Here is a 144,179-nt window from a genome sequence, read left to right as displayed (position 1 = left end):
GAAAAAACAGCAAACGGAGATGAAATCTGACCAGAAATGCAGCTTTACGGACGTTTGGAAGGTCAGGTGGACTCCATCTCTGATTAAATGATGATTCAAATCAAATATGTATCTGTAGGAACTGATCGGCTGCATCACGAACTCTCAAATCTCCCCACAAATGAATTGGATGTGATTTAATATACCACCAGAAGAACTATTTACACAGCAGATAAAGGGAATAAAATCAGTAAATAATAATAAATATATGCAGTAAAACTGTAGACAAAGTGAAACAAAACAAATATGGAGTATTTTACATTTGAAAATAGTATGAATTTTAATTGACAACATTCTTTGCGGAACATTTATCCAAATAATGATTAAAAAGTCAATTTAAATGAAAACTAAATTTCCTTCACTGTTTGGAAATTTTTTTTCCCCCAACTTTCTCCTCAATTTAGCCGTATCCAATTCCACCCACTTATTTGGACTCCTCCAGCCACACAATACCACCAACGCTAGGAGGGCAAAGGTAAACACAAGCTTCCTCCAAGTCCTGTGAAGCGCCACCTCATCTTTTCAAACGTCATTTTACAGCTGAACACGCTTGGAGGAGAACACTAATCGCCAGTTCTGTTACATTAATAGATGCTTGAGCTGACTAGCATCGCACTGAGTGATGGGGGAAGAAGCAAACAGCCATCCTGCCCTCCAAGACAGAGCCAGGACAATTATGCGCTCTTTGACTACCAGCTATGGATGGCTGTAGCATCACTGAGGGATCAAACTTACAATCCCCTAATGGTTACGCCACTCGGGAGCCAAAATAAAAGAATTTAAAATAATATATAAACTGTGTCAACATACGGACGCTAAGCTGCAAGAAACAGCTCGTTTTTAATTCTTTGTTTTTGTGATGTCACAAAACCCAATGCATTTCCATATATCTGCCTATTCAATCTACAGTGGTTTAGCTCCGCCCACTCACACCGAAGTTAAGAAGTGTATCTGCTCTGAGTGATTTATGAATAAAGCACAGTACAGGGCAGATATCAGAACATAAAACAGAGTGTTGTTAATATTATAACCAATTATAATGCAGTTGACCCCTTTCAGATCGATGATCGATGCTCCGCTGCATTTTTCATGTTTCGCTCTGACTGCAGTACAAATCTAAACTTCAGCACTGAACAGGAGATTTTCCCAGTGAGTAGTGACCCGCATTCCTGGGCTCGGAGCCAGGCTGAACCCACAGCGAAGCTAAGAGAAGCCCCGCTAGCTGCTTTAGCATTTTCCTGCATGACTCACACCCCCTCACATGCATTCCTCTGAAGCTGGAGCTAAGGGCAGAAAAAGGACAGAGACTGCCAATATCTGAGGCTTAGCATTGAGCCGAGCTACAGTAACTGTATCATTATACAGAGAATACACACCGACTGAAGAGCCGCGCTTCCTACCACACTTACTAGACTTTCCACTCACTGGCTACTTTATTAGAAACACACACCTTGTGCCTCCACTCACTGGCCACTTTGTCAGAAACATCTACCTTGTGCTTCCTCTAACTGGCCATTTTATTGGAAACAACTACCTTGTGCTTCAATTTACTGGCCACATTATTAGAAACACTCAACTTGTACTTCCACTATCTGGCCACTTTATTGGAAACACCTACCTTGTGCTTCCACTCACTGGTCACTTTATTGGAAACACCTACCTTGTGCTTCCACTCACTGGCCACTTTATTAGAAACACCTACCTTGTGCTTCCACTCACTGGCCACTTTATTAGAAACAGATACCTTGTACTGCCACTCACTGGCCACTTTATTAGAAACACCTACCTTGTGCTTCAGTTCACTGGCCACTTTATTAGAAACACCCAACTTGTCCTTTCACTATCTGGCCACTTTATTGGAAACACCTACCTTGTACTGCCACTCACTGGCCACTTTATTAGAAACTCCTACCTTGTGCTTCAGTTCACTGGCCACTTTATTGGAAACATACAGACTATAGTCCATGTCTTGCTGCACAGTTTAGTAGTCTCCATCTAGCCCATTCATCGCTGGTCAGTTTCTGACCACTGGACTGCTGTTGTCCAGATATTATTTGGTTGGAGGCCCACCCTCAGCAGAGCACTGATACTAACATGGCAGCGTGTGTGGTGCTGGTACGAGTGTATCAGACACAGTGATGCTGCTGAGACTTTTACACACGTGTCACTGCTAGGCTGAGAAACTGACCACTGATGAAGGACCAGAGGGCAGCTGAGACAAACTGTGCATCAACTGATGGGCTACAGTTTACAGCACGGTAGGACTACAAGGGAGATGTTTCGACTAGAGTGGCCATGTCTATTTGCTGTGATGTATTGTGCCTCTCCTGCGCTCCACACACTGTGTTATGCAATGACAGCGATGTGTCGGTCCTGCTTGGACTGCATTGGAAGTGTACGGACAGCATGCTGCGAGCTTTTAACACAGTGTGTGTGTGTGTGTGTGAGGTTAAGGCCTCCTGGGCTTGAAAGCACACATTTAGACTGAGTGTGTTTTGAAGGATCCAGCGGCGAGGCTTTCCACGGAGTTCTCCTGCCTCAAGCTGGATCAGAGCAAAGCGTACGAGTAGCATTCTGCTGATTTAGCCTGTATGTCTCTGTGGGGAGGCTGGGTTACAGAGTTATAGTTACATTTGTATAGTGTTTTTTTTTTTTTTTAAGAAAAAAATGTATTGCAGTGTCGGTGCAAAAGAAGAAATTTGGGCAAATGTTTTTATATTTTGAACAGGCACTTTAACAGAAGCAGCGAAATGCCCAGCCCAGCTAAGGACTGGGCAATATGACAATATATATCGTTATCATGAAAAATGATGTCAATACAAAATGCTTTTCTGAACATATGATGGATATTGGCACTACTAGCAGAACACTAACTGCAGTGTTTCATTATAAAGAGAGCAAAATTGACCCCATTTGCCAGGATTTTGTGCAACATGGTATGCAAAATATTGAATAAACTCATTGTGTTCAGTTTTTGAAAGTATTTTTTAAGAAACACGTAATGTGCCAACAGAAGGCAGACACTCGTGGTCTGAAAACATAGTGGTTTTACTATCAGAATCAAAGTCCAGAATCATAGTCAAAAAACAGGCATGGGCCAGAATGACAGTGGTAAGCATTACCAGATGCTGAAAAACACAAAGGGGAAGGCAAAAGACGTAGTCGGAGAAACAAGCAAAAAGGGGCCAAAAACATGAATCAGAAAAGTCCAGCAAACAGTCCAAAGGGCAGAGTCGAAATAACAAAGCAACGGTCCAAAAAACAGCATACAAAGAACAGAATAAATGCCCAGTAGTTCACAGTGGAAACAATCCCTCGCAACTCCCTTTAGCTAAAGCCCAGGCTTATAAACTAAACTATGGAAGTCATATGACCAACACACAGGTGATACACATTAATACTCTGGAGATCTAGAGTGCTGATAGGAGCGCGAGAGAAGGCCGTGATTCCCCATGAGAACTCTGGGCAATGGAGATCAGAGTTAGACTCCAGGGAAGTTCAGTAGTCATGTGATCTCCCAGAGGATTCCATGTGAGAACACGCTGGATGCATGACCAAACAGCGCTTCTGGTTCTTTTTCCTCTCTTCCAACTGATCAGATGTCTTAAAAATGACAATCATGACAAACTATGTTTTGTGAAAATTTCTTGAAGTATCGTGAGATTATATGATTGCCATATTGCCCACATCTAAACCCAGTGAGACCCCAAAACTAAACACGGGGAGGGGTAACGCAGGAGGACACGGCACATGGTGGTGGTAGACACTTTTAAGCACTAGTTACCTACAAATCCCACCCTCCTCGGACACAATTACTCTAATAACAACAACAACAACACATTAACATTACCAATAATATCAACAGCAACAACAACAACCGTCTGTTTTTAACCGGGAGTGTGACACACCTCGAAAGCCACTTTGCATGGCCACGCCCCCTAAGCTACCCCCACAGTGCAGAGCCCTGGGCCACAGTTTCATTTACAAGTTGTGTCCAGATGTCCAATTTATGATCACCGAGTGCTGTGCGTGATACCAGATGCTGTGAAACAAACAATTTGATAGTGGTGTAAAAATGAATTTCTTTTCTTGATGCATCGTATATAATTAGTAATGAAACTGCATCAATTGTAAAAGAAAAATGAAGCTGAGACACTTGCAACTGTTGCAGGCAAGTTTGAAATGAGTAGCAAGAAGATTTTACACTACGCAACTCAAGGGCAATTTAGTTTCATGTAGGTTTCAAAGTTGCGTGAAACTTTCACTATGCAAAGTCAGCCTAATATTTGAGAAAGCACTTCACTCTGTGGATGTGTGTTGTTCTGTATCTGTTGCTGTCCTTTCCTTTCCATAAGCCAGGACAGTGCACATTCTGCAGTTTGAGCTCACTTAGCATTTAAAGTGCGTGCAGTTCAGGCCTCAGGGCAGCTGCTGTTAACCTTGTTTCATTAGCATAAGAACCGCAGGGCTGTAATGTATAGTGAAATAAACGTCTCAGAAACGGGAGGCTCTGAATTCTCTGGCGTTAATCATACGCTGCTTAAATGTCTTTCGATTATCGATCACTCTGTGCATTATCACACAAATTAGCCACAAAAAGTGCTTGCGCATACAGTTGAAGGGTGGACAGTGCCACAGAGGTTCAGTGAGGGGGTTTTGGGGGTGTTCTGAGTTTTTTTTTTTTTTTTTTTGAAGCTGTGTTTAATTAGGACCACAGCCAGAGCAGATTTTCTTCCCCGCTGCGTCGGCTTTCAGATCTCACCACACACTCTAACTTTCAATAGGTTTCTCTGCCTCATTTCCATAAGCCATAGAGACATCAGCGAGGGTTGGCCTGAGCTGGCTGAGTGTGCAAGAGAGAGGGAGAGGGCGAGAGAGATACAGATAATGTTGCTTTCTGATTCAGCTTGAAAAAAACAGATAAGCCTTTCTGCTTAGAACCCAAAAAGACTGGCTTGTTTTAAACATGTCTTATTTTTATGGGCCAAAAAACAACCTAGTGAACTGTCCAAGCCCGACTCGACCCCCATCTACTTTTGAGTCTGAACCTGACCCATTTGTCCAGGCCACATCGACATGTTTTGGGTCCAAAACTGACCTGAACTCAACAAAATTCTGTCCAAGTCAAACTCGATCCAAACCACATCATCAAGTCTTGAGTCCATCAAAATTCTGTTCTAACCTGCCAAGACTCACAACCAAGTTTTGAGTCATAAACCAACCCTCATAAAATTGTCCGAACCTGATCTGAACTGACCAACATCATGAAGTACTGAGTCAGAAACTGACCCAAGCCCAAGTCCAAGTCCAAAACTGACTGCAAATCAAGTTTTAATATTGAAACTGAACCAAGACCAACAAAATTCTGCCAGAAGCTGATCAAACTCACTTCATCAAGTTTTGTGTCCAGATCTGACATGAGCTGGCAAAATTCAATCCGAACCTGACTTGACTCACATCGAGTCTGAACCCGACCCAAGCCTAACAAAGTTCTATCCAAACCCAACCTGACCCAAACCAAACCTGATCAAGTTCCGACTCCGCAACTGACCTGAGCCCAATGAAATTCTGGACACACTCACCGTAACGTTTTGAGTCAGAACCAAACCTGGACAAAATTTTGTCCAAACCTGACCTGAATTGACCAAGATCATGAAGCACTGGTTCAGAAACCCGACAAACATCTGTCTGAACCCAAACCACCCAAATCAAGTTTTCATGCTAAAATTTACTCAACCTAAACAAAATTCTGCCAGAAGCCGATCTGACCCACTTCAAGTTTAGCGTCCAAATCTAACCCAAGCTGACAAAATTCAGAATGAACCTGACTTGACCCACATCAAGTTTTGAGCCCAAAACCGACCCAAGCCTCATAAAATAATGCCCGAACCAACCCGACCCAACACACAAGTTCAAGTTTAAGGCTGAAACTGGCCTTGACAAACTTTTGTCCCAACTCGACCCAACCAACATCATTTGAGCCACTGACCTGAGCCCGAAAAGTTTCAGTCCAAGTTTTGAGTTCCCATCCTACCATTGATAAATAAAATACACCATAAAATAATAAGACACAACATAATCAGCTGTCCAACAATAAGCTTATAGTTTAATTTGCATTCTGCTTTAACAAATGCATCAGCAACTGCTTTCAACAACATCCTAAAGGTCTTTGGGATAAACCTTCTACACTGTGCTGTGTAGAAGCTGGCTGTATGGAGCTGATATAGCATCACGACAGCCTTTATCACTTTAACCCTGAAACACAATATAAATCATAAAACAGATTTTTTTTTTTTATTCAAATAAATGAAATATCTTTTTTTTTGCACTTTGTTGTCCTTTCAGTGTCGTGAGCCTCACAGGACCCAGTGCTAAATGCTGTCAGTAACGAGATTGAGGACTCCAGCCTGAAGGGCTGTAAATGAAAGAAGGCGTGCTGTGAGAACCCAAACGTGAAATCTGACCCTGACCTGAGACGGACACATATTTGAGACCCGATGTCCGAACCTGACGTGCACGGTCGGGTTCTCAAGTTCCCGTGTGGTTGTGAGGTGATTTAGTGCTCCTGATGTTGGACCATAACAGGAACAGGATGATGCTGTTTCAGCAGAACGTGTGACCAGTCGTGTCCTGTGTGTGTGTGTGTGTGTGTGTGTGTGTGTGTGTGTGTGTGTGTGTGTGTGTGTGGCTGTATGCCTGAGGAGCTTCGCAGTCCACATCCAGCTTCAGTCATCAAAAAACTTATCGAGGTCAAAAGTCATACCACACACCCGCTCTCAGGCAGTGGTCACTCTGCAGCTGCCACTTCCTGTCCTTGCCCGCTGCTGAGCAGCCGCCTCCCCGCGGGAGCCGAGTGAAGATCTCTTAAAGCAAATTCAGCGCTTCCACAATGATCTGTAAACAGCGTGTCTGAGGATCAAGGCTGAGAGAGAAACACCAGCTCAATGAAAGAGAGAGAGATCCTGAGAGAGAGAGAGAAATAGAAGAGTGGTAGAAAGAAAACAACGACCAATAAATACACACATTCACATCCTTTACTGACCCAAGGCTCTTACTCTTTCCTCCTCTGCTCTCGCTCACTCTCTCTCTCTCTCTCTCTCTCTACATTGGAGCCCTTTATAGAGCACTGTTATAGAAAACAGAAAAGCCCCCTAATCAATCAGCACTCCATCATCCAGTCAGCACTCAGTAGCAGTAATGCCAACCAATCAGCACTCAGTAGCAGTAATGCCAACAAATCAGCACTCAGTAGCAGTAATGCCAATCTTTCAGCACTTAGTAGCTGTCATGCTAACCATTCAGCACTCAGTAGCAGTCATGCTAATCATTCAGCACTTAGTAGCAGTAATGCCAACCAATCAGCACTCAGTAGCAGTAATGCCAACCAATCAGCACTCAGTAGCAGTAATGCCAACCAATCAGCACTCAGTAGCGGTAATGCCAACAAATCAGCACTCAGTAGCAGTAATGCCAATCTTTCAGCACTTAGTAGCTGTCATGCTAACCATTCAGCACTTAGTAGCTGTCATGCTAACCATTCAGCACTCAGTAGCAGTCATGCTAATCATTCAGCACTTAGTAGCAGTAATGCCAACCAATCAGCACTCAGTAGCAGTAATGCCAACCAATCAGCACTCAGTAGCAGTAATGCCAACCAATCAGCACTCAGTAGCGGTAATGCTAATCTTTCAGCTCTTAATAGCTGTAATACTAACCATTCAGCACTTAGTAGCAGTAATGCTAATCATTCAGCACTTCGTAGCTGTAATGCTAACCATTCAGCACTTAGTAGCTGTAATGCTAACCATTCAGCACTTAGTAGCTGTCATGCTAACCATTCAGCACTTAGTAGCAGTCATGCTAATCATTCAGCACTCAGTAGCAGTAATACTTATCATTCAGCACTTAGTTGCAGTAATGCCAACCAATCAGCACTCAGTAGCAGTCATGCTAATCATTCAGCACTCAGTAGCGGTAATGCTAATCTTTCAGCTCTTAATAGCTGTAATGCTAACCATTCAGCACTTAGTAGCAGTAATGCTAATCATTCAGCACTTCGTAGCTGTAATGCTAACCATTCAGCCCTTCGTAGCTGTAATGCTAACCATTCAGCACTTAGTAGCTGTAATGCTAACCATTCAGCACTTAGTAGCTGTCATGCTAACCATTCAGCACTCAGTAGCAGTCATGCTAATCATTCAGCACTTAGTAGCAGTAATGCTAATCATTCAGCACTTAGTAGCAGTAATGCCAACCAATCAGCACTCAGTAGCAGTAATGCTAATCATTCAGCACTCAGTAGCAGTAATGCTAATCATTCAGCACTTAGTAGCAGTAATGTCACTTGCATCGCTATTGTTTTCCCATCATGTCTTTGATATAATTATCATGATATAATAATCCGTTGTAATTAGCTTGTCAGTGAAATAAACGATGCAGTGCATTATGGGTATGCTGTGCTTACCAGTGTACTGTTGCAGTTCATTGTAAGACTGTATAAACACACTAAATGTTCTCCACTACGTTTACAAACGCCACTAGAAAATGCATTCTAGTGCACTATATAGTGAATAGGCTGCGATTTAGGACGCTGCCTCTGTTTGCCTGTTATTTTTTTCCATTTTGTTCATGGTTCTGTTCGGGGAATAAAGTTTGGGAATTGCACCCGGCTTTCTTTGCTCAGTAAACAGTCAAGCCGTTAAAGGAGAAAGTCCGAGGTTGTCTTGTTTGTTTGCTTTGGCGGAGATGCTCTTCCAGCAGGGGTTTTGCATCGTTGGACTTCAGCCTCGTAGGCGTCTGAGTATTGTTTTTATTTTTTTGTGGGGGAGTAAACAGCACATTCCAAACAGGATCCTGCTGTTCCACGTCTGAGCGTTCATATCAGTGTCTCCTCAGGCCGTGTGGAACCAAACCCTCTGGGTAAACACGCACCAGCACACATCTCAGACGCTTACTCAGTAGCATATGGCCTGCTTAATAAGTCATTGTTGCTTTTATCACTATTGCAGTATGCTGCCTTACCCGGCCACTTTATCAGAAACCTCTCTCTTGTAGCTCCACCTTGCTGATGTACATTTACAGATTGTAGATCATCTGTTGATGCACAGCCTGTTTTCGCCACCCCCTAGACATTCACGAGTGGTCAGTTTCGGACCGCAGAGCTGCTCCTGGATGGATATTTATAGTGGACCACTTTCAAGCAAGCAGTGACACGGACAGACTATAGTAACTGTGTACCCATATAGAGGAGTTATAAGGATGGAGTTTCTAATAAAATGGCCAGTGAGGGGAAAGTATAACGGAGGCGTTTCCAATAAAGTAGCCAGTTTGTGAAAGCACAAGGTAGGTGTTTCTAATAAAATGGCCAGTGAGTGGAAAGTATAAGGTAGGTATTTCCAATAAAGTGGCCAGTGAGTTTATAAAGCAGTTTTTCCTCATGCACCAGGTCTTAGTCAATATGTGGTTTTAAGTGAAAGAGAACCAGAAAAGTTTTTCTAAACAGACTAAGTGTGTGTGTGTGTGTGTGTGTGTGTGTGTGTGTGCAGTAGTTACTGTAACAGTGCTGAAATCTGGGTCTCTGAACACTGTACATACACAGAGCTGCTCACAAGAGCTTCAAATCCAGCAACTCAGAGAGACAGATGGATGCTGAGACTGAGAAACACCAGCCCACAGAGAGAGAGAGAGGGAGAGAGAGAGAGAGAGAGAGAGAGAGAGAGAGAGAGAGAGAGTGGGAGATGCTGAGAGAGGGAGGAAAGGGAGAGAAAGAGTAAGATTAAAGGGAGGTAGAGAGAGAGATACTGTAAAAGAAAAGGGAGAAAAGGAGGGAAGAGAGAAACAGAGAGAGAGAGAGAGAAAGAGAGAGAGAGAAAGACAGATTTCCCTCCTGCGTCTCTATAAATTGTTGATGGGGGTTCAGTGCAGCTGAGTCACTCTGAGCTCCCCGATCTGTGACCTTCAAAGCACCAGACCAGGGCCTCCTAACACACGGCCAGAGGAAGAGGAACGAGGGAGGAACAGGAGAACACAATTTTCACCGTTTTAGAGGAGATTTTCTGAACCTGACTGGATGTCACTGAACACTGGTATAGTGTTGTACGGCGCAGGACTATTTCACAAGCACACAGTTAAACAGGGCAGGAAATGTTTCTGATTTCAGATGGAAGACATAATTCTTTGGAACAGTTCACTTTGCTAGACTTCAGCTTGACTTTCATCTTAATATCACCGTGATGCCAGAACTGACAAATGAAGAATATTAAAAAGAGTCAAGTACTTTAGTTCTCTAAATTAGGGTACTAAGATAAAACAAGGGGCTGTTCATTTTAATCACATTTTCATGATGTTAGACCTGAGAAGTGCATAGAACGCCACATACTACCACACACACGGAAAAAACAGGGCTCCCCTCCGAAATTCTAATTCAACCCTTGACTATAATAGTCATAATAGTACAATATGCAATATTACCTAGTACTGTTTCCATTCTCTTTTAAGGCTGTGATAAAGAGGCCAGTAATTGGAAGTCCAAGGTAGGTGCTTCTAATAAAGTGGCCAGTTAGTGGAAGTACAAAGGTGGGTGTTTCTAATAAATTGGCCAGTTAGTGGAAGTATAATGTGGGTGTATCTAATAAAGTGGCCACTGAGTGGAGGTACAAGGTAGGTGTTTCTGATAAAGTGGTCAGTTAGTGTAAGTAAAAGGTAGGCGTTTCTAATAAAGCGGCCAGTTAGTGGATTTAAGTAACTAAGTAAGCAGCGTCACTGCGAGACCGAACAAAACACTTTGAGTGAACACTGAAACCAAATACATTTACATACACAGGTAAAGTGGTGCATTTTTAAAAAGTGTGGCATTAAGTTTAAATTTTACGCTATGTTTACATCACATTTTCTTCTGTGAGTTAATTGGCTAGCTGTAAAGCACTCAAGTGTACTTAAACGCATTGCTCGGATTACTGACAAAATCTGATTTTATGCAGTTATCGGATTAAGGCATGCGTGTAAACGCGCTCACTGACAACTAAACAATGAGTGCGTGGGTAGTCCTCAAAGTCAAAGAAGCAACAACATGAAGAAGCAACATGATTCCAGGACAATCAAAGGCAGCAAACCTCACAGCCACTGTAGGTTCTACTACACGCTTGGAAAGGGGAGGGGTGAGGGAGGTGGGTTCGTTTGGTTGCAACACCACTAGATGCCACTAAATCTTACACACTGCACCTTTAAGGGCCAGTATCGACACAAATACCGATACAGTACTGGTCCAACACTATTCTAAGCACTTGACGAACGCTGATGATGAGCCTCAACAGGTATTAAATGATCACGCATGCAGGGTGATATTTGTTAGGGAACGAAATTGGTGGCAAATGATTCAAATCCTGTGTAACGGTGTTTCACACGTATGGCAGGATGACAGGCTTATCAGAGAGAGAGAGATAAAGAGCATTATAAACCTGTCATCCAGACAGCTTTATAACACCCCCTCCTCTCCTCCCTAAAGAGTTATGTGTTTTATTCTTTCTCTTCTTCCTCCCTCTCTCTCTCTCTCTCTCTCTCTCTCTCTCTCTCTCTCTCTCGCTCTCTATCCTGTGCTCTTTAGTTTTGATCTGAACTTTTCTTTTTTTATGATGACTCAGCACTCAACGCTGCAAAACCTCATAAAGCAAGTGGCTTAACGGCAGGACGGAGCTGCAGAAGTCCCCGAGCTTCTGTAAACACACGCGTACCCGTTCAAATCTGTCTGCGCAGCACACTTCGATATTGCTAAACTGCTGATTCTGTAGCTAATGCCTTTTTTCCCATACTGGCCGAACAAAAAAACACCTTTGGTCATAAAATCATTCTTTGATAGTGATTCATAATCCAAGTAAACATGGTTAACCCTCAGAGGTTTGGAGTTATTGTTATTATTATTAGTAGCGGTATTAAGACTGTCAGAGAAAGACATTCTGCAGCGTGCTGTATGTTACTGTGGAGCTCTCTCGTACCAATACAGCTTTTAAACGTTTTTTAAAGTGATACCTTCAGCTCCTTCAGAAGACTACGCTGGACAGACGCTTGCAGAAGAACTATGGGTAAATCAAATAGCTGCAAACTAACAACACCAGCAGCTTAGTAGAGCTCTATATATGATATATGATATGATATATACACTCATTGACTGTATATATGACATATATATCTACGTATCTATAGATAGATAGATAGATAGATAGATAGATAGATAGATTTGTCCTCTCATATAGCTGTAACGAAATGACTCCTTTTCAAATTTAAATACTTTACCTTTCAAATGTAACCAAATAAGGCATGAAAAAAATTAAATATGATGAATTATTCTTATCATTTAATTGAACAAATGAACAGCCTTGAAAACTTGGAAAATTGGGGGAAAAAAAACTTTCTTTAGGGTTAAGACAAATGCAATTAATTGTGAACTACAAAAAAACTATTGTGATTAATCGCGATTATTCATATTATTTTGTGTAGCTCAGTGTTCCTCAGGGAACCCCAGATGGCCCTCATAATTGCTCTATCCTCTGTGTGCTGCAAGTAGCGCTGGAGCAAAAATGTGGACTTGCTGGAGGTCACTGAGGACTGACTTGAGAACTACAGGTGTGATTAATCGCGATTAACTGTTTGACAGCGCTAAATAGTACATTATTGCCATTTTGCTATACTTTCAATATACATTACTTACTTATTTATATGTAATTGCATGAATACTTAATTATTTGCTTAATCACATAACGACATATCCATGGTCAGCTTCTGAACTTCTGACTTTTTTTTTTGTTCGTATTGATGACAAAACTAGATAAAAACAGCAGAAATGTGAAGGATGTACACACAAAATAAATTCAAATCATATTAAAACATCTTCCCTTCTACATACAAACAAGAAAGTGGTTTGAAAGTTTAGAATCTGAACTTTGCATAGAACTTAAATAACTTAAATATAAGAAATAATTCAACAAACTGTTTCAAAGCGCATACGTGATGGGTGAGCTCACGCGGTTTACTGCAGGAGACTGAGCACCAAATAAAGCTAATATCAGCAGCTGGGTGGGCCTGTGGAGATCCGGAGGAGAAACCGTCCCTCCTCTTCATCATCAATCCGTCCTGGATTGCGTTTAAAGAGCAGAGTGGAGACAGATTTTGTGCGATGTGGCATTAAAGACTTGCCAAAGCAAGCCAGAGGAACTGTTGCGTTAGCGACTGAAAGAGTTCACAGAGCAAAAAGATTTACGAAGTCACTCAACAAGGTAAAGCTGACAGAGAAAAGAGCTGTTCACCATGTTAATGCCTCTCTCTCTCTCTCTCTCTCTCTCTCTCTCAGAGCCTCACTGTGTGTACACTCAGCATCTTTTCCTCAAGGAGTTTCACTGAGAAGGTCAAAAGCGGAAGATGCAACTGGCAGCGATGTTTAAAGTGCCCATATCATCTAAAACTGTATTTTCCCTGCTTTTTTTTTAAGTAAAGACTTTGACATAGTATGTGAAATGCACCATTAACTCCTCAGTCCATACATGGAAAGTTGCCAGCTGTGTTTGTGATGTCATAAAAACCAATACATGTACACATTTCCGCACATTAGCCTACAGCAGTTTAGCCCCGCCCACTAAAGTTATACGAAGTGTTTCAGCCCAGATTGCTTTCTAACTGAGATGCAATACAGGGCAGCCAATTAGAACAGAACACATTTGCATATATCAGTGAAAATGATCATGTATATATTAATCATGACTGTTTATGCATCCATACAAATGTCAAGTGAACCTCAAGAAAAGTGACAGGGATAGCATAAAAAAGGTATTTACAAGATGGTCAAATGAGCCCTGGCGGTGCTCGGTCTGGGCGGGCCCACTCTGGGTTACACATAGCGTCTTCCACAGGCGTAGCTCCTCATGCTCTTCACTGCTCTTGCAATATTACCTGACCCAGATGAGGATGCTTGACCCCTTGAACTCACTACACTGTAAAAGGAGAAGCTGTTAACCTCTTGAACTCGAATGCTGCCTATGTTTATGTCGGAAAACAAAGTCATTTTGCACCTCATAGTGGTTTGTGGCTGATGGTACCATGAAGCCGTGCAAATGTTGGCATGGCGACCATGGTGCTGGTGAAAAAATGGATTATTATCAGACGAGAGCTTTAGCAGTGTAGAGTATTTAAGGTGAAGAAAGACAGGAGGATGCTCTGCGCTCTTTTGTTTGTTGTACTGTGTTCTCCTGGAATTCAAAGATCTTTAGCATCCATGGCTCCCCGAAAAAAAAATTTAATTAAGTTTTAAATTTGATGAAAAGCTGTTGAAAAACTGCTGATACAGAATTTGACTGTAATATAAAATGTAAGTCTGTGTAATTAATGATGTTGTTATATTACTACATTTGAAACAGCAGTAACAATAATACAGCACTAAGGGTTAAATGCCTCAGTTAAATGGCCACAGAAGATATCAGGATATCATTTTGTAGGGGAAAACACAGGCTGTAAGGCTGTAAACAACAGCGAAGGATGTGAACGATAAAACATCAACATCTACAGAAAAAAGCGAGGAAAGTCTGGCTGTATAATCTCAGGAGTTGAAGCTGGCGGTTTTCATTTTAAAAGCGTCGTCCTATAAAAATGTTCTTTGTCAAAGCTGTCGGTTGCCGGTGTGAGCGCGATGGGTCTTAAAATATAACTGATGGCTAAGCAAATAAGAAGTGATTTTAATGGTGATAACCCCCCCCCCCCCCCCCCTTCACATACTATAGTCCAATCACAACAATCACAAGCTCTGAGCTGAGCAGAGGGGCCGGTCACTCTTCAGGTCAAATACATGGAGATTTACAGCAATAAGAGCTCAGCCTGGACATGTAACTCACCTTTGCATAGGAAATTAGGTCAAGGCATGTGAGTACATTTGTAACACCTTTTCAGGATGTTCCATGTGTATTATTTATATATCGGAACTACTACTACTAATAATAAATAATGTGTTATACGTTATATATGTCCCATACATTCAATACACATACGCATACTATACATTCACACACACACACACACACACACACACACACACACACACACACACATATATATATATATATATATATATATATATGTATATGTATATGTGTGTGTGTGTGTGTGTGTGTGTGTGTATAGAGTACACTAGTAACACTATCTGCGAATTCATTGCTGCCCCAAGGGACACAGTGTGTGAGGCTGTGGTTTTACATGCTCTGAGCTACATCACAGAAACTGGAGAGGAACAGAGAGAGAGAGAGAGAGAGAGAGAGAGAGAGAGAGAGAAGCCTCCTGTGTATGAGGGCCCAAGTGAAACCACCCTTCTGTTTCTCACTGTAATTTGTGAAGAGGCCCTCTGTTGAGGCAAAAGGAAACCGTTACAGTCCCTCCTGTGCAGAAACAGTTTCAGGGAAATTACCCATAGTCCCACTCTGTATGTGTTTAGTGAACAGTGACTCCAGCGTGGGATTTCAGCATGATCATGATGGGCTTTTCTCAGTGGAGCCTCAATCTCATAGAGAGAGGTTCTGCTGCTTAAAACACTCCAATCTCTTTCAGCTAAAACCTTTCAAATACAATAATAAATACAATTACCGCACTTCAACTACTGCATTTCAACTAGCCACTGTAATATATTCAATTACCGCACTTCAACTACTGCATTTCAACTAGCCACTATAATATATGCACTGACTGCATTTCAATTACGGCATTTCAACTAACCACTATAATATATTCAATTACCGCACTTCAACTACTGCATTTCAACTAACCACTATAATATATTCACTTACTGCATTTCAACTATGGCATTTCAACTAACCACTATAATATATTAAATTACCGCACTTCAACTACTGCATTTCAACTAGCCACTATAATATATTCAATTATTACACTTCAACTACTGCATTTCAACTAGCCACTATAATATATTCAATTACTGCACTTCAACTACTGCATTTCAACTAGCCACTATAATATATTCACTTACTGCATTTCAACTATGGCATTTCAACTAGCCACTATAATATATTCACTTACTGCACTTCAACTACTGCATTTCAACTAGCCACTATAATATATTCACTTACTGCATTTCAACTATGGCATTTCAACTAACCACTATAATATATTCAATTATTACACTTCAACTACTGCATTTCAACTAGCCACTATAATATATTCAATTACTGCACTTCAACTACTGCATTTCAACTAGCCACTATATATTCAATTACTGCACTTCAACTACTTTAGCAGTCAATTATCAAAGTTCAACTATTACAATTAAACTACAGCATTTCAACGATTTTATATTCAAATGCTGCACTTCAACTACTGCTTTTCAACTATGTATTCTATGATATATTTAAATACTTGTTAAGATACAATAGGAGTGCCAGTAAAAAAAAAAAAAATAATAATAATAATAATAAAATAATATAAAAAGGTAGAACTGGTCAGTCACATGAGGAACAGTCCAAATTTAAAGTTGGTGATCCTGTTTCCCAAGTGGAAGCGGCTGAAGGAACTGAGGTCTAATCTCTCTTAATTGGAACTGGGCCCTCATTTCGTCCCCTTTCTCGCTTAAACAAACACGCTGTAATGGAAGCATCCTTCATTCTTCCCAATATCAATAAAGCAGCTCCTCTGAGGACAGCTACTGATCCTTTACTCTTTCACCCCTTCTCGCTCTCTCTCTCTCTCTCTCTGTAATATCCCTACACTTTTGATTGTGCTGTGCTTTTCTCTTTGCCTAATGGCTTCTGCAGAAGTAATAGGGCCGATCCATCTTCTCACGCCAGCTTCCACAACACAATGTCACCCTCCTGTCCTCTCAAACGGACACAGGTAAAATTAAGTGCCTTCCCCAGGCACCAAAAAATGTTTTTCCCAAGCCTACCATCAAGGTATATGAACCAAAGTGCTAGCGCCAACGCTTTCCACAATACATTGTATAATGAGGGCACTGGTGCAAATTCAATTGGGTGGGGGTTGGGGGGGGGGGGGGACATGACCCCTCCATTGTCCAATATGTCATTTTAGGGGTTTTTCCAATTGTCCAATTGTCCAATACATCAATTTAGGGGTCATTTTAGTTGCAAAAGAGCTGACAGATATCAATCATTATGGCTATTATTATGGCTCTCAATTACACATTAAAATTCTATTTACACCCAAAATGGATTGTTGTTTTGTTTAGTAACCAGTAATGACAAAACAGAAAGAAGCACTAATCTGTCCTGGAATCACTGTATTCACTGTACTGTGGTCATTCGTTGATGTATGCCATAATAATTATTAGCAGTGCATCCTTTCTCTCCTTAATTAGCGTTATATTTAGCATTATTTGGGATATTTTGGACCAGATCTGCATCCCTAAATGAGGGAATCAAATTTATATCAGATATCAAATCTATCATCGTTTCCCCTTAGCACACATGTCAAATTTGGAGCCTTGTTTACTTTTTCAGCTTTAGCACTGGAGCTAAGAGGCTAACAAGTGATAGAAGCTCCTACTTAATCAGTTAGCATGGTGCTAACGGCACACCTATGTCATCACACTACTCAGGCAACAGGGACGTACATTCTAACTCATGTTGATATCCGAGTCTCTGTAAGGGCTAATGAATGAAATTCCATAATCAGCGAATGGCTGTAGGCGTATATTCGAAGTTACAGCTCTGGAATAAATAGGCTAAAAAGCCAACAGAAAAAAATGAGCAGCACACAGAAGAACACTTTTGTTTTATTATTCTTTTATTATATTAACACAGGAAATAGGAAACCAATAGTTATTCCCCTCACAAAGCGGAGACTGCCTCTTCAGCTAAGCTAATGAGCTAACGCTACAGCTAGCGCTACAGCTAACCATATCTGGACGCTGTTGGAGACTCATCATCTTGTTCAGGTGGTCGTTTCTCCTCAGGAATGCGCCGGCATGTTCGTTTGTCAAAGAAATCTATTTTCACTGTGACTGGAAGCAGCTAACATCAGCTAAAGTAGTTAGCCTCATTAGCGACCGTCACATATTTGTATTTGTCAAATGCGTTTAAAAATGGCTGAAAAACTTTTTGCTTAATATATTTTAGCATATTAGAAAACAAGTGTGTTCACAAATACACGCAAACTTCCACATTTTACAGTCCTATTAAAATATAAAATTGGTTTTATTGAAATCACTGACATATTTTCTCCATCTTTCCATCATGGAATATAAATACGCTACAATGATTTTAGTATGCTGAATATATAGTATACTCTGGTACTGGCATCTTGAACAGTTAACTGAGGACTCGGGCACGCATGACATCCCCATGCACAGACTAGCAAGCAGTTCAATGGTCAGGCTGGTTGACCAGTATACCAGCAACTAAAACACAATATATGCTGGTTGTGCTGACCAGCAGCTGTTTTTTCTAGCAGACTTTGCACAATGCTATTTTGCTGAAAGCTTTTGTTACCTATTTAGCTACATTAGCCTCATAGCTCCAGTGCAAAACTCAAGAGGCCAATTTTGGACACCAAATGTTTTGACTGACTGGCTACATTTACAGCGACCCATACAGGTCATCACTGGTATGGGAACTCCGTATTTGTGTTATGACCTATTGCACACAGCTGTAGTCCGAGCCCCAGGGTTGCACTCAGGGTCACGAAATTTTATAGCCCACCGTTTTAGACATGGAGAAAAACCTGAGGTGTCCTGAACACTGCAATTCAGGACTGTAAAGAGGTCAGCATGTACGGCCAGTGGATAAACACAATACATTTATGACAGGCAACAACATGGGCTTCTGGCATAAAGGACAGGAGACTATAAACCACAATTAACCCTTGTGTGGTGCTGATGTGTTTGTTACTCTGGTCTGGGGGACCCACCATATTATTTTTTATTAAATCAATACAGCCAGAACAATTTATGTAAAAATATCAGATGTTAACAATATCACAAGTGGCCGGCGTAGGGTTCTCCATTAGCAGCTGCAGCCAGTCAGCAGCCTGGCACATACAGCCCAACAGCAGGCCATGTAGGAGGAGAACAAAGTGAAGGACACGGCACCTCCACACTTTTTTCCCTGCGGGTTCAGCCCAACACCACGTGTAATATAAATCTGTGGGGGGTGAACAGAGTGAAGACACTGAAAATGGGTTATTTTATATGCTCTTCGAAGAAAATGAGCAAAGGCCAAGAATCTGAGGTTGAAATGATAATAAAGCATTTTTTCTTTTGGAAAACATTGAAAAATGGGTCCACAGACCTGAACACCACACAAGGGTTAAAAGGTAGATAGAAAATGGATGGATGGATGGATAAACTGGATAAACATAGAGGATAAAATGGATAAACATACGTTAGTTAAGTGTAGTAGAAGCCAGCTTGAAGCCATGCTTTTATCCACTTCTCACTTTCCACTTCTTATGACTGTGGCAGAAACCACATAACTAAGACTTTGACACAGTTTGGAGCAAGTGTGTGATGATTTAGGGATCCAGTTAGCATGACACTAACTTATGCCCATTAGGTTAAATTACTTTTTAGCTAGATTAGCCTGGTAGTTCTAAACTAAAACTAAAGAAAGCAAACTTCAGACACTAAACATGATACCGAAGAAAGTGATTAAAAGTATAGTAAGGCGTTACGAGTGGAGACAGGAACTTTATCAACAGGTTTGTGAAACTACTACTGCGGCCCAATTTCACAATGTGTGGGTTAGAGTTTCTCTATTTCTCTCCTACTTCTTTCTTTCTTTTCTCCTTCTTTCTGCATGTCTCCATTTCTTTTAGATTTGTTTCACCTTCTTTCGTTATTTACTTGTTGCTTTGTTTTTTGAGTCCTTCTCTCTCTCACTGTCCATCCCACCCAAACACTGTTGAGACCCTCTCTGATATTTTGAAGCCTCTTACTGTCTGATTTAGCTGCTCTTTGTAGGACAGGAAACAGCGAGAACTGACCCCACCCTCAGGGTGTGTGTTAGTGGAAGGATGTGGGTAAAGTGTGAACTACATGCTTTGCGCTCGCTCGTTCACTGCTGATTCTGAATCAATTGCTTGTTGAGCCTTGAATCAAATCAAACTGTGTTTCTGCAATCAAACCATTTGAACAGCTGCATTTCAAGAGCTCCGTCATAAACAACGGGACGTCATTGTGGTTGTGTGTTACTTGTCACCATTTACAAACCCGCTTACAGAAGGACAAACCACTTTTGTTTAATGCTCAAAGGCTCTTGGCTTCTAAGTCTTGGCCTTGCAGTCAATTTCATCAACGTTCCAAAAGTGTCTTGTTGCATCTCACAGCGATTCTGTTCGCTAATTTCCGGTATCGCAGTCTGTTTTCGCACATGCACAGACTGAAAAATACGAAAGAAATCAGAGTAAGAGTTCACATGCACTGATAAATCTGATTACTTAATTTAAGAAATCAGAGTATGCAGAAGTCTGATTATCATCTGGTTGTTGACAGCATGTAAACACACTCAATGATGATCAGTTTACTCACATAAACAAATGTAACACAAATGTTCGGGGTAATAGAAAACACAACCCACTAGAAACTCAGCAATTGCTAAAATCACTAGAAACTGCAGCAATTTTACTGCCGCTCAGATGCAAGTTTTATCAATGAGGAGATGGGTAGAAATTTATTACAGACATCCCCCTGATAAACCTCCCCAAACCAAAGGAGTTTAAAACCTTAAACTGACAAACACGTCATTGTCTCAGAGCTGCGTGAGCACAAAATTTATGAACAAAAAACTTGCTTCATGAGCAAATTTAGCAGGTCTGGTCAATGTCTGACGCAATGCTCCTCAATACACTCCACGCTTCTCCATGGGTGTTGATTCACGCTAATTGGAGTTTGGCTAATTCATGCTGGTTTTCATGCAGCCTCTTGATTGCAATTACTGAGTGCTCAAAACCTTGGAGCTCTAATTTAGCACTAAAGTTTTGTTCTAAAAGAAATCCTGATTCAGGCTTCTACTTAATATTCATGCACCACTGCACCTTTCGCGAATTTCATTTTGATTAATCAACATACATAAATTAAGCAGTTTAAGTTCCCTAAGAGCAACAGGAAAAAACACTGAGAGGAACCAAGATAGAAATACGGCAGGCAACCAAGACTCAAAGGGAGAAAGTCCCTAAGCACATGAGGAAGAATCAGAAAGGAGCTAAGACTCAGAAGGAGAATCTCTCCAAGGGCATGAGGAAGAATCACTGAGAGGAACCAAGACGCAAACAAAAAAACTAACTAAGCACACAAGGAAGAACCAGAGAGGAACCAAGACCCAGAAAGTAGAAACTCCCTAAGAACATGATGAAGAACCAGAAAGGAACCAAGGATCAAAAGGAGAAACTCTAAGCGCATAAGTAAGAACCAGAGAGGAACCGAGGAGAAACTCCCAAAGTGCATAAGGAAGAAACCAAAAGAAACCAAGCATTTGAGCCTCAAGCATTTCGTTTTCATCCGAGGCCTGGGATCTCACTTTGGAACACAATATGGATGTTCCGTCACACACATATTTATGCTATTATGAGCAGCCTCAGTTCATAAGTTGGCACTTATGTCTGCATCCATCTTCACGCCTGTTATGAATAATAGTGAAATCTGTGCAACTGACTGTGGAGCCAAAGCTGAGTAACAGTGATCTGCTCCATCATGTAAACCCAACAGTTAAAAACAACACACACCAGCTGAGCTCTATTGGGCTCTAGTGGTCTGTGAGCTGTTTTGTTAGTGTGTCTGCTGAGATGTTAATGAATAAATACACCCTCCACCAAGCTCACCAGCAGGCTAATGACCCCTTTAATTAGCAGATATTTCCTCCAAAGTTGACCCTGTGGACAAATCATCACAAACGACTGGATGTTTCTGACTCAAACTAGGGGTAAAATCAAGACTTATTAATATAACTGACCATTTATTGACTAGTATTCCATTAATTGACTAACTGGATGAACCGACATTATGCCTTCTGCTGTTTTCTGCACCATCTGTGCAACAAGCTATTTCTTCTTTTAAGAAAATGGATTGAAGCTTCAGCGCTGTGCAAAAGTCATGACCACCATTCACTTATCTAGTCAGAACATCCATTAAGTAAATGTTATTCATTTTTTATGAAATATTGAATTTGGATTTCGAGATGAGAAAATACTGAAAAGCTATAAAGCAATTGGGACACCTAACAACCACCTGGAAGACCTGGTAGACACCAAAACTGATAAACATCAGATAAACAGCACTTAAAGCTTCCATCTTTGAGAGAGAGGAGAAAATCAAGCTGCTTCAGATCTGAAAACATCCACAGGTGTTTCTGTCCATCCTTCATTGTGAGAAGATGACTCAGCGCTTTGGGTCTGAAAGGACGTGTAGCTGATCAAGAAGAACATCACTGAGAAAAGGAGATGGACACATCAAACAAAGAAGCTGAACAATGGACTGACCACCCCAGAGTCCAGACCTCAACACCACTGAATGTGTTTGATTACTTCAGAAAATGGTCAACCAGCTTCTAAGACTGAACTTCGGAGGTGTGTCTGCAGTTACAGGATTGACTACTTTTCCTGTAGCATAGTACAGTCTGTCAGAACGACTGTGACGAGATATGTTTGGTGGCTTTATGACACACTGTTATCTGTAAAAACTGACAAAACGTGAACAAATTCAGGCTACTGTTCTAGCTATGCTGCATACTGCCCTCTGGTGGAGTACAGGGTTCAGACACCTCATGGTTCTGAAAGGTGATAACATATAACGTTAAAGAGAATTTTCAACCAGAAATCAAGTCTTACTCTCAATTAACAGCTCTGCTCGGTTTGAGGCGAGCGTCAGACAATTTCAGCATGCTGTAAGTACAATGGTAATTGGGGAGGTACAAGCTTATACATGCACGTAGCTCCAAAACTATCCAGACACCAAACATCAACTGCATTTGACATAATATGATTTTTAGCCAATCACTGCAATAAACCTCAGCAGCTTCCCTTTAAGGCAAGACAGAGTGCGAGAGGTTCCACATAAAGAACAGAAGAACAGAGAGAAACCCTGGGACGTCCCGTCACACCCCCTCGCCCCTCCCGCTGTGTGGTAATGCACATTTTCACGCATGGTTTTTTCTATCCAATTAGGCAGGAATAAAAGCAAGGGGAGACGTGGTCTGGGACGAGCAGCAGGTTACAACTGGGCCATTTTTCTCTCCCTATCTCTCTCCACATCTCTGTCTCTCTCTCTCTCTCTATGACACTGAGAAAAGACTTTTCCTTTAGCCTGAGGCAAAGAAGGCCACCCCTGTCCTTTTACCCTCCATTACTTTCCCTCCCTTTCTCTGGAATCTTGAGCTGAACGCACATACATACAGAACTGCCCTCATAACCTTAATCCTGAATAGGGGTATAACAAAAATGCACTGATCTGAAACATATAATCCTTTGCAATTCAGCTACATTCACGTTAGAATCGATTAAACTCCATTAGACTAACGTTCATTAAAGTATACATTGATTTATTGGACAAAATAAGTCAAATATATAAATGAAAAAGGTGTGGCGTATTGTTGAATTGTTTGTATTTCACTACGCTGTCACGATTTCTCTATTAAAATTACTCAATTTAAAAAATACGCTAGATTAAAATGTACCTGATTAATCAGCTCAAGCCGTGTTTTGTTCTGCAGACTGCAGATTCTCCGTGAGGGGGGCTATAAGCGCTCAAGTGGCTTCTGTGTGCATCATTGAAAGGGAGGAAACCCACACCAGCAGAATCGCAGTACTGCATGTATGTTTGTTACAAATGTCATGTATATGAGGTACAATTAAACGCTATGTTACAAATTGTGTGTTTATGAGCTTTAAAAAAGTCTAAGCCTGACACCTCAGCACACAGCATAACAGGCTAACAGGCTAGGCTTTACCAAAGGACTCACAGTAAAACTGCAGCATACAAAGTCAAGAAGATGCTACTTGAATATATCAGTTTACATTTTTTATTACAGCTGGTCTAATGAGTAATATACTCTGTGTGGGAAGTGAATGTACACCACTACTAGCTAACATCACTATGAAATTCCCAGCTTAAACTCCCATGTTATAATTGGAAGCACTAGCATAAATTAGCATTATTGTAGCCATTATTGTAGCATTAAGAACCTCATGGACACACATTTCCATTCTTTTTTTTTCATTTAATTTCGTCTATAACGTTCATCTTCTTGGTAAATCTTTTACGAGCAAACTACTGAATCATTTCAGGAAGACCTCAAAGATCTTTAGCTTGCTGCTCGATTAATCCTCCATAACGGCCTCCACCAAACCCTTCGCTTTCCTTGCCCTCCCTCCCTTCTCCCCTCTTGAGGGAAAGAGAGAGAGCTCATTATTCTTCTTACTAATAACAGAAATCTACAGAATGTCATAAAGACATCTGTCTAAAGCAGTGAAGGAGCACCAATAGGCCAGAGAACCACCACACAAACGACACTGAGGGAAAGAAAGACAGAAAATGGGAGGGAAAAGAAAGAATCTACAAAAGACAAGCGAAAAAACAAGAGTAGGAAAAAGTCCAAGGTGAAGGTATTGCACAACAAGCAGCTGAGTAAAATTGGGTCGCTGGTTTTCTACGAGTACACAGAGCAGGCGATTTAACTGGAAAGAAAATTACAACCTGCTTTGTCACTGTTCGCCGCTCAAAACCTTTCATTCGGTATGATGAATATGCACAATAATTGCAATGCTAGCGGATGAACAAATAGAGATGTTCAAATGCCAGAAGTGAAAGTAATGCCACACAACAGCGCAGGACTGAAGAATTGAATGCTAAAGACAACATCTGTGCTGCACGCAATGTTACAGAAAGTTCCAGACCCCCTCAGAGCCTCTGGCTCAAAAACATGAATGCTCTGTAAAATGAACTCCAGAGGAAGTCATGTCCACCCCTGGAAATCCAATCCCCTAACAAACAGGACAGGGGCTGTGTAAAGAGGCCAACACACTGGGCCTTTCATCATTTCAGCCTAAATCAACAACAGGTAAATCATTTTCTAGCAAACTAGGGCTGCACATAGTATCACTTATCATAATTACACTCCCTGGTTGTGCCACTACCTTGTACTTCCACTTATTGGTCACTTTATTAGAAACACCTACCTTGTACTTCCACTAACCGGCCACTTTATTAGAAACACCTAACATATTTTCACTAACTGGCCATTTTATTAGAAACACCTACTTTGTACTTCCATGAAGTGCCCACTTTATTAGAAACACCTACCTAGACCTTCCTCTAACTGGCCACTGAATTAGAAACACCTACCCTGTTCTTTCACCACCTGGCCACTATATTAGAAATGTCTACCTTTTACTTTCACTAACTGGCCACTTTATTAGAAACCATGCAGTTCTACTTGACATTCCACCGTGGAGGTACAATAGAGGTTCTAATAGACTGGCCATGAAGAGCAGATCACCTCATGTATTGCATTATGACTTATAATATAAGAGAATTACAAAGCTGTGGCTGTATGACGGGGTAATTTTAAGGAGTTAGTGTCCTGAACCACACTTTGTGGTTAATCACCGTCAAACATTTACCTCTCCTAGAAGCAAAAGACGGAAATTGAATGTTTACACAACTAAACTGGGAGAAATGAGGGAAAATGCTTCCAAAACTCATCTTGCCAACAGGGAAATGAGTTCCAAAAACTCTACAGCTTCTCATGACAGCTTGCCATTAGCATATTGAGCTAATACCAGGTTTCTTGGAGCAGAACTCTATCCCTTCATCCCAGTGCAGATACGGTTCACATCCCTCTTTGTTGTCTGTGTATTCTGGCTAAGCTCAGCGCTATCTTTGTGCGCTAGTGGAATTATCGTAAATACGAGGTACCAAAGTTCACAAAGCACCCACTTGTGATTACTGATGTTCAACCTTTCATCATGGTCGAGGATGACCCAGTGGTCAATAGTAGGCCATTCTTTTTTTTTCCCACTTGCCTATAATAGTCAGCGACCAGGCTAGCTAACTAGGTAACATTAGCAATGTGTTGACCACGTGAATGCAAAGACTTAATAAAAGTGGTAAGAAACTATTTATTATGATTGTAAACATGACTTACTTCATCTGTTATCATTGGTTAATGTTAATAAGGATACGAAATTCTCTGTTAGAGCAGGTTATACAACAGCATAGCTGGTCACCAGCAAAACCAGCATATCGCTGTTGTCTGAAGAAAACGTCATATTTCCATTTTCCAGTTTTTGACATCATTTGAAAATACCTCTTGCTCTTTGCATTGGATGTAAAATTCACAATGAATGCACAAAAAAAGATCCAAAATTACTTGGAAAAAAAATGTTGAGTGACCAGCACCAGACCAGCTATTTTTTTTCAGCAGGGTAGATCATTCTAGCTAACTAGCTAATGTTAGCAGATACACTTAGCTAGCAAATCCTTTCTCAACTAAGGCAGATGAACGCAAAGTGATTGTAATTACGTCTTCTTGTCATTAGAATACTGAGCTAATCTCAGCTTTCTTGGAGCAGATTTTACCCCAACAGCTCAGAAAAGTCTCCAAATATGGCTCCAAATCTTTTATGGTCTGTTAAGATAAGATAAGATAAGATAATCCTTTATTAGTCCCACAGCAGGGAAATTCACAGTATTACAGCAGCAGCAGAGTAACAGGAGTAAGGCACTCAGTAATAGAAACGGTAAACAGTATAAACCTTATCAACATTATAAATAATAAACATTTAAGTTAAATCTCTAGACTATTTACAACAATAAAATAAGAGTTGCATAAAATCTGTATTGCACTTATGAACATATTGCACAATGAAAAATATTTGCATTCTGAATATAAGTGTATATTGTATGAGTGTATATTGTGTGTGTGTACGTATTGTATGTGTATATATTGTGTATGTGTATATTGTGTGTGTGTACGTATTGTATGTGTGTATACTGTGTGTGTTTGTATATTGTATGTGTGTAGCAGCAGTAAGGAAGGACCTGCGATAGTGCTCCTTCACACACTTGGGGTGAAGGAGCCGGTCACTGAAGGAACTGCCCAGTGCTGCCAGTCTCAAGCATGGGGCGGGAGTCGTTCTTGTTTAGCATCCCCCTTTCTCCCACCACCTGCACTGGGTCTAGAGGAGTTCCCAGGACCGAGCTGGCCCTCCTGATCAGTTTGACCAGTTTGCCACCCCAGCAGACCACTCCATAGAAGATGGCTGATGCCACCACTGTGTCAAAAAAGGTCCTCAGGAGTGGCCCCTGCACTCCAAACGACCTCAGTCTCCTGGTTAGTTAGTTCCGGGCTAAGCTAAATGCAACATGAACAGTGCGTTGTTGAATCTACAAAGTTTTCACTTGAGATTACTGACCTTTACCCCTTCATAGCGGAGGATGTTTTAGTGGTCATTTTTTTGTTTTAAACACAACTTAATTTAATTGTCAGCAACGAAGGCATAGACATTTACACTTAAACATTGGTTGAATTATGCACATGTTTACAACAAGAGCTAGGAAGACACCAAAACAGATCAAGCAAGCTAGCTAGCTAACATGAGCCATGTGTTACAAATTCTCTATTTCTGACCACAAAGCAGTTGAACGACTTAAAGGGAATTACGTATTCTAAATGCAAATGTGACTTCATCTGTGGTCATTGGTTAAATGTTATCAAAACTGCAAATATTGTGTGCTAGCTAACTTGCTAACCATAGCAGCGCATTTACCAACTAGGCTCAGCTAAAAGTCAGTCGCCAACGCAGAGGCAGTCAGTAATTACGTCTTCGTGAATGGCAACCAGAACCATCTGACGAGCTTGAAAATGCTTTATTAATCAAGCTACCAGCTGCACTAATCACATCCCGGATTTGGCCACCGCCAGCCGGATCTCTCCACGGCCCTGCTCTGAAAGCTGGGAGCTAATTACACCTCACTGCCCTCTCACCGGTGGCCACGCGATGCGGCAGGAAAAGGAACGAGATCCAGCATCACGTCAGCTGAGCGGAAGCATTATTGGTGAAGTTTCAGTCACCCCACCCCCGTCCCTCCAGGCGCAATGCAAGCAGGCAATCTGCTTGGTGTAACTCTACCCATCTCACAGAGCAGCGAGCACCCAAGCTAAGCTTGTGCTAAGCGTGTCCTGACAGAGGAACACCCCGCAGCAACTGAAGGCTAACGAAGGCTGAGGAAAAGGAGGATGGAAAGGAAAAGCAGAAAGCCTCAAAGGGTGCATGATCTACATATTTCTTGCATTTTATTTTTTATTTTTTTCACTAAGTCATTCAGTATTTTTCACAAATTTCTTTCCATTTTATGCTTTCTCATTAAACACAGTTCTTGTAAAACTGATATACTCTGATCAGCCATAACATTAAAATCTACACTCATCCTTTTCCATCCTGTTTCCATTTTATCAGCTCCACTTACTATATAGGAGCACTTTGTAGTTCTACAGTTACAGACTGTAGTCCATCTGTTTCTCTGATACTTTGTTACCCTGTTCTTCAGAGGTCAGGAACCCCACAGGACCCCCACAGAGCAGGTACTATTTGGGTGGTGGATCATTCTCAACACTGTAATAACACTGACGTGATGGTGGTGTGTTAGTGTGTGTGCTGGTACAAGTGGATCAGACACAGCAGTGCTGGAGTTTTAAACACTGTGTCCACTCTATTAGCCACCTAGTCAGACATCCTTAGACATCCTACCTAGTCAGTCCACCTTGTAGATGTGAAGTCAGAGACAATAGCTCATCTGCTGCTGTTCAGTTTGTGTTGGTCAACCTCCAGTCCTTCATCAGTGGTCACAAGACGCTGCCCACAGGACGCTGTTGGCTGGATATTTTTGGTTGGTGGACTACTCTCAGTCCAGCAGTGACACTGAGGTGTTTAAAACCTCCAGCAGCACTGCTGTGTCTGATCCACTCGCACCAGTGCAACATACACTAACACACCACCACCACGTCAGCGTTACTGCTGTACCAAGAATGATCCACCACACAAATAATACCTGCTCTGTGGGGGTCCTGGCAATTAAAGAATAGTCTGAAACTGTAGAACTAGAAAGGGCTCATATATGGTCAGTGGAGCTGATAAAATAGACAATGAGCGTAGAAACAAGGAGGTGCAACCTACAGCAGTCTAGCCCCGCCCATTCACAATGAAGTTATAAGCAGTGTTTCAGTGCTTTCTGAATGAGGTACAGTACAGAATAGCCAATTAGAACAGGGCTCATTTACAAATATCAGTCTTAAAGGCATAGTAACAAAAACAGCCTGTTTAATTATAAGGGATAAAAGGAGTTTGGAAAATAGTCAAGTGAAAATTAATATTGACCATTTTTGGTACAAAAAAAAACACAAATATTAAAAGTTGACTTCAAGGGAAGAAATAAAATACAAGAAAAATTATGGATATGGACTAATTAACAAAGGTTACATAGTATTTAGAACTGCTATTAAAGGAAAACATGGTTTTCCATGCTATAGTGAGTATAATGGAAACCAACAAACTAAATGGAAACAAACAAACAACTTTGTTGAGTCCTTGTGATGTCACGAAAAGCTGTGTTCCCATCATCCTTAAAGTTTAAATAAATGGGAAAAGTAGCCCTTTAACATTTTTACTTGAGTGGATGTCAGAAGAAATCATTCCATCGTGTCTGAACATCTAAATGGAAAAAAAGCAAAAAGCTACTGCATATAAAGGAGGCACCCTGATGTACTACAGTAGCTCCCCTGAGCGGTTATCTTTTCCTTTTTCTCTAGTTTTTCTCACCTTTACTTTCCCTCCTGCTGTCCGGCTTGGCTGCCATTTCCCGAGCCGCTTCGTAAATACCACATCCGAACCGGCAACTCAAACTCTGGCTGAACGCGTTGCCCTTTTCTTCAAACGGCCGAGTGATGATAGAGCTGGGCAGCATCATAACCACAGATGAGCGCCTTGTTATTGCTGTTCATTTCGCGAGCAGGGAGAGGAGATGAAGTAGGCCTTTATTTCAGCTCGGCCCAGAGCAGCTGTGGAGGCACATGCTCAACCACATGCGCCGCCGGCCTACGTAAACACACCAGGAACACGGGGGCTCAGACGGTCCGAACATACAGAAAGCACCTGATATTTGCACTTGCAGCTCAAATGGGAAATAATACAAATGTTACAAGCCTCGAACCCCAGAGAACAGGCTTCTGGAGCGCTAAGCTAACGCTAATCCTGCATGTTTCTTTTTCTGACTCTCTGTCTGCCTCTCTCTCTCTGTCTCTCCCTACAAATTTCACTCTCTATGATTCTCTCATTCCATGCCTGGTGTTAATACCAGAGGCCCACCACAGCGGTTAGTTCAGCAGACCACTTGAATGCAGTTTCTCCAACAGTCAAGATTAAAAAAGCTCCCTTTAAACATGCTTTTCTTCTATACTCAGTTCTATAACTTGTATTAATCAATAAATCTTTATTTGTCCCCAAGAGGCAATTTAATCAACAGATATAGCTTCACCTTGAGCATAGAAGAGAAACCACATACAAAAACACCCCAAAACTCCTCCTAACTCTAAAAACTAGGGTTAGACTAGGCATTAAACAGTAGTACGCTGTAGAGGAGATTAGCGGCTAGCAGCGCAAATCACCATTTCGTCAACAATATACAACAGCAAGGTTGACAAACTGCCGATTTTAAGATACATTTTCATAAACCCAGTTCTTGTAACCTGTATTAGTCAATTAATAAATCTTCATTTGTCCCCAACACGTAACTTAATCAACAGGTGTAGCTTGCCATTAAGCATATTTAGCACAAAAGAAATGTGACACACAAAAACTCTTCATAACTCTAAAAACTACGATAAACCACCATCCTACCATCATAAAACATGCTATCTAGCATTAAACAGTTTAAACAGCTTATGGTAATCAATGGTAGTGTTGTAACAGACGTCAGATACTGTCACTGTTGAGGAGATTAGCGACTAGCAGCGCCAATCAGCTAGTTCACCATTTCTTCAACATTTAACAAAAGCAAGGCTGACAAACTGCCTATGTTAATATACATTTTAATAAGCCCAGTTCTTTTTTCACTTGTATTATTAATTAATAAACCTTTATTTGTCCCAAAGAGGCAATTTAAATCAACAGGTATAGCTTTACATTAACCACATTTAGCACAACAGAACTAGTATCATTTATTGGATTGCAAGCTAGTTTAACAGTCAATGACAGGGCATTGATTTGTAGTGTTAAAACAGGAGCCAAGCACAGTTGTGGTGTATCAGAGTAGCAGCTAGGAGGTAAAATCAGCTACTTCACATATTCAACAGGCTGCTTAAAAGTCATTCATTCAACAATAAACAATTTGGGGAAAATATCTAATTACGATTTTTGTGATCAATTTTGTGACAGTGATTTTGATTGTGATACTTTTTTTTTTTTAATTGGAAAAATACAATACTTCCAATCACAAAAATACAATTCACCAATTCCCATTTTTCGCCTTTTTGAAACATACGTATATGTACACAGTCACATACACACACAACAACAAAACTACCCAAAAAAAAATATATGCATTGATAACAATGAAGGATAAAATAATTAAATTAATTACAAAATACCATGTATTAAACAATAACAACCCCCCCACCAACGCCCCCACATCAAGCACACATTCAGTTGGGTAGTATCTCCATATCAGTGAAATAGGAAATAAAGGGTTGCCATTTATGGAAAAATTTGACCGTACATCCTCTCAACATATATATTTAATTTTCTCAAGTTTAAAAAAAATGACATCCTTGAGCCAACAGGAGATAGAAGGATATTTTACAGACTTCCAATGCAACAATAAGGTGCGTCTCGCTAGTAAGGATGTGAAAGCTATATCCTTTTGTGTAGAGTTAGGTGCTAACGAGGGGTCAGGAATCCCAAATACAGCGATTAAAGGGCAAGGTTGGAGATTCACCCCAAGAACAGTGGACATAGTTGTAAAATAACCCTCCCAGAAGCCTTTCAGATCAGGACAAAGAAAAAACATGTGGCTAACATTTGTCTTCCATTGCATTCCATTCCATCCACTTTCCGTTGATTGTGATACTGTATGTATTTCCTTTTCTGACTTGAGAACTGAACACTGAACGTGCCAGACTGCCAGTTAGTTGTGGTTGTGATGTCACAGCATGTAGTTGTTTGGTTGCTTCTGATTAGTCTGACTCGTACGTAAATTGCGTTCCCTCGCAAAATATTCTCGTCAGACAGCAAGCAAATGTAGGACCAGAGGTGCCCAATGACATTTCCTACAGAGCTTTGTTTTTAGCGCTAACGTTAAAAGCTATTTTCCCAGTTTCGCCAGTCTGTCCTGAGTTTATTCAGAAGTTGTGCTCTGCAGTGTCTGTAAATGTAGCTTTTACTGTACGAGGTCTCGGTCTCAGTTTCAGTTGGCAGTCACTAACAGCATAATCATGTTTGATTTTGAGAAGCGAGACCAAGTCTTTACACTTCAGTCCAAGATCAACGTAAAATTCGATGAGCTGCTTCATCTCTGAACTTAAGCAAAGCTTAAAAAAGCACAGCTTTTGCAAGGGAATGCAAAACATTGCATCATAATGCAAAACATTTGTGAGGGAACATAATTTTTTGCGAGGGAATGCAAATGTCATTAACTTACGGGCTCCGTAGACTCTGTAGGCTGTTCACAAGCTCTGATATTAGGTTAATTTTTCCCTAGACAGCATTGTTCATAATGTAGGCTATAATTATAATTGCACCCCTTGTGATTTGAAAATGGCTCTTTCAAAATTGCAATTTTGATATAAAAAGAATTAACCTTTCAGCTCTAACACCAAGGCTGAAAAAGGGCAAATAAAGCTGTGTATTAATAAAATCAGCCCTTTTAACTTGTACAACAGTAAGATTGAACATGGTCATTAAAAAGGTACTGAAAACAAACTACTCTGGGGGGAAAGTGTCCTCAAATTGAGCTAAATAGCTGCCGTACCGCCTCATTCAAATCTGGTTAGGTGTTTACATTACATGCCACAGAGCCAAGGTCCAAGACTCTATAGATTTTAGTTACAGGAGCACAGCAAAGCTTCCAAACTGCAACAATTCCTCTTCAAGTGGTTAAACATATGAGATAGCCAGCAGTTTCAGTTCACATGGCTCCCAGTGATGCCTAACGCTTGTAATCACAAAGCATGAAGCTTTCGAGAGCCGTAGAGCTGCACAGACATACGACTCTGAGACGCAATCAGCTGAATCAGAGCAGACTGATTAAAGTGATACTTCTGAAAATAAATAAATAAATAAATAAAATCCAAATTTACACAATTATCCACTTGTCCCCAAATGTAGGCAATCAGCCAAGCCATGTTTGGTGTCTAAAGTTGAGCTGCGAGGCTAAAAAAAAAAAAAAGGATTAAAAGGACAAAATTCAGGCTTCAAGGTGGCTATGGCTGTTTTTATCGTCTGAGACTTTGTGTCCACTGATTTTTCTAAATTTCTATACTTTGGTGGTGATAGGAACCAGGGGTCATCATGACTGCAACACAAATAAATCAATTTACTATCCAAAACCTATGAACCTACATGAGTATTCTGAGTTTTCTATGAAATGTTGATGATAGTAAAATAACTGAAAATCTCTTGGGGACTATTTTGCCTCACAACACCCTGCTAGTATTCCTCCACCATGAATGTATTAAAACAAAAGCATTAACAAAGTTTTAGGCCTCAGTATTAGCACAAAACTATCATGAAACAAAGTCTCAGGCAACAGGCAGTGCATTACCAGTTTATGTAATAACTTTCTGTGAAGGAGCTTTTAGACGTGGACGTCTGGTTCCTATCACAACTGTGAATAATTCTGACGCTCTAAGATGGAGCATTTCACACCAAACCACTCTGATATCTTTGTTTACATCTTTACCATATAGTTATGTGGAACTTTTGAAAAATTGGTAGACTTCCCCTTTTAAAAATACACTTTGAAGTGTGATTCAGACATGAATTTAGCACAGTGCTAACTGATAAGAGTATGAGCTAATTACTTATTAGCTTCATTCAGCTAGCTCAAGAAGCAGATTTTGGACACCAGATATCTCTTGGCTGATCAACAACACTTGGATTCACTTTCATATAACCATCACTTTAAAAGAAACGCGACTCATCTCTGTCCCGCTGAGGAGAGAAAGACGGGAGGGATGAGGAAGCTGTCTTGTCTGTGTCAGTCAAAGCACTCCAGAGGGATGGCTGGGTTTGATTCATGCTAGCTGTAGCCACTCTCATGCGATGGTAAATGTCTGCTCTTATCCACCACAGCCAGCTCCAGCATTGCTACACATAACCCAACCGCAACCGCAACCTACCCTGAGGGCGCAGAAAACTCACAATGCAAATAAACGTCAAAGCAAAACCAGCTACACATATGTGAAACTAGCCCAACACCCTCAGGGCTCAGACACACAACGGACAAATCCATGCAGTCATATGTGATATCACTGTTTGCCGGATTAATGGAACGCATTATGGACGAATGTTAGTGAGAAGCAGATGACCCGTGATGCTACACTGAACAAGGCCTGCCATTACGCTGCAGCCGCTAGTATCAATCCAGAGTCATTAGCACGTTAGTATCTGCTGGGATGATTTACGCAACCCCCAACAGATAGCTGACCTTCACACGTGTTGGAAAAGCCCCTCTTTCTGGAGAAAATGAGAGAAGAATGCAAAAAAAAAAAAAACCTTTCAGTTCCCCTCTGGTCAACTTTTCTGTGAAACCGAACCGTTAGCCTAGCTAGAGCTCACGTGACTGATCACATCTGTTTTTACCGACATTATCAGCAGCAGGCACGTGAAAAAAGCCTTGCTTGAAAAGACCCTGCTGACAAAAGTGGATCTAGAAGTGGTTCTGTTGGTTCCTGATGATTTTATAATGTGTTTTGGCTTTTTAATGGGTACATACTACAATATAAGGGATGATAATGGTTAAGCAGGTGACCAACGGCTAATCCAAAATGTATTTGATGGGTTCATAAAGGCATCTAAAGATTTTCTACAGATGTTCTACCAGATGTCCTGGCCTCTTCTAGAAATTGTTAAGCCAGTTCCTAACTGGGGAGCAAAAACATTTGGGTTTTAATCCTTAAGGTTTCTAATAGTCCCTTTTTAGCAGAGGATAGCAGCTAATTCACATATTTAGCACCCAATAAACAGCAGCAGGGTTGAAAAATAGCTTTTAAAGTAGCTTATTAATACACCTTGTTCTTTTAACAGTATGGCTGAATGTCACCGCTAATAATGTACAGTGAACAAACTACACTGAGAGAAAAAAGTGTCAGCATATCCAGCTAAAATGCTTCTGATCTGAATTGGTAAACCATTTTTTGTGCATAAAGCTCTAGATTCTTCTCAGCTGATATTAAAAGATACTAGAAGACACACAGTGGTCAAGATAAGCTAATCTGAGGCTTAAGTTAACTCTTGCCAAAATTCTGGCTATGAAAATGAGCTAATGCACCCAGCTATTACACTAACTGTCTAAACAAGACTTGCTACAATGCCAAATAAGATAGTAAGCTAACATGAGCCTAACTGTTTAACTAGAGACATGCCAAATAAACAAACATGCTAATGTGATATGCTAATGGGAACCAGACCGGCCAGCAGCTGAGAGGCCAGCCCTGCACAGCTTTATTTATAGTGCTGTGGTCATGCATTTCACCTCAAGAAACATGCTTCCTTCACAAAATGCTACGTCTCTGGCCTAATGTAGTGGACAGTCACACACTGTATGACACTGCAGTCTCCCTGTAGTCTTTTTTATGTGCTGGTCATCTCTATTTTCAGTGCAGACCAGCTGCTCTCTGCAGCTAGCCACATAACATCAGCATCAGATATGATTAAACAGATAAAATCTACACCTCCCTCTGACTCGGGAGAGACAGCCACTCTGGTAGAAAGAGTCAGAGTGGAAGCCAGAGGCAACAAGTCACTTCCCCTCAAAACAGGGCTGAAATACACAAGTATGAACACACAGCGGGGGGCACATCGATGTCCGACCCATTTTAGTGCACATTATCAGGATTTCTATGTTTCACTTCTGTGCTCACTGTAATTTTGACTTAATGGCAAGTATTTACCTGCTTAGTCTGTTAAGCAAGGAGTACCAGACATTAGGCCTATCACAGTTATTACATAAGCTAAGAAATTATTTTCAACAAAATGATGTGTTTTTATCACTTAGGATGCGCAAATAAATATAGGAAAACAAAGAAAAGCTGTTCCTGTCGTCAGTTGTTGTACTACGTAACGACAGCTAGGCAGCAAAATAGCTAATCGGACAAATTTGGCTATGTACAAATTACAAGCTTCTTTGCTCAAATCTGATTTTCTGCTCAAATCCGATCTCTCTGACACGACTCTGTTCACACTCGTTTAGGTGATTCTAATCTATCATTAATGTGGACGCACAGGCGTCCTGAAATGACCCTCATGACCACATCGTACTCAGTAATGTCACGTGAATGAATCACAAGCATCATCAGCACAAACTAACGGTCAGAACGAGCTTTGCTGTGAAGATAATTAACTCTGATCAGCTCTCAGCTTCATTATTAGAGCGAGACGAAGGAGAAAAAGGTGAGATGAGCTGCTTTTCCGCCATTTACAGGCTTTAACTTCTGTTTGGCGCTGCTGCCAGAGTAACTCTGAATGATGGCGCAGAGGAACAAAAGCACATGAATTCAGATCTGAGCGTCACATTAAGGTCACATGGCCACAAATCGGAAACGTATCCGATCTAGAACCACATATGAAAGTGATTCAGGTCGGATTTGAAAAGATCAGATTTGTGTCCACACAGCCCTGAAAACATCAGATCTGAGTCACATTAGGACAAAAAATTATTTGTGCCACTTCAACCTGGTAATATAAACACAGCCTTAGGGCCCACGGCGTAAAGCTGTCAAAAGAGTTCAATATACACAGTAAACATTATGAAAGTTTCAGAATGTACAGTTCACTCTCAAGTCCACGCAGTCCACATATGCAAACTAAGCTGCAGAAAACAGCCAGTTTAGAATTCACTGTTTTTGTGATGTCACTCAAACTATTCCATTTGCATACATCCTCCTATTCTGCCTCTAGCACTTTGGCCCCAAACACTCAGACAGAATTTATAAGGAGTGTTTAAACCATGGACTGATTTGTGAATGAGAAACAATGCTGGGCAGCCAATCAGAACAGAGCTCATTTACATATATCAGTGTTAAAGGTACAGTAACCAAAACGGCCTATTTAATTCCAAAACATAAAAAGAGGTTTTGCTAAAGAAACCCACACAAAGTTTATAAGTGGACCTCTTAGGAATAATTTAAAGGAAATAAAAAATGTAGGACATTTAATGTTTGCATACAGTAAACAAAAGAGACATTTAAATTGTTAATCACAACTATTTATATAAGCTAAAACTGCACGATCATGACAGGGCTCACAGGCATTGAGGCATAAAAAATAGGGCTGAACAATATATCGTTTGTTATTGGTCATTGTGATAATGGATAATACCACCAATAATATCACCAATGGCTTCAATGTGCAAATGAGGATTCTAACAAAGCTTTTACAGGATTTCCCAGACGAACCTGATTGAGCTTTTATTCAGGTCAATAAAATGTTTCAAAGCCCATCTTGTTTAGTGAACTATTTTTAGTTCATTTCTAGTTAATTCCAGTTAGTTTAGTTGTTCATAGCTGCCGATTGAAAAAAAAAAAGTTCGGAATTCATTATAGTCCTGTTCCCAGAATCTGTCCAGGTCAGATATTATCATACAGCAATTATTTAAGACGTGTGCAAAAGTTTAGGCACCCCTGGTCAACTGACATTTTATTGATTTTCTAAGATTTTCTGCACAATCATTCTACTGAATGTAACATATTTGGGGGGGATATGGCAATGTCAGTATATCTTACACTATATACAAACACATTAGTTAATCTGTGATGTGGCATAGTTACAGATTGTGATTGCGACTGAAAACACCCATCTGGACCTGCGATTGGACAGAGGCAAATTTCCTCACTGCAGACTTGGGCAATTTCAGTAAGGCAACACTGCGATAAGCATTAGTGAACGGTATATCGTGCAGCCCTTGTGTGAAAGCATGTTTTATTTCTCTTCTCCTCAGAGCGACCTCCAGCGCAGGGCCAGCTTGTGTTCTCCTCACCCAGGGACCAGAGCTGGCACTGCTGATGCAGAAGTCCAGAAATAGACGGCGGCTTTGGACAACGTCCAGAAAGCCTGACAAAGTGGATTCTCCAGTAACAATGAGAAACGAAAAGACTGAGGCTATAGATAGCCCTGAAAAAACACGCATTTATTCGCATTGTGCACTTCCACAGAGACACCAGGCTCTGAAAATGAGTCACAGAAATTGAGTTTTGGTGGGAAGAATAGTTTTAGAGAAACAGAAACAAGGCAAAAATTTATCAAAGGCTGGGCAGTCCCTTGGCTACTGATGGGGAAACCTCGGGTAGGTACGTACTCGAAGATAGCAGAACAAACGTCTCAGAAGAAAACAAAAGTGGTTTTCTTTATTTATGCCAGCCTTTCTGGCCTTTTGAAATCAAATAGCCAAACAAGAAGTGACAACACTGTGAGTAAAAGTGACAACATTCTAGGTTTGCAATTGTGCAATGGCTCAAAACAGAGTGACAAATAAGGTGCCATAAGCTTGAACTATATGAATGTATTACTGAACTGATATACGTCTATGATTTGATGATATGATCTACGATGGGCTTTTGTAGGTGCAATTAAAGGCGAACTCTAGGCTAAAACTGGCTTGTAACATGCTATTTGTCATGTGTTGTAATATACTGTACTTTGCATCTTTCAGCCTCAACGGTTTGATGCATTTCACAATTGTGTGTTTGTTTTTTTTTGCTTTCATCCATCGGTGTTCTCTCACTACAACACACAGCATGCACTACACAAATACATCATATAACCACTAGGAATCCCCCTATGTCTAAAAACAACTGCCAACGCAGCCACTGATTTAGGAGCCTATAAATCGTCGCTGTCCAAAGAAAAACAAGTATGTCCAAAATTGTACGTTTACAGGAGAGGGCAAAAACTCTATTACTTTTCAATGTAAGTTAATGAAATAGGTTTTTATTCCAAGTCATTTTAGAACATTTCTATTGGTCCATTCATCATGAAATTCTCAGACAACATAAAGGACGGCTGGTGTGTTGAAATAAAGTAGAAAAACAAAAATAGACAAAAATGGAGATACATGGTTATCTTTGGACAGCTTACAGACAGATGTCAATCTGCCTTTCGAGCAGTAACGTTGACTATCTGGTGTCCAGAGAGCATGGAAATAAAGTCTTAAAAACCTTCAAGATACATCATCAGAAGGTAGGTTTTGAAGAAAACTGGAAAATCTCACTCTAGACTCCAACAGCACCACTATAGCAGGGAGCAGTTCTGTCTGTAACAGATGTAATAATGTTTACTTTTTTAATCTTGGTCAGAGGACCCCTTTATAAAAAGCCTGCTAAGATTTATAAGTAGTGGAAATGGCAGATTAATCAAACCTGTTCACGATGCCTCCAATAAGACCAACTGCAATCTAACCAACGTGGTTTTAACAGTTATTTGCCGATATTGATATGATTCCAATATTATTATGCATCTGTAAACCAACTGCAACGGTCCTGAATTTCATGGTATTATATGTGTCACAGATTTTGCATGACAAAACATTTTTGATACAATGAGTCCCAGTCAACTACAGAACCCAGGCCTCTCTACAACTGAGTAGTGGTGCAGAGCTGCAGTGATGAGTCCTGCTTGAATCCTTTAGCCAGAAGTAGCAGCTGAGACAGCTGAGGGGACAAGGAGACATTGAGGGACAAGGATTCACCTTAAGTGAAGGATGTAACTGCAGCTCAACTTAAGGTGAAGCAGAATTCAAAAGAAGAAGCTGGGGAATAAAAAGCTACCTTCAGCTTTGAATTGACGGTAACTGGCACATTTAGATATCATATTTAGAAATGAGTTAGTGTAGTTAGCGTAGCGTCGTTTGATATTCACGTTGAGCAATATCGCCACTGTTCAGTCACCCGCTCTTTGACAATCATTACTGCACTTGACTTGGGAACCAAAGTGAATCCAAGCAGGAGATGAATACGAGGATGATATTGCTTGTACCAGCCTGGCTAATCAAGCACCCCAGGTAGGCTGATTTCCCAGTTCTGAGAGTTTTTTGATTATCGCTTTTAGGAATATCACAAACTAGGGTAAATGCAACTATTGAAACCATTCCCAGCACCACACATTCTACAGCATGAAATCAAGCTGTATTCGATTCACAGCCCACATCACCTCACGACCCCGTACTGAAGTGACTATTAACATGCGTATCGTGACACCTCTACAAATCTCTTACAGTTTACTTTGAATCTTTAATGTTAAAGTCTAAATCATTTATCTATTCCTAGTTCTCCCTTTCCCAAAGTCTCTGGGATGAGAGGTTTCGCTATAGCAGTGAAGGTGAGCTGATCTGATCGGGCTGATCTGAAGTGAACAGAATCCCCGACGTGATGTGAAAAACAGGGCTTTTTAATTACTTACTGGAAAATGATACCAAAAAATGACAAAAGACAAACACAGCGTACACACAGAGCCTCTCTCATGCCTTATTTTGGCATGAGAAGATCATTGATATTACTTCATATATATTCATATAGTCATATATCTATTAATTTACTTGGAGTTCTGTATTTTTACGGTATATTATAGGCAACATCAGGGCCGTTACCCTTATTTGCACAGAAAAGAACAACAGCTGTTTTCGTGCTTTACATTTTCATGTCTAAACTATGGTTTGTCCGTACACACACACACACACACACACACACACACACACACACACACACACATATATATATATATATATATATATATATATATATATATATATATATATATATATATATATATAGGGTGAGTCAAACGTCACGGGGGACAAGTTTTATTTTAGTTTATTTTTTATTTTATTATCAACTTTTATCTCCGGGGTCATCTCAAACAAATTGTGTTTGCTGAGAAAATCCGCAACAAACACCACCTTCAGCACCGCATCGTAAATAAAATGAAATAAAACTGTGTCCTGTGACTTTTGATTCACCCTGTGTGTGTATATGTATATATATATATATATATATATATATATATATATATATATGTACACATATACACACACACACACATATATATGTACACATATACACACACACACACACACACACGTATATACACAAGATTATTTTCTATATTTTAATATTTTTACACATTTTCTGTTTATCCCTTTTAGTTCAGTGATCCACACTAGAACTCCTATATACACAAATGCAAACGTATGAATCTTACAGTAAAGTATGGATAGACAAATTCATTGTGAATGATATTTTGTCTGGCCACAATAACACCAACTCTGCTTCTGCGCTGACATTCCCCAGCATCCTGCACGAAAACCGTCGAAATTAGACTGCACAGTGACCGGTGTCTCTCCAGCAGCCGGTCCACTCGCCAACCAGCCCACAAACGGCCACACTCTCTTATCATCTCAACTCTATTACATTACATTGTTACATATTTACACTGTTTTTTTCCGCTTAGTTCATACAAATAAAAACCTCCGCTTCTCATGCAACCTCACAGAAACGCAAATGAAGCACCGACTGCCACCCCCCCGTTATATACTATATGAAAAGTCCTGGTCCGAGCACTGACCGCTATCCTTGCTGATCTAACGCACCAACAAAAATGCTACTTAGTGTTTTTCAACGTTATCTCTACCTGCTGCATCTGTAGCATGTGGACGCAGCTTCTCTGGGCTTAGATAAGAACAGAAAACCTGTTGAGTCAAAACTCAGCTGCAGTTCTGAGTCAACAAGTTTTCCATTCGTTACAGAGATGCAGCAAATAGAGGAGAGGCTGAGGAACACTAACAACGTCCGTTAATCAGCTCTTACTGAGCTGAATGTGAGAAAGCAGGGAAAAACAGCAAAATACAGCTGGATGATGCGACTATAATTATCGTTGTTGTGATGAATGATGTCACGGTGTGCCTCTCCGAGCACATCGTGGCTATTGTGAGTACTTAAAGAGCACTTCACTGCATGTTTGATTACTCAGAGAGCATCATTAGTCCTTTTGCACTGGGTTTAGTGCAGCAGTGTGAGATGTTTAATATGAATTTTTTTCAAATGTGGAAATACGTTGACTGCTCCAACTCATCAGATGTCAGTCAAAATACACATGGTGAGTGATCATATTTCATGAAAACTTCTTAAACTATCGTGATGCTGCATTTTTGCCACATCGCCCAGCTCCAGGTCATTCTGGATCATTTATGCTGGCCCTTTTTTGAAATTTGGTTATGAAATAATAGACAACTGGTGTTTTTATATTCTGTGAAAATATGAAAAGAGATATGGGTGTTTTTTTTTCCGAGAGTGACGGCATGAGTCCGTCCTTTGATAGCATGTGTTGTACCACACAGACTGTGCCAAACGCAACAGAGTGACCACAAATAAAAGGAGTGCCCAGTTACAGTAAGACAGAATTTACATGATTCAATACAGAAATACAATGCATTACAAGTTGTGATGTAACATGTTTAGTGTGTGAATCGAGTAAATCCAGTTACTTTACTTTTAACTATTTGCTGCTATTGTGGTGCATAAAGGGTTTGTAAGGGTCACTTCTTCCAAAAAAGCAAGTACTCCAGGACTATGACCCACCTGTCTGTCCACTCATACCCTCCAGCCGCACTTATACCCTCCACACACACAGAGAGCCCACAGCGACCTCACCTCTCTCACTTTATCCCTCCGCTGGACGGTCTGCGGGTCAGCCGGCTTGCCGCGGTCAACTCCGAGGGCAGGTTTGAGGAGACACTTCTTGAACATCTCGTAAGTAGCTCCTTTCCCGCCTTCCTTGCCATCCCTGGTCGCTGCGTCCCGCGCCCCGTCCACGGCGTCCACCTGCGTCCTCTCCTGCGTCCCCACCGACCTCTCCAAAGTCCTGGCATCGTGTGTCACCGAAGGTCTCCGACTGACCCTCAGCTTGCCCCCAGCCTCCACCTTCAAGGGCTCCCCGGCCGCCTTCCTCGGGGGATCCCTTGCTTCGCCCTCGGAGCGAGCGGTCACCGCCGGGCTCTCGTTTTTGGACAGGAAGATCCGCTTGAGACGCACCGAATCGGGCAGAAAGAAGAGTGCCCCGAAGCACAGAGTGACCAGGCCGGACAAGAACAGCAGGAAAACAAACTTTTGGGACAGGCGGAGCCCCATGCCCGGCGCAGAGACACCGGGTAACTTTCTGAACACCATTTACGAGTCCAGTCGCGTCTTTACGCACGGCTCCGCGTTACGCACAGACTCCAGAAGCCCTTCAGCAGCTCCAGGCGCGTGCCTTCTCATTCAGGAATGACCGCGAGGGGTCTGAGACGTGGCCCGAGAGTGACTGAGAGGTAATCGCTCCCCTGTCCTCTCCTCTCCCCTCCCCTTCCCTCCTCTCGCGCTCAAAGTGGCTGAGAGACGCGCGCGGCTTGCGTCAAACGCGTTGCGCACAGGCGCGTCATGACGCACCGCGAAGACTCGTTCTCCTGGTGACTCCTGCCCACATGAGCGCTCCAAAAAGGTCCAGAACAGGTCGCGAAGGTCAGAAAGGGTCTCGGCTTGGATTTCGTTGCTGCTCGTTATGAAAAACAACCGAAGCGTCTAGCGAGGATGGAGGCGTCAGTGGACAAAGCGATGGACGCACGTGTGGACAGCGACAGGCGGCTGTTGGTACTCTAAAATGTGGCCACAGACAGGCTGAGACATCCGAGCTGGGCTACAAACGACACCACGCTCCTCCTCTGATCGGAGTTTAGATCGCGAGCGCGAGCGCGAGCATGCCTTCTGCTTTGTGTCAGTTGAACTGCGTGCAAAGCCTCCTGGGTCCACCAAAAGCAATCGCAAGCAATCATCCAGCGAGGACTAAGTCCATGTGTCCGGCGAGCTGCACACGCACACGCACGCACGCACGCGCACACACGCGCAACCCCGGCGGCACCGTGTTGCTCGCTCGCCCATCCAAGCGGCTCAATTCAGCGAGCTAAAGAGCCAAAAAAGCTGCTCGCGCCCCTCAGCCTGCACGAAGAAAGGGGGGGGGGGCAAACAACAAGGCAGAACAGACGGCGCGTGCGTGTTCCGCCCGTGCACGAGGTACCACACGCGCGCGGAGATGGACGTTGTGTCGCCGGGCTGTAGAAATCCAGGGGAAAACGCGGAGGAGCTGGACGCCTTGCTGGTCTTCCGCCGCCTGCTCTGCTCTGCTCTGCTCGGCGCGCGCGATCGCCGGGCTGCGCGTTCACGAGCGGAGGAGGAGGAGGGAGGGAGGGAGGGGGTGTTGTTGCAGTGTGGGATGAGAAGGCTTAGCAGAAAAGAAAAGAAGGCTACATGAACCATCTGATGGTATAAAGACGAGAGGCGGCGTGTGTGTGTGTGTGTGTGTGTGTGTGTTTCCGCCACTGATCAGCAGGAGCAGCAGGAGTGTGTGGAGTGGAGTGGAGTGTTGGAGGTGGAGTAGGAGGAGTGAAGTGTGTGCTGCTGTGTCCACCGTGTGGTGGGTGTGGGTAATGCGCCCCACACAAAGAGAAATGTATATCACACACACACACACACACACACACATATGTATGTGTATAGAGAGAGAGAGAGAGAGAGAGGGAGCGTCTATGGGGGTGCTGACCACTGAAGAACAGGGTAACAGAGTATCAGAGAAACAGATGGACTACAGTCTGTAACTGTAGAACTACAAAGTGCAGCTATACAGTAAGTGGAGTTGATAAAATGGACAATGAGCGTAGAAACAAGGAGGTGGTCCTAATGTTATGCCTGACTGGTGTATGTATATGTGCCTGACCATTTACAATATATGTGCACATATGGCCATATAGCAGATTTCCATAAGGGTCTCGTTTTATGCTGACCGTTCTACTGAATTAGTCCAAACTGCGCTTCCACTTAAAATACAGACACTTCAAATAAATAAATAAATAATGTAGAAGAAACAATGGCGTAGCCAGACTTCATCTGTTTACAAGTAAACCCAAAACCGTTAAAAGAGATAGTAATAATCTACATATATACACAATCAGACCGCTGGGATAGGCTCCTCAGTGACCCTGAGGGAGAAAGGGCTTAGAAGAAGGATGGATGGATATACACTCATCACTGACAGGGTACTTTGTAGTGGGAGGTGTCTGTGCCAAACCATAACTCCTAAATTCACACTCGGGCACATCATATTTTTCATATATCGTAATTTTTTAGATGTCTGTTTTCTCTTTTTAAAGTGAAGCTGAAAGATTTAGCTTTATCATGAGCTTAATTTCGAAATAAAGAATATATTCTCTGCAGAGTTTTAATCTGGACTCTCATGTAAATGAGCTCTGCTCTGTTTGGCAGTGCTGTATTGTGCCTCACTCAAAAAGCAGTTCGGCCTGAAATACTATGGCTTCAGTGTGAGGGGGTGGAGCTAAATGGCTATAAACTGCTGAATAAGCGCATCAGTCAAACAAGCCGAGTGCGGCTCTTTTACTGTCTTGTTGCGGCTCCACAGCTGAATAAAATTTGTAGGTAAAAAATAAAAGAATCCTCCTTTACAGTAAAATAAAGCTCTGCTGATCATTCAACACAGCTTAACACTAAATGGTCTTAAACGCTGGAGGTAATGTAGAGCTGCTAATTCGCCCTTTAACCCTGAAGATCAGCGCAGACTGTTCACCATAGCAACACAGACAACAGTCTCGCCTAGCTAGTAGCTAACAAAACGGCAAAGAGAAAAAATTTAAGATGAATATCAATAATTTAGTGGACTTGAATGAATGGACTTTGCATTTATAATCACACCAGCTGGTTTCCTGATACGTTTAATCTGCAACGAGAAACTGACAAACTGAAGCTGAATTGTCCCGTTCCACCTTAAATGCTGCAGCAGTTACATTCTGGCACCTCAGGCACCATTTAAGGTGGAGCGGGAGAATCCAAACAAGAAGCTGGCGAATGAGAAGCGCCTTTGGCCTCATAGAAAATCAAGCGTCGAGAGACATTTTACAAGAAACTGTTCTAGTTTTGTGGAAAAGTTTCCTGCTGGAGATGCGAGAAAAGCAGCTGTAACTGAGCTCAAGATTAAAGCGGAGCAAAGTGAGTCTGCGTTTTGGTTTGTATTATATCTTTGAAGCCTATACCAGTGCATTCGCACATACTGAGACGTTTACAGCCAGGATCGTGAAATGTTACGTGAATAAAATGAACATGGAATGTTGTGGCTTCCGAGGTGGTTTCATTTATTAAAATATGACAAAATGCCTCACCTTAACATTTGGGTTGCGCCCCCTGAGCTAAAGTGAGATCAGTATGCTTTGACTTTGTTTACAAACTACACCAATCACTAGAAAAGTTTCCAAGGCCTTTTCTCAGGATTTGCTCTCTGATTAGCAGAATTGTTTCCAAAAATATCAAGCCCACGTTGCTGTTGTACCGGTCGATTCGGTGGAATTGGATTTCAATTCCAGCGTATATAAACAGAGCGAGAGACGTAATGGACTTTGGGCCACATCGTCAGTGGACAAAATTAGATGAATGGTTCCAGTTTAGCGAAAGAGCCAAACGCAGCACAAAGAAAGTAGAAAGTTTGCTGAAGGTAAGCAAACGGGAGCCAGGGAGCTGTGGAATGCAGCGGGAAGCAGAAAATTAGCGTTTTCCTAATTCCTCTGCTCCGTAGCTGATCAGCAGAACTGCCCCGAGGGCCGGTCATTAACTGCATTCCCCGGCGGAGGCCCAGCACTTTCTTCCATCACAGGATGCTAAGCGAAAACAAACAGGAAGCAGATAGCTAGCATTGCAGTTTATGCTAACAGGATATTGATGCCTAAGAGAATTAGCATCCGTTTACAAAGTGTCTTCAAGTGCGGTCAGTGTCTGGGATCTTCCTTATAAAAGATGATAGTGCTGCCTTATTGTTGAGATGTTAAAGGAGAATTCCAGATTTCTTAAAATGTCTTTCAATGCTGTCCATGGATTAGCAGGCCTGGAATCCAGGGCTGTGTGTGGAATCTATGTTTTCATAGATTCCACTTATAAGGTAATTATGGAGCAGGTCAGTTGGAAGTGTTATGTGAGATTATATGAGACTCTGCAGGACAGCTGGTCTCTGGGAGTGGCCTTCAAAGCCCCCTGAAGGATCCCAAGCTTGTAGGTTGTTGATTATCCTGCTCAGTTCTGCTGGGAGTTTTCCTAGGAATTTCACCTAGGGAAATAACCACTCGCAGACAGACAAAACAACACCGACTCGGCCCTGGGAGCAGTTTTCTTTGTTATATATACACCGATCACCTCCTTGTTTCTACACTCATTGTCCATTTGATCAGCTCCACTTACTGTATAGGAGCACTTTGTAGTCCTACAGTTACAGACTGTAGTCCATCTGTTTCTCTGATACTTTGTTAGCCTCCTTTTACCCTGTTCTTCAGTGGTCAGGACCCCCATGGACCCTCACAGAGAAGGTACTATTTGGCTGGTGGATCATTCTCATCATTTATGGTGTGTTAGTGTGTGCTGTGCTGGTACGAGTGGATCAGACACAGCAGTGTTGCAGGAGTTTTTAAACACGGTGTCCACTCACTGTCCACTCTATTAGACCCACCTTGTAGATGTAAAGTCAGAGACAGTAGCTCATCTGCTGCACAGTTTATGTTGGTCATCGTCTAGTCCTTCATCACTGGTCACAGGACGCTGTTGGCTGGATGTTTTTGGTTGGTGGACTATTCTCAGTCCAGCAGTGACACCGAGGCGTTTAAAAACTCCAGCAGCACTGCTGTGTCTGATTCACTCAGACCAGCACAACACGGTTACGGCAGCAAGTCAGGTTTTTATTGTTGATCTCTTAATTACATACATTGTTTATTTTAGTAATAAGTATTTATATTGCTGAAAAATGCAATGCAAACAGAAATTGCTTTCGCCTCGCAAGGCGCATGTGTTGCATCCGGTGTGAAAAAATCCCAGTGGAGTGGTTCCAGATTACTGCTCACACACTGTCTGGTGTGAAGTGGGCTTTACTGGTATAGCGTGGTCATGTCACCCGATCGGGGCATTGAACCTTAGTCTGCTGGATAGTGGGCGATCTTATTGACTACGGCATACCAACTTGTTTGTATTCAGGTGGTCATCAGCAGCTATTACATTCATCATGTGAACAATATATATATATATCCACTTGGATGGACCGCTGTGCTCACATGGTGCCTAAAAATGTACTGAATGGTGACACAGCATAACTCGCAAACCTGGGTAATATGGAACTTCCTGAAGGTTACCACCTTGGTCAACCATTCTGTACCAATTAAAAAAAAATTCTGCATATTTAAACGGTTAAGGTGTAAAACTCAGAGTGGTTTGGTGTGAAACTTGCTGAGTCAGAATTGTTCACAGTGGTGGTGATAGGAACCAGACGTCCACCTCTAAAACCTCCCTCACAGAAAGTTATGACATGAGATGGTTACGAATACACTGCCTGATCTCAGACAGTGTCTTACAAATAAAATGTTTTTTTTATATATATATATATATATATATATATACACATATATATATATATATATATATACACACACATACACACATATATACACACACACACACACACACACACACGCGCATTTTAAGGCAAAATAGTCCCAAAATAAAACTATTTTTTCAGTTGCTTCACTATTTCCCCATCATCAACATTCCATAAACCTCAGAAGGCCCATGTAGGTTCACTGGTGGTTTTGGATAGTAAATAAAATGGCTATATTTGTGTTGTAGTCATGGCGACCCCTGGTTTCCATCACATTGAATCACTGAGGGCCATTGTTTACATCTGACCCTCTGAATTAAGCTGAATTTTTTGAAAATTACTGTTTAAGAGCACCAGCAGTTTCCCAAGCTCTACCAATCTGTTTTTCATGATGTCAACAGACTTGGCATCCACTGTGTTAAAGCTGCTTTACTTGTAGCTTCTTGAGTGGCATGATATGGACAAAAATACCATACTGTGATTGTATTGCCCATATTGCAATATTGATGTAGCTTGCAAGTTATCAAAAGTAAACAAGCAAATCTTTGATATAAGATGGTTTAACAGCATTTCTACCAAATTTTTGAAATTTCTGCATAATTCAGTGGTTGAGATTTAAACTGGTTCAGAGTGGTTTGGTGTGAAATGGTTGTAAAGATTCAGATGTCTTTACAGTGGTGGTGGGTGTCTCACAACACCCTGCGTGTACCCCTCCACTATGAATGGTTTCTGTGAGGGAGCTTTTAGAGGTGGACGTCTGGTTCCCATCACCACCACTGTGACTCGGTAAGGTCGGGCAAACCATTTCACACCAAAGTTTCTCTGGAATGGAGCATTTCACACCAAACCACTCCGAATGACTTCCTTCCCATCTGATCAGTTGAATTATGCGGAGATTTTGAAATATTGATAGAATTTAGCTCAAACTCACTAATTACATATATGTAAATGAGTACAACATTATATATCATAGCATTTATTTCATAACCTGTATTACGGTTACAGAACTAGATTAGAAATGGTGCAATACTGATGTATTAACGTGTAAATATATGATTTGAATTAAATTCCCCTGCATGATTTTGGCACAAATTAGTTTACTGGGTCATGTGAAGGACTTGATTCAAAAACATTATTATTATTATTATTATTATTATTATTACAGCCTTTTGCAATATCAGTACAGCAGTAATGATGAATACTCTGTATGCACTGTGAGGTCTACTAAAAGTCCCTTCTATTTTAGTTATTTACTTCCTTTAGAAGCTGTTGAGGCTGGTATGGGATCTTGTAATAAACGACACCTATTTTCACCAACAAAATGCAGTCAAAAGCATTAACTCCCCCCGAATCACCGCAAACGCAGAGTCTTGAGAGATGAATACTAACGCGTATATGCTAAGTGCTTAATGCTGAGATCAGGCCTGACCTGGAGCCACGCATTCACTTCCCTTTTAGACGTCAAGGAAGCACTCAAAGCAGTAATCATATTCATCATCAACAAATATTTCTCTAATGGAACCAATTACCAGCATTAAAAAGGGATCTGAGGAAAATAAACACTTTTAATGCAAACCGATCTCACCCAGGCACTGCTTTGTTGACTCAGTCGGTGCTACTGGTCAGGCTGATAGATAAATGAGCTACACAAACGGAGAAATTTGAATAAACACACACTGGGAGCCAAATCCATCACGGCTCAGTTTGGGGGCCCCCCTCGGACATATTTTGGTTCTTATTGGCAGCGCAAACGTGCTATTTAAAAAGCAGCCCGGCAGCCCACTCGCCGTGCAGCTGCACTGAGAATACGGGTCCGCTTTGCTCCAGAAATGAATGAGCTTTTTAAAAACTGCCCTGAAACGTGTGGGTGTGCACATATGAGCATTATTTTCCACCTCTCACTAGAGCCTGAAACGGTACAACAGCGCCCCCTGCTGTTCACAGCCAGAACGGCAACCAGGCTGCACTGGTCTTTGCAGAAAGCAGAAATACAACCAGAAATGAAGTTTATTCCGTGAAAACTTTATTTATACTTCTTTTCATTGAATCACAACTGTATATGCCAGTTCCAAATGTTTTGGAAGTACACGAGGATGGAATGCTGAAGCTAGGATCAATACAGCGGACACGTCTGTAGTGTTGTTTTTTTTTTTTTTTTTTTTTTTTTGTCTTTAAATAAACGATACATTGCATTTTAGATTTTCATAATATAGATTTTTCTTATTTCCTTTCACCTGTATATAAACTTTTTTATTGCAAACACCTTTGCATTATCACCTTAAAACAATGGATTAATTCTGAAAATCAACAAAAAAAGCAAAAGAAGGCATGAATTTTGGATAATCTGGTTCGACAACACACCGTAAAACACAGAACAGAAACGTGCCGGTGCTTGCCCTGCCAGAAAAACCCGTTTAGAAGGACGTTTTGGTCAATTCGGGTCAACGACTGGACCCCCCTCTTCTTTAAGGTCAATGGGAATCAAGAGAAAGATAAAAAAATAAACCAACACGCTTCACCTGAAGCTGTTCTCCTGACGTTTATACAATTTAAAGGCGCAAGAAGTAGATTATTCATTGGATTCAACAGAACATCACATTGATAAAATGGTAGTAGATTATATGGCGAAGCTCACGAGCTGGAAAAACACCACGGCTGATTTACCAGCAGTGAGCCAAACAATCAAGTGAAAACATTCCTCACTGTTCCTTTAATTTGTTTAATTATTGCTTAGTAATGTTGGACTTAAAGGTATGGTCTTGATGAAAGTGCTGGAGCTGCTGGTCACATAGAAAACAGTTGACAGACTTAGCAGTGGGATTTAGCCTTGAGAGCTAGACGAGCTTACAGAGAAAAGATGGTCATTTCTGAAACGTGCCGAGTTACCATTGTATTTCAGTCTAAACTATTAGAAAAAGGCCTCGGGTGTTTCTAAGCCTAGATACTTCATTAGCATGCATTTGAGTTATTAGTATACATTGAGCCACAGTCAGAACCTGAGAAAATCGACCAGGGATTTAAGCTCGAAGCAGTGAATCAATTCTCTTTAAAGGAAACACTCAACCTAGTGTCCTGCGTCTGTAGCATACAGTCAATAAGAGACGTCATGTTAGTAAAACAACAGAAAATCCATTTGTTTTAAACACACAACAGAAGCCAAAGCTTCAGTATTCCTTTAATAAATTAGTTCTAAACATAACCATCTGCTGAGCTAAACAAAAGCAGGGCAGTCCAAAAGTTCAGTCCTATCACAGACTCCGTTTTCCTCTGAGCATCTGAACCGTTTACTCTGCTCAATGTGAAGGCAGCCCATGACGAGACAAACTGAGCGAAAGCAGAAAAAGCTCACAACACCGTGTCGGACTGAAGCTCAAGCTGTGCTGCTGCCAGCCTCTGCGAGGCTGCACTTCACCAGGAACACGCACAAGGCCCTCAAACTCAGATCTACAACATTAAACTCCTTCGGCCTCTGCTTTTCTGAGGTTTACGTCCACACATATACAGTATAAAGCTGTTCAAATATACAGAGCGCAACATGTAAACTCACAAACACTGGCTAGAATTTGCTTAGATAAAAGATATGAATAGCCAACTCCAGCAACATAAGGCAAAAATATCAACAAGTGTTAATAAATAGCAAGTATGCAAAAGTTTGAAATCACATCACGTTTTTTTTTGAACCAAGTGAAAATAAGTGAGCCTCTACAGGAAACTGCATTTTCCTGCAAATTTCTCTAACGTATTTGTATAGGCCTCATTTTATGTTTTTAATATTTTCCCCTATGTTCAATTGACCATATCTGTGCATGAAAATGTGCAGTAGTGTGTTCTCTGTAGAGGGTATGTCCTTATTCTCAGCATCTGACCAGGGATATGACCTGTATGGATTCAAAATACGGGAGGGAAAAAGTCAGCGAAGGCCTCACTTCCTCCGAAGTCTCGCTACTTTACACTGGGTGTGTTCCTCAAAAGAGATTTTCCTCAGTAAACTGGGTAAGCTTGAAGTGAGACTGTTCCTTAGCTCTTCTCCTATTGGACAGCTTATCTACTGAGAAATCCTGTTTGAGAAACAGAGAACAGAACAGGTCTTACAAAATCTGCCCATTCTTTACATGAATCTCTTTCCTTCAGTAGCACACAGGGACATTAACACTAAGGCTGCACAATATCATTTTGCCATCACAATATCGGCCTGTTGATATTATCACTAAGCACAATCTGCAAATGAGCCTCTAATCCATTTCAATGCTTTTGACTGTGCTTTGAACATCACAGATGGTCCAGACAGGATTCTTTGGGTGTTCTGATCAAGGGTTCGACAATATATCCTGCAAAGGGTATGGCAATATAACCATATTGTGCAGCCCTGTTAGCATCTCGACCTCGGCACACAATAAAGCCGCGCTACCCTGAACGAACCTGCTGTCCCTCTCCGGTTACACAGCAGTGACTCGATCAAGGCTCCTGAACTCGACTGGTAAACAAGTAACTTCCTGTGAAACTCGGCTCCCGACATGTAACAGGAGCTCCCTCTGTGAGTGGAGATCACATCGCCGTCGCTAGAGGATAAAGGATAAGTGGAAAAAATCTTAACACGTTTCCAGAAACCGAGCGGGAGCTGCCTTAACATAGCAGTGTTGGATCTCAAAACAGCATGCGGTATCTGACACATCGACTAAATGTCTACTTGCACTGTCTGCTCAGAGAGCAATGTCTATTTGTAATGACACATCAGTCAAAGGGAAAAACATCACTGCTACAGGAGCTCAACCTGAGTGGAGCCTGAGTTCACAATCTGTTAGGAGGTGCTCTAAAGGCCATTCATGACCGAATCTTTAACGTAAAACCTCAGCAAAAAAAAAAAAAAAAAAAAAAAAAAAAATCAAAACCCACAATTTTCCCGCTTATCCTCAATGTAGCCGGTTAGCCAAGACGTTAGCTTCTGTAGTTGCACTGGAGCTACAAGGCTAATGTGGCTAACAAGCAAACAAGCCAAATAGCAAGCCAGTCCACTGGCTTGATGAGGTCGACACCCCGTTGACTGTTTGCCGCTGCTGGTCCTCCCTTGGACCACTCAGATTACTGTTCTACATAGAAGCTCTAACTACTTTTTATTCTCCTCAAACAGGTTTTAAATGCACTTGTTGTATTTCTGAAAATAAACTAAGACAAATATTACAAACACTTGAGAAAGAAAAATGACCAGGCCTGATTTAAAAAATAAATTGAGAAAATGTTGCCTACACTGTGCTGGATTAAAATTGTTTACTTTATAAATAAAATTTGGTATTTATAATTTAAATCCACCAATTGGACTGTGAGTAGATAAACCTTAAGCAAAACGCCAGTGGTCCGCAGATAAGTGCCCATAAGCTTCCATTACTTGTTAGCTCCTTTTGCCTTGTAGCTCCAGTGCAAAACTTCATTTAGAATTAAACTTCAGGCATTAAAAAATATCTTGATTGATTGACCACATTTGAAGAAAACTGTGGAAATCTGATCTTTACTTAAGTACTTTGCTAGATTTCCACTCAGCTCCTTTTACCAGGAATGACCAGGATCAGCAAGTACTGACCTGGATCAGCTCACTGATTTAAAGGAAAGTTAAATCTTTCAGGTTGGGAACTGTAACCCAACGCCTTACCGAAGTCCAAAACTAGCCCGCTCTTAGGACAGAGTGTAACAGCACACGCCCTAGAGCATAGGTATCCAATCACACCCCCAAAGGGCCGGCGTGGCTGCAGGTTTTTACAATCCAAACAAGCCGAAGCACAGCCGATTCTGCTTGTTTAATCAGTTGGTCTTAGCCTTCAAACATTTATTCTGGTGACCTCCTGCTTTGTTTGAGAGAAAACCTGCAGCCACACGGACAAGATCGTACACCCCTGCCCTAGGGGGAGATCCAGTATCAGTAAAAGGGGGCCACAAAACAAAAGACCAAGACTGAAGCTGCGATATGAATTACAGGAGTAATACTCTGTAGCAGGCAAACAGATTCTAGACATCTTACATAAGCTTTCCATGTTCTCATACATTAAAATAAGCCTAGTCTACTACGCATGCAGACCAGCTTTTGATATCTTTAAAACGTTTGCTTTAAAAACACAACCACAGAACGGAACGAGTAATTAATGCCCCATCGTCTCGCTCCGGGAGGAGACGCCATGACAAAGCGCACAGCAGTGCCGATGCTTTAAAGGGTATAAATGAACTGTACATGATTAAAATTTACTCGCACCTCCTCAAATACCACGCTGCATAGTTCATCTGGGATTACATCCTCACAGAGCATCCGGACACGTGTAAAGCAGGTAAACTCAATATTCTCTAACCCAGCACGCCCACTATAGACTTGAACTGTTAGCACAAAGACCTTCGTGACACAGAAACTGGAACACTCTGAATAGACTGGGACAGATTAGCCTGAAAGATGGCAACACAACAGATGCCACCAAGTGGACAATTGATATAAGCAAAAAAAGGAGAGATGTTCAATTTCATAAAGTAAGAGCACAAGTTAAAACAAAACATAGGTAGATCACATTGGTTATACGACCTAGAACTGGCCTATCCATGCTCAGCCTGCAAATGTGTTTATTCATAGCAACTGTGAGAGCACTGTGAGGTTGGACAACCCATCAAGAATGTCCCTTTGAACATAATGAGAAATTTGCCATATTCCTAAAGTTAATTTTAAACGATATGTATTCTGCATGTGTATGGATGTGGCTTCATTTGTGGTGTATTTTAGCAAATACTGGCATGGTGGCAATTGCACTGTACAAGAAAGGGCCTGTTCGATCCCTAGTGATACTACAGCCATCTGTGGCCGGGAGTCCAAGACAACTGTTCTTCTGGTCTGGGTGGGTAGGATACCCCCGCTGTGTCCCCCATCACTCAGTGTGATGCTAGCTGGCGCACGGGTCTGTTAGCTGACGAAACAGATCTGGTGGTTGGCGTTCTCGTCAGCGTGTGTTAGGCTGTCCAACGACTTTGCATTAGTGGCAGTTTGAAAAGATGAGGTGGTGCTTCACAGGTCTTTGAGGAAGCCTGTGTGTTTGCCTTGACCCTGGTATCATATAATTGGGGGAGGCCCAACTAGTGGGTGTAATTGGAAACGACTAAATTGTGAAGAAACTGGGGAAAAAAAAATCTCCTGTCCACACCTGGCACCAACATGTGTTTTCGCTGTTTGGACGTTCAGATTTTGTTTGACCACATGAAAAGCTGGGTGTGAAGACCTCCAGGACGCACTGTTATCGTGTTATTCCATTTATACTTATTTTAAATGAGGTTGAGATCCATGGTTCGGTCATGTGTTTGTTACTGTACACAATTTTGTGGGAATGTGTCAGCCCAGTGCAGGTGAGAAGATAAACATGGAAACAAAGGGTGGAGGACATGCAAGGCTGAATGAAGTGTCTCTTGATGAAAGAATCCAAGCCAAGCTTGTTGAAAAAACGTCAACAATAGTAAGGCGAAAATAACGCACAGTGTTGTGCTTTTCATGCAGGAAAAATAAAATCAGACCTTATCTGGCCATGCTGGGGACGGATTTTAGGGAAAAGTGTAAACTAATCCAGCCAAATCCATCCATATACAATCCAGACACTAACCACGTTAACGTAAGATCCAGGCAGGCTCAAAGTGTGCTAAAATTTCTCATTAAGTTCAATGTCATTTTTATAAGCTTGGCCAACGTCACAACAATAACTACAAATGAACACATGAGAGGCAGAAGCATGGAAATGACAGCTACTTTCAAAGTTGAAAGGCCAAAACAGTATCACTGAATCACGGCTTGGGAACTGGTAACAGTGGACTTCCTACTGAGACCTGTACACGTCCTGTAAAAACATGTGTATGTATACAGATAATTCCCTTTCTCCATTTATTTCCATGCACCAAGTGATCTGAGGCAGTATTCCACTATCTTTACCACAAATTCCCTCTTGATGCACCGAACGTCAGAACCACTCAGCTTTTTCAGAACGTGTTAATGTTGTTTAGCGGGCTTTAGTGACGAACGAGAGATGCACATATCCAGTCAACAAACTCTCTAGAATCAGAATCAGCCCAGATCAGATTCGACTGCACCAGCTGACTGATACAGATGATAAACGGCATCACATGCCTGGTTTGATATTGCTCCTCAAAACAAGACGTCTCTAGTTTAGTGATACAATTCACTAGGTGATGATTTCACGCCACACAAAGCAATTCAAGTGACGCATGAAGTCTTAAAGGCAAAAAAAGAGAGATGCAAGTAGAATTCTAAATGGAGACAACAGTGCGAACCTTTGGTAATGCATAGTTCTGTTTCCCTACTCCACACATTCCTCCAAGCTTTCCTTTGAGTTTTAAAAAAATAACGAAGAATGAAAAAGCTAGAAAATAAATGGCTATTTCCGATCTCTCTTCCACGTTTTGGTTCAATGACAATTTTCCCTTTGATTTTTCATTTTGGCTTACTGCAAAGTTCAGCAATCTGTCTGTCCCAAATGAAAACAGGGCAAAGCCTCCACAAATGATCTGTCCTAAAGTCAGTACAATAGTCTGTTGTCTTTCAGAGAGAGATTAACAGTGAAGGCAGCTAAACAGCCAGTGAGTGTCCCTCTCTCTCCCTCTCTCTCTCTCTCTCTCTTCCTGCTTTGCTCTCAGGGGAGGAAGGGCTCATCCTCCTCTTCCTCAGCAACAGCAGGTCCAGGGTCACTCAGGCAACGGAGAAGTCGTTGCTGCTCTTTTCCTTCCTCCTGCTCTTCTTTCTCCCCCTTCTCTCCGAGTGGAGGCCTCATCATCAGCCCCTCCTCTTCGTCTTCGGGCTCCCGCGGGACCCGGCTGGCCGGCTTGCCGAATTCGTCCACCATGCTGACGGAGTCGGGCGTCTGAGGGGAGGCCAAGTCCACTTTAATGGACGGGATGGTGCCTGCGTCTGCCGCTGGCTTGATACTCCAGGCTTGAGGGTCTGAAAAAAAATAAGAGTATAACTGAGATACATTCACTGGAGATCAGAAATCATAAACTGGCTGCGTATGTTTGTGTTTTCTTTGTATGAATGTACAAAACTGTAAATTAATCAGAACCATAAAACATTTATCTTCAAATCTTTGATGTTTCTCTGGCTTTAAAATAAACTTGGACCTGCATTCCTTCAGAATCAAGTGTCTTTTCCATCCATCCATCCATCCATCCATCCATCCATCCATCCATCCATCCATCCATCCATCCATCCATCCATCCATCCATCCATCCATCCATCCATCCATCCATCCATCCATCCATCCATCCATCCATCCAAATCTGTTTGTGTCTTATTTTTACAGGATTTTTTTTCGACATTATTTGTCCACATCCTTGTTGTCCATGATGCAAAAGAGCTATACAAATTTAGCCTATTATAAACATGCTATACTGTTATGCTCCAAGGGAGTCAGGTGTCCACTGGATCAAAGTTGTGAGTCTCAATCAGACAAAAGCTACAATTGGATGTTGATTAATTTACTAATTAACTTGGGTACCAGAACGGCTCCACTGTGTCTATACACAGATTATACATGATTACTGAAATTATACTTTTTAAATATTCTGAACAAAGTGTACACAAAGACCAGCAGAGTCCAATTTCCTGCTCAAACACACCCACTAAACCGGAGTCCCGAGTGGAATCAGGTGTGTTTGAAGAAGGAAATGACCAAACTGTGCTGCTGGACCGGAGCTGAGCATCCCTGATAAAGAACTCAGTCAGTGTAAAGGTTTGTGAAAATGAGAAACAACAGGGGGCGCTCTGCCTCTGGACAAAAAAAGCAGAACAGGAAAGACTGGCTCACCAGAGGCCAGTCGAGCTCTGGCAATGGTGGGGGAATCAGGGGGCGGCGCAGGCACTGTGAGGTAATTATTCATTTGTGATATCTGAAAGTACAGAGACATGAATATTATTTTCATTCTAGACTCAAAGGAAAGTGAACACTGCTGAATATTTTTCATCAACACAAAGTACAACACTATTCAAAAGTTTGGAATCACTTGTCAAATTGCAGTGTTAACAATTTGTTATTTTCTTATTACATAATAATAATAATAATAATAATAATAATAATAATAATAATAATAATAATAATAATAATACTACAACACAAATTATTTATTTTTATGACTATTCACCATTATAGATGCTTTATTCAATATTTCAAGAATTCCCAGAAAAAGGTGGTGTGTAATGATAAATCATATACTACAATTGTCAGTTTACATACTTTTTTTATCTGCCTAGAGATCTGAGTTGCACTTTTGAACCATGAAGTCTTAATTATTAATGGTATTATATTACTATTAATTGTATTCTATGTGATGTTCTACAACTTTCTTGGTCATTTTAGAACCATCTACAGCACACTTAACATTTTTTCACTTTAATTTACAGCTCGCTGGCGTCCTGCTTATTATTTTGATCATGACGTTGCGCAGGACAAGCATTTTAGAATCATTTCATTCATTTATCTAAACTAAATTTCATCACACTTCGACACTGATTACAATCTTTACATAAGATTGTTCCCAAATTTTTGAATGGGAGTGTATACTACAAAGAAACAGTGCATTTTTCACACTGATGAAAGTTCAGCAAAAGTAAACAAAGTTAACAACTTAAACTAAGCTAAAGCTAAACTATATGAACTCTTAAGGTACATTAAACTGCCAACTCTGCATTACTACTTCAACACAGACAATACTAAAAAAAGAAAAGGAAGGGCAGCAAAACAGCACGTTTTCACATCGCTTCTGGACGTTGGACATCGCCTCACCCTTTTTTCAAACTCAATCATCTTCTTCTTCTTAATCAGAATCTCGTTCCAGCCATCCTCGTATGGGTCAGCCATCAGCGTGTGTCTGTTGTAAGACTGCAGCTGCAGAACGGAAAAACAAAATAGTTAACAAATGCAAATAATAATAACAACAATAACAATAGTAGTATTTTCAATTAATTAATACTTTGTGGACTCACTCTCTGGCGTGTTTTCTGCAGGTTAGTACGTAGAATCTTCCGGATCTCCTCCTCCCGGCTCTTTGATATCTGAGGAAGAGCTCTCTCCGAAGGTGTCTTCTTGGGCTGGATATTTCTACACGCGAAGAAGAAAAAGCATCAACACAAATAAACTTTCATATCTTCTCTGGTTTTAGCTAAACATTTATAAACAACAGTGCACAGTATTTGTGCTCACAGAATACAGGGTAATCTCAAGCTTTGGGATGCATGAATAACTTTACATTTTACAGATGGATAGGGAGACGCACTGGGGCTGGACAATATAATGATATGTACCATTATTATGACCAATACATCACAGTATGTCATAATGTGGTTTTCTGAGCAAATCGTGGGTCTCATCAGCGCTTCAATACCGACCAACTGCATGTTTCATTACGCAGAGTGCATAATTAGTCTCACCTTTGTGTTTATAAGTTTTATAACTTTGACAAAAACCAACCTTTGTTTAATCATGTCTACATGGAATGTAAATCAAATGTAAATGTGGTTCAGAACATGACTAATGAATTACACTGAACAAAAATATCAGCGTAACGCTTTATACTGAAAAGATTTTATTGAAACTCTGCACAAAAAAAGTGCGTCGAGAACAGAATTCCCACACTACGCACCCAAACTGTGGAACACCATTAGAGAGGCTCAGTGAACATTTTTAAATGACAAAATCTTTAAACAGATATGCCTTTATTCTTTATTAATGTATTTATTTTATCTCTTCTTTTAAGGATTCTTTAAACCGTTCATACTTTTATTTCTTTTCTAAATGGCTTATTCTTTTATTTATATGATCGTCCCCGTTTTATGTCCCTTGGATTGAGTGGGCAATAATGTGTCTATTATAGTTAATTTTGCACATTTAAATTTTAATTATTATTCTAATGTAGCCCCTTTTCCGTTATTGCCTTTATTTGTTGGATTTATCATTGTGTTCTATTCTTTAATGACTATCTCTCTTATTTCTACGTTGTTTTTTGTACTGTAAAGCACTTTGAGCTCCATCTTTAATCTATGAAAGGTGCGACAAAGATCATTACTATTAATAATATTTTTGTTAAATGTGATGTGACCACCTGCAGCATGACACACTCCTAGGGAAAAATGGGAGTCTAGCATTTACATTTTGTTCATAATTTATCATTAAAATTAAAACAGTACAGTTAAACAACAACAGTAACTCTACACCTAAGATGGGTTAATGAATGAAGGTGAAAGGTTCTCACTGCATAGAGACGGTGGACGGCATGGCCGACGGAAGCTTGACGCCCCCTCCGCTCTCCACCAGTTCGATGGCCTGCTTCATCTCCATCTTGTGGTAGAAGGCGATCAGCTGGGGCTCCTTGGAGCGCTCGCCGACTATGAGGCACTTCTTCACATACTTCTTATTGAAACGATTCAGCCTGTTATAGACAGACAGATAGAAAGAGGAGAGACAGTGAACGAAAGAGCAACTGTTATTAGTAAAAGGGCCATGAGGGTATTTCTGTATACTCTAGTTCTAGTTGGAACTCTAGTTAACAAGCTGCAGAGTAAAGACTCATTAGATCCTCCAAGGGACTCTTAAATCAATCCCAGCTTGCTAAAGGTCAAACCCAAGCATGTGGCTCATGAGACGCAAGCTCACTGTGTGAAAAGCAGACAATTATATAACATCCTTTCAGTGGCTTCTCAGAGGGAGTGCTTTGAGGAGAGACTGAGTGACATTTATTGCAGGTCAAGTCGCAACTGAATTCTGCCTCATTCTGAGTGAACTTCAATCAAGGCGTGTGCAGCATCACTCTAAAATACTGTACTTCGACATCGAGTCCAGGCTAACATGACTCATATCAGCGCCTGGAGACAGAATGATGTCAGCAATCATAACTTCCAAAACTGTTCACACCTTTGTGCTCTTGAGATTCTGTAGATTCTGTTCTTACCCAAGAACAAATCCCAAGTAAGAAAACATCTGAATTTGAGAAAACTGTGCAAGTGGGTTTTTAGAAGACATTTCTTCTTAAGACCAGCTGGTGAACGAGGCCCACTGTTTTGTATCCAAGGTTTGCTCCTTTAGTTTTTCCACTTCAGACACTAATGGAGGCTTATATCCCACATACTAGCCTTGTTGCACAGCAGAGTAGTAGTCATCTTGAAGCCTGAATTTTATCTGTAACTTGTCCACGTTTATACATAACAGTACATCAAATGGTGTCGGAAACCACACAGGCAAGTCTATAACACCTCAACACAGTCCGAGCGTGTGGCGATTTAGGCATACAATTTGTGTGATGCCAAATTGTGAACAATACGATTCCATAACTTGTTAGCTGCACTAGCCTAGTAGCTCCAATGCAAAACTAAAGAATCAAACTTCAGATTTGGGGTGAAAACTGTCTAAATTATATGTTTCACAAAATTACTGCACAAATGGATGCAAGCACACATGTAGGAAGTAGACCCAATCATATTTACGTTATTTGATTCTATAGAAGAAACGGACTGAAACATGGCTGCGTTTCCACTAGAGAGTCACTATGTGCCCAGGTGATAAAGCCACTCGGAGCAATCCGTTTTGGAGGTTCCCAGCACTGCACACTTTTCCCTACTTCAAAATGCCCAACCTGGGCCCAATCCCATTTCACCTCTTGCCCCTACCACTCAGCCCATAACTCTGTTCAGCATATTCACGCTTGGGGGTGGGTGAAGTGTTTATGGCTACAGATGAAGGTTTTTCAGAGGCACACTCCAAGAACTCTTATGAGGAAAAAATAAAATAAAATAAAAACGGGCAAGATGGCTGCACAGGCAACCAAAGAAACCCACAAATGTCAGTATTTTCTCTATTAAAATTGATGATAACCACTGTATTGTCTTAGTTTAACGTCGTTTCAGTGTATTATGATCCTTGTCTTCATAACATGCAATTAAAATTCACTAATAGTATGGTGGTGTCTCGGAAGCTAGATAGCTAAATTTTCTGTTCCACCTTAAATGATGTAGCACTTACATTCTGGCTCCTCAGGTGTCAGAACTGCTGCTCCATTTAAGGTGGAATGGGGAAATTCAAACAAGAAGCTGGTGAACAGCTGAATTCAGCTTCATATCATTGAAGAATTAGGGGCAGGACATAAATAACTGCCCCTCTTTGAAATCATAAATGCCCTAAATGAAACTAAAGCCCAGCAGTAAGGTTGCTGAACTTTACCCTCCTCTGCCATCACTGAAGATGGGCTGGGTTGCCTACAGAGCAGCGCTAGTAGCTGCTAATGAAGTAATGATCTTTTTATTTGAGGGTCCCATTTCGTGGGGAAGATTTTAACCACTACCTTGTAAACTCAGTTCCAAGAGGCAAGATGACACCCAAAAGCACAGGGTGACTGGGTCTTCATGAAGGGGTAGTGGTTCTCAGACTGTGGGTTGTGGGGAAGCTATATAAGGCATATTTCTATTAAGCTAGCTCACAAGACTGACCAGAATAGAAATATTATGCCCAAAACAACTTAAAAAAAAAAAATGTATTAATTTTTTCATGCTGAAGGTAAGAACAGAATGGATTACATTCAAATATGGAACACGCAAGTAGTGTAATTATCTTTATCTTTCATTACTCCTCAGTCTCACTATGTATACAATATAGTGTAGGCCTATGCATATTTCATTCATCACTGCGTGCCACAGCATTCACTGGAAGAGACCGTAGGAGTGAAAGGGCACTGAAGGGACAAGTCGTCTAATTTCACATCATAAAACATTTGGTGGGTCTTGCGACAAACAAGACCTCTACATGTGGGCCCTGGCATGAACATGTTGGGAAACCCCTGATATAAAGTGAAATCAGATGTGCTGGCAAACATGAACTGCAGTGCTGTAGGCCTTCAGGCCAGGAAGTGTCCTCTCTAAGACCTCTCACTGGGACTGATTTAGTTCAGAATCCACCATCCACATCCCTTGGGTTTAGCTTGTTTGCAGAAGAGGAACACAGTGGCGCACTTGCAAGCAGTCCCCTGTCTCTTCACTGACTTATTCCCTCTCAAACAATGCTCTTGCAATGCAAAGCTTTGTTTTTTCCCCTCTCACACACATTTACAACCACTGAACTGTAACCCTACACCTACTGGAACAGCTCTGATCCAAATGGACTTGAATGGTTAAACCTAATTAACAATGCTGGTACGCACTTGTCTTTCCAGTGATGGTGCCCGTAGTGTCCACAGATGTCCTCTATGCCCGTCAGCAGGTGGTCCAAAAACTAAAAGGTGCAAAAAAGAAAAGCACCAACGTTAAAAAATCAAGAAGCCTCAACTTTAAACGCAAATGATTCCAGAGGTTCATTTCAATATTCCCTTTTGAGCGCTGGAAAAAAAAGGACAAGCAACAGCAGACACCTGGAAATGGCAAAGAGCGTTAAGCACTAAAAACGGTGCTTTAAAGGGCTGAGCAAACAGGAGTCGCCACAGCAACATTTCATCTGATCAGGAATGAACACAAATTTCAAATTTGAAGAATGCAAATGAAACATTTTCTCTGTTTGGTTTCAAAAGCTTGTATATTTGTGGTTCACATAATTGGGTTTCTGCCTACGCATTCAGACCAGCTGCACTGATCAAAAGACTTGGTGGTCACACAGGATTAAAAGTCCTGTCAGCAGTCACAACCAGACGTGGCATCATTATCATCATTATTATTACTACACAAGACCTCTGCAACACAGTCAAAGCCTTTGCCTTTAAAACTAAGCCTGCAGGTCTAGAGTCGTATTGACTGCACGATTATGTTGACGTATTGTGTTCGCAGGCAGTCAGACTAAGGGAGACGTTAACAATGTCTGCCTAATGCCTCGGTGACTCATCAATCCCATGGGGCTTCTTGCAGTGTGTATAATTAGGTTGTAGGGCATGTGTTTCCCTGCAGTCTAAGCTTTCCTGGGGCACCTCAAGAGGATCTGAACTGGAGGATGCAGGCTGACTACAGGCAATGCAGGTGGAATGGGTGGTGCAATGCATGTGGTGGGGGGTGTGGGTAATGGTTATTATTTAACTTGCAAATAATTAAAATCATAAGGCCATTAGCCAGGGGAGCTTGGGGCATTATCAGTAGCTGCAGACAGAGACCGTGTTGGTAGTGAGGAAGCCCATTTTAAACATTTGTACTATTAGGATAACCACATATCGCTGCTGTCAGAAGAAAACCTTGTATCTGCAAAATAGTAACTTCACAGGAGAAGGAAAAAACATACGTCACTTTCAATGTAAGTCAATGGAACCAGAATTTTTCCCATGTCATTTTGAGTAACTTCTTTTAGGCCATTCATCACAAAATTCACAAACAATGTAAAGAGTAACAGATACTTTCAAATTATGTCAAAAACTGAAAAATGCCAAAAAATGGAGATACAAGGTTTTCTTCCGACAGCAACGATATGTTAAAACAAACAGTATTTAAATATTCCAAAAAGAAAAAATAATATCCTAAGTAAAAAAAGTTAAGGATTAACATTCATCTGCTGTATGCCAAGTAAGCCATAACTGATGATTCTAAGTGATAAGCTAATTTAGTGGTTTATTAATGTGTTTTAGCTACCAGTTGATCTATAAAGTAGTAAATTGGCACAATTTATACTGTATTAAATGTAGAGCTCTAAGATATAGCCACCTAACTTAAAGTGAGATGTAATATTAACTTATGTTGCCACACTGTCTCTGTCATACCACCACATATTCTCTGTCATACATAGACGTTATTCAAAGAGTTTCATATGCGTTATACAGGCCAATATCCTACTACATCAATTGATATTTGAGGTTTTATGCATGAAAGACATAATTCATTTTTAAAAGACCATTTTAACCTCTTTTTATCCATTAGAATTAAACAAGCTGTTTAGTTACTGTGCCTTTAAGGCTTACATGAAAATGAGCTCCATTCTGATTGCCTACCTGTATTGTGCCTCATTCAAAAAGCAGTTAAACACTCCTTATAACTCCAGGATGAATGGGCGGTGCCAGAATGTAGGCGGAATAGGGAAATAGATGTAAAGGATTTGGAATTTTACATATGGGCTGGATGGAATGAATTGCACATTTAGAAATTTTAAAATGTTTACATAAAGAATGTCTACATTATAGGACCTTTAACTGAATATTTCATTAAGTAAACAAAGATAGACCAGTCCTGATATCTGCACATTTGAATAATCACGTTCATGTTCCATAAATACTCAGCAGTGCTTTTCAGAAAACAGAGGACACATCCAGAAGCAGTCAGCAGATGGCACTCAAACACACACAGTACCGCATAAGGACTCTTAGCAGGAGGGGAGGTTTGTGCAGTAATCTCTCTCAGTTCTGCCTGAAGCACGCTGTCTTCCCTGAACTTGATCCGGCACGTATCGAAGCATTCTCACGTAAGGAAGCAAGCTCAGCCACGTTCCTTGGGAATGGAAGCTTATTTGCTCATTCTGGATTCAGGATTTAAAGTCTGTTTGATGGGACCTGATCTCTAATTACTATGCAGTTCAGTGACTATATCTGCCTTTACCTGGGTGTGGATCTCTTCGTTGATGGAGCGCTTGGTCTCCTGTTTCTTCTTTACAGCCAGCAGGTCAACCAGTGGTCGAATAGTCATCCCCTGAAAGAGAAAAGCACATAATGATTAAAAAAAAAAAAAGATGGCGGCACAGACTCGCATGCAAACTCAAACAAAAGCATAAAATCGCTTTCAGCTAAAGAATTGTTAATCACAAACAAATAAAATGAAACTGCCTTTTTATTCTTAATTTGAGTTTATAGACATATCACATTTATTATATCCAGCTATAACTTTCATACTTCCCCTTTTTATGCTGCAGGATGGCATCAATAGGCATTAAAATATGTTCAAAATTCTTAATAAATATATAAAATCTGGATGTGATTAGTTGGCAGTGTGCATGATGGCACACATTTCACATTCTCCTGCTCTATTTTACATTAAACAGAGCCTAGAGGGCACACATTCATATGCATTTTATTCGGGATAATGTCTTTTCATAAAAATAAACCTGTACACTACATGATTACTAATATAAATGGTGTCAAATCTAGTATTGTTACACCTCTTACCCTCTCTTAAGGCTCACCAACTGAAAACTGTGAGCCTTTGGACCAGGTTTCATGGCTGCCGCTCAAGGTCATTAGGCAGGACAGCTCAGACTGTACTGCAGGTGGAAATAAAGAATGCATGCAGGCACCACAAACTCACTCCACCTTCCACTTCCTGCCAGCAGAGCTCACTGTGCATCTCAGATTCCATCTGGTGTAAACTGTTGCTACTCTTGGTCACACACACCTTATCTACATACAATCACATGTACAAATGATCATGAAACTTTACAGCCTCCATCCACACATACACACCCTTATCACGTTTGTGAGGGCCTTAAACTCATCCCAGTCACACTGTAACCAAATAACCGTAGCACCAACTCTGAGCCCTAACAGGGAAAAACAATATATCTGTGTCAACAAACTTGTATGTGTGTTCCATGAAATAATTCAGCAATAGTTTGGGTGTCCCTGGCCAAACTTCATGTTTTGTTGATTTTCTAAGTCAAATTACTTGAACACATCCTCTAGAGGGAAAAATAAAACTGTGCCAAGTCTGTTTATATTCGGAGTCGAACATTTGGACAAAAAAAAAAAAAAAAAATTAAACAAAAAAATAAAACATGCCATAACTTTTGCATAGGCCACTTTTTCCACAAATGTTAAATTGAGCAAATCAATATTTTCATTGTGCATTAAACTGCAGAAGTCTGTTCTCTAGAGAATGTGCTCATTTATTTCCCCTTAGAATTCCCTGTAATTCGACTAGTGGTGCCCAAACTTTTGCCATCGTAATATGTCATCTACACACAAATTCAGTTTTCATTTTCTCCATTTTTGCCTCGCAAGGTCTAAAAAACCACCGAAAAACATTTCAGTTGTAGAAAAATTCTAAATACAATAGTTTGGTATGATTTTATGCTTGAAACCTTTAAAGACAATGTTTAAGACATGTGTCACGTGTCACTTTTAAGAAAATGGACAGGGTATCGCACCACAAAGATCCCAAGTGACCCTCATGATGCAATGCTAGGACCAACTGCCTTCTCAAATACAAAAAAAATTGTCAATTTTTAATCATAGTCTGGTTCAGTTCACCAAGTCAGGTGGCGCAACCCAATGAAAAACAAAAATGTGCCATCACGATGTTTAATAATTTGGGGGTGGGGGGAGGTGGGGGGGGGGGGGGGGGGGGGAGTATAAACTTCTGTTCAAGTACAAAAACTAATTCATACACTCAGTGCTTTTTAAAAAAATGACTGTCACATTACAAAATCTATGAAACATTTCATTAGATATCAAATCGATTCTTGCAGATACAAAAACTTTTGTTTTTATACTTGTTTTCTAAGCTGAACTTGTCATGAAATCTTTTGTAAAATTAATGTGAATAATAAAGTGTAATAAAACAAGTACACGCAATGGGCATTTCTCTACCAACAGTGATGTTACTGTGCGCGCAGATGTGTGAACCACCACCGTTAAACCACCTCGTCTCAGTGCTGATAATCTTGAAATAAACAATTTTTCCGAAAGTATTCACTCACCCATCCAAATCATTCAGGTGTTCCAAATCACTTCCATGGCCACAGGTGTATAAAACTAAGCACTTAGGCTTGCAGACTGCTTCTACATACATGTGTGAAAGAATGGGTCGCTCTCATGAGCTCAATGAATTCCAGCATGGTACCGTGATAGGATGCCACCTGAGCAAGGCCAGTCGTGAAATTTCCTCACTACTAAATATTCCACATTCAACTGTCAGTGGTATTGTAACAAAGTGGAAGCGACTGGGAAGGACAGCAACTCAGCCACGAAGTAGTAGGCCATGTAAAATGACAGTGTGGGGTCAGCGGATGCTGAGGCACATAGTGCACAGAGGTCGCCAACTTCCTGCAGAGTCAATCGCTACAGACCTCCAAACTTCATGTGGCCTTCAGATTAGCTCAAAAATAATGCATAGAGAACATCATGTAATGGGCTTCCATGGACAAGCAGCTGCATCTGAGCCTTAGATCACCAAGCGCAACGCAAAGCGTCGAATGCAGTGGTGTAAAGCGCAGTGGAGACGTGTTCTCTGGAGTGAATAATCACACTTCTCCATCTGGTAATCCAATGGATAACTCAATGAAGGAGGGATTATGGTGTGGGGTTGTTTTTCAGGAGTTGAGCTCGGCCCCTTCGTTCCAGTGAAAGGAACTCAATGCTTCAGCAGACCAAGAGCTTTTCACGCTCCCAACTTCGTGGGAACAGTTCGGGGAACTGTTCCAACATGACTGCGCACCACTGCACAAAGCATGGTCCATAAAGACATGGATGTGCGAGTCTGGTGGGGAAGAACTTAACTGGCCTGCACCTCCTGAGTCCTGACCTCAACCCGATAGAGAACCTTTGAGATGAACCGGAGCGGAGAGAGCGAGCCAGGGATCTCGTCCAACATCAGCGTCTGACCTCACAAACACACTTCTTGAAAAATGGTAAAAAACTCCCAATGGTCAAAAACACACTCCTAAACCTTGTGGAAAGCCTTCCCACCAGAGTTGAAGCTGTTCTAGCTACAAAGGCATAGGGTGGGCCAACATCATATTAAACCCTATGGGAATGGGGATGTCACTCAATTTCATGTGTGTGTGTGAAGGCAGACAAGCGATTAGTTTTGGCAATATAGTGTAGATATCACAGCTGTTGGAACAAAACCTTGTATCTCCGAAATGATAACTTTACAGGAGACGGAAAAAAACTATTAGCCTACTTCTGGCAATTAAAATTGACAGGTTCTCCTGTACCACCTCACCTACCGAAACAGACCAGTGTACAATAAATTGTTCTAGTAAATCCGCAGAGCGGTGCTGTAGCTGTTTAACGCTACCCAGATAAACTTTAAAGTGCACAGATTTAACTGCTCTATTGGCTTCATGAGGAGATTACATCTACCAAGAAGGTTAGTGTTAATACTGTAAGCTGATCACAGGAGCACTGATCCTTAAACACTCTGTGCTCACTGTAAACACCCTGATGTGTACCACACCAACACTCACTGTAGCAACTTCTGTAGCAAGACACCACAATCTAAGTGACATCCATTTAGAACTGAACAGGCACAGATCTCCTAAAATGAAGACTGCTGGCACATAGAGTGTGTATTACTTTGAGGTGGGCTGATATACCAGTATTGGTATATTAACACCGAACTACTGTATTATCAGCATTAATAAACAAAAGTTTCACAAAAACTTTCACAAAGTTACAAAGAAGTTGTCAACAAAAAAAAACTGGGTCACAAAACTTGGCTATTTGCAAAATACACTATTTGCCAAGTTCAATACGCAAATTGTTTTGAAAGAATAAAAATAAATAGTTCAAGTTTTTATTTCATTCTGAAAATACGGTTTGGTTCATGTTTACAACACACTAAGGTTCTCTTTGGTGTCATTTTAAGTGCAGCAGAACAAAACTGTCCAGTCAAAACAAGAGTTCACCAACTCTATTAATGCAAAGTTAAAGGGGAACTCCAAATATTTTTCTAAATTTGTGTATGACTCAACTACGGAACAAAGTTATTCAGAGGGGTCTGGTGTGAAATGGTTCGCCCTAGAAACTGTTCACAATGGTGGTGATAGGAACCAGACGTCCACCTCAAAAAGATCCCTCACAGAAAGTTATTCTATTAAATGGTTAGGGATTCACTGCCTGATGTCTGAGACAGTTTTATGAACGTTTCGATGTTTTTAAAGTACGCATTTTAATACATGCAGTGTGTTATAAGGCAAAGAAGTCCTCAAAGAAAAAAATAATTGAGATTTTTACTGCTTTACATAATCAGCTTTGATTAGTGTAGGTTCACTGTGGTTTTGGATAGACTTGTGTTGCTGACATTATGACCTGTTTTCTATCACCACTGTTAAAGACATCTGTCAAGGTATATTTCTTCTCACTTTGAACAACTGTGTTTACAAATCAACCACTGAATGTTGCTGACATTTTGAAAGATGAGTGGAATTCCCCTTAAAATAGAAATTAAAAATGACACTGATCTACTTGGAAAAAATAGTAAATTTATCAATACCACCCAGCACTAGCCTTATATTGAAAACACTGTCTCAGAACTACAATGCCTTCTGGGAATCTGGACCTAGTATACTAATCTTTGTTACTGAGGGCTGGATCTGGCTTTGGGACAATTTATACTGTCGGCAGAGATTCTTCATTGGACAAGCTTTTTATACTTCAGACTAGACTCAATCTGGGTGTTGAAAATGGCCTTATTGTATTTCTTCTTCAGCAGTACAGACACAGCTGGAGCTAAAATTGGCACTGGAGCAGGTCTGCATGAATCATTCAAGTCAATTTTCAAAAAAAGAGGATATTTCAACATGCCTACACTTGTACATCTAAAACAGGATGCCTTTATCTGTGGCACAATGCCAGACTTCTCCTACAAGAGCTTTAACTCCTCTAGCTTGCTGGCGAGGTCAGGCCCATGACAAATCTTACCCGGACCGCAAAACTATTTTAATTTTCTATTAATATTAACCCCTATCAGAACACCCTGCACTACAATCCCCAGCATGCACTGCAACGATGTGCACGCTGAAGCAGTGCAGTGTGTTTGCTTTAGCAAAGCAGAAGCTGCACTTTTTTCCTTGGTGAAGCCTCCTGGTGTTGTGTGATGCCTTATCGGAATGTAGTGCCATAGCGCATATTTATAGGCAGTTCCCTATATAAAACTCAAAACAATATTTTGATAAAAAAAATGCTACTAGTTTTGAAAATGTGACACTGAAGTCAGCTTCTTGTTCAAATTTTCCTGATCCTCCTTAAATCGTTCAGCAGGTTTATGGTGTCTCAGGCGTCACCGTTTAAGGCGAAACAGGAAAATTCGAACAAGTCGTCGGTGGATAGGAAGTCAACTTCAGCCTCGCAGGTAGGATAGTTTGAAATTCTAAAAGTCCATGTCAGAAAACGTATCCAGCATTAAAAGAACAAATTAGGATATTCTGATAGCCAGATCAGCTGAGTCTGGACTGAATTAAAAAAATGCTAGACAGCCTACGTTTGAACTTAACGTGACCTGTCCTGACAATGCTTACGGCTGTTGATATTTTCAACTCAATGGAGACGACCACTGCCTTTTCACATCTTTTCATGTCATGTCTTTGTTTTTTGTACCAAATTATGAAGTGTAGTATCAGTAAAAGTATCGATGAGGAGTATCGTTATCGATAAAATCCTAACCATATCCATCCCTAGTCACAGGGATATTAGTGGGTGAAGATCGACATGAACACTCATACAAACATAGAAGCGTGTTTGCAAAAACCTGTTGGTTTTTTCATAGAATAAAGCAAAAGTGTCATGTTAGTTTTAATCAAACTGGTCATCGATGTCCTGAAACATACGTGCTGGGTGACCTGACAGCAGTCATTTGTGGCTCCTTAATTCTATTTAAAATCTCACGATATGCAAGAGTACGCTCTGTCAAAAGTTTTCCAGACCTCAGGGCAAGTTTTGCATACTGTTATGTGCTTGTACCTGTTGTTGTTAACACATGGCTCTCATTAAAATTAACTGGAAGACGTGTGTTTTTATTTACAGATACCAAAGTAAGCTTGTGAATATGGCCTAAGAGTGTCTACTAAATATGAAGGTGGTGTTTTGGCCAGACTGCCCCTTTAATACAAGCTTGTGACAATTCATGCAAATTAGCAGAATTTCTTCATTAGAAATTTAATGTGAACCACAGTTGGATATTTTGCCCTAACTATTGGTTCATTATGCTTCTTGGACTTAAATCAGAGAAATTAACACCCCAGTGTATTTAGCCTGCTGAGCCTCACCTGCACAAAGACAGTGAAGAAGATGACTGTGATGATAGCTGTGAGGAACATGTCCCTCATGGGGAAACGGTTGCTGTCCAGCAGGAATCCCAGGGAGAAGGCGATTGCACCTCGCAGGCCACCATAGGCGATGATGAACTGGTCCTTGGTGGTCAGCTTCACTATGCGAAACTTGTTGATCACATGTGTCAAACCGATGACCCCTGGGAAAAAGGAACAGCAAGTTACATGGAGCTTACATGGTGGAGCTTCTTGTTTCATATGACAAACATTAACCAGCAGCTTTCAGTCTTAGTTCTGGAGGCCTTCTGGACTGCTCTTTGTTTTTTCCAAGCAGAGACGCATCTGATTCAACTTGGAGAGGACAATTAGCAATTATTTAAGTATTATTTAAATTATTGTTCACACCTATGATGATGATTGTCTCCACACAAATAGCATTTTCAATAGTCTCCTTGTCCACAAGAGAAAGACAAAACTATTTGAAAATGCTCATATGAGCATGCTAGCAGAGGAGAACACACTGAGCTATAGATGTTGTGCAAAATATGGAGCATGAAGTTGTTGAGAGAGCTAGGTCTAAAAGTATTAAGAAAATGACAAATGACCAAAACAAGGGGGATTCATGTATGTGGATTGACTGTGTAATGGCAAAGTAAAGCGAGATCAACACAAATCAATCTTGATGATACTAACCAGTTAAATATCAATAACAAACTTTGTGTGGACGCAAATAACAAAGCAATTGTGTAGAAGTGTGGACAGAGTGACCGTTAGAGTGGGGAAGAACTAAATTCTGCAATGCAGGCAGAGCCTGTGACTGAGAACCACCGGCATCAAAATGACCACATTTCAATTTGAACACCATATGTATCATCATTACTAATAAACAGCAGCTCTGGTATTTTGTTCTTAACCACACAGATATTCTTGGATAACACCTGCTTCAGACACAGCGTTTTGCTGTGATGTACAGATGATCAGATGTACAGATGATCCCTGACTCGAGAGAATGAAAAAATGACTGATGTTGACAAGGTCTTTTCTGTGGAAAAACTCATTGGTGATGAAATTGGGCAGGGAAACACAATGTCATCATGACACATTATCGTGGTTACACGTGTCATTGGCTGAGGAATATGATGCATGACCCATGATATTTGGTCAATGACATTTTGCTCATTGGACCACTTCCTCTCTGAAACACGTAAGAAACTTCAGTGACATTCTAGCATGTGTGTCCTTAGGAAGGAGCAATACTTAAGGGTACTGTTCATTCAAACCTCTCATTTGCCTCAGTGCTCGAGTCTGTCCGTGATGACCCCAAGCGAGTTACGCAGTTCTACGTCATCTTAAAAACCTGAGCTAGGTAATCAAGGGCTGTTGAATGCCACTCACACAGCTTGTGCGTGGGTAAAGGGAACAGAACAAAACATGGACTGGCAATGAGTCCTCAGAGGACTAGTTACTCTATTGTAGTAGTGCTCTAGTGTAATTATGGCATAGTTAAGTAACAGAACGAGAGGTCGTGAGTTATTGTGAAACAACACCACGGCTATGATTTGGTTGCTGTAGTTCATCAAAGCTGTGATGATGTGCGATAACACACGACCTTGAGTGTTCTATTGCTTTTATACCATTAAATAAATAAACAAACTGGGCCGTGAACGTGGCATTTAATACGTTTGAAATTTTATAGTTCCTTAACAAGCAGCTTGTTGCAATGTCAGAGGAATAATCTCCGCTCACTCGTTGCACAGCTGGCAGTTCGTTCTCAAGCTCCTTACACTAAATTCCCAAACTGTCATTACCACTGTGCAGTTTTTCAGTTGGCAGCTGTGAAAGAACAGCTAAACAACCTGGAATCAGCCAGAAATGAACTGCATACCATTCGCATTCTCGCCTTCAGAGGAGTCTGTCTATTCGGATTGAGCCATAACACTGCTGCAATATCAAGTTCAGTTCAGTTTCGTCAATTTTTGTTAGATCAATATTAAATGTTTTGTTCCAGCCAGCAAAGCACATTGGAGCCCATTTTGTTTGGCAAATGGCATTCAGTTCATTTCTAGCTTCCAGGTTGTCCAGGAATTTAGTGTAGTCTCATCTTCAGAGTCTGACCGAATCGGCTGTCGGTCAAACGCGAGCTTAAAAGTGTCCGTTTTCCGTTTGTGGCAAAGTAAGAAGTAAAAACGTTCAAATGGCTTGAGCGTCTCCTACAGCTGTCAAAGTCGTTTCTTAGCAACAGCGTCTGAACAGAATGATGGTGTATGTGAAAAACGTGATGTTATGGTGAAATAACAGCACAGTTAGAACGCTTCTCAACCAATCAGCTTGCGTGGCCAGAATTAACTGTAGTATAATGATATCTATAAAAACAGACAAAAGTACAAGCAAAATTACGGCTTAAAGATGTCTGCTTTGACTGTTTTTAGTGAAAGCACTTTTGTGAGTTGTATTAAGCCTAGCTATTAGTATATCAGAAACCACTTAAGTGTACAGTGTAAGAATTTACTATTTCTGATTAATTACTGACTGACGTCATCTGGGGTAAGAGTAAAACTGTAATTTTGTGAACTATTATTTATGGATTAATATATCCATCATTTACTACTTGAGGACTCTTCTACAGGTATGTGGACTGGCCAATACACTGAACAACTAGGACTGCCTTTATAGAACATTTGAATTTGATATTAAAACTAACATATGTGAAGTAATGCAAGTAATGACTCGTGAAATGTAAACGAGGTGAAAACATGCAAAGATCAGAGTTTCAATTAGAGACACAAACATTTTGTACTGCTAATGAAAGTATTCTTGTACTTGATGGGCAAATACTGTGTTTTTACACATTACTCACATGCAGTGAACTCAAGAACAAATGGAATTCAAGTATGCCCCAGGTAATTATTTGTTCCTATTTTACAATGAGGAAACACATGAAAGGAACTATTGTGAAAAAGAAAAGCAGACAGGAGTAGACCAAACAAGTGAGTGAAAAAGTATACATCTTGCTCATCACGCAACTTGTCCTGTTCTAGCTGTTGCCACACTTGAGCCAGTTAATTCTAAAGCCAGCATTACAAAGCCTCTCATTATACAGGCTCAGGTGTGTTGGGAGCTGGAGCAGAACAAAAACCTGGATTCCCTGGCAGCAGACATAGACTAGACGCAAAAGCTCTGTGAAATCTGAGGAGAAAATACGTAAAAGACCCATCATAGTCAACAGCTCTCCGGCAATTATAAACACAGCAGATCAATCTAATGCAACGCTTCACATTGCAATTAGGATGGTCAAAAACACATTAGGGAATGTTGGCTGTAATGTAAGGTCAAGGTGAATTAAAATGTCTTTTCCTTCTGAACCATGACATATTTCCTAGCATCTTTTTCATTCGGTGGAAGGTGGTAAGAGGTGAGAGGGTCAGTTTTAGTAAATGCCGTTTTCCCCTACCCACTGGTGCCATCATAGAAGATTCTGGAAAATAAGATTTTTTTAAATTATATGATTCGTCACTTATGACCAAGGACATGAACTAAAAAAGTAAAAGAAAGGCCAGTTCTGATTTCAGGCTGCCTCTAAAGATTGGCTTACATTAATTTTGACCTGGATAGTTACTGGATTATAAGAACTCCTTGATTCAGCCACACACACATTGAAACTCATCTGGAGAATATGAATTAGTCAAGATCCTCATAGAAGATATTTAGTAAATGGTTAGAGGGCTCATGTGTGATATTGCACTAATACCACAATAAAGGATCAAACACAAAATACACATTTCAATCTGTGTAACTCACCTAGAACTCGAGCCACCATACACAGGATGATCGTTACAACAACGAAAGTCCAGTTCCACCTGTGTGACCCAGCAACTGTGGACACACCCAGGAATATGAAGATAAGTGTCTCGCTAACGCTGCTCGACATCTTCAGGAAGTACTTGATGGTGGTGTGGGACTTGTGGGATATGTTAGCCTCCACATAGGGCCGCATGATGGCACCACACGCGATCAAACTGTGAAAAGAAGAGAAGAATGAAAATGTAGTCAGGTCATATTGGGCTGTATGACAGTTGAGATGAAAAGCTACTCTGAATTACTCCCACTAAGACATTAGCTGTGCCACAGTTATTACCTGCTTTGAAGTGGTGAGTTTTTCTGAGAAACACTGGGGTATCCAAGTTTTGAACAGTACCAAGGTTTGAACTAACAAGTGGGGCTAATTGTAGAACATGGGTGTTAAATTACAGCAGCATCAACGCAAGTGAAAAAAACTGACCAGCCATCAGTCGCCTTCACTAAAATTTAAGTTTTTAACTGTCCACTTAGGAAGCAAAACTGATTGACAATCAATTTCACATGCTGTTGTGCAAATGGAACAGACAACAGGTGGAAATTATTGGCAATTAGCAAGACACACTCAATAAAGGAGTGGTTCTGCAGGTGGGGCCCACAGACCACTTCTCAGTACCTTTCTGCTTTCTGGCTGATGTTTTGGTCACTTTTGAATGTTGGTGGTGTTTTCACACTCGTGGTAGCATGAGACGGACTCTACAATCCACACGAGTGGCTCAGGTAGTGCAGCTCGTCCAGGATGGCACATCAATGCGAGCTGTGGCAAGAAGGTTTGCTGTGTCTGTCAGCATATAGCAGCAGGACCGCTAAGTCCACCTTTGTGCAAGGAGGAACAGGAGGAACACTGCCAGAGCCCTACAAAATGACCTCCAGCAGGCCACAAATGTGCATGTGTCTGCACAAACGGTTAGAAACCAACTCCACAAGGATGGTATGAGGGCCCGACGTCCACAGATGGGGGTTGTGCTCACAGCCCAACACCGTGCAGGACGCTTGGCATTTGCCAGAGAACACCAGGATTGGCAAATTCGCCACTGGCGCCCTGTGCACTTCACAGATGAAAGCAGGTTCACACTTGAGCACATGTGACAGACGTGGAGAGCGATCTGCTGCCTGCAACATCCTTCAGCATGACCGGTTTGGCAGTGGGTCAGTAATGGTGTAGGGTGGCATTTCTTTGGAGGGCCGCACAGCCCTCCATGTGCTTGCCAGAGGTAGCCTGACTGCCATTAGGTACCGAGATGAGATCCTCAGACCCTATGCTGAGACCATATGCTGGTTCGTCCTAATGCAGGACAATGCAAGACCTCATGTGGCTGGAGTGTGTCAGCAGTCCCTGCAAAATGAAGGCATTGAAGCCATGGACTGGCCCGCCCGTTCCCCAGACCTGAATCTGATTGAGCACATCTGGGACATCATGTCTCGCTCCATCCACCAACACCACGTTGCACCACAGACTGTCCAGGAGTTGGCGGATGCTTTAGTCCAGGTCTGGGAGGAGATCCCTCTGGAGACCATCCACCACCTCATCAGGAGCATGCCCAGGCGTTGTAGGGAGGTCATACAGGCACGTGGAGGCCACACACACAATACTGAGCCTCATTTTGACTTGTTTTAAGGACATCACATCAAAGTTGGATCAGCCTGTCGTGTGTTTTTCCACTTTAATTTTGTGTGTGACTCCAAATCCAGGCCTCCATTGGTTAATAAATTTGATTTCCATTGATGATTTTTGTGTGATTTTGTTGTCAGCACATTCAACTTTGTACAGAACAAAGTATTCAATGAGAATATTTCATTCATTCAGATCTAGGATGTGTTATTTGAGTGTTCCCTTTATTTTGTTGAGCAGTATATATATATATATATATATATATATATATATATATATATATATATATATATATATATATATATATATATAAAAAAACAGTGATTTGATTCACACCAGCTGCACTTCCAGCTTTTTCCAAAAAATAAAAAATATTCACACTCCTTTCTATAGCATTCCAAAATAAATCGCTGTTGCCGAAAGACAACCTTGTTTCTCTAAAATGGTAACTTTACAGGAGAAAGAAAAAAAAAACCTACTTTACTTTTAATGTAAGTCAATGGAACCAGACTTTTTTCCAAGTCTTTTTGGGCTGTTCCTTTTGGTCAGTTCATCTTGAAATTATGAAAAACAACAAAAATGAAGATACGAGGTTTTGTTTTGACAGCAGTCATGTTTAAAATGATAACTTACTAAAATATCATCTTGTTGGTCGCAGAGCTGTGTCAATGGTGTTCAGAGGTTACTGCTATGATGAAACTCATCTGACAGAGATACTAAACTTACGATTTCATCACAAAAACTTGCTGACTTTGCTGTCAAGTTTTACAATTGCTATGAAACTACATTGTTTACAAAGTGAAAAGGAGGGGAAAAAAAAAAAAAAACTTTCTTGCCTGAAGTTTTCACTCAACAGAGAGGAGTTGGAGGCACCTAGGATGGGACGCATGGTCACTCACGTTTCACATATGCTATTCTCACAAGATGCGGACGCGTGATGTCTGGTGTGAATTCTGTGGTACCAAGAATGTAAGCAGACCATGTGATCGCCCCTCATTTACTGACGTACAGAGGAACGCTACAATTAGGCATGTTTACTCTAAGAGCATGCACTCAGCTAATCTCTTCCTCTGAGCAGAGCAAACAGTTCAAGCTGTGGCCAGAGTGCATAACACTGTAAAAAACCTCTCACATTCACAGCACCCTCACACTACCATTAACCACACCAGTTTGGCAGTTCTGTTGTAAGAGTGAGGACAGTATAGGACCACAGACAGGCTCCTCCAGTGCAAGAGGTTAAGTGTATTTGTATTTATTTTAACATAATTCATTCATTCCAGAAAAGGGTTTCAAGTCATTTCAGGTCCTTTAATATGTAGTGAACTTTAAACAGCTCCTCCCTCAAGATTTTAAATCATTGCAAAAGTTAATTTAATTTAAATAGCCTGTCCTCTGCAGTAGCCACTACAGTAGACTCTTGTAGCTGTCGCAGTTTCTTTGCCAGCACTCTTGTCCGTTCAGTGCTCCTATTGCAAATCATGTGGCCAGTGACAGCTCTGTCAACATGCTGGGTGACGTCCAGGGAAGCAGTAAATCCACAGGCATTTTCAGCACAGATGTACATCAGGTGGTCGAGCTGTCACAACACTGGTAGATCAACAACGCTGTTGTTTTGCTCTGCCCTTACCAAGGCGTGACTTTTATTAAAGAGCACTCAAATGCCACCATACTTACAGGGCATGATGAGAAAGTGCACTGCTGGTTTACCACTAGACTCGCGTCCTCTACCTTTGCTGTGGTCTCCCACCAGTCAATGGAAACGTCAGGGGTTAAAAAGTTTGTTTTACTGCACACTGAGTAGTGGCATCACAGAAAGACCCAATACCAGGCATAGATACATATTTGCAGTGCACTGTCCTGCATTATCAACCAATATGGCACCATCAAATTAAAGCCAAGTGTGTTCAATTTGCACACTGGCATTTAAAGGGCTACCAAAATGGTTGTTTTGCTGCAGCATCAGGGCTTTTTTAAATAAAAATGCAGTGGAAAGCAGTTTGCACATTTGCAAAACTAGTGATATGCTCTTTGCAGTGATGCAGATAAAAGTGTTATCTTTTGGGTGAGCTTTAGCTCCAAAATAGGTCTTCAATCAGAAGCACTAGCTTCTTCTCTTATAAATTTAGTTAATTTAGCTATATTATCTATCCCCCCCCTTTTTTTAGGTCTTAGTCTACATTCTAATTGAAAAACAAGTGTTAAATTGTAAAACACTGCTTAAACAGATGGGACAATATAAAGACGTTACAGTAAGAAATGACTGTCCACCAACAAGGCTTGCAGGCTGAACGGGAACTAAAAGGCACAAACTCATACTGTGTTAATTAGATAGACACACAGATGAAATGCTAAAAACATGAAAAGGGACAGCAAGAAAAGAACATCAAACACTGAATTACTGAAAATGATTACCTGAGCAACATCAGGAACAATCTTTAAGGGCTTGTAGGAAAATCTGACTGCACCATCAATTCCTGTCAAACTCTCCCACAGTATGTTTAGTTCAGAGACACTCAAAATTACAGGAGTTGGAGGGGGCCTCAACTTCTTTTTTGAACAATAAAATGATCTAAACTACATAACAGCATGATGCATGCTTCCCAAGACTGAGCTATTTGCCATGTTGACTTAACTATAACTCACAGTTAGGCAGGCAGAATCAAACCGAGTTATCAGAGAATATAACACAGGAGCCAAGGTTTAAGCACTAATGTGACAAAACTGGTTAGATGAATTTGAATATAGTAATAATGAACGAGGCCAGCCTATTCTTAACATGGGACCCTGTGCTAGCCTAAGCCTTGTTATCTGTGGAACCTAAAAATACAACCCCAATTCTAATGAAGTTGGGACGTTGTGTAAAACATAAATAAAAACAGAATACGATGATTTGCAAATGCTTTTCAACCTATATTCAATTGAATACACTACAAAGACAAGATATTTAATGTTCAAATGGATAAACTTTATTGTTTTTTGCAAATATTCACTCATTTTGAACTTGTTGCCTGCAACACGTTCCAAAGAAGTTGGGACAGGGGCATGTTAACACTGTTACATCACCTTTCCTTTTAACAACACTCAGTACGCGTTTGGAAACTGAGGACACTAATTGTTGAAGCTTTGTAGGTGGAATTCTTTCCCCATTCTTGCTTAATGCACAGCTTCAGTTGCTCAACAGTCTGGGGTCTCTATTGTCGTGCCACACATTTTCAATGGGAGACAGGTCTGGACTGCAGGCAGGTCAGTCTAGTACCTGCACTCTTCTACTACGAAGCCACGCTGTTGTAACACGTGCAGAATGTGGCTTGGCATTGTCTTGCTGAAATAAGCAGGACGCCCCTGAAAGACGTTGCTTGGATGGCAGCATATGTTGCTCCCAAACCTGTATGTACCTTTCAGCATTAAATGGTGCCTTCACAGATATGCAAGTTACCCATGCGATGGGCACTAACACACCCCCACACCATCAGAGATGCTGGCTTTTGAACTTTGTGCGGATTCCTCTTTGGCCCAGAGGACACGACACAATTTGAAATGTGGACTCGTCAGACCACAGGACACTTTTCCACTTCCACTTAGTCCATCTCAGATGAGCTCGGGCCCAGAGAAGCCGGCGGTGTTTCTGGGTGTTGTTGATATGTGGCTTTCGCTTTGCATGGCAGTTTTAACTTGCACTTGTAGATGGAGCGACAAACTGTGTTCACTGACAGTGGTTTTCTGAAGTGTCCTGAGCCCATGTGGGAATATCCATTACAGAATGATGTCGGTTTTAATGCAGTGCCGCCTGAGGGATCGAAGGTCATGGACATTCAATGTTGGTTTTCTGCCTTGATGCTTACTTGCAGAGATTTCTCCAGATTCTCTGAATCTTTTGATGATATTATGGACTGTAGGTGATGAAATCCCTAAATTCTTTGCAAATGCATGTTGAGAAACGTTCTTGAACTGTTGGACTATTTGCTCACGCAGTTGTTCAAAGTGGTGAACCTCACCTCATCCTTGCTTGTGAACGACTGAGCCTTCCAGGGATGCTCCCTTTATACCCAAATCATGACACTCACCTGTTTCCAAATAACCTGTTCACCTGTGGAAAGTTCCAAACAAGTGTTTTCTTGAGCATTCCTCAACTTTCCCAGTCTTTTGTTGCCCCTGTCCCAGTTTCTTTGGAACGTGTTGCAGGCATCAAATTCAAAATGAGTGAATATTTGCAAAAAACAATAAAGTTTATCCGTTTGACCATTAAATATCTTCTCTTTGTAGTGTATTCAATTGAATATAGGTTGAAAAGGATTTGCAAATCATTGTTTTTATTCGTTTTACACAACGTCACAACTTCATTAGAATTGGGGTTGTACAAGCTCTACCCATTTTAAAGTTATGTTAATAGGCTAAAGGTAAATGCAAACAATCTGTCATAAATTTAGTATAGTTTTGATTAAGAGACCCTTATTGGTCCTCCACAACCTAACCCATCCATGCAGTGAAACACCACACTAGTGAACACACATGCACACACACACAAACACACACCAAGGGGCAGTGCGTACACTTGCCCGGAGCAGTGGGCAGCCCTATCCACAGCACCTGGGGAGCAGTTAGGGGTTTGGTGTCTTGCTCAAGGGCACATACTGTCAGCTTAGGGGATCGAACCGGCGACCTTCCTGGTCACAGGGCTGATTCCCTAATCTCCAGCCCACGACTCCCCCAGTGAGCAAGTAGTCTGCAACTTGCCATGATGCTCAGGCCTTTTTTTTTTTTTTTTTAATACTGTATACCACAAACCTTATCACAGTAAAATGTACTGAATATATCTTGAAATAATATTTTAATATAATACTATGCAAGACTGCATTGTGGTACTCACGCCATGATGCCAGACAGGTGGAACACTTCGGCAGAGAGATAAGCCATGTAGCTGTAGACGAAGACGAAGAGCGGCTCAATAACGCGTGCATGTGCAGTGAAGCGAGATGTGAATGCTGCCAAGACTCCATATATGGCTCCCACCATCACACCGCCAAGCGAGACCACCAGGAAACTCACGATGCCCAGGAACACGTCTATAACGGTCACTGTTCCCACACCTGCATACTCCTCAAACAGGTGATACAGTACCTGCAGGACCGAGCGATGAGAGAATCGTTAAGCTTAGTATTCCAATACTTGGAAACCATTCCAAGACTAAACCAATCATGCTACCTTCAGGGGTTCACATGGTAAACATGCATGGTTAACAGGCTACCTACATAGGGTCTTCATAATAAATGCATAAGCATTGAATTACGTATTTATAAAACAATACTTTAGGGTTGAAGAATGGCTTATGTTAGTACCCGCAAGATGACAAGATGTTTTATGAAGGAAATGACTCTGCAATAACATAACATGACCCTAAAGTGATAGTTTCATTGATAACTTGGCTACGAAGCATCATTCCCAAGTACTGGAACTTGTAGACTTGAACACAAAGGCCTAATTAACAGCATAATATACATCAGTTCTATGGGAGATTTTGCCACATGTGAGCTTAAGTGATGTAGCATATTAAGCATATACATATTCCCACTGAAAAAACCTGTACATTAGTAAAAGAAGAAACACCCGGTCGACATCACTACAGTACAAAATATCTTGTTTTTAAATGCACTTAAGTACCAAAATTAAATGTGCTATGAGTTTTTACACTTATATTATTTCCACTATTTCATTTAAGAAAATGAATGTACCTGCAGACACACAGAAAAACAGCTATCCTTAGAAACCTGTATTTTTCCTTAGTAATTGTATTTTTGTACTTTAAGTAAAGTAGGAACATGGAAAATTGGTACATAGTGTTCTTGAGTAACAGTGTTATAAATGGAACAAAGGTCTATTTTAAGGCCCCTTATGTCAATACAGTGTCACTCACTTAATAAAACATGTTCATAACAGAGTTTTTGAGCTAGATTCTGTTCCACAAACAAAACAAACAAACAAACAAGACTCATGAACTTATTCACTCCTAATTGCAGTCACTGAAACAAAGATACAAGTTCTGAGCCACTACACTGCTGGCAACAGCAGAAAACTAAAAATAAAAGGATATTTTGCCCATTGATCCCTCCAAGCATGCAAACATGAAGCCATGAACCAGTGAAAAGGCTAAAATCATCTTCCAGGTCTTAAAATGTCTATGACATCCTTATGTGCAAGATGTGTTTTAAAATGAGAATTCTTTTTCCTGATCATGGTTCTCATAAGACACCGTCGGAGCACTCACCACTGTGACGGCATCATTAAGCAGGGATTCCCCAAAGACAAGGATGTGAAGCAGTTCATTGATGTGAATTTCTTCAAAAACAGCCAGAACTGCCACAGGGTCCACAGCTGAAATGATGGATCCAAAGAGCAGGCAGGGGAGCAGCGTTACGGTGTGCAAATTTGTTCCCTCTATCTGGCACACCCCGTACAACACACCCCCGATGAAGAAGGCATTCCACAGAGTGCCGACCACTGCAAATATGAGGATGGTGCCTATGTTCTCAGTGAAGGGCCTTATGGGCAAGAAATAGCCTGCATCCAAGATGATGGGGGGTAGAAGGTAGAGGAAGAATACATGAGAGTCCAGAACAGGGGGCTTCTCGCCCACCAGACTGATGATCCCCCCCACCAACAGGCCCACCACGATCAGCAGACAGCTCTCCGGGACAATGGATGACAACCGCGGCATCATGTGGAACCCTGAGAGAGAGCAAGAGAAAGAGAGAATGGTTAGGAGAGAAATTAAAAAAAGAAACTACAGAAACGGAAAGAAAAGATGGACAGCAATCAGGAAAGAAACCGGGAGGGGGAGCGGCAGAGGGGTGAACAGACAGATGAGACAGCAGCAGAGCGCGGGCGGTAATTACATATCTGTCAAGTCCTTTATTCCCAATCCTAGGGGAAAATTAACCTACGAAGCTGAATGTGCGTCTCGTACAGATTTCGCATTAGTAGATTTCATGCCACTTTTCTCGGCCTAAAAGCTTGGCACGTACTGGCGTTGATGTGTGTCCACAACTACAATACCAACGAGGGTGAGGTCAGAGGCGCAAGTACACAAACGGGTCTTGTAGAATAACAAACAAAATTCTCAAACAGAAGGCCTGACTGCCATGTGAGAACACAAACGTCACTTGACACATTTAACAGGAACAGAGTTAGCAGTACATCCTCATTTTGTCTCCAGTTTTCTGAAGAAATACAGAAGCAACAATATAAGAACGTTTAGGATGCTACTCTTTAGAACAGGGCTGTCAAACTTACTTAAAAGGCCATATTAAAAAAAGCCAAGAATCACTAGTTTATTAAAAAAATTAAAATGCAGCTGGCCCATGGATTTATTACTCATTTTGCCATGACCCAAGCCGGCCATCATTTGTTCAAAACATGTAAAAACTACAATGGAAAAAATTGGCACTGAATACTTGAATGCACGAACAAACCATTTTACACAAAACAATAGACTAAATTAGCTGCTAAACCTCTTTCAATGTCCCCAGTGTACAGTAGGTTGTTGGGGAGGGGGTGAGAGCACACATTACGTTGCAATGCAGGCTGGGAACTGTAGTTCACTTCATGGTGAAATCAGCTAATAATAGAAAATAAATAATTTTGCTGGTCAAATTGGACTGTGCCACGGTCTTGACTTGGCCCATGGGCCTTTAGAGGAAACAATACAAGAAGGGGTGGGATAAAATATCAATGCGGCAATAGATCATCTTTTTCTTTTGAGATGCATTATCGATACGCTGGCGCTAAATATAGTTTTATTTACTGAAGCGCTGTGAATGCTCTAACCTCTCCAATCTGATATACCAGATACACTACTTTATGGTGGCGCTAAGGCGCTAGTCAACTGAATAGGGCAAACCTGCGGTGAAGATAAAAACCTCACAAGGGAGATGGCAGACAATGGGGGAAGCAAATCAGATTGGCATCGCCCTTTTTCAAGTGGAAGATCTTGGCCCACTTTGGCATTTACAGCATTAAACGGACAAATGAAATAAACAGATTTGCAAGAACTGTGTCGTTAAAATAAGGTACACGGGCAATACAATGAACATACACGGCTACCTTCTTCGTCATCATCCTGATCTGGTTGTTGGGAAAACTAATGTTTTCTAACGAAGTCAACCTACACTTAATACAGATTTTAAAGCAAAACTTCCTTATACATCACCAAGGGCTCCCAGCATTTTGAGATAAATGTATATTTTTGCATTAAAATACATTTTTTTGTATAAATTTATTTTTGATTTTTTTTACCTGTACACTTACTCAGTTAGAACAGATTTTAATTTAAATTTTAACCACAGAACCATTTTGCTTTCTAGAACTTTGTGGCTATTTTACATTGGAATGACGATGCATGCAATCAGTGTATGCGTGTTAGAGGTATAGAGCTGTGGGCACACATATTGTGATGCATCGAACTGTATTTGCAGTATATCGAGTATCACAGAATTGTGATATCATTATCATGGACAACATATTGTGATATCGTATCGTGAGATGCCCTATGACTCCCAGCCCAAAATACAAGGATGCTTAAAACAAATAGCTGAGCACCAACAAATTAACATATTTTCCCCTAAAGACTAAGAGTAGAACTACTTCATCTAATAAACGTTTTAAAGCATCCTAATCTCTACATTTCAAACTCCAATCCTGTTCAATTGCTCCATATTCTCTAAGATAATTAAACTTACTGCATAAAGCCATTCCAATATACAAAAACGATAGATTTTACAATACTTGGCAAAATGGATTGAATGTTAAACAGATAATGAATATGAGGAACATAGACTCTTGATGATGCATACATGATACTAAAATAAAGTTGCTTCAGTTTTGAATGAAGACTTGCTTTTTGTGCATTCATAATCATTGTAATGGTGAGAATGAAAACTGGCTGCTGGTAAAACATTGATGTTGAGATAAGATTGCCTCACTTTTCTTAAACGTAAGGCAAAGTGGCATTTTTACATGTCCTTTCTGACAAAGATTTCAATGAAAATAAGAACCCATTGTATTGCTGATAGACTATGTCTGCGCCTAATCTACTCCAACAAATCAAATTCTCCTTTTTTGCAGCCAAGCTTGTCCCTTGCGTGTTTCATAAACAGCCACAGTGGACTGGCAATACAATCTGCAGAACGGCAACAAAACAGCCAAGTCTGAAGCCTTCCGGCCACTATATTTAACCCAGAGCAGAGATGAGGTCATTGCGCCTTTATTCTGGCACCGTGCCGAGGTACGATGCTCTCCGAGGGCCCCGAAACGTCCTCTAATCTCCCGAAAGAGGAGGCTGTGAAATATTTAAAGCTCAGTGGTAGCTGTTGCCAGGCCTGGCAGAAGCATGGGGAGAGATACGAGGGACAAGGAGAGGAGATACAAGAACATATTACCCGCTCCACAACATTAACACATACTGAGAACATCCAATTAACATCAGGTCATTAGCAGCTTGCAAATGTCAGCAAGCCCCCAGCTACAAAATCTCGCCTTCTAATGAGCAGCTTCTCAGCTGTGATGCTGAGGGCTCAATTCCTTTTCCACTCTCTTTTCACTATCCTTAAACTATAATAAATAGACTGATGGACGTTAGAGAGTTTAAATTTCACCATAAAAGGTCTCTTTGATCTGTATAACATTAAAAAAAAAAAAATTATATTGTGAATATATTGCCACATACTGCGCTTGTGATGCACCTTCAAATATACTTAAATGCATTAGTACAACAGTAAAAGCCTGCATTATTCTGACCAACATAATTTCCTCAGTTTATCCTACAGAGAATCTGGGGCTCCCCATTAACTCCAGATAAACAGCCTTATAGAAACATCTTGACAAAATATCATAAATTCTGTCCTAACTTTAAGAAGTCTTAACTTCTGTTTAACTGTTTCTATTGTTTTAAGCAGTGATAGGCACTGCAGTTCACTACAACTAGCATAATGACGTTGCATTTATCTACATTGAGAACAGTACTTTCACTTGATTTGTTCTTCTAACAGCATTTTTAAAAAACAGCCACAATCTCCACTGCCCCCTTTATTATGTTCACGTGTTAATGTTAATAAAGTGGTTAGAAAAAATATTACAGTGATGGTGGTGAATAACGCGGAGACAGAGCTGAACATGTGAATGTTTATTAGAGCGGTTGGCTAAAGAGTTTGGGAAACCGAAACTGAGGACTTGTTTTTTTTAAAAAAAATTTTTTTTTTTTTTTTAAATCAGTAATGGCAGCCAACATCACCTGATTATTCTGATTACATTTTTAACGTTTCAACTGTGCACATATGGTCAGTTGCTAGGCAATAAGAAAAATCTTATTTTGACCCATCAGATCACACAAAAGGATAGGTAGGTTCTGTAATATGAACCCTGGAACTGTGATTGGTCATGATTATCACAGCACCCAGATCCAGGATTGTCACAGCACCCACCAACGTGTGCTCATGTTGGCACACGTTGTCAACTTTTATAAAATCAGTATTCCAAAGGCGAACATCTCAATTACAAACAAAACATTGTGCAGCCTTAATGATGAGATATTGCCAGAAATTTGAAATATAATAAATGTATCCAGAACAGGAGGACACACAGTCCAAATAAAGGCATTAACTACTTGTCCGTTTTTATTTACAAGAGGCCACAGCAACATCTCGATCCTAGCTTGCTAATTATTACTCTCCCTCAGTTTTGCATTTTTAAATTTGAAAGCTTTTTATAGGCTACTATATATGCTGCTGTGGGTTTATGCTAACCACTAATGGAAAGGATGATTCATAGGAACTCAGATGAAAAAAAACTTTCGTGTAAATGAAAAACATGCAGGACAGCAGCTTATCTGACCGGCAAAGCAGCGATGAACTACCAGCAAATGACAGCAGTTAAACAGTAAAGACACCAGCACATCGCTAGTGGCTAAAGTTCTTAAAGCAATATGAACCACTTAATAAAAATAATACACCAACCACTAAAAATAAAATTAGGTATTTTCTGATGAGGTGCAGCATCCATACGCGGTGTCAGAGTTCATACACTGCGCATACAGTCAGACTGTAGGGATCTCACCGTATGATGTACATCAGGATGAATACAGTGTCCCCTCATTCATTACTGAGCAGTCTCTTGATTTATCAGTGCTATTAACCACCGTGCAATTAAGTCCTCCCAGACAGATGATCACTGCAACGAGCTGAAGAAACAGGCTGTATTAAGCAGCCTGAGGGGAAGTGCGAGTTAAACAAGACTAACAGGAATAAATGAATGGAGAACGTCCCAAATTCAACACCTGAGGCAACAGGATAAATTCAAACAACTGAAAATACACGAACACATGAGCTGACACACCATGTAGTCTTATCAGAATCCCTAGTTGATCTGGTCTAGTCTTGATTTTACACTAAGTGCGTTTTTGGCCACGTACCACGACAGCTGACGCATGTATACAGACCATTCAGAGTTATGTGCAAACAAGTGAAACCTCATAAACTGAACAATCACAGCTGTTCAACCACAACACTGCTAGGCTGTGATTAAATGCATGCTGGATTGATGAGGGATTCCCCTCAACTCACTTCCCAAAACTATACAGGATCAGCTGCCCCAGAAGCATGAGTTTGGCCCATTTTCAACCTAGGTTACCATATATACAAAACAAAACAAACAAACAAACAAACAAACAAACCAACCAACCAAAAACGGCCACTTCTCACACTGAAATTAGGCAATAGATAAGTTACACTTTTAATCAAAGAGAGATTCTCGTTAATTCTTGGTTATCAATGTTTTGATTCTCTCTGAACTTTTCATTGTTTTACATCACTTTGCTTAGACAGATTTTGGCTCAATCCCATTTCACCCCTCACCCCTACTACTTGGGGCTTCGCCCTCTGATTGATCTTGAGATAGAGGGGTAGGGGGAAGTGTTAGGGTTCCATGGCCCTCAAAACTGATGTTTTTCATTGCATTAAATTAGATGCATTAAATTTAATGTTTCAATGTATTATGGTCCTCTTCTTCATAACCAATCATAAAAAAGTCACTAATAGTATGATAATGTCTCAGTAGCTAGCTAAAGTTCAACAGAATGCAACTGCTGCTCCAAGGTTGAACAGGAAATTCAGAACAAGAAGTTGGCGAATAGGTCACTTTAGCTTCTCATGAGCAAAGAATTAGAGGTGGGCAATAATAAACAACTGTACCTCCCTCTTTCAAAGCATACGACTCCCTTAAATGTAACTAAAGCCCAGTAGTGAGGAGCTGAACTTTACCACCCTCTGCGGTCACTGCAGACTGGCAGGGTCGCCTACAGAGCAGCGCTAGTAGCTGTTAATGAAGTAGTGCCCTTTTTTTATTTGAGCTTTGTGCTATTTTGCAGGGGAAGATTTAAACCACTACCCCTTGGAACAGAGTTCTTGCAAGATGCAAGAAGAAATGGGAGTGGGCCTTTGCCTACCAAGCAACTAATGTAAACATACTATTCACAAAATTGTTTTCTCTCGATTGTAGCAGCAATGCAAACAGAAAAGAACCAGATTCTTGTTCAGCACCCCTGTTATGGGGATATTTTGTGAAAAATGCAAGTTTATAAGCATCATTTACTTTTACAAAGTCTAATAGTAGCCAGTATGGAAGAACAGGCGAGTCATCTTGCCTGGTATGGTTTCTTATTGCCTTAATCTTCGTATTCATTTATTTATTAAACCATTTCACAACACATTAGTTTCTGGTTGTTAAAGTTTAATTGAATCCATGTAAAAGATGGCCTGCGTTTGTTGGTCAGAGGTCATGGCGAAGTGAAAGAACCATGAATTAATACAATTGCACTGGAGCAGTGAATGAATCTCATTCTGTGTGCACATGGGTCAGCAAACAACCTCTGAATATAAAAGCAAGACTATTTTCAGCAGCAGTAGGCAGCGATTGCAATATTTTTGTAAAGTGGCAGAAACTTAGAGGAAGTATGGCACAATCAGCTAGAACTGCTGCAGAACAAAGGAAACACATATACAGACACCCACCCTCTCAAGCCAAGTAAAACAGTGGAAGGTCTGACCGGCTGTGACCTTGTTCAACCTGTTCGATAGCCTGTAATAATAGTGTAGTAATGATAGTGTGTAATAAATTACAGCTATGGATGGAGTGACAAAGTATAATCTCATGATACTTTAACCAACATTTTCCCTCAATACACAATAAGAATCATGAAACACTATTTCTCTGTTAAGTACCACAAGTACCGTCACATTTAAAATACCTGAAGAACATCAATAATCATGTCACATAGTGCACAAAGTCAAACAGGCCTGATTATGCTCTCTATATAATGCAACATGCAGTAGGTCAGTGTTAAGCACCAAACAATATTTAGGACATGGTCAGTAAAGTATACTGTGACATAATCTGAATGTAATTAAAGCGATAATGATACTTAACATATTGCCCACCCCTAATTACAATCCAAGTGACCAATGGTGGACAGTAACTAAGTACATGTAATTAGTTACTGTACTTAAATAGTTTTTTTCTGTATCTGTACTGAAGTTTTTCCATTTTGGGCAACTTTTTCCTTTCACTCCACTACATTTCAAAGTGTAATATCTGACGTTTTACTCCACTACATTGAGAAATCTGTCGTTCCTTTTGGTTTCTGTGCATATAAAAACATAACATGTCAAAACAAAAGAAGCGCAAAGCAAGAACACCAACAATGGAACTAACCTAACCTGTAAATAGACCACAATATAGAAATATGTACACATATGCAGTCGTGACTGGCGCGTTTCTTTTTTTTCTGCATTCATACAAACACTTTCATTTTATAGTAAATTAGTTTCGGTTAGATTATGTTTATGAAGAGAGACCCACAGATCAATACAGTAAAAGAAGCTCATTTGTGATCCTGAGTTTAAAGCCAGTTTTTATTCAACTTGTAACTAATTTACAAAGTAATCTGAAACTGAAACTTTGCTTGTGTGTATAAAGTGATGTCAGAGCCACTCGGTTCTCCCTGATGGAAACTGTTTACCTTCAGTGTTTTGTGCTTATGATCATTTTAATAGACGTCAGCGTCACTAATTAATGACGTTCCATTAAAAGACTGGTTTACCAAGAGAGACGCTGGAGGACTTTCACCTGAAATGAGTTCATGAAGAGAGTCTTATCATTTTTATAATAACAGGACATCAGAGCCAGAATTACTCTTTTAGTACTTTTACTTTTGATACTTAAGTACATTTGAAGGGAAATACTTTAGTACTTTTACGCAAGTGGAGGTCTAAAGGGAGGAAATTCTACTTTTACTGGAGTAATATTTCACCTTTGGTATCTCTACTTTAACTCAAGTACATGATTTGTGTACTTCGTCCACCTCTGCAAGTCACTCATAACACTCGAGCCCAGTCATACCTCAAGGCTGAAATCAGACTTCATACAGTACTGGACCAAATTAATCATGCATCTGTCCAGTCCAGACAGCTGTTTATTAAACCTACACAAAAGAACAACTGCAGAGAGAGAAGTATTCAAATTCCTATATATTTAAAGCACTGTAATATTAGTGCATTTACACAGGAAGCTGTACACAGTAAATCAGCTGACCTAAAGGAGCAGACAAACTGTTCGCTTTCTTGCTCAACATAATTACTGGCTATGTGTGAAACCAAGCAGTGAAACCTCACAGCTTAACAGAGGAAGCCTGGATCCATAAAAATTCTCAGATTAGAAGGGCTTGTCAACCATGTCTTGGCCAATCAGACATGTCTGTTTAGTTTTGCAGTGAAGATACAAAATTAAAAATGCATTTGAGTGACAAAGACTTACACTATGTAATTGTTTACTAAAAAAAAAAAAAAAAAAAAAAAAAAAAAAAATAATAATAATATGTACATCACACGCAGAGGATCAAAACGAAGGTCTGCTTGATGGTTATGTCTTAATCACATCCACATCTTGTCAGACTCACTCTGATCTGACCTCAAACTAACTGCACATATGGAATGTGTACAACAGTACATGTCATGGTTTTATTCCATAACTTATTACCGTACAACTGTACACTGTACTTTTTCTTCTTGGATATTTAGATATTTTTTGCATTTAAATTCTATAAGGAGGCTGGAAACCTACGATTTTCACTCACTTTCCACCTGAGTAAATGTAACGTGACATGATTTGATTTATATCAAACACCAACATTACACTGATGAAGATATGATTACAAAAATGAAGTAGATAATTAACATACAACTTCGGAGGACTTTCACCTGTCGTTCCCCAAATTCTCTTTGGACGCTCATTCAATGTAACCATCTCTGAGAAGGGGTCCAAAGCACAACCCACAGTACAAAATGTTCTTCTGCACGCCACATGCAATTACACACTTCCACAACAGATGTCTCCAAACACCCAAAACTTGCATAGTGTAGCTTTAATTTATACACTGGAAAGAGGGCTTGAAAGTTTTGTAATACCTCTGGCTAGGATGAAGAAATCTGAACAAAACAACATGCAACGTGCTCCTCAGTATATGTAGCATCAAACAAGCTGAAATGCCCCGGGTCGGAGCGATGTGGTAGGCACCGGACAGCCGTCGCGACTTCCGGGTGCACCCCCAACCCCACCCCTTCATGTATGGCAGAAAACGGAGATCACAATGCAATCGATTACACATACGTCAAGGTATGTAGTGTTTTTTTTTTGGTTCAGATTGCTTCATCTTAATGGGAGTTAACAGAATATTCCAGGCCTCTTTTGAGTGAATCTCCCTGTATTAGCACTGTAGCTCCAATGCAAAACTAAATAAGCAAACTAAAGCAGACACCAGATGTCTTTGCTATTCAACTGAATTAAGAGTAAAACTTTGTTGGTGAACGATTCATTTGATTCATTTGAGGCTAAAGGCAGGGCAGGAACTGATTAAGGGTTTTGGACCTGCTCAGTGCTGCTGATTCAATTAGCCCTGAATCTCTGGACAAGTATGTCTTTGATGTCAGAGTAAACCTATTACTGGTTTCAGTCCAAGTCTGCCACCCACAATTCACAGCCCATAAATAACTACACCGGTAAGAGTGCCAGCATCAGGCTCGGAATGGCTGAAACCCATCTCTGTTTAGAAAGAGCAACAGCTTCTGCATAAACTCTTCTTTGAAACGTCCAGTTCTTCAGCTTTAATCGAACAAAAGCTATAAATGTCAAATACACATCTGCCTCTTAAGATCTGATCTGCTTCTGTGACACTAGAGGAGAGTCACATGTTTGAATGACAGCCATGTGAGAATATACAAAACGAACATCAAACCCTTTTCACCGCCGAAAGTGAATAAATAAAACGGCTGTGGTAAATTACAGATGTAGCAAACAGTATAATTAGAGAGAGAATCCATTCTCTGAACAAGAGCGCTGCCCCCAACCACCAGAGTCAAACTGCTGGCACGCTAAATTGCCCATTATGCTTAGCTGTTCCCATGCCAACACGGAAAGAACCACTGGTATGGGGAAATGGAAGAAAAAGTAGGATGACTCATCAGTCCCCCGTACAAGAAGTGCTTTGAGAGAAAGACTTGTCACCTCTATTGGTCTGTGTCTAGGCCTTGTTAATGCAGTCACAGTACCTGCGCTCGCAGAATAGGCTTCAGAACTGCATCAGACAGGTCAGAAGCCAAGCATAGTGGTGAGCGCATTCTAATTAAAGGAGGGCTCATTCAGTTCCACAGTCAAACCACTGTTTAGCTACTCTCCATCTTCATCAGAGTGGAATGTCCTCCAGGTTCGGCTGGATAACCTTGTTTTCTTCACAGTAGAAACCACAGAACATTTGAGGAGGTCCTAAATGAGTCCCTGAATCCACCACCTCGTGAGCCTTGCGAATTCAATGAAAACAAAGAACACTTGAATGTAAAAAAAAAAAAAAAAAAAAAAAATGGCCAGGCAAATGTTAAGAGCTCTCCGTTATGGCTTCCTGGCCAGAAGTTGTAGCCAATATGACAATATGATGACATGATGGCTACCAATCGCATGAAGAACATGGCGTTGATGACAACAAATAAGTAGAACAGTCTATTTTAGTTCGAGTTACAAAACGTGTAGGGATATTTGCAACAACCTGCAGCAGTTCAGCGACTCCGTCACTCTGAATGAAGCAATATATTTACTTCCCTAGCTGAGTAATCCTAACACAGTGTCTTATGAGGTAACAGTTTGCAGATGGCAGACTTTTTCCTGAGAAGCCAAAGCTCCAAACGTGGACGCTTTGTAGTACAGTAAGCTAATGTCCACAATTTTAATACAACAGTTTAGTTAAAATAAAAACTTTTGCTGCTTGGCTTAGTGTCACTACACAGCTTCTGAAGCCACTGGTGCCAGATGTTGTTTCTTCTTTTTATACATTACATTCATTGTGCACACAGTTCCACTCAGCCAGACACTTTATCTTAACTTATAACAACAATGGGATATCACCGGGCTAAGATGTCAAACCACTTATTTTCTACACATTTAGAAAAACAATGTATACAGAATTTGGATATATTTAAATATTTGCCAAACAAGGGAGAAATTCACATTTCATTTCTGATCCCAGCTTACAGTTGTAGTACCTACTGACTGCACAGCAGTCCTGACCTCCATTAGCTCAAAGTGGCTATCCACTCCACTCAACAGCTTGGACCCCTGTAGGACAAAAACAAAAGCCTATAAAATTCCTCTCTAATGCTCTTCATTACCAAGAAATAACTTGAAGTATTTCAAATTCAGAACATTCAGCCATGATTAACTCAATGCTCAAACATTTACATGAACCACAGTATAAAAGGCAGACGCTGATGTTGGATTTTAGGGCTGAAATGACATTTTCAGGTTTGTGACTACTTTTGATACCAAGATGAAGATTCAATTTGATTTTGGATATTTTGGGTGTTGTATTATTGATACTGTACTGAAATTGTTTGACAGTGCAGATCCAGGCATTGAGTTTAACAAACAGGAGCTTTCATTTATCCTTAGAGTTTCGATATCAGTGCAGATACTCGCAGTTAAACACCGCATCGGTATCAGCCACGTCCTAATCTCCCTCTTGGTTAACTCGAGGAATTACCCATTAAACCAGATTGTGATTGAGGGAGCGAATGTACTGAAGGAACTGCTGATCTCTAGTGGTAATGAGCATTTTGCCTTGGTTTAGCCTTTAGCATAGAGGCCAACTACCCAGGCCTGGATGTCCACTCGCCCGCCGGTGGTGCGCTAGCATCGGAATCACAGGTATCGCAGTCTTTTGCTTCAACAAAGCCAAGAAACCTGGAGCTCAACAACTGCTGCAACAATACTGTTTACTAAACTCTAACAGAGCCCTGGTGCTCTGAGATGTAGTACAAGATCAATGACTTGAGAAATTCAGAGCCAGACACACTGCTGTGTGCTTACATGTAGAGGCCAAAGGTTTCTCATTGTATTGTCAAGTTCTGTTTTTAAGTGTTTTGCACAACAGAATATTTTACATTTATTTGTTAAATATGGCTCTAATAATACAATGTTAAACACTAATTACAAAAATAGGAGAGTGTTTAACATCTCAAATTGTTAGATAATGTTTTATTAGTGACAAAACACTTTTACCAAAAGAAAATGTTTTAAAAGTGGAAGCGTATAAATATCAGGACTCTTGAACTAGCCAGGTTGGACAGAGTATCAGTATCAGCTGATACTCCATGATCAGTATGCATATCAGTATTAGGTGGGAAAAAGTGGTTTCAGTGCATCACCAAACTTTACCCAGCATAGATTTCAAGTACCATCTGTTACAGGTCAAAGTGTTAGCAGTAAAACTGCTAAAACCCACAAATGCTCTCAGATTTGAACAACCGGGTCTAAAACAAGATAAAAAAAAAAGAAAGGAAAACACTCATCAATACCACCACAATGGAAAACAAACCACAAAGAGAGATAGATAAATAGATAAGACAGTGTGGCATAGCCTACAGCAAATAGGCAAATCTACTCTACAGTAAGCACTGCTGTCTAAAACAGTCCTACTGAATGTCTTTGTCGCATCTGTAGGTGGACATTATGGAGCAGAAGTGTAATGTACAGAGCAAAGGAGTAATAAGTCCCTAGGGGAATATTTGTCACCTTTCAACACATTAACTCCCTCAATGTCGCACTGCCCACCGCACCCTGTTATCCGCAGGCTTGGTTAGTTCTTCATTTGGCCTGTTCTTCAGAGCTGACATGAGCCACATTATGCAAAACAATGCACAAACGAAACAAGAAGGTATGGAAATTTCACTTCTTTGTAACCTTCAAGAGTCAAAACACAGATTATTCTCAGGTCATAACAGATCATGAGCTGTGACTTGCTGCCTGAACAGCGGCTTTGCTGATCGAATGCAACAATGCACACATTGTTGGTCTAAATATCACGAATAATAACTCTGTAGCTTCTAGAACTCACCAAACAACGACAATTTGAGAAATGCACTGTCATTTAAAGACGACAGCCATTGTCAAGAATTTACTTATTCTTTTTAAAATCAAGCCAACTATAGCTAGCTGAGCAATCTGGGCATTGGATTGGCCACTATTTCAACACATTTGACTTATTAGGTACAAAAAAGGGACAGGGACAAGGGACAGGACAAAGTATCTGGTGGAATGTTTTTTTTTCCCAAATTTGCAAGAAAACAATAAGGACAAATCCAAACAATGTCCAGGAATGCAGTTTTTCAGGTCTAAAAGTAGGTCAATTTTCTCAAATCAGATCATCATGGAACTTCAGTAAGGCAGATGAACAGATTTTAGAGTGAAACCTGGGTTAGGTATGGTTTTGCTGTAAATCAAGCCAAAGTAGTGGTGCACATAAGCAGACATACATGGCTGAATAGGCATGAATACATGGCTGGTGTGAATCACATCAGTAAACCCTATTTTGCAATAGCTTGGTAGAAGAAAATAACTGACTCACATCTGAAACATGTTGATTAGGAGATGCATCAATGTTTTTTTTAGATCGAGTAGAAATATACACATTTTAGTACTCGCTGATACAGAGTCAGATACTATACTGTCAACATGAAATCATCAAATGTGCCACAGAAAGGAAAACTATTTAAACTGACAGTTAAATAAGGAGAGTTTGGTATATGGAACGGACATACCATGAACCACAAACACTCCTCCTTCAAATACAAATCCTGCATTAGCAAGAGGGTGGTAAAGTGGACCCATTCCAAAACCCTATACTGTTATGGAATAGTCTTGACTCATTAATATTTACAACCCCAAAATTATACGCACCAGGAAACTATGACAATAGGCAAACAGCAATGGAAACAACTGACTATTTGCAGAAATCAAATGTCAATGAGCATGGCTGACGTTTGATGGTTGGTCTTTAAACAGGGTGGCAGCAGGAATGACATCCAAGAAGCTCATCTGTGAAGTTTGTGTCTTCTCAGATTCGTTCGTCTGGCTGGTTGAGCTGCAGCTGAACAGTCTTTAAAGCCAGACATGCACTGTATGACTTCAGAAATCTTGCAACTTTGAACAGATCACCACATACTGAGAAAGCTTCTGATTTATAAACCCACATTGCACAAAAACATCAGGTCCATGCTGTGTGAAACACAGCCTCTATAGAGAACCCAAATAAGGAACAAACAATTTCAAATAAGGCATTCATTCACTGACCAAACACGCTGAGAAACTGAGCACCACCGCTAACACTGCGTACTGAAGCTAAAGCAGGCGGCGATGTAGACAATAAAACAATACGGGCTCTACAGCCAACTGAAAAAAAAATTGCTGTGCTAACGCTTATACCTCGCTATTCTACTTAGTCCAACAGAGTAAAGTCAACATATACAGACTTTAGTAGCAAACGTTGACTTTTTTGCATCCGTTTAGCTGGACTACGTGTCTCCACTTGTATTGGGCAACTGAAGGTATAGCCAAACGTACATGACCATTAGTAGTTATACATGTCAGCATAGCAAACTGGATCCAGAGCCTTATCATCCTCGGCTCACAGAGAGACCATGACTGGTTGCCAGGTGACCGCTACTTTTCACAAAGTACAGAACACAGGCCTGAGAGTGAAGGCGATTGAGAGGAAATGGGCCTGGAGGACAGATATAAAGACAGACGTAGAGAGACATACAGCACTGTGGATCTGGCAGGGAAGCAGACAGAAATAGAGAGAAGATGATCAGATTAACAAAAGGATAGTTTTCTATTAGATTAAGGGTCCACCTTTCTGCGAGCAGCACTAGAGGGAAAACTATTAAAGAAAATAAAAGCAGCCGTCCACCTTGAGTCTGATGTCATCATCAACCTTCTAAGTTATTGCCTGTCCTGCTACACTGCCTCAGAAATAATAGGTTGTCCTTGATATCCAGGTAGCCAGCTGATTAACAATTCATCACTGGTGGAAATGCCAGCTGGTTAGACATCAGCCAACAGCTACAGCTGTTAACAACAAGACCATACCCTCATGCATAACCTTTTTTTTTCCTTCAAAAGACCATTTTTTTGCTTTTTCATGATACGGCAACACAGTTTGCGGAAAGGTTGCTTACTTGTACGACAACGATGTTAAATGTGTTGTGGCTATGTGTACAAAAATAAGATCAGTGTTCAGATCATATACTGTAGAGTGTGGTTCATGTCTAGAACACCACAGTAAGCACCTTTTTATTACATAAATACTTATTTAACTGAAAAGCACTAACTCCAAGCTGAAAAACATGGCTTAAAAACACATTGATTCCATTTAACAGCAGTGATATAGGTATAAAGGCACTTTCCCTTTTCACTTGACCTTGTCTGAAGGCTGTCTGTGTTGGTCAGCTTGACCGCAGAGGTTAAAGTATATCACAGTGTGTGTATCGTTACTTGGGAAAAAAAATCATTTTGAACGCTTAGTAAATCTTTGTAGGGCAACAACGGATTACTATTTACGGCTTATTGTTTTGAGAGGTAAGTAAGTAAGTAAGTAGTTACTGTGGGGTGACCAAACAATATAAATTCTGTTTTGCCATCATGCAGTTGAAGAAAACTGTGGGTCATTTCATTCTTAATACGCATGATACACTAATTGAGCCTTTCTATAGAGCAATGATTATCCAATGATCAAAGGTAACTACATTTGTAGATCATCTGCATGACAATGGAATGATATGTTATGCTAGTTTGGCATAGGGGAAGCATATATAGCAAAAAATGATGGGGCCTAAAATGGACCCTTGAGGAACCCCTGAAGTCACAGCCACAGAAGCAGCAGAGTATTTCCCAATGTTACCTGAAAAAGGTAGATGTTTAATATAAGACACAAGCCATAATTTAAGACATAAAACCAGTAGAGAACAATCACCAGAATCAGCATTCAGCAAAAAGGTCACTGGTCACTTTTAAAAGAGCAAATTCAGTACTGTGAAAGGCCCGATTGAAAAGCCTCATAAAACTTCCTTCTGTCTAGGAAAGACAAGAAAAGTCTGTGCTTGAATCACATCTAGCCAGAGGGACACTTCTTATTGCAATTACTGCTTCTTATTGCAATGACTATATATATCAGACTTTTTTTAAACATCACATTTTCTGTCCATACCAGACAGCTATAAACTTGCATAAGAATATCGACCGGTATACTGCATAAAAGCATAAAACGAAAAAGTATCTACAATACATTAAGCGCTTCATTTAAGCAGCTCGGTTCTGAGAATTCCCATTTAGTGTTTGTGACCCTACTTGAAAACTACTTGGAACTGGGCCGTTTTGAGTGAGCTAGCCAAGACGAATCTCCCCAGGGGAGAGCAACAAGCCACAGAGAACAGCAAACAATGACAGTGTGAAAGAGCAGATATGTTCATTATTTGGATACTCCTCGGAACTGATGCGATTCACAAAAATGTTATTTTTTTTAAAATCATGTAATTGTTAAACAGTGATTAGTTGGCAATCTGTACAATAAGGCACAGGCTTGTGTCCCTTCAAAAGGCAGAAAAATATCACCTGTTTAATAATACATGATAAACACAAAGGGACTGGCTTTCCACATACATTCCAACAGAACAGTCAACATGTAATTTACAACCAACCACCAATCTGCGCCTACAAAACAACCCTAAATGTTGCAAACTAGATCTTCAACTCCTCATATTGGCTTCATTAGCCGCTCAGAGGGAGTGGAGGCCTCTCCCTAATCGCTCTGATTAGGGGATATCTCCTATCCTCCACTATAATTGGTGTCACTATCTAAACAGATTAAAGTGAGCTACAGGGAGGGAGAAGTTGGAACAGATAAGATATTAAGTAGCTTTAGAGCCTCCTGCTCTCAGCTATGAGGCTGCAGTTCATGCCAGCACCTGGGTGACGGGATGTTGAAATGCAAAAAGACGTGCAGTCACTGAGGCGGTGGTGACTAACCACATTAACAGCACAGGAACAAAAGCCAGAAACTACAGGCCTAATTATGTAAATCTGGGGTACAAAAACTGCTCTGTAATCATGACTTCTGTTCAGATTCACTGGGTTAGATCGCCTTTTTATTTCTAATGAAGGTCATTTGCAGCTGAAATGTCAGTCTAGTTTTAAACTGGATATTGACAAACATTTCTTATATACATTTTTGTTAAGACTTTTTAGTGTTTTCTTCACTAATTTAGAAACGAGGACAAAATCCACGGCATAAGGTGAAGCAATGCAACCAGCCACCTTTAAAAACAAAACAGAAACTGAAGATAAACTTCATAGTTAGCCTCACTTTATGCAGACATTCGTTAAAGAACACAAAACCAAAAGTGGCAGCACTCAAACTGTTTGCAGAGCAAGAGAAACACCTCTCCACCAAAACAGCATCACTTTATCAGCACCCATTAGTGGTGTGCAGGCCTTGGGTAAACAGCCTTGTTGTTGGGCAACCAAGAAGCATGGACCTACTTTTCAGTGCAGAGTACAGCCCAACTGCAAAAGGAATGTCATATTACAGACAACAGTGGTAATATATTCACTACTATCTTCTGCACATGAATAAGTGCTGTATTACCTTTCAGCAACAAATCAAAACATTATCAGTAGGGATTTCTGACCATTTGAAAACAATAACAATATTCAGGGCAATAAAGCCAACAACAAATTGAAACTACTATCAAAAGCCCACATCTGGAACAATCTAACAAGCCAAGTTATGATCCGATAATGCATCTTGAGTTTTGATGAATTCTAAGATATTTGGAGGGCACATCCAGGCTAGATACAGTCTCTGTGGAGCCATGTCATGCCTCTATTAAATGAGGCAAGCTAGAAGAAAGGATTATTATAATGGAAACATGATATACACCATTTATTTATAATACCATAATATTCCACCGCCAAGTTGACATCACTTCTGCAGCATCAGATATTAGACACGCGCTTCAATTCACTCCTCATCACTGAGCCGCACAACAGTAATCACTTCTGCAAGAAGCCAACTGGGTGCACCATATAATAAGCATTTATTAATAATATATAGACACAAACATTTATGCTAACCTCTTGCTCCGGTCGCACTCAATTTTGGCACATGGAAGGTGCTTCAGGGGTTGCTCATAAGAATAACGGTGAGGGCACACGTGAGGAGAACCCTTCTTTTTTTTCCTTTACAATGTCTTTCGAGGAAAGCAGCTTAGGGTGGAGCCTCGTGACCTGCGGCAATGTTTGCATTAGTATGAAAGGTGGTTGTTATGAGTCGCACCGTAAAACGCACCTTAATGAAGCCGATGGTGAAATCGCATTAATGGCTACTACTGCAGCTTATCAGAAGTACAATGGTTGCGGTATCGGAGAAGGGAGTGACCTTAATTCTACACTGAAACCACGTCAATCACGAGGGCGGTTTCTCGAGGGCGGTTTCTAGGAACTGGAGAGGTAGAAATGCCAAACAACAGAGCAGACAAGGGAACAGAAGTCAAAACTCACTCGTCGGCAATACAAGAGTTCACTACCCGCCTGACAAGACGTTCAGCTCTAACAGACCAAGTAGGCAAAGCAGAAACGCACATCTAAATTTGTTTCAGCGCCTTGGGAAACTATGTAAAGCAAGCACTGAAAAAACACAAGATACCTTTGTGCTATGATGAAGTAGAAATGTTTGCAATACAAATAAAACGAAGGACAAACGTGTGGAAAGTTTGTTCGGCTCGTCACAGTGCTGCCAAAATTTATAAAGATTCTGAAGCTGCCAAACCTGGTAAACAACGAGTAAGCAAATCACAGTCTTTTGAAGTCAACTGAACATGGGCGTTCAAGCTACATCGTTTCAGGTCAGTGATATTTTATATTAATGGGGCGTCTGAAATGGAATTTCTCTGGAACTTGTGTGCCCACCAGTCACAAGACGTCCATTTCAGCTGATTTCATCAAACAAATGAGGAAAAAAAAAAAAAAAAAAAAAAAAAAAAAAAAAAAATATTTTACGCCTCAATTTCCAGGCATTACCTCGTCCCTGTAAACCGAAAGCCACAGTCTCTGATCACTGCCTCCAAAATCCATCTAAAAGAAATAAAAACATGTGTCCTCAGTGCGAGGCCAGTGCTTTTCCTTGGCTTTGATTCAGGCAGAAATGAGTAATTAAGACCAGCTGCTGTATATACTTTGCATCGCTTTCCCTGGTAAAGTATCGCCTGCTGGAATCAGCCCACCCATTCTGAGGGAAAACTGTCCACATTAAATAGAGTTATTTTTCATGACAACGCTGTGAAAAAACTGACAGAGACCTAAGAGAAGAGTGTTAGTGACTTCATGGTACTCCTACCTAGAAGTTCTACTGCTGTTCCCCGACAGGCTCAAAACACAGAAAGCGCAACCAATCCAGGCTAATTCGACAACACTGGGAACAAAATGATATTACAGGAGAACGAAGAGCAGCTTGTTTATGACTCCGGCAACTGCATGAGGAGGTAGGACACCAGTTCAGCACGTCTGCTTCAGCAGATAAAGCTTCACATATTTGCTGTGTGCCTGTGCCACAGAAAGAAAGTGAAGACTAGGAGCTTTTGTTCATCAATTACACTCAATCCATCCGTTTCTCCCCCGTCATCTCCCCTCCTCTGACACCAGATCAGTCTTCGCTCCATGTGTCAATCACAAGGCTCACGGGCCAAGTCAGGCCCGTGGCACAATCCTACTCATCCCGCAAAATGATTTTAAATGTTCTATTAATACTAGTCCATTTCACCATGAGCTGCACTACAGTTCCCAGCAAGCACTGCAATGTAATGTGCGCTCCCACCCACTACCCAACAATCATCTATGGGACAGCATCACAAAAACAAAACGATGCCAGGTGTCCAGTTCAAGCAAACGGGAAGTTTTATTTAAAAATTATTGTTGAATCCTTTAAGAATTCAGTGCCTGTTTTTTTCACCATTGTAGTTTTATAGCGGATATTCTGAGCAATGTCCAGTTGAGATCATGACAAAATGCTATATAAAAAACAAACAAACAAACAAACAAACAAACAAACAAACAAACAAAACATAGCTGACCCACAGGGCCCTTTTAGTGGGTCAGTTGGACACCCCTGGTCTTAGTAGCAGCCAACAAGTCAATATATAACAATATTTGGAACCATTACACAATATGTAATATGCATTATTTCAATGCACAACTGTAGTTCCACATTTTAAATTTAAATTACACTTTTTTTTAATCCAAAATTTGCATGAATGAAGATGAAAAAAAAAAATCTAATACCTGGGAATAAAAGGGAGGACAGTGAATTTATGTAGTTTTTAAGAGACTGGTTGTTTCCAGGCTCTCTATAATTAGTCTAAATCTCTTTTTTAGATATATGATCAGTGTTTCAGAAGCACTGACGATGTCTATGACACTCACAAACACACTGCGACATCATATTGCACACCCCACTGAATCTGTATCATTACAGTGACTCATTCACTGCTCTGTACTTCGGCTCATTTAAAAAACAAGCTGTCCCTCATCTCATGATGAAAAACTACGGAGCAAACACGATCAAACAGATTGTGACCGGTAAATCAGATGGATGCACCATTTGGGAGCTTTCCTAACCCATACGGATGCCGCTGGCTCACCACTAATCAGGCACTTGCCTTGGTGCAGAAGACTGCCAAAGCTCCTGGGATAGGAGTCAGTGAGACACAGGCTGCCAAGTGCATGAGAGATGCTGGGTTGGCGGGATAGTAAGATGGAGGGCTTCAGAGACAGGAGGGTGTAAAATGATGAGCATGGGCAGGAAGAACTACCTATGGTGCTGCGAGGTCGATACATCAAATTTAGGGTCGTGGGCTGGAGGTTAGGGAGCTGGCTCTGTGACCAGAAGGTTGCCGGTTCAATCCCCAGCACCGACAATCTGTGACTGAGGTGTCCTTGAGCAAGACACCTAACCCCCAGTTGCTCCTCGGGCGCCGTGGATAGTATCACTTAACTTAAATGTGGCCTTTTCAAAGTTTTAGTGCTTTCCCTCCTCTAACACATTAGCTGAAGTGCTTGAGATTCTTAACAGTATTTGAGCACAAAAGTATTATGACAAATAATCAGGTATTTAATAAGAAAAAAAAACTTTAACACAACTACATAGAACATTTTTTATAAACACTACATGAAAGAAAATACATATAACTAGGTGTTTAATCAGAAACTGTTTCTTACTAAAGAGGAACCAGAAGGAGAACTTAAAAAAAAACAGGCAATATCATCAACTTTACAAATTAAACTGAATGGTACATCCATTTTATACCATTTAGTTTTAAAATCATTAAAAATATCATTGATTTGGGTAAACCATGGCAGTCAGAGTTACAAGCAACGGTATGTCATCACTGCAGGGTAAAACACGAATTTGTACAATGCCCTGATGGGAAAACACGACGTCTAACCAGTTCCACACGCAACATTATCACATGGTTTGGTCAAACAGCTGCTTGTGAAACTGATCAATTACACAAACCAGCAATTGACTTCTCCATTGTCCATATTGACCCACTGAACAGGTCCATTAGGTGGCTGCACCCTGCCACCTACTCACAATGGCACATTATCCCTGCAAACCAAACCCTCCCTCTAAGGTCGGGCTGCTTACAGGAGTTACAGGTTTTGCTAGACCAGTTTCTATGCCCCCAATTAAACCTCAACCCTAAACAAATCGCGACTGTCAATGTGTAAATTAGTCCAAGAGGAGTCTGAACGTCCATGAAATCAACCCACTGAGTTCAGAAGGGTCATACTAGCCAAGTAGCCAAAGGGTCAAGGAAAAGAAATTTAAAACGTCACACTTTCACACCTGAGGCGAAACCCAGCTCAACACCGGACAGACACAATGTCACAAGGACAAAAGTGGGCAGAAATGGCAAATTCGGTCAGGGAAAAAAAGTCAGTCACCACACAGTGAACGCGGTGAAACCGGACCCTCACAGTATAAACAGGACAAAAGTCAAGAAAAACGACAATTATTCATAACGGTTAACATAGAAAGACAGACTGACAAAGATCCAAAAGTTTGTACAAACATGCTCATCCATCATTTCTTCTGAAATGAAGGGTACGAATAGACAGTTCATCCCTCTTTGCTGCAATAACAGCCTCTACACTAGAGATCACTGCTGTGAAAATCTGAATGAGCATTAGTGATCCAAATCATTCCAAAGTTACTAGATGGACCTCCATCACTCCAGAGAACACGGCTCCACAGCCCAACGCTGGAGGGCTTTATACCCACTAGCTGAGGCTTGCCATTGGAGATGCTGACCTTAGGGTCATGTGCAGCGGTTCAAGAGCATCACATTCTATTGGCAATGGTTTTCTATGGAGATTATACAAGCTGTGAGTGTAAATAGGAGTGTCCAACGTTTAGGACAACATAGATAGATAGGCAGATAGACAATTCAATATGAACAAAGATATATACATACGACAAGCAGAGATAGAAAGATATGTATGTATGTACCTACATACATACACACACACACACACACACACACACACACACACACACACACACACAGGCAGATCGGTAGCTAAGCGGCAGACAGATATATAGAACTTTTGAGCCTACCTTGCATATGTTAGTGTTTCAGCTCAAACACTTCTGATATGACTTGTCAATTAACTCACCTATGCTTAATTAGCCAACGCTTGGCATTTGACCTGGCGACCTGATGGCTTTCTATGGAGATTATACAAGCTGTGTGTGCAACATGGATGGATGGATGGATGGATGGATGGATGCTGAGTCTGCCTTGCACAAGCCAGTGTTTCTCAGCTCCAACACCTCTGGAAAGCCTTCTTAATGAACTAGCTAAGTGAATATTTGGACCCGGTGTATTAGTGCAGAAAGAACACCAACATATGCAGGACAGAGTACTGGACTTTAAAACAACTGGACTCACCTAATTTCATCAGGGAGGCCAGCAGCACCCACAAGAATATCTCGAAGGGCTGCTTAACATGTTTATAGTCGAATGACAGGACAGGGAAAGGCTTCTTGGTGTGGTTGGTCGGCTGCGTCCCTCCGTGTCCTGACTTCTGATGATTCTCTGACGTATCTCGATTGTGGCTGGGGGAACTGGCCGCTCCAAGAGGCAGCAAACAGCAGCCCAAAACCGCCACAGACACCACCAACACGGATACGGACACGGAGACGGAGACCGTCCCGGACCGGCGCTGCTGCAGCTGCAGCCCCAGCCCCGCAGCCTCAGAGCCGCGGGTTGTGCGGCGGGGACACGGCATGCTGGAACGCGGTTTAAAATCCCCCCTCCTCCTCCTCCGGGTAGCTGTTGGTGGAAAGTAGAAAGATAAAGCTAGAACCGCGACAACGTTACTCCAGCCATCACCTTCTCTCCCTCTGGGTGTGTGCCCGTGTAGCCGCTCACTGTCTGCCTCCTGCCTCGGACGGTCGGAGCTGCCGTCTACTTCCTCGCCTCGTCACGCGGCACAAATTAGGCAGCTTAGCTTAGCCTAGCTTAGCTTCCAGGCTAATTTATAAAGGTACACGCCCCTGTCAGGTAACTACGTAAGGCAGCGCTAGCTGTGGGTAATGAGGAAGGCGGGCAGTTTAGCCTAGCCTAGCGACAGCTTTAGTGTTGTGGCTCACTTAACGTTACTTAAACATCTTATATGTCCAAGAACTTTCCCCTCACGGTGATGTAACTTCGAGTCAGACCGGACTTCGGCAATCTATGATGGATAATGTGTATAGTGAACGAACTAACAAAGTGCATAAATATAAGTTTGTGAATAAGTTAAGGTTATTCCAGCTCTGAGCCGCGGGTGTGTCACTGCTCGTCGCCGAGGAGGTGCAGCCTGGAGCCGGCGCAGGGTGAGGAAGCGGCCGGCCTGCCGTTCATATCTATCCAGTCAGACTATCCGGACCGACTAACTGCTGGAGCTGGAGCTGGAGCAACGGAAAAAACGGACGAAGAATTTAAAAATCCACGAACGTTCGAACAGCCCCTACTTTTTCTACTGTCTGACGCGGGGTCGTGAAGCGAATGTTCGGTTTGAATTTAGCGCCCAGGTCGTCCCGCGAACTCAGAAGGAAAAACAGAGGACTGGTTCTAAAATATAATGGAACCAAAACGTCGAGATTTTATTAAAAAGCTGGCCATTTCTCTTGCGCGTTAAGCCGCCTTCCCCGCACTGCTCTTCGGGAGGTTGAGCGGCAGCACTGCGGCGATGAGTTGCCGGTTCCTGTCCATGCTGCAGCGGTGCTGATTAAATAGAAGCTCTAAAACACACCCTTTTGGAAACCTTTGGAAACGGGAGGAGAGAAAGTGAGCGAGTGGAGGACACTGAAAAGCTAGGAGGGGGTCCCCCCGCCTCTGTTTTTTGACCCCAGAGCGCCTTCCAGTGGCAAGGAGGGTCTCGATGACCTTGCCATGAATGGACCAAGTCAAAGGGCAACTGCATCTTTATTTAGGCCTCATGTTTTGTCTTGCTGAGTCAACGCATTAAAGGGGACGTCCACCGATTTTTCAAAATCTGCCTAATTCAGCGCTTGAGACGTAAGAGTGGTTGGATGTGAACATTTTGATGGTAGCCTCAGATATCTGTACAGTGGTGGTGACAGGAACCAGGGGTCGCCATGGCTACAGCATAAATATTGACATGTTTTACTAACCAAGACCACCAGTGATCCTACACATCTTTTTTATATGGAATGTTTTTGAAGGAAAATTGGTGGAAAATCTGAAAAGGGGGGACTGTTTTGCCTCAGCACAGTTCACAGTATCCTTCCACTGTGAACAGATGAAAATAAATGGATTAAATGACATTTTAGGCTAGAATGTATGAACTTATTTATTCTTAGACAATCAACAAAACACATTATTTGATCAGTCATAAGACTGTATATAGTGGATAAATATTACTGTGTAAAGAGTGCAAGACAGATTTTTCTAATATAGTGGGCGGTGAGCTCATATCCATCTCTGTAAAACTATGTCTCAGTCATCAAGCAGTGGATTCATAACCATTTCATTTAGTAACTTTCTGTGGGGGAGCTTTTAGAGGTGGACGTCTGGTTCCTGTCACCACCACTGTGAACCATTCTGACTCAGTAAGTTTCTCTAGAACAGAGCATGTCACGCCAAACCGCTCTGAATGACTTTGTCAGCATGTTAACCATTTAATTATGCGGAAATCTGTCAGAAGATCAGGGCCTGTATTCCAAAACTTCTCGGAAGATTTGTCAGATAAAGCTCTGACATATTTCCTACGTCTGACAGGAACAGATCCTAGATTAGCACTTCCGCTCCGAGAAGCTACATGAATGTAGGCCGTGGAGGCCGATACAGGAAGCATAAGGTCTTCTGACCTGGTATACAGCTAAAAAATGAAATACAGATGAAGCACTGGAAGCTGTTGAACGATTGAAAAGTGGTCTTTGAACCAATGATGTAGGGGTAAAACAAAACCGCTGGACCCCCTGTTGTTCCTGCCCCCTTCACCCGAGTTATATCATTAGCTTAACATAAAGTAGCCTAGTGGTGCCTGGTCAGCTTCCGGACATTAGGTGCTCACCATCCACTGTACTGGAAAAATCTGTCTTGTACTTCCACTCAACTCAATAGTTACTGTGTAAGTCCACCATATGCAGTCCTATGCAAACGTTTTGGCACCTCTGGTCAAATGACATGTTTTCTTGAAGTGTAAATAAGAAATAAGAAAGAAATTGGGCACTAAAAGTTGCAGAAAATATCATATTTATGTTTGTTCCTTGTACACTTAGTTTATTTTCATTTAGAAAAGCAACAAAACATGTCATTTGACCAGGGTTGTACAAAGTTTTGCATATAACATACATAACTGTACAGTTCACCCACTGTTGTCCAGATGGGTGGTTCTCCATGATGCATGGCCCACCACCCAAAACCAGCTCTGTGGTCATAAACTGACCATTGCTGAAGGTCTAGAGCAGGGGTACACAACTCTTGTCCTGGAGGGCTGGTGTCTAGCATAGTTTGGAGGTTTCCCTACTCAAACACACCCACTAAACCTGGCAATTAATAGATGTGTGCAACAGGCCCTTTTCATATTTCTGCATTTTTTCTGATGGTAGTAGCAGGGTAATGCAGGGCAATGCTGCTACTGCTAAAGCAACAGTAACAATGATGACGAGTAGCGCATGAACAGCTTACTCAGTGTTCATGTTTGAAGGAAAAACAACCTTATCTCAGTTTCAGTGGTTTGTCAGCTGATGATGAGCAGAGACAAACATGCTGCTGATTAACATTACACTGAATACAGCTTGTGCTTTAAAGTTGCTGCTACAGCCGCTTTCAGAGGAACAGTTTTCATTTTCTCCCTCGGCATCTGAGAGATCAAGTGTTCAGGGGTAGATGTTTTTATTCACTGGAGCTGGGGTTTGTGTAAAAGGTCTACAGTGGCGCTACGAACCCTGACAACCCGGAAGATGTGAAGGAGTTTCTCCATGAAGTATTTATATCTTTTATTTAGTTTGGACTCTAGTTTGTCGTGTGTTTGGTTCTCTGTCCATTCTGGACACTTCCTCAAATTCCAATCTTGGCAACAATGACAAAGATAAAGTGACACACATTTCTGAGCTGAAGAGATACAAACGGCTGTATTTCTGAGGTTAGTAACTGCCAGTAATGCGATAGCGGAACTTGTTTTACCCAGCATTTACGCACTTCCACTACTTGTGAAAAGGGCTTATCAGGTGTGTTTAAGCAGGTAAATAACCACTGTTCTGGACACCTGTCCTCCAGGACTGGAGTTGTGCACCTCTGGTCTAGAATAGTGCAAACACAACCTGTATTAACAGATGGGCTGCAGTCTGTGACTGTATCTGAGCAAAAATCTAAATAAAAAGCAATGATGTGCAAATCATTTAAACCCTGTATTTAATTGAAAACAGTACAAAGACAATATATACACATATCAAAATTGAGAAATTTTATAGTCTTTTGAAAATTAAATACCCATTTTGAATTTGACTCTAGCAACACATTTTTAAAAATTTGGGACGTTAAAAAAAAACACCTGGTGGTTGATTGGCAGCAGGTCAGTAACATGACTGGGTATAAAAAGAGCATCCCAGAGAGGCTGAGTCTTTCAGAAGTAAAGCTGAGGAGGGGTTCACCACTCTGTGAAAGACTGTGTAGGCAAATAGTGCAACAATTCAATAATGTTTCTCAACATAAAATAGCAAAGAAGTTTTTCTTTTCATCGTCTACGGTACAAAATAATGTGAAAAGATTCAGAGAGTCCAGAGAAATCTCTGTATACAAGAGACAAGGCTGAAAACCAAAATCGGTTGGCTGTGATATTCAGGCCCTCAGACAGCACTACATTAAAAACAGATATTATTCTGTAGTGGAAATCAATGCATGGGCTCAGGAACATGGGTTCTGAAAAGTGTCTGTGAGCACAGTTCATTGCTGCATCCATAAATGCAAAGAAGAAACCACAAATAAACAAGATCTAGAAACACTGCCGCCTTCTCTGGGCCCAGGCTCATTTAAGGCGAAGTGGAAAAGTGTTGTGAAACAAAATCTGAAATTCTGTTTGGAAATCATGGACACTGCATAGTCCAGCTTGTTATCAGTGCACAGTTCAAAAGCCAGCATCCATGATGATATGGGGGTACATTAGTGCACAAGATATGGAAGACTTGCACACCTGTGCAGGCACCATTATATCTGATTAATAAATACAGGTTGGGGCAACATGTGCCGCCATCCAGATGACATCTTTTTCAGGGAAAGCCTTGTTTGTTTCAGCAAAACAATGTCAAACCACATTCTGCATGTATTACAACTGCATTGCTCCATATTAAAAAAGTCTGGGTGCTAAACTGGCCTGTGTGCAGTCCAGATGGGTCACCCATTAAAAACATGTAATGCATTATGAAATGAAAAATATGACAAAGGAGACAATGAACCGTTGAGCAGCTGCAATCTTACATCAAGCAAAAACGGGAAAACATTTCACTTTCAAAACTACAGCAGTGTCTCCTCAGGTCCCAAACACAACTTTTTTGGAATGTGTTGCTGGCATCAAATTCACAATGGCCACATATTTTTCAAAAAACAATAATGTTTTTTAAATTCAATATTTGAATGTAGTTTTTGTACTATTTTCAAAAAAATATAAGCTTTACATGGTTATCATTGCATTCTCTGTTTAATTACATTTGGCCCAGCGTCCCAACTATTTTTGGAAATGGGGTTGGAATAAAGTGTCCAGGGATTTTAATTTTATAGGCAAAACATCTTCGGTATCATACTGGTTTGGCACCCTTTCTCTGTCATGGACAGCTTAACCTCAGTGCCAGTCAACACACATTAGTTCAGCCCATGTCTAGTTTTTCAAATGTCACTATATTTTCTTCTCTGTCCACATGATCATGGTCAGTGACAGAATAGCGACATTTCTTCTTTTTTATCCTTCACACTCAGCTCAAGGCCACTGAATCAGACCGATCGAAAGCTGCAATGCAGCTTGGATCCCAGCCACGGCTGTGCATTCAAACCTTTCTATTATCTGATGTGATGAAGTGCTATTTTAAGAATGTGTGTGCACTAAAAGGACTTTAACTGGAGTCTGCTGTTTCACGTAGCATCGCCCTCGGACTGATATCATTCATCTACAGAAGTGGACAGACACGTCAGCATGCATGAAATTTAATGGTGAGAGACTAAAATGCTGGCATCTGTCAGAATGATATGCTGGCCTTTACTTGGTGCTTCTGACTGCACTGCTTTTGGTCATTCATGATGACATGGTAACCTGCCAAGTAAGTAGGCCAACTCTTGTTTAACAAAACCTCAGTAAAAGGCATGACTGCTTGTTTGCCGGTTCATTTAAGCCAGAAAAAATGATTTGTTTGTGCATCAATGTTAAATCCTTGATGCAGGTTTAGAATCTGATTGTTGTGCATGGTTAGAAGTGACTGGATGCCATTGTTGTATTACAAACAGAATTCTGTGTCGTGATATGACGATATTCCTGAAAGAGCCAAGCTATGGGTCATGAAGCGTAATGCGGTAAGGTTATTGTGAATGATGTGAAGTATTGCTTAGAAAGACACATACTTACTGAGTTATATCAGTAGCTTAGCATCAAACAGAGTAGTAGCACAACGTGCCTGGGTTTCTGAAATGAAAAGACGTTTCCAGTCAATATATTGTTAAAATATCCAAGGTTTTAATATGTGAAATAAAAAGAGGGGGAACAGTTCCAGTTTCATGCATTTTGACCATAACAACTGCTGTACCATTAATGAACTATACTGAAGGTCAACTGACAATACTGGGGGCTAACTTTGTAAACCGTGTCAGAAAATCATGCCATAGCCTACCATAGTGAAGCTATAGTAAACTATAGAATACTCAGTAAAGAAAATGGTTAGAATGCATGAGAAGTAATCAAAACGATCCTATAAAAGGTTTACGTCTTGCTTTCCCCCTTGCGAGATTTGTCGCATGTTAGAAATAAAGACACTAACTTAAGTAAAAACGGTCTCAAAAGTTTTTGACCATAATAACTGCTGTACTGTAACTAACTATACTGAAGGCCGACTGACAAAACTGGGGGCTAACTTTGTAAACTCCGTACATCCATCCATTTTCTAAGCCGCTTCTCCCTCAGGGTCGCGGGGGGGGGGTGCCGGAGCCTATCCCAGCAGTCATCGGGCGGAAGGCAGGATACACCCTGGACAGGTCGCCAGTCCAGCGCAGACTTTGTAAACTGTGTCAGAAAATCATACCAATGTTATTCATAAGCTCTTTTTAAACCGAATTCTCTGCTCTAACGCCACCGTTAGTAACATCATCTCCATAAGGATGGTATTAAGTGATGTGATCACAACTTGATTAGATCGAAGATGCCATCTTTGCATAACTCAAGTGTTTATAGCTCCTCAGTTAGCACTGTTGCTACATGACCTGCTCACATGAGCTGCTCAGGCAGGAACGCTAACTATTATGAGCATTTCTTAAAGGCTGTTACAGCATGCAGGACACCGAATGCCGTGTTCAACCAAAGTTATGCCCGTAACACAGCATTACTGTAAATAGTTGCAGTGGATATTATATGTTTTACAGAGCCTTGGCACAACCTGAAGCGCTCGAGCAGTCAGTTCAGTTTGATATAGAGAGGAAAGGAGCCAGGCAAAGTATTCGATGAAGCATAATTACATCTGACATTGGGATCGACCCGTTAACCTCTGTACGAACATCCATTCCTCCCTGTAATTTTAACCGTATGCGGTATCAGGCCTGCTGCTGCGTCTCTGTTGTGGCTGTGCCCTCTCTTTTTCTGCATGCTGAAAAAAGCTTCAGTGTGATTTCCAAATGACATCAAACACTCAGAGAAAATAAAAGGATACATGCAGATGTGGCCAGAGAGAGAAGGCTGAATTTAGCTAAGCTGGAGTTAAACACATTCCTGGTTTATTCCTATGGCTTCTTGATGGCAGATATGGAGGGAGTGGGGTGCATGTGAGCCAACAGATCCCAATAGATGCTCCCGATTTACTAAATCAAGTGGAATGCCAGGAAACTTGTCAGTTGCATACAGCGGTGGAGAGTAACTAAGTAAATGTAATTGGTTGCTGTACTTAAGTAGTTTTCGCGTGTATCTGTACTTTACTGAAGCATTTTGGGCGACTTTTTACTTTCACTCCACTACATTTCAAAGTCTAATATCTGACTTTTTCCTCCACTACATTTTGAGAAATCGGCTGTTCCTTTTGGTTTCTGTTTGTATTAAAACGTAACATGTAAAAATGAAAGAAGTGCAAAGCAAGAACACCAATCAGAGCACAGCGGTCACTTTGTTTTGAGTTTGTTTTGACCTGGTGGACATATCCACCCAGAGCCTATCCCAGCGGGTCACCAGTCCATCACAGACACACACATATTCATTCCTAGGGGCGATTTAGTGTGGCTAGTTGGCCTGACTGCATGAGCTTGTTTTGACCTGTTGCACACACGGTCAACATCAGCGCAGCAGCGTAAAATTTTGGGAGAGTCTAATGAACGTAAACAATGAACTAACCTAACTTTGTGTAAATAGAGCACAATATAGAAATATGTCCACATATGCAGTCGAGACTGACGCGGCTTTTTTCTGAATTTCTACAAACACCATTTCATTTTATAGTAAATGAGTTTGGGCTGGTTTATGTTTATGAACAGACGCCTACAGATCAACATAGTAAAGGAGCTCATCTGTGATCCTGAGTTGAAAGCCAGTTTTTATTCAACTTAAACTTAGAACTAAGTTGTAAATAAATCTGAAACTGCTTTTACACACTGCTTGTGTGTAAAAAGTGATTTCAGAGCCACTCGGTTCTCCCTGATGGAACCCGTTTACCTTCAGTGTACTTCGTCCTCCACTGGTTACATAATGGCTATTGCTAATGCTAATGTATGTCAAGACAGTTTGGTAAGAAGAAAAGGGCCTGCCGTATATTCCTAATGTATAATCTGACCAAAGTACGCCCCCGCCCCCCGATAACCGCCCCACCTGACCCAAATATAGAACTCAAACTAGAATTTAGCTAAGAAGTAGTGAAAGCATATGAAAGCCAGTCAGCACTGTGCAAACAACATCCCTAAATCATCACTTACGTGCCTCTATTTCTAATAGACTTGCTTGTGTGGTTTCTGGCACTTAATGACATACTGTTATCTATAAAAATGGACAAACTTACGTCATGTACCCAAACAGTAATTTTAGCCATACTGCATCTTGAATTTTGTCATACAGTGTCAGACACAACATGAGCAAGTCTGTTTGATTTTTTTTTCTGAGAACAGTCACTTTAAGTACTTAAAGACCTGTCATTTCTGAAATAGTAGCCCTTTAGCTTCTATTCTAGGGAAAAATATGACACACCTAAAAAACTGACACAGATTAGCGTGATTCCTGATTACGCAGGTCTTTCATAGAATGAAATTAAATAAGGGTGACAGAGTAATTTATCAAAATTGTGTTAAATTATAATAATGCCATTTTATTTGTTCTCTTGAAAACACACATCTATGGCATCTACGGGGCATCGGGTAGCTCTTTTACGCTTTTGGGGTATTTGATTAGCATATTTTGGGTCCAGTGCTGCTCTTTGGGTTCACTTAGAGGGAAGGCAAAGTTATGACTGACCTTTTCTTGTCATTTAACAATTCTGTGCTGATGGGAGTGGTCTCTTACACAATGACAACACCCCCATCCACAGGACATGAGGGGGCACTGAATGGCTCACTAAGACACTTTGGGTTTTCCTTTAATTTGTCACCAATCTGTAGTGGCTTATCTGAAGATACAGCTTGTGAAAGTCGTTGTGTGTTAGAGTTGATTTTTCCGTAACACTTTATTTGGATCGTCCCCATTAGATGCGTTGTAGATACTCAATTTACTTTTAAGTTACATTAAACTAAATATCTGCTAAATTAACCATCATTTTCTTTAACTCTAAACCTAACCCAACCCTTAACCTCAACCCAAGACCTAAACCCAACCCTCACCCTGGTCTTAGCCGTAATCCTGGTCCAAATCCTAACCCTACCCCCACCGCTGTTTAGTTTCAAAGGGCAGTTTGTTAACAATTTGAACATCTGTAGATATTCTATAGGAGACTATAGCAGACTATCCAAATAAAGTGAGACCGATTTTTCATGTCTGATGTAACTCTAAAGCCAAAAGTACACAACTAGATTGGGTGATAGAGTAGTTGATTAAAATTGTGTTAAATTATAATGAGGCCAGTATTTCAGTATGTTTTTCACCACAAAATCTTTAGAAAATGTTGCAAAGCATTAAAAAAGTCTGTGGCTAGTTTATTAGCCTTTACCTAACCCTCACTAAAGTGCGCAAAATCCTTCCAAATGTACACTCGTGCTAACATGAGAGACCTATAAAATACAGCAAAACATTTGTCTTAGAGCTTTGTTTGACCCGAACTGAGGTCAGCTGGCTGCTTTGAAGCTTCTATTTTTGCCCCAGTGTCCATCTTGTAAATGGTGTGCTTTCTCATCCCTCTCCGAAATCACAGAGCAAAACAACTTAATGAGCCCCATGTCTCCGAACACGAAGCCAAGGCCAAAAACACTGTTTTGGTAGCGAGCAGCACGTGAACGTGGAGTTGTGCTGACAAAGTTTATGTAGCTGTTGTAGTGACTGAGGATGATGAAGTATTATGTGTTTGTATGTGAGCACGCCAAGCCGTGACCTCAAGAGTTAAAGAGCAATTACGCACACATACAGAGAAGGGACAAACAAATCTGTCAGTCGTCTGCCATACAACCTACAGACAGGTGGCAGATTGAGTAGAAAAACACAACGAGTGCAAAACCTTCCTTTCCACACAGGCGTGCTGCATGACACAGGTAGGTAGGGTGGTTGGTTGGTGTAGTGGGTAACATCTCTGTCTTCTACGCTGTAGACTGGGGTTCAATCCCCACCTGGGCAAACACCCTACGCTATACCAATAAGAGTCCTTGGGCAAGACTCCTAACATCACCTTCGCCTACCTGTGTAACAATAATCAAATTGTAAGTCGCTCTGGATAAGAGCATCAGCTGTAAATGTAAGAGCCAAGCTCTGGGGCACAAATGGCAGAGCAGGCCCAGTTGAAAGAAGGTCGGTTATTGGGGCATGGACAGCAGCTTCAGACACAAAGACAGCTTGACTGGCTAAACCAGTGACTACAGTGTCATCTGTAAACATCAGTAAGCACATATTCAGCATGTAAGGCTTGTGCAATGTCAGTGGAGGACAGGATTATACTGTATTATTATTATTAATAATAATAACAATAACAATAATAACCTTTATGTATATAGCACTTTCTATGCCAGTGGCAGCTTACAGTGCTTTACATACAGCTTAACAATGATAGAAGACAATAAGAAAATTCATTTAAAATCATATAAGACACACATTATCCAAGCTGCTTATCCACCTGTGTCGCAGGGGGTGCTGGAGCCTATCCTAGCGGGTTGCCAGTCCACCGCAAACATACACATATTCATACCTAGGGGCAATTTAGCGTGTCCAGTTGGCCTGACTGCATGTCCATGGGCTGTGGGAGGAAACCGGAGCACCTGGAGGAAACCCATGCAGACACGGGGAGAACGTGCAAACTTCACAAAGAAAGAACCCTGGTCCCCCAGCCGGGGAATCAAACCCAGCCCCTTCTTGCTGTGAGGCAACAGTGCTACCCAGGACGCCCTTGTATAAGACAATGAGAGATCAAATAAAAAAAGATAAATACCAAGAGATGCAGAATTTTCATTCATCGCCAGGTTAAAGAGCTACATTTAAAATGTTTATTAAAAGCGAGTATTGAGCTGGACTGTCTAATAAAAGGTGGAATTGAGTTCCACAGTTTAGAAGCAGAATAACTGAAAACGGCCTCTGCAGGTTTCCTGTATGTGATTACATACATTCAGTATATTAGCAAGAACAGTCCACCCACAACTACACAGAGGGCGGATTTTACAGTTAGGCTGCATAAGTGAACAAACCACCTATTATTAAGACGACTGACCATGACCAGAATTCTGTTGTGTAAAAATCACAGTTTCACCACGGAGCCACCCTAAGATCACTCTAAAATCACCGTAGATTCACCCTTCATCACATTTCCCACAAGTGGGAGAGTGCATGTGGAGCACGTATCAAGAGAACAGAATGGACCTGAATGCTAACCCATACATTGAGGCCATAGGGTGACTCTGTTATGCTTGCCACTGGTCCTCTTAGAACCCATGGTCAAACACAAGGCCTACGGACCATATCTGGCCTGTGACATTATCCTATCCTATTATTTTCATTTTCTATTCTTAGTAGCCCATTTCACCCTGAGCTGCACTACAATCCCCAGCATGCACTACAGCATAGTGTGCGTTCTGACCCACAGCTACAATCTGTGGGCCAGCGGTTACACAGAAAGAAAAGATGCCTGGTGTCTAGTTCAAGCAAACAGGCAGTTTTTTAAAAAATTATTTTGATTGAGAATTATTGTTGAATAAGTATTCAGTGCCTATTTTTCTGTTGCAGTTTTGGCATATTTTTAATAAACAATGGCAAAACGTTAAGTAAAAATGAAATGAAAACACATCTGGCCCACGGACTGGCTGAGATTTTTTAAGATGGCCCTTTTAGTGGTTGAGTTTGACACCCCTGACTTAGAGGGAAGGCAAAGTTATGACTGACTGACTTTTTCTTATCATGAAGCAATTCTGTGTTGATGGGAGTGGCCTCTTCCAGGATGACAACACCCTCGTCCACAGGACATGAGGGGCCCCTGAATGGCTTAACGAGAGTGAAAATGATGCAAATCTAATGCTGCAGACTTTGCAGTCACCAGCTGAGTAATATCTTTGGGAAGAACTGTGTTCCAGCCCCCTAGTACATCTCCAGAGACCTGCAGAATCTATGTTAAGGCACATTGAAGCTGCTCTTGTGACTTGTAGTGGCCCAACGCCTCGCTAAGACACTTTGGTTTTTCCTTTGTCACACATCTGTAGCGACTCATCTAAAAACACACTGTGGATTTTTCATGTCTGCTGTAACTCCAAAGCCAAAGGTACCCAACTGGATTGTTTTTTGTGGGCCCTGACCGAATCAAATAACTGAAAAATTACTCAATCGCTTAAAAAAATTCTCCCCACAGTTCCTTTTATCATTAAGAGGAGAGTGTTGGAAGCCTCAGAAGGAAAACCAGGTGCAGAATTATGACTATTGTATTGATAATGCATAATCTAATTGCATTGCTTGCTTGTAATAACAGGTTGTATATGTATACCTGTTAAGCTTAGACTAATTATTATCCCTGTCTTGTCTCCAAGTGTACATAAGTACCTGTTTTCTTTTACTTGTGGTGACAAGATGGTTCCCGCTTGGGAAGGCTAATGTAAACCTTAATGCTAAACCCTTCTTCAGACGCACGCTCACCCTCTCTGTCATCCAGGCCGAGCAGACATGATGTACTGCAGCATTGTCATCAGGCCGATGGCGGTTTGATGATAAGTGTGCACTAGCTTTAACCACTAGCTGCAGTAATGTATGGGTTAAATTTGAGTCATGAGTTAAACCACAGACTCCGTCCAAATGTTCAAGGAGAGGAACTGCATCAACTTAGTCAAGTACAGTCATTAGGTCTTTACCTATGAAAAAGCACAACAGGCTAAGATTACAGGACTCCTATAAGAATGTTGTAGTTCAATTAAGCAATAGAACATGAGAGGGAGTGTGTTATCACGAAATAACACCACAGCTGTGATTTGGTTGCAGGCACGGGCCGAAGGCGAGATGTTATATGTGATTACGCGAGAGTAACGAACTCTGCCCGCTCGCTGCACAGTCGGCAGTTCATGTTCCAGCTCCTAAATTCCCAAACTGTCGTCACCACTGAGCAGACTTTTTCTTTTTTATTGCGGCGGTTTTATGGCTCAGTCTCATTTGGTCAGATTCTGAAGATCAAGATCAGACTACATGATTGACGAATGGTATTTGGTCCCCCTTTGCAGCAGCTTCCACTCTTCTGGAAGGCTTTCTACAAGATTTCAGAGAGTGTTTGTGGGAATTTGTGCCCATTCATCCAGAAGAGCATTTGTGTGGTCAGACGCTGATGTTGGACGAGAGGGCCTGGCTCACAATTTCCGTTTTAGTTCATTCCAAAGGTGTTTGATGGGAGGTCAGGGCTCTGTGAGGGACACACTAAACTCACTCAGCCAGGCCTTTATGGACCTTGCTTTGTACACTGGGGCTCAGTCATGCTGGAACCGAAAAAAGGTTCTTCCCCAAACTGTTCCCACAAAGTTGGAAAAATGTCTTGGTTTGCTGAAGGTTTCCCTCCACTGGAACTAAGGGTTCTAGGCCAACCCCTGAAAAACAACCCAATATCATCATCTCTTCACGACCAAACTTTACAGTGGAACAATGCAGACAAGCAATAACGTTCTCCTGGCAATCTCCAAACCCAGACTCATCCATCAGAGAAAAGAGATAGAGAAGCATGATTTGTCACTCCATAGCACTTACAGTTGTCTGGGGCAGATCTAGCAGGACAGAAATTTTAAAAACTGGCTTATAGCAATGGGGTTATCCTATGACAGTGTCATGGTTAAAGTCACTAAGCTTATCGGCAGGGGTGTCCTAATACTTTTTCCACAAAGTGGATGTATGTGTGTATATAGTTAGCAGCCTAATGTTAGGACCTATATTCATACAGTCGTGTGAAAATCCTTAGCCACCCCAATCAAATGTCATGTTTTGCTGATTTTCAAAGTAAAAATACCAGAGAACATGTTGTATGTCTGTACACATAGCCCTAATATTAGATATGTGTACTATCATTAGGCTACTACTTCTTCTTCTTCTTCTTTCGGCTGCTCCCTTTAGGGGTTGCCACAGTGGATCATCTGCCTCTATCTTGCCCTATCCATTGCCTCCTGTACTTTCACACCAACCATCTCCATGTCCACCTTCACTACATCCATAAACCTTCTCTGAGGTCTACCTCTTCTCCTTCTACCCGGCAGCTCCAACTCCAACATTCTTTGACCAATATATCCACTATTCCTCCTCAACACATGTCCAAACCATCTCAACCTGGCCTCTCTGGCTTTATCTCCAAACTGCTCCACCTTCACTGTCACTCTGATCTGCTCATTTCTAATCTTGTCCATCCTTGTTACTCCCAACGAAAATCTCAGCATCTTCATCTCCGCCACCTCCAGCTCAACCTCCTGTCTTTTAGACAGAGCCACCATACATCATAGCAGGACGCACTAGTAGCATTAGGCTACTACTGTTAGCCTATTTTACTGATGCCTCTGTGTGACATCCTGTAGAAAAGCCTGAACCAGTGTGGCTTATTATTTGAGGCCTACAAGCTCTACATTAATAAATGAGTGTAGAATTCTGTTTGCATATAGACCTCATTCATCACTTTGGACAAAGTGGCACCTTAACCAGAACAGTCAGAGAAAAGGCAACAAAAAGGAGGGAGAAAGTTGCTAATGAGTGGAGAGAAGACAGGAGGAAAGGTGTGTGGAAGACAAGGACTAGACTGAGTCAGAGAGGAATCATCAGCAGTTCCAGAGAATGAAAATTCAGTCACTGCAGGGGAAGTGAGGTCTGGGGCTGACCCAACATTACTGAAATTACTGAAATTACTGTCCTAACAGCTATTTTAAAGAGTGGCTGCCCAACCCCTCTTGTGGTGAGCCACTGTTTTATGACATTGTGTGTGGGTGGGAGAGAGCAGGAGGGAGTGTGCAGGACTGGATTTGGAACACCCGCCCACCCCTGGTGTTCTGATACCAGCAAAAGCTCTGATTAACTTGATCAAGTAAGTTAATATTGTGGACAAATTTTCTCCAGAACATTCTGTCTTCTATTTGGACCTCCAGTGAACTTGTTATTCCCATAATATGTCCAAAATAAGAGCTTGGTTATGCAGGTTATTGGAGTGAGAGGTGAGGCTTGATTTGATCTGAAATCCAATTGTTTGTTTCCTTTCACCAGTGCCAAAGTTCAAAGGCATCAGTTCTTCCAGTTCTGCTTTTATTGTCCTGCTTTCACATCCATAAAGAACCACAGAGAAGACCACAGCCTGGACAATTCTGCTACAAGGTACCATGGAGCCATGGTATGTAACCAAGGTACCATGGTATGCAACTCTTTTACTGCCCTATACAGCCTCCAGAGCAGAATGACAGGGAGATTCACTTGAAAGAGGCCCTGAATATTCTGTAATAACTCTCGCTAGGACAAAGCAATCTGAACAAAGCAATGTGCAATGTGCTCCTCTGTATGTGAAGCTTTGAACAAGCCGGGATGCCCCTGCGTTGGAGTGATGAGGTAGGTGCTGGACAGTTTAACAACGTTTAACCTCTGTTTGCAATGTCAATGTTTGCAAGACCCCCCACAGACCTTCATGGGTCTGGCAGAAAACGGAGTTTACTTCCAGCAATGCATGCAATCCAATCGATTAGACACACGTCAAGATATGTAACGTTTTTTTGGCTCAGCTTGCTTCATCCTAATGGGAGCTACAACAGCATATTCGGGGCCTATTTCAAGTGAATCTCCCTACAGATTTGTAGGCAAAAATAAAATAATCCTCCTTTATAGTAAAACACAGTTTAACAATAAATGGTCTTAAACACTGGAGTTAATGTAGAGCTGCTAATTCACTCTTTAACCCTGAAGATCAGTGCAGACTGCTGGTCACCACAGCAACGCAGACAACAGTCTCGCTTAGCTAGTAGCTAACGAAACGGCAAAGAGAGAGATTTAAGACAACCATCGATAATTTGGAGACGAATGGGCTCATTTGCATTTCTAATCAGTCCAGCTGGTTTCCTGGTACGTTTGCAATGAGAAACTGACAAACACTAAAAAGTCATGAAGCTGAAGAATCACGCTAAACACATATGCTAACGTTAGCGACCAGGTTAGCGCAGCCTCTCACGCTGCCTTTGAGCAACTAGAATCATCTCACCATTGTTGTTTATTCTCAGGTGTGTAGGTGGGGCGACGAAAGCTCTGTAAACACTATCTGGATTTAAACATGAACAACTTTATTTCAAATTAAAAGATAGTGTTAAAAGCCCTGTTGAGAGATCGAGAAGCCAATGTGGGATCTCCCTCAAGTCCAAGATGGTTCAGCTTTTCAGGTTCGCACACACATAATGCATATCCATACATTCACATAAGAAAACATCTGGAAAAGCTTATTCTAATGCTTATTCTATTTGCTTCAGAGAAAGCAAGGGGCCCAACTCTCTTCCGGGACCTCAAACTTGGGCCCCCTTGCTCATTCCAAACCTAAGACATAGTGCTCCCAGAGAGCACACAGAAAATCTGACTTTACATATGGAATGACAGATAAAAATATAAAGAAAAACATGAATATTGCAATATAACAATATAACAAATACAAGATAAGTGTAAATACACCTCACCATCTGAACTCAGATGTAGTTTTTCCCAGACTTTCCTGGTTTTTTTTTTCCCAGCAGTCTTTTGTCTTGCTGTTATAAACCTCTTCTGAACAGAATTTGTCACGGCAGTTTCATGAGCCGAGTCAAGTCAGGTTGAGCTGAACGTACCATTTGGTGGAGAAGCAGCATTAGCAACATTCCCTATTCATATCCTTTGTTTTCTGCATTTTGAGCCTCCACATATTGAAAATGAATTTCTTCCACCAATCTTGAGTCCTCAATCTGGTCCTGCTTCTCTCATTTTACATGTTCAGCATACAGGTTAAATAAGGATGACGATAGAGGGCAGCCGTGTCAAGCTCTTTTGCAGATGTGGGCCCAGTCCATTTCTTTATTTATGCATATATTTGGATATATTTCAATTCTAATGGCCGTTCCTGAATAGCTGGGCTTTGTTCTCAAACAGTGATCTCAAGGCATAGAAGACCACCAGGCTACATTTTTATTCTACGGCAGCTCCCAAAACACCTGAGCCTGTGTGCTGAACCCAGTTGTGTCCAGAGGTGGACAAGTAAAAATAGGCTGGACGAGGATCCTGTGCTCAACACAAGGAAAGCAAGTGCTAAAGACTGATATCGCGCACATTTGACTCAAAGTCTGTGGATGAAATCGGTCATTATAGTTCACATCACCTTTTCCACTTAAAACCACAAAAGCATAATTACTATAATTACAAATATACTATAATTATTATAAGCGTCCACTCTCTAAAATGTGGTCAATTTTTGATGGAGGTGGAAAGCAAGGAGGGCAATTTTAGGGACTTTTTAAGCCACTTTCTAAACAATGATAAGTCAGATGTCTTTACAGTGGTGGTGATAGGAACCAGGGGTTAGCATGACTACAACACAAATATAGCCATTTTATTTAATATCCAAAACCACCAGTCAACCTACATTTACTGTACTGGTAAAATAGCGGTAAATCTGAAAAAAATACCTGTTCTTCAGAGTATTACTTTGCCTTACAACACCCTGCATGTCCATCTTCACTGTTAAAATATTGAAAAATATGTTTCAAGACCAGAACCCTCTCAAAAATGTCTCAGACATCAGGCAGTGTGTTCATAACCATCTTGTGTAATAACCTGTGAGGGAGCTTTTAGACCTGGACATCTGGTTCCTATCACCACCACTGTGAACAGTTCTATTTCACACCAAGCCACTCTGAATGACTTAACCATGTAATTATACAGGCATTTTTGAAAGGTGAGTTCCCCATTAAATAAGTAGTTTGGATCAGTATGTTGCATTGATCCATCAAATACATTTGATCACATTGACCATTCAGTTATAATCATTCTACATATATTTTCAGGGTCTATTTAGGGAAATTGTTGGCAAATTGCAACCAAGATTGGTTGGTTGGTGTAGTGTAGTGGGTAACACCTCTGCCTTCTACGCTGTAGATTGGAGTTCAAGCACCCTACATGATACCAATAAGAGTCCTTGGGCAAGACTCCTAACACCACCTTTGCCTACCTGTGTAAAATAATCAAAATTGTAAGTCGCTCTGGATAAGAGCGTCAGCCAAAATGCTGTGAAAAAAGATTATGAAATTGTAGCACTGTGTTTGGGTGGGGAGTAGAAAATGCTCCAGGCAGGGGGTCCACAGGACTGGAGAACCATGCCTATAATGGAGTTAAATGGCCTGTTGTGTGAATAATGTTAAAAGGGTGGTAAAAACAATCGAGGTCCATTGTTTACAAAATTGCCTCAATTGTTTTTTTATCCCTTTGAGGAATAATGTTCATATGTCCTATTGTGTGTTTACAGTTCTTTCCAGTAGATGGCGCACTTGACCAAACAACGCATAAGCTCAGTAAAGCCATGAAAGGAAAGCAGAAAGCTTTTAGTGCTTACAGAGCAGTGCAGCTTCTAAAATGTGTTTCTGATCAAGGCATTAGAAAAACATTCATTGCTGTAAAGTGTTTATTGAATGTGCTGCATGTAGCAGACATTAACTCACTACTGGTTATCTGTGATGAAAGTTCAGCCTCAGCCATTCAGTGGCTGAATATACATTACATACAGTTAAAGCATTTTCATTTATATAGACTTTTAATTCTTATTTCAATCCATTACCATATTTATCAAACAACAGTTTACCTGTACCTTTACTGGATGACATGGTCCACATGGAAGCCTGTACAACTTGCTAGTGCTTGGAATCTTTGAAAGTGCTTATCCATAAACATTTTTTAAACTAAAAGCCACAGCTTCACAACTTCAGACAACAATGCAGAGTTCTAGATGATATGCGTCTTTGTACCAAGTTTAGCTATAGGTGATGGTTTCAAGATGCAACCAGGTTATTGTAATAAAAAATAGTAATAATGGTGCTTAAATTCATGCACAAATCACACACACACACACACACACACACACACACACACACACACACACACATATGCATCTAAGCCGCTTATCCTTATGGGTCATGGGGGTTGCTGTTACCTATCCCAGCAGTCATTAAGCTGAAGAAAGGAAACACACTGGACAGATCATCACTCTATCACAGGGTAGAACACACACACACACACACACACACACACACACACACACACACACACACACACACACATATGCATTATCTAAGCCACTTATCCTTCTGGGTCATGGAGCCTATCCCAGTGGTCATTGAGTAGAAGAAAGGAAACACACTGGACAGGTCACCACTCTATCAGAGGGCAGAACAAACTACTCACATTTGCACAATTTCAAACTTATAGATAGGCCAAAACATTAGTGTCCAAATTTTGGTCTTCAGTTTAGTGATGGAGCCACGAGGCTAATGTTGCCTACAAACACTACGAGTCAATAGTCACCAAAATCTTCTTTTTGTTCTGTATATACAATTCCAAAACTTCTCTTAACGTACTCAAGGGACACCTAGATCCTTCGGCCGATGATGACCGGTCTAAAATAGATAGCCCATAGCATTGTGTGAAATTTTGTTCATACTGTGATCAACAAGCCTGCATGACCTTAACGAAGAGCTGGATGTGGTTTGAGGAAGTTGAGAAAAGCTTTGCAGATGTGTTTACAAAACAAATTAGACAACTATTGACTACCAGTGTTTGCTAGCTACATTAGCCTTGTAGGCCCAGCGCTTAACTGCAGAAGCAAAATTTGTGCACCATGCATGACTTAGCTGATCCACATTTGTTTAAATGAGGTTTTTTTGCCAAGCTGTTTCTTTAAGGGAATTATCACTGAAGCCGCATTGAGGAAATTGACTTATCAGACAGACATGCACCAACAGACACAGAGTGACTCCAAATCTTTCTTTACTTTTGTTTTTGCCTTCAAATGTTTCTATTTTTAAGACAGTGCAGCAATGTAATACAAAATACAGTAAGCAACAAAATGAAGCACCCCCCCCCCCCTTGTAGTACGACATATCAAGTAATACAAAACAGGTTTCACACTAAGTTCTGCACTTCCCAGAGTTAAAGGCGAGGATCCTTCGCTGCCACATTAAAACACTCCCAGTACAAGGAATGAAGTAAGGCACATGGTAGAGTCTACATGGGGTTAAACAGGATCTATGGATAAAATTATATTGATGTTTAGGATTTTTAGAGGCTGATGTGATGTTATTCCATGTAACAGGCCAATTGATTTGACCTTGGCCACTTTTTAGCTCTTTTTCCCATATAGATTGTCGACCTAAAGGTTTATATACAGCACGTAGCATAATACGATAAACTTTGGATAGCCAACCTTTGGTTCCCATGCTAGAAATGAATGGTTTAAGCAATGGGTGCAAGGCAGAAGTGCAGCCCCAAGGAACACCCTACACCATCATGTCTGCATGAAAGTGAAGATGGAGAAAAAAATGAAAAACCTGGTATACTATAAAATGTGAGCAAGTCTTGGAACAGTGGCTCCAAATCCTACAGGGAATGAATGGTAAACAACTTCATGGCGTTTTTATACAGCGCGTATGGATGGAATAATAACAGACGCGGGCTGTTTTCTGACAGGTAAGAGTTTCCAGAATGCTCCTCTCTGTTTGTGTTGCAGGCTGAGCTCCAGGGCGACCCGTAATTCTCGCCGTGTAATGATGAGAGGTGTGCTTTCTCAGCGTTTCGGCCTGGACACATCTGGTGCTGCAGGAGAGGAGTCTTTGAAGTTCAAAGAGGGAGGTAGGCCAGACTGTGAGCTATTGTTGGACTGCTAAGCATGATTTACCTTCGCATGGAACTGGCTCTTACCTTGTCTTCCCTGAGGAGATGGATCACCTACAGGATATTGTCTCTGTTCACTCACTTTGTGTTGAGGAAAAAGAAAGTCTAAAGGGAGTTGATCAAATGTCCACTAGAGGGCACATCTGCATTCATTCTGCTAGAGTGTGAACCTAACTTCAGTCCTGAGGGTGATTTGCCTGCTGAACTTAATGTGATGTATTGGAAAACCATATTTACACTTTTTCCTTTCTAGCCCAGTTGGACTTGATCAGCCAAGACATTTTTAGTGTCTGAAGTTTGCTTCATTACTTTTGCACTGGAGTTACAAGACTAGTTTAGCCAAGATGTTGGTAATTAGCACTCAGAGCAACATATTTATGTGATGTATATTACACTTTTTAACTAGCATGAAAAAGCAACACCTTAACAACCACCTGGGTGTCTATAGCAGTGCCCTAGCAACATGCTAGCAACCACATGAGTAGCCATAGCAATGGCCTATCAACATGCTAGCAATCACAGGAGAAACCATAGCAATGTCCTAGCAACATGCTAGCAATCACGTGAGAAGCCATAGCAACAGTCTAGCAATCACCTGGGATGCCATAGCAATTGCTTATCAACACATTAGCACATTATCTTGGCCACCACAGCTACGGCCTACCAAAACCCTAACAGCCACCTGGGATATCAGAGCAATGGACTGGCAACACCTTGGCAACCTCCTGGGATGACATAGCAACACTATAGCAATACCTTAGCAACCACATAACAACCAACAGTGCACATTTTTTTCTTTAAATTTATATTTATATTTAAGTTAGCTTGAAAAAGCAACGCCTTAACAACCACCTGGGATGACATAGCAAAAGCCTAGTAACACCTTAGCAACCTCCTGGGATGACAATGACCTAGCAACATACTAGCTACAACATGTAAAACCATAGCAATAGCCTAGCAGCACCTTAGCAACCACCTGGAATAGCAGAGCAATGGACTAGCAGCATCTTAGCAATCACCTGGGATAGCAGAGCAGTGGACTAGCAACACCTTAGCAACCATCTTGGCCACCACAGCAACAGCCTACCAAAACCTTGACAACCACCTGGAATATCATGGCAACAGTATGGAAATACCTTAGCAACCACTTAACAACCACCAAGCAAACACCCTTACAACAAGCTGGAATACCTTAGCAACCTTGTAGCAAAGCCATAACTAGCTGGAATGTATATAAAACCAATTAAATGATCAAAAACAACAGTTGTTTACAGAATACAGTCTTCTGCAATGGCTGTATCTTGGTTTTGTCAATCCAAGTCCTGATTTTGTTCACAAACTTTCCTTTTCAGTTATTATTACTCTTTTTAGCTTCAGTTACTCCAGAGCCAGCTCTGTTTTCAAACAGGTTCATTTACCTATTGGCTTATTAACCAGAGAATCTGCTTCCTTTGCGAGTGGATGCTATTCTTGAAACCAGCCATTTCTGCTTTACGCTGCAATGGATCTTCACACTCAAGGCCAAATACACGAGGACAACCTTGGCTTTACTGCTCCATTCACTGTGTGGATATAAATATCCATGAGTTCCCTTTACACACATTCACCCTGCTAGAACAAACAGCATAGACCAGCATGGCTGGTCCCCAGCTAAACCAGGACAGTGTTTTGCTGGTCAGCCAGCATGACCATACTGGGTGGTCAGCTTAACTAGCACCAGTCTAGTAAAATGAGCATGGAATTCATGCTGGTCAGTGCTGTTTTTTTTTTTTTAGTAGGGCAGATTCTTTCTCCTTTACACATGGTTATTATAAACTATTTATTAAGGGTGGGAGTCTTTAGGCACCACAAAGTCCTTACTCTAGACATCAACTTGAGTAAAAGTACAAAAGTATTTACCTTCAAATGTACTTAAGTATCGAAAGTAAAAATACTAAAAGATTAATTATGACTTTAATGTCCTGTTATCATTTTTATAACAAGACTCTCTTCATTTCAGGTGAAAGTCCTCCAGCGTCTCTCTTGGTAAACCAGTCTTTTAATAGAACGTCATTAATTAGTGATGCTGACGTCTATTAAAATGATCATAAGCACAAAACACTAAAGGTAAACAGTTTCCATCAGGGAGAACCGAGTGGCTCTGAAATCACTTTATACACACAAGCAAAGTTTCAGTTTAAGATCACTTAAATAAGTTATAAGTTGAATAAAAACTGGCTTTAAACTCAGGATCACAAATGAGCTTCCTTTACTATATTGATCTGTAGGTCTCTGTTCATAAACATAAACCAGCCCAAACTAATTTACTATAAAATGAAAGTGTTTGTATGAATGTAGAAAAAAAGAAACATGCCAGTCACGACTGCATATGTGTACATATTTCTATATTGTGGTCTATTTACAGGTTAGGTTAGTTCCATCATTGGTGCTCTTGCTTTGCGCTTCTTTTGTTTTGACATGTTACATTTTTATACACACACAAACCAAAAGGAATGACAGATTTCTCAAAATGTAGTGGAGTAAAAAGTCAGATATTAGTTGAATCAGATATTCATTAGTGCTATAATGAGGTTTCTAATATTATGTTAGCACCAATGCTTCTGTACCTTGATCTACCCAACCTGGCTTTAACATCAGTTAAGTATTTCCAGCCCAAGTGTGGACATTTGAAGCACGTAACAGACATTCAGGTAACAAATTTTACTTAGAATATTGCAGCTAATCCTAAAATAAATGAAGTTTATATGTGAATATTACTAGTTTGATCAGTTAGCCTATTAGCAGTTTGGCGAGGTAGTATAAATAAAAAGTATTAAATAAAGAACAGGGTAATGTTTAGAATGATTCCAGGCCTTTTTCCTTCACATGCACCAAAATTATGACCAATGTGTGACTGAACACATGAGTGCATGTACAAGATCCTGCATGTTCTAGTATTTATGGGGAGGGTAAACAAGCATTGATCTAAGATCTACAATCAAATGTACGATTTCATGATGCACCATATTGTGATCACTTTGAATCATTAGTCACAGACTTACACCTCTAGGAGTGTTTAAGGAGCAACTCTGCTCTCCTAAAGCAGAAGTGACTCTGTCTCTAGATTGTGTGGTGTGAATAGATGCTCGAACGTGTGCTTTTACATGCCTGCAAAGTGAGTCACTGGTGGAGCACACATATATAATTCACCACTGTAAAAATGCTTCCTTCATATATTATTAAGCACAATAACCCATCATTTAGTCCAACAGAGCAAGGAGTGAGTCTGAAAGCGGCTATATATGAAAAAGATACCAAAAAGCAGGCTAGCACACTGTGGGAACTGATGTATAACCACTGTAGGTCTTTTGCTTTGTGTGTCGCTAACATGACAACGCTAGTCTTCCTCCCACAGCTGCGCTACCACAAAGCACCGTAAATTTGACCCAAATGTGAGAACAGGGTCCAAAAGTTATCTTCAGAGCTGCTGAATTTGACCCACGGTGAAACCAGAAAGTTATGCTAGCTAAGCCTCTCTCATTAAACGTCAGCAGAACTCAAGCAGTAGACACAGTGGCTAATCTGGGGTCAGTGTGTCGATGCTTTCAAGGTAACGCCCATGAAAATGGCAGCCTAGTGGCATCAGATACGCCTGGATGAAATGTGTCACTCAGCTACCCCGTCGTCCCACATGAGAGAGGTGCTTCTGTTGGCTTTGGGCTATAAGCGGAGCTTGCATCCCCGTGGGACGACCACAGTCTAAACAGGGCCGGCAGCTAGAGATAAAAATAGAGTGACAGCGCACTATTTGCAGAGGAGAAGACTCGAAACGTTCTGGGGTCGAGGCAAGATTTACAGACGTGTAAATGTTAGCTACTGTTGGGTTTCATATGTGTTTAAACAGAAGATACGGGCCGCTTTGTGGCGTTTAAGAGAAATTAGAGACCACCAGCAAGGCTAACATATGTGTAGATACATGTGCACTCATAGGACTTATAAAGTCTGTTTATGGGTAACCTAAACACTCCTAAAACTCAAGACCTGCTCATAGCTGAGGAAGTCAACTACACCAGAGCTACTGAAGAAGTAGCATTAGCATTAGCATCCCTGTGTTCACATAACCTGCTGAAGGAAATGGCTAATATTAGCATGCTGGTTTATGCTGGGCTAGTACTGGCTTAGGTGGCCACTCTACATGGACATACTGGCTGACCAGCATTTCAACATGTAGAAAACCTCACTTTTTGTTGTTTTTCAGTTTTTGACATGATTTGACAAGGCCTTGTTCTTTACATTGTGTGTAAATTTCATGATGAACAGATCAAGAGAAATGGCCCAAAGTGACTTGGAAAAAAGTCTGGTTCCATTGACTTACATTAAAAGTAAAGTTGGTTTTTCGCTCCTCCTGCAAAGTTACTATTTTGGAGGTTGTTTGTCTGATGCAATTTAAACTGTATGCTAGTTAAGCAATAGAGCACTTGAGGTTGTGTGTTGTTGCTATAACATCACGGCTGTGATGATCTACGGTGACTGGGCTGTGAATGTGGCATTTAATATGTTTTAAATGTTCAGTTCCTTCCACCAAATTACAGTTCCTTAACAAGCAGCTTGTTGCTACGTCAGAGTAATGAACTCCACTCACTCGCTGCACAGCACTGAGAGTTTGGGAATTTAGTGGAGTCTCACTTTCAGAGTCTGACCAAATCGGCTGTCGGTCAAATGTGATCTTAAAAGTATCCATTTTCTGATTCCAATTCATGGCATCTGTCTCATCAGGGTCATCACCACACCTAATTTAGAGGTGTGCTCATTATTACAGACCCCAGTTATCACTTGGCTAACGTAAGAAATGTAGTTGACATTGTATGTGTGTGTGTCCTTGTTGGTGTAACTGTGCTTGAATTTTTGTGGGTTGTTGGAGAGGGATATATATATATATATATATATATATATATATATATATATATATATATATATACACACACAAAATATGGACAAAAGTATTGGGACACCCCTCCTAATTATTGATATCAGGTGTTTCAAGAGCTTCATGAAATGGGTTTCCATCTCTGAACAGTTGCACACAAACCTAAGTTCAAAATGCACAATGCCAAGCATTGGATGAAGTCATGTAAAGCGTCATCACTGCACTCTGGATCAGTGGAAATGTATTCTGTGGAGTGACGAATCACGCTTCTCTGTCTGTCTGGTTTGGTGAATGCCAGGAGAACATTACCTGCCTGACTGCATTGTGCCAGCTGTAAAGTTTGGTGGAGGAGGGATAATGATATGGGGTTGTTTTTCAGGGGTTGGCTTAGAACCCTTCATTCCAGTGAAGGGGAATCATACTGCTTCAGCAGACCAAAACATTTTGGACAATTCTATGCTTCTAACTTTGTGGGAACAGTTTGGAGCCTTCTCTGTTCCAGCATGACTGAGCTCCAATGCACAAAGCGAGCTCCATAAAGTCATGACTGGGTGAGTTTGGTGTGGAAGAACTTGACTTGCCTTCACAGAGCCCTGACCTCAACCCCATCAAACACCTTTGAGAGAAACTAGAACGGAGACTGTGAGCCAGGCTCTCTCGTCCAACATCAGTGTCTGACCTCACAAATGCTCTTCTGGATAAATGGGCAAAATTCCAAAAGAATCTTGTAGAAAGCTTCCCAGAAGAGTGGAAGCTGTTAGAGCTGCAAAGAGTGACCAACACTATATTAATGCCTATGGATTTAGAACAGGATTCATAAAAACTCCTGTGGGTTTAGTGTGTAGGTGTCCTAATACTTTTGTCCATATAGTGTATGTGTATATCTTTCTCTGTCTCTCTCTCTCTCTCTCTCTCTCTCTCTACATTCTTTCTCTCTATATATATGTGTCAGGCAATGGACATCCATTTTGGCTAAAGTCACACTGCATGATTGGGGGATAGGAAGGACCGTCCTGCCCACCCAGAAGGATCTTGGAGCCCTGTGGTATCGCCAGGGTTCAAACTAGCAATTTCTCAACGAGAGGGTCAATGGTTAGATGGTTGCACCACCCGCCACTCAGCCTGATGCTTTTTTGTATGTAATGCTGACTTTCCCCAGCTGGGCGTTTACCCACTATTAGCAGCGTTAGCAGTTTTCTGTGAGCTGCTTCTTTAAACAGTTACATTAAAACTTTCCTGTGTGGTTAACCACACACTGCTCCACTGGGGCAGTTACAGCTTAACACCACCAGTGAAAGCTGAGATAACTGCACGGGGTCTGGAGTGAGGCTGACCACAAGCATGACCAAAGACCTCACACACACAGAAAGCCTGTATGCTGGGCTTGGAAGGAGCCTCCTGTCACAGAACTGTTGCTGTTGCTGCTGTTGTTGTTGTTGTTTAAGAATAATAATATACAATAATATTGGAATTGTATTGGTATCGACACATATAAAAAAAATACTGTAACTGGACAGATGTTTAGATTTGACTGACATTTCAAACTGATGACTGATTATGTATTTATTGTACTTAAAATATCTGCATTTCATTCATTTTACTGCATTTATAACCCTACACAATTATGTTATAGTTCTCTGTAATGCTAATCCAGGTTGATTGGTCCAAATTTCTACATGTTATGGATTATGTTTCAGCATTGTTATTGGTATTGGCAGATACATACATGAAAAATATCAGCTTCTGATTACTATATCAGTGCATCCCTAGTTTGTTGTAGGCCTATCAACAGGCATTGGGCTATATTAAAGAAAGTGAATCATAAAAGAATAAATGGTCCACAGGCAAAAAGGCTTATGGGCGATGAGAAAATGACCATGAATTCATGAGATGCAATGGTAGAAACCCTGACCAGTGAGTGGAAGCACAAGGTTGGTGTTTCTAATAAAGTGGCCATTGAGTGGAAGCACAAGATGAATGTTTCTAATAAAGTGGCCAGTGAGTGGAAGTGCATGGTTGGTGTTTCTAATAAAGTGGCCAGTGAGTGGAAGCACAAGGTAGGTGTTTCTAATAAAGTGGCCAGTGAGTGGAAGCACAAGGTAGGTGTTTCTAATAAAGTGGCCAGTGAGTGGAAGCACAAGGTAGGTGTTTCTAATAAAGTGGCCAGTGAGTGGAAGCACAAGGTAGGTGTTTCTAATAAAGTGGCCAGTGAGTGGAAGCACAAGGTGGGTGTTTCTTATAAAGTGGCTGGTGAATGGAATGACAAGACAGGTGTTTCTAATAAAGTGACCAGTTAGACAGAAAACATGGTAGGTGTTTCTAATAAAGTGGCCAGTGAGTGGAAGCACAAGGCTGGTGTTTCTAATAAAGTGGCCAGTGAGTGGGCGTGCAAGGTTGATGTTTCTAATAAAGTGGGCAGTGAGTGGAAGCACAAGCTGGGTGTTTCTAATAAAGTGGGCAGTGAGTGGAAGCACAAGGTGGGTGTTTCTAATAAAGTGGGCAGTGAGTGGAAGCACAAGGTGGGTGTTTCTAATAAAGTGGGCAGTGAGTGGAAGCACAAGGTAGGTGTTTCTAATAAAGTGGCCAGTGAGTGGAAGCACAAGGTGGGTGTTTCTAATAAAGTGGCCAGTGAGTGGAAGCACAAGGTGGGTGTTTCTAATAAAGTGGCCAGTGAGTGGAAGCACAAGGTAGGTGTTTCTAATAAAGTGGCCAGTGAGTGGAAGCACAAGGTAGGTGTTTCTAATAAAGTGGCCAGTGAGTGGAAGCACAAGGTGGGTGTTTCTTATAAAGTGGCTGGTGAATGGAATGACACGACAGGTGTTTCTAATAAAGTGGCCAGTTAGACAGAAAACATGGTAGGTGTTTCTAATAAAGTGGCCAGTGAGTGGAAGCATAAGGCTGGTGTTTCTAATAAAGTGGCCAGTGAGTGGACATGCAAGGTTGATGTTTCTAGTAAAGTGGGCAGTGAGTGGAAAGACATGACAAGTGTTTCTAATAAAGTGGCCAGTTAGAAAAACACGGTAGGTGTTTCTAATAAAGTGGCCAGGTAGAGGAAAAACATGGTAGGTGTTTCTAATAAAGTGGCCACTGAGTATAAGCACAAGGAAGGTATTTTTAATAAACTGGCATCGAATTCCTGTATCAGTGCATCCCTTGTTGTGGGCCTATCAACAGGCATTGGGCCATATTAGAGAAAGTGAATTATAAAAAGCCCACATCAAAAAGGCTGATGGGCCTTGTGAAAATGAGATGAAATGGTAGAAACAAAAAGATGAGGTGGAAGGAGAAGGTGGGGATGAGTGTGTGTTGTGTTCATTGTAAGGAGCTCCTGAGTCACTGAAGAGTGCTTCCCCCATTATAGAGGAGAACAGGCAGCCTACACAACCACAAACACATACATGCTGTATGCAGAGAGAGAGTCTCACCCACATGTTTGCATTCCAGCTGTTCATAGTCACTACACTGTTCCACACAGTGCTCTAACTGACACTCTGCCTAGATGTGGTTTATGGGTTCTCAGTTATTATAATAGAAATATGACTGTTGGTTTTCCTTCCAGTTGCATGTACTTTCTGTCAACTACACTCCTTTTCAAAATCGGTCAGCAGAACCCCCAAACTGTTGACCTGTTAACCAAATGTCGCAAACAACACTATTTTAAAAACTTTGTAACTGATTCCCAGAGTAGAAACACATACCTTATCGCTTAACCACATTGGAGTACAGTTAGAAGCTGAACTCATATGTTGATATGATCATTTGTGTTATCTATCTTCTAGTCCTTCATCATTGGTCAGTTTCTGACCCCAGACCCACACTTGTCTGGATATTTTTGCGGTTGTCCACTCTCAACCTAACAGTGATGCAGATGTGTGTAAAAACCCCAGAAACACTTTTGTGTCTGAAGCACTCGAACGAACACTACACACACTCTGTCAGTGTCACTGCTTTTCTGAGACTGGATCACCACTCATACAGTATCTACGGTCAGAAAATGACCTATGAGCAAATTGTGCAGGAACAGACGAGCTACAGGCTGTAACTGTACACCTATATAGTGGATCTCTAAAGTAGGTGGAGCACATAAAATGACCAGTTAGGGGAAGTACAAGGTAGGTGTTTCTAATAAAGTGGCCAGTGAGTGGAAGCACAGGGTAGGTGTTTCTAATAAAGCGGCCAGTGAGTGGATGCACAAGGTAAGTGTTTCTAATAAAGCGGCCAGTGAGTGGATGTATAAAATACATGTTTCTAATAAAGTGGCCAGTGAGCGGAAGCACAAGGTAAGTGTTTCTAATAAAGCGGCCAGTGAGTGGAAGCACAAGGTAGGTGTTTCTAATAAAGCGGCCAGTGAGTGGATGCACAAGGTAAGTGTTTCTAATAAAGTGACCAGTGAGTAGAAGTCAGTCAAGTTCATGCCATTTCAAATATGTGTATCTACAGTAAACTACCGTAAAACTACAACAAAACTACTGCAAAGCCACCTCACTAACTCTTCAGCTAGCTAGCTAACTTAACTAACTCACTGGCTTCTGTCATAGCTGGGGCTTTGCTGAGGCTGGAGCTTGTGAGGCTGCAACTGTGTCACTCTTTCAGATCAGCATGATGAGCGTTGCAGAGACGGACTGTCCACATCATCAACACTTTCAGCTGGGACTGCTGTTTGTGTGAGATCCTCAGCAGCTGAGGGGAGGAGGACGGACAGACAGGCTTTTGTTTTCCGTGGCCGCCGTCGAGAAACAGAAGAAAAGGTGGTGGATTGTCAAGATAACTGACGTCAGCTGTCATAAGGGCGAGGCAAGCGGAGGAAGACAAAGCTTATTGTGATAATGTGTGTGTGCTCTGATGAACACAACTGAACATTTGTATTATGGCAGTTCAAATGTGGTGCTTTTCTTCTGTTTGAGTCATAATGTTATGTTGTAAAATAACACATGCAAGGTCAGTAGAGACAAGACGGAATACATGTGTGTGAATGAGAGGGAGGCAGGTGGAAAGGTGAAGATGCAAGGAGTAGAGGTCGTAAAGGTGTATGACTTCAAATATCTTGGGTCAACCATCCAGAGCAATGGACAGTGTAGAAAAGAGGTGAAGAAGAGGGTGCAGGCAGGATGGAGTGGGTGGAGACGGGTGTCAGGGCCAATGTGTGACAGAAGGATAGCAGCAAGAGTGAAAGGGAAGGTTTACAAGACAGTAGTGTGTCCTGCTATGATGTATGGTTTGGAGACTGTGGCTCTGTCTAAAAGACAGGAGGCTGAGCTGGAGGTGGCGGAGATGAAGATGCTGAGATTTTCGTTGGGAGTGACAAGGATGGACAAGATTAGAAATGAGCAGATCAGAGGGACAGTGAAGGTGGAGCAGTTTGGAGATAAAGCCAGAGAGGCCAGGTTGAGATGGTTTGGACATGTGTTGAGGAGGAATAGTGGATATATTGGTCAAAGAATTTTGGAGTTGGAGCTGCTGGGTAGATGGAGAAGAGGTAGACCTCAGAGAAGGTTTATGGATGTAGTGAAGGTGGACATGGAGATGGTTGGTGTGAAAGTAGAGGAGGCAATGGATAGGGCAAGATGGAGGCAGATGATCCGCTGTGGCGACCCCGAAAGGGAGCAGCCAAAAGAAGAAGAAGAAGAATTTACCTTAAAACCATTAGATAACATTAGCGTTAGGTCTGGAAGGCTTAGGGCTTAATTCAAACTATTGTTCATTTATAGGACTTATAAGCTCTTTAAGCCCTGTATGTACATACACTGCTCAGGCACAACATCATGACCACCTCCTTGTTTCTACACTCATTGTCCATTTTCTCAGCTCCACTTACTGTATAGCTGCACTTTGTAGTTCTACAGTTACAGACTGTAGTCCATCTGTTTCTCTGATACTTTGTTAGCCCCCTTTTACCCTGCTCTTCAGTGGTCATGGACCCTGACAGAGCAGGTACTATTTGGCTGGTGGATCACACTCAGCACTGCACTAACACTGATTTGGTGGTGGTACATTTGGTATTTGGTGGTGTAAAGTACAAACACGATTCAAGCTACCGTGTCCAGCCACTGCCTACTGTTTCCTGTTAGCAACATTAGCCTTGTAGCTTCAATGCAAAGGTAGAAAAGCATGGTTTCAGGCACCAAACATGCTCTAGCTGATCAACTACATTTTGGGTAACAGTGGGAAATTTGATCTAAACACTTTTTGGTGCAGCATTTTCAATATACAGACCAATGAATGAAAACTCAGGCAGGTTGCTTTCTTGGGAAGATCCTTTTTGTGGAGATCTCTTACAGTAGAGTAGGGTGACTGTTGGAAGATAAGACATGGAGGTTGGAAGAGGTTAGGGTACGATGCTCTAATACAGAGGTGCCCAGTCCTGTTCCTGGAGAGTTTTGCTTCAAACCTTATCCGTCACACCTGATCCAGATAATAAGGCCCCTTAGGGGCCTCTGAATGTTAGAGCCAGGTGTATTGGAACCCGACCCTCCAGGATCAGGATTGGACACCCCTGCACCATGTGTGTCATGGCCTGGATACAAACGCGTCACCGTTTTGGATCTTCTGTAGCATCTTTTCTGGGTCACAGTGTATTAGAAGCTGTAGAACTATATTTACTCCCACTGCCTGACAGTTAAATCTGGGAGATTTTTGGGGATTTTTAAGCACATCTAGCTGACAGCAGTTCTCTGCTTCATGATTATGTGTGAAGCATTCCGAGTTTCTGGACAGACTGGAGGTCTGCTACCAATGCAGCCCAACAAAACATCAAGTTTTTGGCCTAAATTTCTCCCCATGTTTGCTGTAGCCGATTCCACCCACTTGTTTGGTTTGTATTAGCATGTACTTCCTCTGAGACACATGTGAAGCTCCAACAAATGTTTTTAAACTGCCAGTTATATTAGCCAACAGACACCCACATTGGCTGGAATCATGCTCAGTGATGGGCTGGGGTGTATTCTATCCACCCAGAGAGAGAGAGGACAGTTGCTCTCATGACTACGGATACACCGGGCAGGCAACTGCTTGCAATTGTTTCCCATTAGACTGATAAAACCTACTGCACAGAAGTGCCTTGAGCTGCAGATGGTGTGTGTGTGTGTGTGTGTGTGTGTGTGTGTGTGAGAGAGAGAGAGAGAGAGAGAGAGAGATGGTACAGAGCTCAGTAGGGTTTTGTTTTCCAGACTAGCAAAATAGCAACAATAAGGCAAAGCTACTTCCTGTTTTCAGAACCAGAGGAGGTACTTCCTTCACACACACTCTTTACGGGACTGTGCAAAAGTCAGAGACCACATCTCATTTACTCAATTTCCAGTCAAAGCCCCCACATGTTATTACTTTTCAATGAATATTCCGCAGTTAAAGAAGTGATTCAAAGCTCCACAGAAAGTGTGGCTCCTAAAAACCACCTGGAAGACCTGGTAGACATCAAAACTGCCCCCATCAGATAAACAACACTTAAAGCTTCCATCTTCCAGAGAGAGGAGAAAATTAAGCTGCTTCAGATCTGAAAACATCCTCATCCCCCTCTCCTCCTCTTCCTGTCCCCCCCTCTCCTCCTCTCATCCCCCTCTCCTCTTCCTCCCCTTCTTCTTAGCCTCTAGTGCCTCTGTCCTTTTTCTCTCCTTTATTCACCCTGTGCTGACACAGCTGCAAACAGGCCTCCACACTAACACACTCCATCTGTGAGAGAGAAAGAGAGGGAGAGAGAGAGGGTGAGAGAGAGAGAGAGAGAGAGAGGGAAAGATAGAGAGAGAGAATGATGAACAGGAAAAGAAAAAGGTAGAGAGAGGGAAAGAGAGAGAGAATGATGAACAGGAAAAAAGAGAGAGAGAGAGAGGGAAAGAGAGAGGGTGAGAGAGAGAGAGAGAGAGAGGGAAAGATAGAGAGAGAGAATGATGAACAGGAAAAGAAAAAGGTAGAGAGAGGGAAAGAGAGGGAATGATGAACAGGAAAAAAAAGAGAGAGAGAGAGAGAGAGAGAGAGAGAGAGAGAGAGAGAGGGAAAGAGAGAGCGGGGGGAAGATAGAGAGAGAGAATGATGAACAGGAAAAGAAAAAGGGAGAGAGAGGGAAAGAGAGAGAGAATGATGAACAGGAAAAGAAAAAGGGAGAGAGAGAGAGAGAGAGAGAGAGAGAGAGAGAGAGAGAGAGAGAGAGACACACAGTTTTTGAATATAGATGATAGATAGTGGGGCCTGTTCCATTAGCTTATGCAGATAATGGCTAATATATTAGATTTTAATATTTTAATTCATCCCACACTGTTTAGAAGCTGTGCAGTGAAGACATGCTGAAAAATTCTGAATATGAAATGATGATATTTACTTTTTGGCAGGTCCCACATTGTTGTCCATGTGCTTTAAACAAGAAAGTTGTTTCTACGGACAGTGGGGTTATTTGGCTTTGGAAAAATATAATTTTCTATAAATGGGACGGACATATTTACAGAAAAACATAAATGACTGGGCCACAAATGCATTCATTTAAATATGTTTGATTTAACATTTAAATGCTGTCGCAATAAGAAAATGACATTATTACACTTAGCATATAAGTATCCCAGCACTGCCTATAAGTGCAGAAACACCTGAATAATAATTTTGTTTATTAATATGTATAAAATAATATATCTGGGAAGTAATCATTTATGTGTTTGAAAAACACCATTAACGTATAAACAAATAAACAAAAAAGAAATAAACAGCACAATATAATTTAAGGTGTGTTTTAGCTTAAACATTTCCAAAGCTCTCTTTGAGAAAGTCGAGCATTTACAGTCACCGTTCACTACTTAGTTTATGTCTTTAATCAATTCCATCAATTTCCACCAAATCACAAAATTATCCATAATTAAATCGTTCAGATGTAAACAAAGACATTCAGAGCGGTTTGGTGTGAAACGCTCTGTTCTGGAGGAACTTATAGAGAATCGTTTACAGTGGTGGTGATAGGAACCAGACATCCACCTCTAAAAACTCCTTTATAAAACGTTATTACATGAAATGGTTATGAATATGTTTGTCAATTCAAATGAAGTGCGTTTACATGCACTCAATAATCCGTTTATAATCTGATTTCTGAAGTTTATTCAAATGGTCAGGTCTAGAAATCAGATAAAGAGACTGGATTTTAGCTCAGTAATCAGATTTCTCAGTGCTGTAAACTCTTACTCTGATTTCTTTCCCATTTCTCACTGATCATGAGTGAAAACAGACGGCGGTACTGGAAATAAGCAAGCAACGTTGTCGTGAGATGCAGCAAAACACTTTAGGAGAGACACTGAAACCAAATACATGGTTGAAATGAAGGATTTAAATATTCTTCATCTTCTAGATGATGTGTGTTCATGTTCTCAGGTACAAAGTTTGAAATAAAAGCTGCGACAAGAAGTTTGAGATTTATATTACGTTCTTCTGTGAGCTTATTGGCTGGTTGTAAAGCTGAAATCTGATTAGTGTCTGACTAGATTTGGAGTTTCCCCATTATCTGAGTGGATTACCGACAAAATCAGATTTTCTGCAGTTATCGGATTATGAAGTACATGTAAACCCACTCATCGCCCTGTAAAAGTTTTGAGAAGGCTTTGCCCTAAACCTTTTTAATCTATTCATGGTGGAGGGATACATGCAGGGTGCTGTGAGGCAAAATAGTCCCAAAAGAAAACTTATTATTTCAGATTTATGACTGATTTTACCATCTTCAGCATTCCATATAAAGCTCTGAATACACGTGTAGATTCACTGGTGGTTTTGGATAGTAAACAAAATGTCTAGACATTCTCTACATTCAACCACTTCACTCTGAATCTCAACAACAGAATTAAGCAAAATTTAAATCAGGTGCTTCTGATGGAATTTCAATAGTTAGTACACAGTTACTGCCCAGACGAATAGTGCTGCAGTTTTACTTTCACTGATGAAAATGCCATTTGAAAAACAAACTAGTCAAGTGTAATTTCCCAGATGAACAGATTTCATGTTATTAGCATTTGGCTCTGTCACATTTCCTTTAGGAAACACGCAGGGTTGAGGATTCACATGGACTAGTGGGCCGATAACCCACTGAGTCAATGTTATCGTTCCACTCCACCCCAGATGAAAGGAACTGAGAAAAAGTGTGATATCATTAAATTAAACCTCTGTCACGGGCCAAACAGGAAGAGAGCACAGAAGGGTCAGGAAGAGAGTCGTTATTTCCCGCTGACCAGGCCCAGTGCCGGACGTTCCCTGTTTGTGTAGCATTATGATATGCTGCCCATTCATGGTCAAATTTAAACCAGCAAAACAGCTGGACACTGGGTCTTTTCACCCATCCGTGGCCAGGTCAACAGTCTTGTGTGCTTCCGACGCGCTGAAGTACAAGACAGAAGCCTTAGAGAAGAGACAGAGGGCTAAAGACATTCGGCTCCAGAGCCACTGCCCTGTTGCGGCT

The 144,179-nt window shown here is 41.1% G+C and overlaps 2 protein-coding genes and 1 long non-coding RNA gene across 4 annotated transcripts in view; all 3 read right to left on the bottom strand.

Annotated features, from left to right (window-relative positions):
* LOC108426368 (mannosyl-oligosaccharide 1,2-alpha-mannosidase IA) overlaps nt 1-44,476 on the bottom strand; it is a 323,337-nt gene extending 278,861 nt beyond the window's left edge. For both annotated transcript variants that reach the window (XM_017695791.2, XM_017695792.2), the window contains exon 1: nt 42,939-44,476. In XM_017695791.2, the coding sequence (XP_017551280.1) occupies nt 42,939-43,454 (516 nt within the window). In that variant the 5' untranslated portion in view covers nt 43,455-44,476. The remainder of the gene's footprint in view (nt 1-42,938) is intronic.
* A 6,261-nt stretch (nt 44,477-50,737) lies between these two features.
* On the bottom strand, nt 50,738-53,595 carry LOC119262380. Its single transcript, XR_005129591.1, has 2 exons — nt 53,152-53,595; nt 50,738-52,790 (listed from the first exon to the last, which is right to left on the bottom strand). It is a non-coding gene; the product is annotated as an uncharacterized LOC119262380 (long non-coding RNA).
* Nucleotides 53,596-53,610: 15 nt separating this feature from the next.
* On the bottom strand, nt 53,611-108,969 carry slc9a1a (solute carrier family 9 member A1a). The gene is made up of 13 exons (XM_017695790.2): nt 108,057-108,969; nt 107,574-107,957; nt 84,407-84,867; nt 83,012-83,262; nt 76,476-76,693; nt 72,675-72,877; nt 66,293-66,382; nt 63,934-64,004; nt 61,000-61,176; nt 59,735-59,849; nt 59,535-59,636; nt 58,560-58,641; nt 53,611-57,697 (listed from the first exon to the last, which is right to left on the bottom strand). Exons 2-13 carry the CDS (start codon nt 107,911-107,913, stop codon nt 57,390-57,392), a joined length of 2,418 nt encoding a protein of 805 aa, XP_017551279.2. The 5' UTR covers nt 107,914-107,957; nt 108,057-108,969; the 3' UTR covers nt 53,611-57,389.
* Between the last annotated feature and the right edge of the window lie 35,210 nt (nt 108,970-144,179).

This window comes from Pygocentrus nattereri, chromosome 24 (assembly GCF_015220715.1).
Source record: "Pygocentrus nattereri isolate fPygNat1 chromosome 24, fPygNat1.pri, whole genome shotgun sequence".
NCBI classification, from domain to species: domain Eukaryota; kingdom Metazoa; phylum Chordata; class Actinopteri; order Characiformes; family Serrasalmidae; genus Pygocentrus; species Pygocentrus nattereri.
The sequence above is the reverse complement of the archived record's forward strand: the minus strand, read 5'-3'. Positions and strand labels throughout refer to the sequence as shown.

Bases quoted from the DNA above. Each gene is read 5' to 3' on its own strand.
- slc9a1a (XM_017695790.2), bottom strand. From the start codon at position 107,913: ATGCCGTGTCCCCGCCGCACAACCCGCGGCTCTGAGGCTGCGGGGCTG. The intron at 59,850-60,999 runs GTGAGAACCTTT...CTTCGCGTGTAG, and splicing joins CCGTCCACCGTCTCTATGCA to AAATATCCAGCCCAAGAAGA. The intron at 58,642-59,534 runs GTGAGGCGATGT...CTGTACTTTCAG, and splicing joins TGATTGAGTTTGAAAAAAGG to ATATCACAAATGAATAATTA.